The 144,179-nt window shown below is 39.9% G+C and overlaps 1 protein-coding gene across 1 annotated transcript; it reads right to left on the reverse strand.

Moving 5' to 3' along the window:
• Nucleotides 1–224: 224 nt before the first annotated feature.
• Nucleotides 225–115,850, reverse strand: LOC140713933 (collagen alpha-6(VI) chain-like). Its single transcript, XM_073024630.1, has 33 exons — nucleotides 115,709–115,850; nucleotides 108,828–109,445; nucleotides 104,119–104,448; nucleotides 100,068–100,679; nucleotides 94,483–95,106; nucleotides 92,360–92,923; nucleotides 90,852–91,412; nucleotides 89,716–90,282; nucleotides 85,505–86,074; nucleotides 83,750–84,153; nucleotides 75,181–75,259; nucleotides 72,281–72,429; nucleotides 65,608–65,700; nucleotides 64,882–64,935; nucleotides 62,936–63,007; nucleotides 59,769–59,813; nucleotides 58,472–58,525; nucleotides 57,897–57,959; nucleotides 47,382–47,447; nucleotides 43,466–43,519; nucleotides 35,671–35,733; nucleotides 31,862–31,924; nucleotides 24,139–24,189; nucleotides 22,882–22,944; nucleotides 21,789–21,851; nucleotides 11,365–11,400; nucleotides 11,228–11,264; nucleotides 8,957–9,441; nucleotides 6,673–6,772; nucleotides 5,809–6,483; nucleotides 2,675–2,741; nucleotides 1,717–1,775; nucleotides 225–421 (listed from the first exon to the last, which is right to left on the reverse strand). Exons 1-33 carry the CDS (start codon nucleotides 115,848–115,850, stop codon nucleotides 225–227), a joined length of 7,680 nt encoding a protein of 2,559 aa, XP_072880731.1.
• Nucleotides 115,851–144,179: the final 28,329 nt, after the last annotated feature.

The following is a 144,179-nucleotide window of genomic DNA, read 5'->3' on the forward strand; positions in this document are numbered from 1 at the left end:
ATGACTAGATTTTCTAATGGACCAAAATATTGCAGGGATCATTACATCCACCCCCAGCCAAGGACCATGAAATTTGTCACAAGAACATGCATCACACCAACTTAGCATTCTCTGCAGATGATTTAGCACATGTGTGAATGTGGTCAAATACCTTTTAGTGTGTGCTATAACATCAAAACAGAATTGACTAGAATACTTATTTCATGCTAAATCACATACCAAAATTAAAATATGGAAAGGGAAACAAGACTGAGATTAAGAGATAAAGGCAAAAATTGGATAACATATTTGAAATATGTTGGAGTAAATGTTTTAAAGAGCTTTGGAAAAGAAGTGCATGCAATTATCCCATTGCATTTACCATGAAGTGTGTTTGCTTCTGGTCCCTCTGCAGATATTTCAAATTCTTCCTCAACTTCAACTAAATTACAAAAAAAAACACACTTTCAGTGCTAGAAAAGATTCTTGGAAGTAATTAAGCTATTGTGTCATTAGAAGTTCAGTTGTATTTTAGCACTGGTTTATTTTCTGAATGTTTAATGCATTCCATTGACAAGTACTTTAGTAATGGACATGGATAGTGAATCAACCACAAAACAACTAGGAAAAGTTTGAAAACAAATTTCTGATTCTGTGTTTAACTCTACATGTAATGTTGGAGTTGCTCTCTGATTTGATTACGAAAAACTGATAACTGATATTTTTACCATAAAATCCGGTACACTGTTCTTATATAGCAACAGGGTCTCAAAGTTGCCACTGCAGCATTGGTTAAAATACATCAAATTGAACAAAAATGTTTAATTTTTTAAAAACATACTTGTAATGCAACTTTAGAGACTGCAGAACATATTAAAGCAGTTTTACAGCCAGTTACGACTTTTCAGAAAGGCAGACACTTGTAACATAGGAGCACAGAAAGTAAATTGTCAACCAATCTCCCTTCACACCGAAATGAGACTAAATGATTTGATCAGTCTGAACCAAAATCTTCTCTGCCCTTAATTAAAATAAGGTCATTGAGGGTTAAGGAAAACAGTGAGAAGGCAGGAGAAAGGGATTAAAAAAATAATGATTGAATGACAGACCAAACTCAATAAGACAAATGGTCTTATTCTGCTCCTATATCTTTTGGTCTTATGTACACAGCATATTCTATGTCTATCTATAGAGAGCAGGGTGGAATTTTGAATAACATTCTCATTTATGTTGCCCTGTGGACTATCCAATGATACTGCATTGTGGTCTGAAATGTTATCCAAAAGTCTCGGATGTGATTCTTGAATTTCTGATACAAATTTCAATGAATTGTAACAATTCAATTCCAAATTTGATCAGCTCAAGTACATGGTAATTTCTGGAAGAAAGGCTCCGATACAATAGAAGGTCTCATAAGATATGCTAAGATTGATTGTGTTGGAGTTTCCCTGATGCCTTGGCCAGTACAAAGTTTACAGCTCTCCTGGTGGCATGAAATTCCAGTGGTCCTATTGCCTTTGGCTGACTATACCACTGATAAGTTTCAACAACATGGAAATGATCCACGAGCAGACAGCAAATTACTTTGCTGTAATTATAACACTGGCTGCTCAAATGCTTTGCTTCCAATACTATGTGTACATAAACTGTGCACATATTATAGTTTTAAATAACTTAGGGGAAAAAGAGCCTGCAGACATTGCATTGTAAAATTATATAAATTGTCTTGTTTCTCACCTCTGCTGCTCTGATCTTGAATTAGGTAATCATTTGCCGGAAATATGGAATCATATTCTCTGCAAAACAAGCAATAATTACACAACTGGCGTAAGAGTCTAAAAATAACTTGAATGGCCATATTTTTATGCACAGGAGTGGAACCCAGTATAACCTCCTGGTGCTGTTGCCCATCCATTTCAAGATCCCATGTGACATGTATTCAGAGATGTTCTTATGCACACCACTGTTCTAATGCATGGCTGTTTGAGTTACTATTCCCTTCCTGTCAGTTGGAAACAATCCAGCCATTCCCCTCTGATCTCTCTCATTAACAAGGCATCTTTGCCCACAGAAATGCCGCTCACTGGATGACTTTTTTTTGTTTTTGGCATGATTCTCTTTGAACTCTAGAGATTGTTGTGTGTGAGAATCCCAGAAGATCTGAAATTTAGATGCCATGATAACTTAGCAGTTAGCACGATGCTAACAATCCGGCTCTGGGTGTTGGAATTGGAGGTTCAATCCCAGTGCCACCTGTAAGGAGTTTGACCATCCGCCCTGTGGAATGTGTGATTCCTCCAGGAGGTCTGGCTTCCTCCAACAGTTTGAAGACTGTTAGCGGGTCAATTTGTCATTGTAAATTATACTGTGATTAGGCAAGAGGCTGTGGCTGGAAGAGCCTATTTCACACTGTATCTCTAAATAAAAAACATTCTGAGATACCCTGTCTGGCATCAACAATCATTTCATGGTCAAATTCATTTAGATCACTCTTCTTTCCCATATTTGGCCTGAACAACAGCTGAAACTTTTGACCATGTCTGCATACATTTATGTATTGAGTTGCTGCCACATGATTTGCTGATTGTGTATTTACATTAACTAAATGGTCTACAAGTGTATCTAATAAAGAGGTCATGTGTTTATACTGAAGACTTAAGCATAAATTTAAAATCCAATGCCTTTTAAAACATACCTTGTACTTTCAGTTAAAGCATCGCATTCCTCCTTTAATTGTGGAGAAGGGTAGTCATTGATTTCAACTGTAAAAACCAAATTTTAGTAAAATTTAGTAAAAAGTAAGCATATCAAAATCCCTACTGTTTGTTTTTGAGTACATCAAAATTAAAACCATCAGTGATGATTACATATATATTAGGATTAATTGACTTTGTTCTAAAGGTTTTTTTATGAAAACATCAGACTTGGCCCCAATCCCAGATATGCTGTATTTCCCTTTGTGACATCATGTGCAGGTGAAGTTTGCAGAAATAGATACAGATCTGCAGGAGTGATAGCAAAAGAATAAACGATGGAGGTTGTTATAAACATTGGAAAAGGCCAAAGATCTGGGAATGATTTATGAACAGGTGAAAATATTAAAGACAAGCAGGTTAATATAAAAGCTGAATATATAAAGTCCTGTTCCATTTCCTGCACTGAAGCATTTGCAGTCCAAAGACCTTTGAGAACTACTTGAACCTGTTACACAGTAGAAGCAATGCATTTTATTGCACAATTTAGCAGATTACAGACACACTTAATACTGATGATGTAATCTGTACCAATGGATACATGAATTAATTGACATCAGATTAATAGGTGGTCTAACTGGGATATTTTAAGGTGATTAAAGATATCAGGAAGTGTTGATAAAAAGGTCTCTCAGGCCACAAGTCTTAATCTTATAATTTAAACAGAACAGTTTAAGAATGTGCTCCTGGAGTATTTTCTACATAAAGGCTGGAACTGACTTGTTTAGTATGAATTGCTAAATGATTCAGGAAAGGTTTCTTTCCCTCTGCCATCTAATTTCTTAATGGATATTGAACCCATGACAAGTTTTTGCACTACTTATTTAACTATTATATATACACACACACTTACTGTAATTCACAAGTTTTTTTCTATATTGCATTGTACTGCTGACACAAAGTTAATACATTTCACGACATATGCCGATGATGCTAAACCTGATTTTGATTCTGATTCTAACATCCATTCTGATCTTCTTAAATCATTTTGCTGAACTGGTTCAGATCTTAGAGCCATTGCTCCAAACGTTCAGAGTCAGGTTCACAATCAGGTTTATTATCACCTTATATTAAGACAAGAAATTTGCTGTTTTGTGCAGTACAGTGCAAAGACAAAAATGATTGTCAATGACAAAGCAAATAAAAAGATCAAAAAAAGGAATAATGAAACTGTGTTTAGGGTCCCTACAGTAATCAGATGGCTGAGGGGATGAAGATGTGTCTGAATCACTAAGAGTGGGTCTTCACACTCCTAATGGTCATAAGAATAGGGCATTATGGCAGTGGAAAAAGTGGTACAATATCATTGACTATGTGACTAGACTTTGGGCAAGTATTGAGAGCAATCAAGGCATTGAAATGTCCAGAACAATTTCCCAAAGGAGGCTAGTTAACCAAGAGAAAATACCGAGATTCTCACCAGTTATCTAAGAACACACAAAAGTCAGAGGGTGAGCAAAGTTAACGTTAAAGTTTGTCCTGAGCTTTATAGGCTCATCAGGCTGGTGCTTATGCTGGTTTTCATGGTGTGAAGCGACTGAGAGTACGAGCATCCTCCCCCGATAGGACGCCAGTCTATCACGAGGAAGGGTTAGCAAGCCCCATGACATCTTAAGAAGGCTGATGGAGATGTTGCAATCTGTTTCTTTTTTTAACATTTTCCTGTTTCTGACACTGGACAAGTTTTTTTGTTGCTTTCTCAGAATTTTCTTTGTTTATGATAGACTGCTTGAAACTGAACACAAATATAATTTCAGACTACTTGCATCACATAGGAATTTGAAAAAAACAAGAAATGAAATTTATTGAATATAATGTGCTTAATTGCATAATGGTGCTGATGCTTTGCAATAGTTCAACTAAGCTAAAGATATTTTGTTGATGATTTTGATTTGCACTCAGTGCCTAGGGCTCCTCACTTGTGTCCAAAAATAATCAGCTGGCAGTGATGGATTCCAGTTGCCCTGAGACTGTTTGTTCGTGATTGCAATGTCTTGGAGAAACCTTCACCATGCTTATCACTGACAGCACTAAGATTTGCAGGGAAGAACGCTAAGTAGGAATGTAGACAAGGAATCGTTAGTGACATGTTGCACTTCATGGTTTTGTATGCTTGAAGCATGGTGTCAACCAGCTGTCTGCCTGCAGTTTGGTACTCTGTAGTTGCCCAGAGCATTTTCAACAACATCCTTGAATTCCTTCCATGCGATTTTTTCCGGTCCCACTAGAAATTCTTCAAATTGCCTATTGTTGATGATGACCTGTTTGATTAGTGGACCCACAAAATGATTTCTTAGTCTATGAAACATCTGTCACAAATATCAAAATCCTTCACGGAAATTTATAGCCATTTTAAAACCTGTCCTGCCATGCAGCATCTGCCTTGCCTAAGCATGCCTGGACAAGATAGAGAACTTTTCAGTTTACATTGTTGGCAACATTTTAATTGACTTAAATTATGAATTGAAATAACCAGTATAGGTGATTTTTTTTTTAAGTATGCAATAAGAAATTTCACGGTGATTTTCATGATCAGCAGTGCAAACTCCATAAGCTACCCCTAAAGGTATTCAGGAAGCATAATCTTTGTTGTCCAGTGCAATTTGCGAAATAATTATTATCCTGACAATTTTATTTTCACCTGATCACAAATATTCCCTCTGATCTGTTCCCCCTTCCCTTCTCTACAGTTTAACACATTCATTTCCTCTCCTTTATGAAGGAATTTCACCCCAAATCTCTGACCTCCTGACTACTTCCAGCTTTTTTGTTTTTAGTCTTGGATTTCATGCATCCAGTTTGCTAGATTCCTCATGTGACAGAGCAGTTAACCAGGGCAAGCTACAGCTGGAAATCAGCATAATGATGGATCTACTTAGCCCTTTATCCCTTGGTACCTATCATTGCACAAAAGGAAGCAGAATTTGAAGTCTGCAAATCCAGAAAACTGAAAATAATTATAAAAAAATACATTATTAAAGGTCTGGCTAAGATAGAAGCAGGAATTTCTCTATGTGAATACACAGTCAGTAACATCTCAATTTTTTAATTTAGTTTTATGTTAAGCGTAGCTTACGTGTGAGACTTTTCAGGAAGGCCCGAGTGAACCTTTTGGCGTAAGCCATTTCAGAATCAAGTAGCTGATGAAGGTGAATGAAGTGTTGGTTAAAAGGAAAACTAACAGTCGTATCCAGGTTGACTCCGCCAGTTTCCTTCCCAAGGAAAACTGTAAAGACCACAAAACCTTTGCACCTTGCTTCCTTAGACACTATGTTTAGCTTTTTCATGCCAAGAGCACTTGTTCCTCCCGCAAGTATTACAAAGATCACTTTATGACGGCGTGCAACTGGGTTGCTGCTAAAAACATTATTCATGGTCCATTCAATAGCATGGCCAACCCTAGAGGGTCCATCTAACTTATTAAATGATTCTTTAATGTACTCCTTCATTATATTTTTGCTGTTGTACTTCAAAAACCCAAATTCCAGATTGACTGGCTTACGACCAGTACCAGGGACGTAATCTGCTGGTGAGTGTTGTACCATTGCCACCCTGGCATCATTATCACTGATGTCTGGTCTTCTTGAAATCACAAACATATCCAGCATTGAAGTGAGGAAATACTTAATTCTTTCAAAGTCCAGTGTTTTCATATTGTGTGAACCATCAACAACAAAAGCAATGTCCATGCTGATTGAGATTGGAGGTGGGGACATATTGTGTTGACATTGGGCCCTTGGTTGACACATATCTGTGAAGAAAGAAGAAAGCTGAATGTTTAGATCTAGGGAATCTGCGCAGATCAAGTACCTTTAATTTTATACTTAAACCATTTTCCTATTGTTTCATACCAACAATGCAGAAAAACATAACCTCTGTAAGTATTTGTTGTTAAATTTTGATTTACTATACTATCAACTAAATACAGCTGAAGTCATACCGAAACAGAAGGTGCATAATCGGATTGTGCGTAACTGCTCCTGCTCTTGTCGCTGCTGTTCTGACAATGAAACTACTCGAAACGTTCCTGTATCATCAACCTTTCTCAGGAGGAAAGACAGGACATTAAAATTTCAAAAAACAGTAATTTCTACAACTTTAAGGTATACAAAATTATGATGGGTTTAGATAGGGTAAATGCAAGCAGGGTTTTTCCACTGAAGTTGGATGAGTCTATAACCAGAGATCATTGGGTTAAGGGTGTAAGGTGAAGAATTTAAGGGGAACGTTAGCAAAAACATTTTCACTGAGAGGGTGTTCAAAGAATACAGACAACCTCAACTTACTTGGTCAAAGTCTCCTGACAGGAATCGTAATTAATTCTCTTTCCACCTCCACAAGATTCCTTCAATGTTTGATCTTTATATTTATTATAGTATGAAATTTCATCAACATCACAATTATTCTCCTCAAGCTTGTATATACTATTTTGGAAAATCTCTCCTTTTAGTTCAGCTCACACTATCTGATCCAATCATCTGATACAGTGGTCTCTGGTTAAACTGGGCATCATTTATTTGGGCAGCCACTTAATTGAGATGATTCTTAAAGAACAAAAGCTAATCATGAAGAAAGCCATGATTCCCTTCATTTATTTGGGACACTATGCTGCCTAATTGGGGCATGTTTCTCACACTCTGCATGCTACCTTGGCTGAACAGAGGAGCACTTTTAGTAACAAATAAAGCAGCTGTGCTAGTCCAGAGTGCGCTATATGTTGCATTTTACCCTCGGCCATTAGACTCTATAATGAGTCAAATTCAGACATTATTGCTTAGGTTGATGGCTCAGAAGTAAATGTTTCTCAGAACATCAGCAGAACTGCTTGTTGGACTTTGAATATTGACTCAGAGTCTTGTCCTCCTTCATTTTCCAGAGTAGTGACATCATTTCCTTGGCTTAAAGAAGTGCATGATGTTGACATCATTTAGAGAGCAATTAGTTATATTCCTCAATCATCACTCAACGTCACTTGCCCCATCACTGAAATGTTCCCACAACTTATGAACTAATTTTCAAGGACTCTGCATCTCATATTCTTGCTATTTATTTATATATTTGTTTGTTTATATTATTATTATTATTATATTCTTCATTCTTTTGTATTTGCACATTTTGTTCTCTTTTGCACTCTGGTTGAGTATCCTATAGGTGCAGTAATTAATTGATTCTATTGTGGTTATTGGATATATTGATGATGCCTGCAAGAAAATGAATCTCAGGGTTGTATATGGTGACATTGATAATAAATTTACTTTGTACTTTAAACTTTGAGAAGGAAGAAATGCACAGACTATTTTCTAAATGGAGAAAAAATTCAGAAATCGGAAGTGCAAAGGGACTTGAGAGTCCCTGTGCAGGATTCTCTGAAGGAAAACTTACAGGTTGAGCTGTTGGGAAGGAAGGCAAATTCAATGTCAGTATTCATTTTTTGAGTACTAGAATATAAAAGCAAATTTTCAATGGTAAGGCTTTATAGTGCATTGGTCAGACTGAATTTGGAGCACTGTGAGCAGTTCATAGTCCCCTTATCAAAAAAAGCATTTTCTGGCATTGGAGAGGGTCCAGAAGAGGGTCACAAGAATGATCTCAAGATTGAACTGGTTAATATATGAGGAGTGTCTGAAGGCTCAGGGGCTTTTGTCCTGCACTCACTGGAGTTTAAAGAATGGGGGATGGGGGTGGTGGGGCAGATCACATTGAAACATATCTAATATTGAATGGCCTAGATAGAACGGATGTGGAGAGAATGTTTCCGATAGTGGGGAGTCTAAGACTAGGGGGCACAATCTCAAACTAGAAGGACATCCCTTTATAACAGAGATGAGGAGGAATTTCTTTAGCCAGAGGTTGGTGAATCTGTGGAATTCAAAGCCACAGGCAGTTGAGCCAAGTCATTGGGTATATTTAAAGTAGAGGTTGACAGGTTCTTGATTAGCAAGGGCATCAAAAGTTACAGGGAGAAGGCAGGGGAATGGGGTTGAGAGGGATAATCAATCAGCCATGATGGAATAGCAGAACAAACTTGATGGGCCAAATGGCCTGATACTGTTCTAATGGTCTTACTTACATCCTTTCAGTGTGCTCCCATTGGCAGATGGGGTCAATGACAGAAAGAGGAATTTGCATTACAAATGCAAGCATAGAAACCTTAAACAGGAAAATGTGATGGGGACCACAAATAAATGCGTCATTTGTAAAATATAGTAGATAGTATCATTTACCTGGAAGGCAAGCTGTATGTCAGGAACATCAGCAAAAGAAATGACAACTGGGGTGATGTCCAAGGCACTGAACTCGAGAGCTGCCGTCACGATTTCTGACTTGTCTTCAGATGGTCCATTAGTAATAAATACTGCTACTTTTCTGGTTAGAAGGCCACCACGAGTATGCTTGAAAGTATTTCTTGCAACAAACCTCATTGCTGATCCAATATCCTGCCTTCTAGCTGACCGCTCATAAGTTAGATTCTTCAGTGATTGCTGAAGTTTCTCCTCACCCCTGCATTCTGAGAATCGTATGATCATATTTGTTGTGGAGTTGTAGGTAAGAACTGCCACACATGCTCCTTCTACACAATTTCTTTTGGTTATGTTAAGATCCTGCACCAATTCTTTCACTATCCTATTCATTCTGTCAAATTCATCTGAAGAAACATCTGAAGACAAATCCAACGCAAACACGAGGTCCAAAGGATAAACAGGGCATTCTGAAATGAGAAATCATTCATTCTTTTAAGGAAGAAAAATAAAAAAAAACTTGCTTTTGTGCAGCATGTTACATAGCATCAAGACTGCTTTAAATCTAATTAAATACTTCTGAAATGTAATCACCACTGTTCTCAGAAATCCAACAAGCAACTTGCAAGCAAGATCCCAAAAACTGCAGGTGAAAAACCAAAGAAAAAGTGCAGATGTTGGAAGTCTTACATTAAAGAAAACAGAAACACAGAGCAGGGCAGGCAATATCCATGGTGTATACACCTTTCATTCAGAATTGAGGTCTTTGGTGTGAATTTTTCGTTCCATAGATGCTGCCTGACTTGTTGAGGTTTTCCCACATGTTCTGTTCTTTTATTCCACAAAAACTACAATGTTGCTATTTAAATAGTTAACAGTTAGATGACGCATTGGCCAGGGAAATGTCCTCTCTTTGAAATAGTTTTATAGCATCATAGAATCATGTTACATTAATCAAGTTGCCATCCAGCCCAATATGTCAACACTGTGCAGAATAAGCCATGCAGTCACATTCACACAATTCTCCCCATTGACTGTGTACTTGCTTTCCCCAACCTGGCAATATTATTTGAAGGTGCTGGATGCTTTTTCTTTCACTGCTATCACAGTGAGTACATTTTAAATCATAATAACTCTGCATAAAAGTATTTTGCCTTATGTTCCCCTATCCTCTTGAAATGGTCCTTGAACTAACCAGTAATGGAAACGCCTCCTTTCCATTTGTACTCTTTAAATCCATTATGATCTTATATATCCCATTAAATCTCTTCTCAGCCCTCTTTGCTCCAAGGAAAAAAAATTCATTTCTACTAAATTCTGAGATCTCTAATATTCCACCATCAGGACTTTTATACACTTCTTTAAATAATGTGACAAGAATGAGCTCCAATATTATAAAAGATTTAGGATGTCATTCCAAATTCTAAGGTTCAAACATTCATTTATTATCAAAGTATGTATAAAGTATGCAACTCTGAGAATTGTCTTCTCCAGATAGCCAAGAAACAAAGAAAACCATGGAAGTCAGATTCAAAGAGCAACAGCAACCTTCCCTCTCCCCCACTGCACACAAAAAAACGGCAACATGATCAACAATATCACCCCACCCCCAAAATCCCCTCACCCTAGACAAAATGCAACAAGATCAGGAAAATTTAGACTTTCAACAGTGCAGCTCCCCCGTGATAGAATAGAGGTATAATGACTTGATAAATGAATTAAAATAATGCAATTGCAAATTTAAAAAGAGTCATAACACTCATTTGATGAACAGCAAGCTGGCAGGGGAAAGTAAGGAAAAAAATCTAATTGCTTCCTTTGAATGTAAACTCTACGTTATAATTTAGAGATAATACACCCCTAGGGAGATGAACTTTAGTAACAAATACATTTTGCTTTCATCTAAGAATAATTTTACTCAGTTGTGTTCAGTGCACATAATATTATCTCACAAGAAAACGTTGACAGGGAAATGATCACAGTAGCTAAAATTCCTGTTGTGTGCCTGATGTCATGGAATAGTCTAAATAGTCTTTAAAGGAGCATTCAAAAGCCACTAAAACAAAAATTAAATGCATTCATCTAGGAAATTGATCACTTTTCTGCCTCAGTGTTTTAAAACTTTAGTGACGTTAATGAAGTTATTATGAACAAGTATCAAATTATATCTTTTCAAAGTCTTCTGTTGAGTAGTACTTAAAAGGAGTTAATTTACTTTAAAAATGTGGTAATGTATTGAAGAACTATGGTACTTACTGTAATTATTTCGAAAATATGACAGGAGTTCACATAGCTGCAAAAGAAAAATGAATAATTCTGGACCTAGAGGATAGCATAAAATTCATATTTTTGGAAAGAGTTTGCAGGTAACAGCATGCTTAGAAATGACTTACGCTCATGCGTGCTTTCCCTGGTGACCCTTTCAAACCCTGAAATAGCAGAAAATTAAAACAGTCTTTTGAAGTTTTGCATGTTACATGATACACGCATGCATGGACTAACTCCATACTAATTTTAATAACTGAATGCTAATTCACCTCTAGATCTTTTTCCACTTTACTTTTGTTCTAATTCCCATCTCTCCTTCCAGATTTTACCTACAGCTATGTTTTCACTACATCTTTAGATCTTGACTTCTCAGAACATCTGAACAATCCACCTACATCAGTCCTCAGCAGAGGCCTCAGTTTTATCTCCTTTTGTCTCTTTCTTAATGAATGCCAAGACCAGCATTACATCGAATGCTTAGTTCATTGCTTTTATCTCCATGACCATATCTTTGGTCTTAAGTCTTCGACCCCTAATCTGTGTACTATTTTTTTTTATATCTCAAAATTTCACAATCCAACGAGAGCCTGCCCTCAAGGTTAGTTCCCCATTCGTCATTGCTGACTGCCAATGAAACAACAATGACTGTCTCGATGGTCTACTTGTACTCACTCTAACCTAACCCTTCTGAACTTTTAGAAGTTTTCTGAGAAAATAAGTTTATAAGACTTAGGGGTAGAATTAGGTCATTTGGTCCATCTCTACGGCACAATTCTATCATAGTTGATTTATTATCCCTCTCAACTCCATTCTTCTGCCTTCTCCCCATAATCTTTGAGGGCCTGACTAATCAAGAACCTATCAACTCCGCTTTAAATCTACCCAATGACTTGGCTTCCGCAGCTGTCTGTGGCAATGAATTCCACAGATTCACCAAACTCTGGCTCAAGAAATTTCTCCGCATCTCTGCTATAAACAGACATCCTTCTCTTCTAAGGCTGTGTCCTCTGATCCTAGACTCCTCACTATAGGAAACATCCTCTCCAAATCCACTCTATCTAGGCCATTCAGTATTTAATAGGTTTCAATTAAAATCCCCCTCATTCTTTTAAACTCCAGTGTGTACAGGCCCAAAGCCATCAAACACTCCTCATACATTAGCCCTTACTTTCCCAGTATCATTCTCGTGAACCTCCTCTGGACCCTCTTCAATGCCAGCACACCTTTTCCAAGGGACCCAACACTGTTTACAATATTCCATCTGCAGTGTGACCAATGCATTATGAAGCCACAGCATCACATCCTTTTATATTGTAGTCCACTCAAAATGAATGCTAACATTGCATTTGCCTTGTTTACCACTGATTCAACCTGCAAGATAACCTTTCGGGAATCCTGGACAAAGACTTCCAAGTGCCTTTGCATCTCTGATTTCTGAATTTTCTCCCCATTTACAAAGTAGTCTATGGCTTTATTCCTTCTACCAAAGTGCATGGTCTTAAACTTTCCCACACTAGATTCCATACATTATAAGGACCAATCCTGCAACTTTTTCAGCTGTATTGGAAAGGGTGGAGTTGCTATATTATGGCAAACATCAGCTCTAAAGTATCTCCTCATACTTCTGTCTGCACCCTCACCTACCACTCTATATCAGCATAGGGTCCATCATATGATTACTGACCATATTTCCTCTTGAGATCTTCTTTCAATAATCTCAAACCTCATGGTCATTCAACCCCAATAACAATTGGATAATCCCAGCAGAAATAATGTTTCAGTCTGCTCACATCCTACATAAATGGGTTATTCATACATTGACTCTATCCTTTCTCTCTCGTCAAGATGGCCTACCAAGGAGAGCTGCAGCAGTCAGATCACAGGCACAGAGTCTGGCTCTTTGGCTTAGAACCAAAGAGAGGAAAAGAGAAGATCAGGAGAGAAAACAGGAAGTTCTGTAGACAAGAAAGACTCTTGGATAATATATCGAAGTCAGAGACATCTCAGACTGGTCCAGAAGGTTCAGTTACTTGGCATTCAGGATGAAATAGTCAATTGGATTCAACATTAGCCTCAAGGAAAAAGCCAGAGAGTGTTAGAAGACAGTTGTCCCTCTGACTGGAGGCCTGTGAGTATTGATGTGCTGCAGGGAGTGCTGCTGTGTCTCTTGTCGTTTGTCATCTATATTCATGATTTGGATGACAGTGTGGTAAAATGGATCAGCACATTTGCAGATGACACCAAGAATGGAGGCATAGTGGATGGTGAGAAGGCTATTAAAGCTCGCAAAGAGACCTGCACCACCTGTGAAAATGAGCTGAAAATGGCAGATGGAATTTAAAGTTTTCAAGTGTGAAGTGTTGTAGTTTGGGAGGGAAATCCAGAATAATACTTGGAGAGTGAATGGCAGGGCACTGAGGTGTGGATTAGAACAAAGGTGCCTGGGGTACAGATCCATGTCCCTTGAAAGTGACATCACACATACAGTACTCTGCAAAAGTCTTTGGCACGTAGATATACAGTAGCTAGGTTGCCTAACTCTCTCATGTATTTGTCAATGAAGAACAGAGAGCAAATCAGTAAATCTGATGGGAGCAAAGGATATTGAGAATGACAAGGGTGGTGTGCCACAGGAAGGACGTGGGACAGGTGGCAGAGAAGGAGTACCAGTGGTGGGGGTTGACGTAGGTACAAACACACACAGCCCTGAGATACCAGGCAAGACCATTTGATTCCAAACAATTGGTTTATTGATCATTACAGAATGTCTCTCTGGTGTTTCCTGCTCCTTCCCCCTTTTCCCAACCTTGATTCCCTCTCCTTGCCCTCTTCGCACTCTCAGTCCACGATAGAGACACATTAGAATCAGGTTTATCGTCTCTCACATATCATGAAATTTGTTTTTTTTTTTGTGACAGCAGTACAGTGCAATACTAAAATGACTACAGTGTTGTACAAAAGTCTTAGGCATTCGTTCTCATATTCTCTCTGCCTCTCCCTCCCTTCCCCCCCCCCCCCATTTCTGGTCACCTATAAGAATGATAGCAATAGGACTGAAAGAGTGCGGAGAAAATTATTTCAGTGGCTGAGTCACCAGGATAGGATGGATCGGTTAGAACTCTATTCCCTGAAGCATTGAAGAATGAGGGGTATTTTATAGAGGTACTGTATACAAAACTATGATGGATATAGAGAGGGTAAATGCATGCAGGCTTTTTCCCATCAGATTGGGTGAGACAGACTAGAGGTCAAGGTTTTAGATGAAACGTGAAATATCTAAGTCAGAGGAAGAACTACATCACCCTGGTGCGAGTGTGGAATGATCTGCCAGCAGAAGAGATAGATGTGGGATGAATTGTACGATTTAACAGAAGTTTGGATAGATCCATTGATGAGAGGTATGGACGGCTATGATCTAGATGCAGGAAGATGGGACTAGACAGTAAATCAGGCTGACATAGACCTGATGGGCCGAAGAGCCAGTTTCTGTGCTGTAGTTCTCTATGACTCAATGTTGAATCGCTCCTGCTTTTATCCGTTACTCTTCAGGTGCCTCTGCCAACCAACTCAACTTCAATGTGGACATCTGAACCCACTGCATCTCCATTTCACATCAGGCGAGTAGGGGCCTTAACTTCTCCCAAACAGACTGCCTACTTTATCCAGTTGAACTTACTATACGGAACAGCTTGTTCAATTCCACTCATTTTCTCCAGGTCAAAGGTGTAGCTATAAGAACTCAAATGAGTCCAAGCTCCTTCTTGTAGCATATGTGGAGCAGTCCCTTCATTAATCCTACTCAGGTATTTTCTCTGACTATTTTTTTCTGGTACATTGATACAGTCATTGGTGTTGCTTCCTGCATTTACAGAAAATTGGAGAAATTTATTATATTCATTACTAAAATCCACACTATTTCCACTTTCATAAAGTCCATTTCTAACATTCTCTTGGATTTCAGCTTAACTATCAATGTTCGTTACAAATCCATAAAGCCCCACAGTTGTCGTGATGACACCTCCTCCTGCACTTTTTCCTGTAAGGGTTCATTTCATTCTGCATTCCTGTCCTATCTGTTTTAATGATAAGACTTTCTATGTAGGTGATTCTATGATTTTTTTCCTTAAAATTACCATATTGATAGGTCTTTCAAGCATGTCTCTTTTAAACATAGATTGACATACCCATTCATGACACAGGAAGTAACTGTATTTGACTCCAAACAGAGCCAATCTAACAGTCCAATTCCTCTTTATTCTTACTCAAATGCACAGCACTCTCCTTTTCATTCTTTTGCCATTTAGCAACACGAGGGGACAATTTATAGTAATCAGTCATGATATATACTTACTCCTTGGTTGTTTACTAACTTGTTTTCCAAACACAACAGCTGCCACTTGTAAGTTCAAAAACAGAAGTAAGAAAATTTCCAACTAACAGTTTGTTTAACTTCAATTTGTAAATGGAAGTCAGTCTTCAGTTCTTAAAGTGGAAATGGAAAACATTAATCAGCTTGAAGTTAAAAACTTAGCTTTGTAAACAAGGTTTGTATTTAGGAGATGCTTTTTCTGTGTATAAGCAGATGCTGGTCATTAAAATTGTTTTATTATTACTCAAGAGTAGAATATGAGACAATATGTTGTTTAATTTGAGTTGTTTCAGACAAGCTGACACTTACGTTGCTTAGTTCAAGGAAGCTTAGCATATCCGTAACTAATACATTTGTAGTTGCAATGTTTATGGGTTTAAGGAAGTTAGCTTTATAGTGTTACTTGTAAACTGTGAACATTAAGCTTATGTCTATCTCTCCAAAAAATGCTTTTAGAGCATTTGTGTTAACGATATCTGAGGAAATATCATTGATGTGTGAAGTCATCTAAGTGGGAGAAAAATGATAAAATGCAGAAAGCAGTTCAGGCTTCCTAGGAATGAGGAAAGGAACATCAAGAAACTCTGAAAGGAACGTGGGGTGAACAAGAATCCATTCCTTCCGCTTTGGTTTCTGCAATAGACAATGTGTTCACATGTATTGTGTGTGTTTTAGTTTATAAGAATTGTACCTGTACTTTGGAACTCTTTATTTTATGTTTAGGCAGCTTTCTCAATAAATGTCACTATTTCAGCTTAACTATCAAAGTTAGCAAATTTTGGAATTAGTTGGTGTTTTATCAATGGTTTATAATTTGAACATGTTTAAAATAGAAATCCTTTGAATTTTAAATGTGCTTTAAGGTTTTTGTTGGATTTATGTTTGTTATACTGAAAACAAATGAACTGTGTTTAAGTCCTTTGTTAGCTGGAAGTATTTTCTCCTTGGGAGGGGGAGGGGACCCACCACCTGACCAAAAGACCATAAGACATAGGACTAGACTTGTGCCATATGGCCCATCGAGTAAGCTCCGCCATTTTATCATGACTGATATATTTCCCTCTCAGCTCCATTCTCATGCCTTCTCCCAGAAAATCTTCATGCCCTGACCAATCAACAATTTTAAATGTACTGTTATGTATACGTGACAGTGGTACCCTTGTCACGTGACTGGGGTTGAAGTTATACTGGACTTGAGGTAATGGTCTTGTGATGGTGGAGTGACGTCATTTTCCCGCCAGTAGAGGTCATGTGACAGGTTTTTTTTTTACAGGGTATAAAAGGAAGACCCACCCTGTCAGGTGGGGCAGTTCGTGGCGGGATTTGCCAAGCTGACTTCATGTTACTGCGTGATTTAATGTGATGACGCAGTTTAGTTGAAAAATGAAGTTTTATATAATGCCTAAAGTTTAAAAGGTCATCGCCAACAGTTTCTTTACTGTGGAGGGTGAAGATAAAAGTTTGGAAGATAAAAATCGAGGAGAATCGATTTTCGACGGTGGATTGGTTACGACCTTATTTGATCCTCATTCGGAAGGATTTCGTTGACTGTTCTCGTGTTAATCTCCGCTGGGATAGCGGGAGATTGAGGACAGAGTGTGGAAGAAGAGGTTAGTGCCTTTAAGCCGTTATATGTCATAAAATTCTTCGTGGGAAAGTTCGACGCCGGGGATAGGACAACAATGTGGAAGAGAATTTAAATCGGCTTAAAAAGTCTCTCCTTTTAAAAGGACTGTGAGCTTTTGAACTTTCGGCATACCGCTTTAAAGAACTGTTTTCTTTCGGCATACCGCTTTAAAGAACTGTTTTTTTTCAATACCGCTTTAAAGACTGTTTGGACTGCAACGCTATTAAGGACTGTTTACGCTGCTGTCGCACAGCAGCTGTTTTCCGGTTATGTTTGAGTTTGTTTACTTTTGAGGGGGTTTGTTTTCAGTGTTTAATAAACATGTTATTTGTTATAAAAACCCTTGCCTAACTCATATATATTTATTGTTGCCTGATTACGTAACAGTACCTTAAGTATACCTAATGACTTGACCTTCACAGCCATCTGGGGTAACAAATTGAACAGATTCACCACTTTCTGGCTAAGGAAATTCTTCTTCATCTCCATTCTAAATGGATGTCCCTCTATATCTGAAGCCAATGTGCATAACCATATACTGTCCTCTCATCCTAGACTTCCCCAACATAGAAAGTGTCCTTTCCACATCCACTCTCTCAAGGCCTTTCAACATTTGATCGATTTCATTGAGATCCCCCCTCACACTTCTGAATTTCAGTGAGTACAGCCCCAGAGCCACAAATACTTCTCAAATGATAAAGCTTTCAATCCTGGAATCACTTGCATGAACCTCCTTTGAACCCTTTCCAATGTCAGCACAGTCTTTTTAGATAAGGGGCCCCAAAGTGCTCACAATGCTGCTTATAAAGCCTCAACATTATATCATTGTTTTAATATTTTAGTCCTCTCATAATGAATGCTAACATTACATTTCCCTTCCTCACCGCAAACTCAACAGGAAAGTTAAACTTTAGGAAATCATGCATGAGGACTCCCAAGTCCCTTTGTATTTCAGATTTTGAATTTTCTCTCCATTTAGAAAATAGTCTTTACTTTTAATTCTTCTACCACTGTGCAAGACCACACACTTCCTGTCACTGTATTCCATCTGCCACTTATTTGCCAATTCTCCTAATCTGTCTAAGCCATTCTGCAGCATCCCTGCATCCTCAATACTACCTACCTCCTCCACCTATCTTTATATCATCTGCAAACCTGGCCACAAAACCATCAATTCCATTATCCAAATTATTGACATACAACATAAAAAGAAGCAGTCCTCTGTGGAACACCATTGGTCACTGGGAGCTAACTGGAAAAGGCTCTCTTTATTCCCACTCTTCGCTTCTTGCAATCCACTAATGCTCTATCTATGCTAGTATGTTTCCTGTAGTACCATTGGCTCTTAACTTGTTAAGCAGCTTCATATGTGGCACTTTGTCCAGGTCATCCGATAATCCAAGTTCACAACATCCATTGATTCTCCTTTGTCTACCCTGCTTGTTATTTCTTCAAAGAATTGCAACAGATTTGTCATGCAAGATTTTCCCTTAAGGAAACAATGCTGACTTCAGCCTATTTTACCATGTGCCTCCAAGTACCCCAAAAGCACATCCTTAACAATCCAAAATCTTCCCAACCACTGAGGTCAGACTAACTGACCTATAATTTCCTTTCTCTGCCTCACTACCCTCTTGAAGAGTGGAATGGCATTTGCAATTTTACAGTCCGCCAGACCCATTCCAGAATCTAGTGATTCTCGAACGATCATTACTAATGCTTCCATGATCTCCTCAACTACTTCCTTTAGAATCCTGGGGTGCAGTTCATCTGGTCCAGGTGACTTATCTACGATCAGACTTTTAATGTTTTAAGCTTCCCAAGTATCTTCTCTTTAGTAATAGCAATGACACTCATTTCTGCCCCCTGACACTTTCTTATTTCTGGCATTCTGTTAGTGTCTTCCACAATGAAGACGAGTGCAAAATACTTAACTTTATCTGCCATTGCATTGTCTCCTATTACTACCTCTCCACGTTAATTTCCAATGGTTGCTACCCACTCTCTTCTCCCTTTTACTCTTCACATATTTGGAAAAACATTTTGTATCTTCTTTTATATTTTATATTATTGGTGAGTTTACCTTCATATTTCAGCTTTTCTCTTTTTATAACTTTTCAATGGCTTTCTGTTGGTTTTTAAAAGCTTCCCAATCCTCTTCCTTCCTATTAATTTTTGCTATAGTTTTTGTTATGGTTGTCTCATCCTTCTTTTAGAATACTTCTTCCACGTTGGGATGTATCTTTCCTGCACCTTCTGAACTGCTCCCAGAAAATCCGACAATTTCTGTTTTGTCATCGACCCTGCTAGTGTCCACTTCCAATCAACTTTGGCCAGCTCCTCCCTCATACATCTGTAATTCCCTTTATTCTACTGTAATACTAATGCATCCAATTTTAGCTTCTCAAACTGCAGGGTGATTCTAATCAAATCTGGGTCGTTACATAACACCCAGTCCAGAATTGTCATTCCCCTAGTGGGCTCAATCACAAGCTGCTCTAAAAAAACCATCGGATAGGCATTCTACAAATTCCCTCTCTTGGAATCTAACACTAACCTGATTTTCCCGATCTATCTGCATATTGAAAACCTCTATGACTATTGCAACATTGCATTTTTTACACACCTTTTCTATCTCCCTTTGTAATTTGTAGCCCCCATCCTGGCTGTTGTTTGGATGCCTGTATATAACTTCCATCAGGGTCTTTTTACCCTACCAGTTTCTTAACTCTTCCCACAAGGATTCTACATCTTCTGATCTTATCTCACTGCTTTGTAAGGATTTAATTTTGTTTTTTTTACCAACTTTGTCACTGCACCCGCCAGTCCTTTCAAAACAATGTATATCCTTTGATGTTAAGCTTCCAACTGTGATCTTTCAGGCATGACTCAGCAATGCTCATGTCATACCTGCCAATCTCTATCTGGACTACAAGATTATCTACCTTATTCCTGTAGCATCCGTGCCCCCAATTTACACCCGTTTGCCTAGGGCGAACCGCCATCACCCCGCCAATAGTGCAATACTTGGGTGTAAATACAGTGTAATGCCCCCCTAGTACACGCTCACAATACAAATACTAGACAATACATCAAAGGCAAGTAAATAATTGCAACTTTATAGTTATTTCTTAGTGATGGGTTAGTAGAAACAGATAACCTAAAGGCTCCAAATCAGTAAGTTTATCAGTTTGTGCACATAATATTTTAATACATTGGAGCTCACGCCTCCGGTTCCATCCACAACAACCTTCCTCAGAACTTTATAATAACATTACAGAGAAGCCATTTGATTATAACAATATAGAGAAGCCATTTTGTTAGCCTGAACAGTTAACACCACAGTTACTGGTACTGAGAGCCCTACATTCTGTATGCTGTGTGCATTAAACTAGAATACCTTCCATCCTGTGTTCATCTATCTTTTCAGTTTTGACTCCCTATACACTTTAACTTATCTCATTGACTGCAATTTTGCCCTATCGTCTTCCTCACCGTAAACAGAAAAAAAAAGAGTAGTGTATTAACTCCTGGATACAGAAGCAACATGTTTGATTATTTATCAGCATAGAATTCCGAACACATAGACAGAAAGCTTTCCATATAGTCAAATAGCTACAAGTTCAGGTCACTTAATATGTTTAATAAATGGGGGTAACATGTCATCATTGCAACTACAGCAATCCAGCTAAGGGCAAACTTCAATAAGTTAGATGAAGGATTATCTGCACCTTGACTTTTTAGCTGTGATCATGTAATGGAAATTCATTTTGCATATTTTTGCCATACTGTGGTTGAGTTCAATTTGTAAATTTGATAAACTTGCAAGGAAGATTCATTTCATTCATTCCCCAAGAAAACACAATGTCCTAACTTCTCCAGATTGTGATCTCAGCTGTGTCAAGCCAAATTATTTTCACAACTAATTACATTTTTCAGAATGTTGCCCCATTGCATTTCCTGTCATGAGATTTCTTGTGTCTTGGTAAAAGATCTTTGCAAAGATATTTCATTGAAGGGAGGTAAACTGAACCAATCATGCTGGAGCAGACTAAAAACATATATTTATATGTTTACTATTCCTATTCAATTAGTAGAGCTTTCTAATGCAGCTGTCTCTACTATATAAAAACACAGCCATCAGCGGCATTGATTTTTTTATAAATAGGTTTCAAAAGCAGCAGATTATTTTTTGCAACACCTTTTCTCTTGGCTTGCAGAATCAATTGGAAGAATGAAAATCTGTAAAATTATCCAAAAGTTTGATTAAAACTAAAGTTAAATACATATATATTACTATCTAGTGGATTTAGCACCTAAAATAAGGAATAAAAAATCTCATTCTGCCAAAAACATTTCTAGGACCTTCTGGTATTTAAATTATCAATTAGCTTTGCTTTGACATCTGTGTTGGCACGAGAGTGGTTCTTCTTTAATTCTGAGCATTAATAAGCATATAAGGAAAATATACATGAGAATGATTTCACATGCAATCACTGGAAATAACTTAGCAACAAAGCTTCTACGTTTCTATCCCAAAGTGTGTACCTTACCCTTGTTCCCGGAGCTCCTTCTTCTCCTGGGTTTCCAGGCTCACCAGGTTGACCGGAGTCCCCCTTAAACAGAAATGTTAAGCTTTATTCAGTCAAAACAAGAAGTATTCTTATTTGTTATAAAACCTCTCTGCTCCCATCGGTGTTACATATCTAATCATTATTCTTTCTTGATCAATATTCCAAGTTTCACACAATCATTTTGTGTTCTGATGACTTTCACAACATTTAAGCTCTTAAGGTTGCTTTATCCAGGGATGAAAGAGATGCTGCAGATGCTGGAAATTCAGAGCAACACACAAAATGCTGGAGGAACTCAGCAGATCAGGAAGCACCTATGGAGGGAAATAAACAGTCAATTTTGGGCCGAGACCCTTGATCAGGACTGTAAAGGAAGGGAGTAGAAGCCAGAATAAGAAAGTGGGGGGGGGGGGGGGAGAGGAGTGTAAGCCGGCAAGTTGGAAGGTAGGGGTTGGGGGGGATGAAGTGAGAAGCTGGGACGTGATGGGTGGAGAAGGTGCATGTTTGAAGAAGAAGGAATCCAATAGGGAGAGGAAAGTGGACCAAGGTGAAAAGGGAAGGAGAAGGGGCACCAGAGGGAGGTGCCCTTAACCAGGAAATAATTTTGGCAGTGGCTAACATCAATAAGAGCATATTGCAATATATTTATATATATATAAAGATATATTTCTATATAAATTTTGTTATTCTTCTCTAACAAGGCACAACACTTTATTGATAAACAGCAACTGGAGTGTAAGTGTCAGAAATTTTACCTCAAGCCTGATGTTTCACAAGATGTTTCAACAACTCAACTCCTTTAAAGAAGCATGGCTTGTTGCATTTGGAAGATGTGGAAGACATTTATATGTTTTACCTATCAGCAATTGGGTAAATTGGGTGGACAGCAATTTAGAGGGAATAGAGGGAGCAGATGGTAAGATATTAGGCATTGGGAAATTCATGCACCATCTGACATTTGAGAGGGATTTCTAAAAACATTTATTTTGTTAGATTTGCCAGCTCCCTTATACAAGTCAATTTGGGACTAAACCGAAAAGTTTCAAAGCATGAAGCAAACAAATTGACATACCCTGCGTCCTCTTGATCCTTTAGGGCCTCTTTCACCAGAAGTTCCAGGGTAACCATCTGGTCCCTGAAAATTCAGAAGACAATTTACACAGATAACTTTCTCATGTCCTTTATAAATTAAAAAAATACACTGTACATCTTTTTACAAACATAAATGTTTTCAACAAGTACCTGTGGACCAAGATAACCAGGGAATCCGGGTTCTCCCTTAAACAATAAGAAAGGGGAAGAAATTAGACTGTATTGTTCAACTAGTTATACTCTTATCAATGTGATGCTGTTATAATAGCATCAGATTGGACAGATGGAATGAAATTTATACAGCAATGTATCACTAAACTTTCATACATATTTACGTATACTGTAATGGAATAGGATAGGATAGATGTTGACTTTATGGACAAACTTATCGGTCATTACAGTGAATGAAAACAGAAATCAAGAGACGTCAACTTTACATTCTGACACGTGGTTGATTACCCCAAAGACTGCTCATGCAAAAACAACCATTTTACATAAGACGAGATTCACAGATGGAAATTGCCAACTTTTGTGGAGCTTCCCATATTTGGAAAAGTTAATCCAGTGATGTATGTAATCTGTGTATATAATTACTTTTGATATATAGCAATGCATTATTTTGTTCAGATGTTCTTTATAAATAATGGTCCAGATTTAAAGGGGGAAATTGCAGCCCTTGTGTAATTAACTCTGGGATATCTACACAAAAAAAAAGCCTGAAACATCAGTTGAAGAAGGGTTTAAGATCCCCTCCTTGTATTTTGTGGAATGGTTCCTTTCTCCAAACATGTTTATGCATTAGTTAATATTACAAAAGTATTACTGACAATAAGTACACTCACTTCAGTATGTATGCTGAAAACTCGATTAAACCAAATTACTTCTAACACATTGCAGATTAATATCTGCAGTGCACTCGTACATATTCAAAGAAGTGTTATGCCAGCTGACAGAATTCTAAATGTGTATGATTATCAATGTGATCTACCACTCACTAAAATTAATTTGATAGAGTACAAGCAACAACTTTCATTTATACAACTCCACTAGTGCACTTAAATTTCCCAATCTGCTTTTACAGAAGTGGGATTACACAGAGTCTAAGGGTGATGACTGAAAGACTGGTGCAAAAATAATGGTTTAGGAAGATGATCATGTATGTGTGTGTATACCATGGAATTTTGTACTGAAAGCAAAATAAAACATTTGCTTGGTTTCTGGCAATTTGTTTCCTTACCTTTAGTCCTTTTGGTCCAGGATTTCCAAACATATCAATCCCATCCATGCCCTGTGTATTATGAAATGGAGTGCATGTGAGTCATCTCTAAACACCTAATTGTATCACATTTGCATGAACTGAACCAAAATAAACATAAATTTTGTCATTACAGAAAAAAAATTAATACAAAAAGCAACAGCATCTCTGACTACTCGGCTGCTGGATGGAAAAATTATAATGAAGTTCATCTTTGTGATAGATTTACGTTTCAGTTAAACTCAAGTTATGGACTGCGTACAATCAGACACAGTCTCCATAACTTTTCTTAAGTTCTTCAGTCTCCTCCTTCTTAAGCAGTCTTTCAGTATCGAGGATTATTTGCATCCGCTCTTGTTTTGTGGGTTTGAGGAGAGACAGGAGCCAACATGGGAACTACAGACTCATCCACAAAAAGGACAGATGATGCTTGACTGAGCACTTGAGTGTGCTATTTCTGAAATACTATGTTCCTTCCATGCCGTACTCTGGGTTACAGTGTGCTTCCAATACAAAGCCTGAAGATTCTCAATGCAAACACAAATGCTCCTTATCCTCTTGAAGTGATTATGTGCCAAAGATCTCCCAAGAGTAAGTGGGTGTTTGTATTTCTTCAAGGAGATTTAATTGCAGCCTTTACTACATTTGGAATGTTATATTCCAGGAGTCCAGTGTTCAGACAGTGAATAATATGATCTGACAAATGTAGCTGATGGAGTATAACTTGGACCTCACTGTTGGTCTGGGATTGGATACCAATATTGGTTCACTATCCTTCCAATGAACTTGGAGGAGTTTGCAGAGACAACATTGTTGGAATTTTCTCCAGTGCTTCAAGGTGCCTGCTAAAGGGATTCTAGATCTCAGAACTGTGCAGTAGGGCAAGGAACATAGAGAATGAGTTTTGTGCAAGGCCTGAGGTCTTCAAATACCCTTTTCCTGAACTGATCAAAGGTTGTATTGATGGTGAAGGTTACAGTTAGGGTTAGATTAATTTTTGCTTCAATTTTCCTTTGCCTAGAATGTTCAACATTTTCTAGGGTTGCACTGTGAACATTTGTTTATGAAAGGGAAAGGTGGTGAACTAAGAGTAGGTTTGTAAAGAATTTTGGTCTTATGGATGTTGAGTGGAAGGTCTATCCTCATGTATACTTCAATGGTCATGTCAATAATGGCTTGAAGACCAGCTACAGCATTGAGCCAACATAAGCAATGTGTGAGTACTGTTGATTAGCTACTTAGCTTCGGGTGATTTTGGATTTGGAGTGCAGTTCTACATTTCAAATTTTTTTAAAAGTAGCTTGACACAATCCAGTTTAGAGCAGCCAGTTTGTTTAGGATATCTCTCCCAAAGCCCCATCACTTTAATTATTCTTCTCCTCTCCTAGAAGCACACAGTACTTACCATATTAAAGAGGAAATTATTTTCTGTCAGCAAAATTTTGTCACATCCAATAAATAAACATTCTGCAAATATCTTTCAATTGCAGAAACAATCAAACTGTTTGCCATCCTCAAATGAGACCCACTAAATACTTCACATGAACTATGTCCTTGGCTGATGGAAAACACTTTCCTAATTCTGTATTTCCAAGAAACCGAAGAACTTCTTTGGTATTTTCCTGATACTGACGATATACCAAACATCTGATTGACTCTGGCTGTCAGTTTAACAAAACAAAATCTCAGTAAATCTCAAAAATTTAACAGTGGCAAGGTAAAATCAGATTAACCTGTAGTCCACGAACTCCAGTTCTTCCAAACTCTCCTTTCTGACCCTCTGGTCCATCTTCACCCTGAACACAATTTCCATGTGAGTTTATAATATCATATTTAACATAACTTAATTCTACATACTATTACCACCTTCTGTAGTGTATGTCTCCGAATGATAAAAATCACTATTACTTAATCAAGTAAAGTCTTTTTACTGTTTGAAGATAAGAACTACCAATAGTTAATGATCCCCAAAATACCCTGAAGTCTATTTTCAATCCAGTTATTGGAAATGACAAACAGAACCATCTTGAATGGGATTGTCTTTGACCTGTTTCATAGCTTAGCCTTATTTGTTCCAAGGCGTGCCATTTTCTAATCCATAAACTTTAACTGAACTGGTACAACTTGGACTAAAGGGCTATAAGCGGTAAATAGAAAACAAAGCTTGACGGTAGGAATTCAGGAATTATGAAACTATGAAATTATCTGGCATTAATCTGAATGAGAACCAGTCTTCAATATTTAAAGTAATTTGCAAGCAGTAATCAGTTTGAATTAAAAGGACAACTTTTTAAACTAACAGTACTGTCTAAAGAACAAAGGCAACTAGCACACAGCAAGGGGCTGCCTTCTCAAATTATATGGTTTGCAAACTGATGTGACCATAAGAAGTTCTTGTGTGCATCATCTAAATGTAAGACATTGGAGAAATGATAGCTGGCCTACATCAAGTGAAGCAACATTGGCCAAGTTATTTAACACCTTTGTGACTAATTTCAAGGAAGCTTGCAGATCAAACTAATTTTGTCCCTTAGCACATCAGACATAGTCACAGGCATATTTGCTTTACCTATAGTTGGGATATTTGTGTACTGGGAGAGTTAATCCTCATAACATTATTTTTGGGTGTCTGGATTATCTATTCTCAGAAACTTTAGATCATCCTTGTGAATTATTTTGTCACCGCAAAGCTGAACATTCCATGATGCCTCCCATTGTAGAAATTTATTTCAATGGAAGCATTATCAGACTTAAAATACTGAAGTAGATGATTTCATTGTAACTATTGAAATTGTATTGATTCCCAGCTCACAACTTCAGAATATTCATAACTGCCTCAAAGCCACTGAAAAATGTGTACGTAAAGTGTAAAATGATCCAAATTTGGTACCTTCAGGTTTTTTTCATCACCACACTAATGTTGCAGTCTGGATTATGAGTTCAAATAATCAAAGAAATATGAACAATATTAGCTGAAAGGTATTCTATAAACAAGGTATTTTTATATTACAAGACACATGGTTGTAATAAATTTAGGGAAGCAACTAAGTTCAGGAAAGAGATCATTCCATGAGCAATAACTAAGAATTGGAATGAAGTATTTCATGGCAGACACTTGTAATGCATGTGCACTATACATGACTCCTGACAGTACTACTCTTGAGTTCCGCTTTGCACATACAAAACATTGTTCCACTAAGACTTGTTATAACATTTGCTTCTCAGTATGGCAAGGTGAACTGTTTGAGACTTTACACATACTTACCAATTAAAATCTAGAATCCATGATTTTTTAAAAACTAATATTATTAAAAATCTAAAACAAAAGCCCCTTAGAGACTGTGTTAGGGAACTGGAGCTGCAGCTTGATAACTATCGTCTGGTCAGGGAGAGTGAGGAGCTGATAGAGAGAAGCTATAGTCAGGTGGTCACCTCAGGACCACAGGAGACAGATTAGTGTGTAACAGTCAGGAGAGGGAAGGGCAAGAAGCAAGTACTAGAGAGTACCCAAATGGCTGTCCCCCTTAACAATAAGTATTCCTGCTTGAATACTGTTGCAGGTGATGGCCTACCTGGGGGAAGCAACACTGGTCACACCGCTGGCACACAGTATAGCCCTGTGACGCAGATGGGTAGGGAAGGGAAGAGGATGTTAGCAGTGATAGGGGACTCTATAGTCAGGGGGTCAGATAGGCGATTCTGTGGATGCAGGAAAGAAACACAGATGGTAGTTTGCTTTCCAGGTGCCAGGATTCAAGATGTTTCTGACCGGATCAAAGATATCCTGAAGTGGGAAGGAGAAGAGCCAGAGGTCATGGTAAATATTGGTACCACGACATAGGTAGGAAAAGGGAGGAGGTCCTGAAAAAAGACTACAGGAGTTGGGAAAGAAGTTGAGAAGCAGGACCTCAAAGGTAGTAATCTCAGGACTACTGTCTGTGCCATGTGACAGTGAGTATAGGAACAGAATGAGGTGGAGGATAAATGCGTGGCTGAGGGGCTGGAGCAGGGGACAGGGATTCAGATTTCTTGATCATTGGGACCTCTTCTGGGGCAGGTGTGACTTGTACAAAAAGGATGGGTTGCACTTGAGTCCAAGGGGGACGGTTTCCTAGGACTATTGGGGAGACTTTAAACTAGAATTGCTGGGAGGTGGAAACCAAACTGAAGTGACGGAGGAAAGGGAGGTTGGCTCACAAATAGAGAAAGTTTGGAGACAGTGCGAAAGGGAGGATAGGCAGGTGATAGAGAAGGGGCATAGTCCGATGGTTTGAGATATGTCTGTTTTAATGCGAGGAGCATCATGAATAAAGTGGATGAGCTCAGAGCATAGATCAGCCCTTGAAGCTATGATGTTGTTGCCATTACAGAGATTGGATTGTGCAGGGGCAGGAATGGCTACTTCAAGTGCCAGGCTTTAGATGGTTCAGACAGGATAGGGAGTGAGGCAAAAGAGGTGGGGGTGTGGCACTGTTGATCAGAGATAGTGTTCACGGCTGCAGAAAAGGAGGAAGTCATGGAGGGGTTGTCTACAGAGTCTCTGTGGGTGGAATTTAGGAAAAGAAAGGAGCCAATAACTGTACTGGGTGTTTTTTATAGACCATCCAATAGTAAAAGGGACATTGAGGAGCAGATAGGGAGACAGATTCTGGAAAGGAGTAATAACAACAGGGTTGTTGTGGTGGGAGATGTTAACTTCACACATATTGATTGGCATCTCCCAATAATGAGGGGTTTAGATGGGGTGGAGTTTGTTAGGTGTGTTCAGGAAGGTTTCTTGACATAATATGTAGATAAGACCACAAGAGGAGAGGCTGTTCTTGATCTGGTATTGGGAAATAAACCTGGTCAAGTGTCAGGTCTCTCAATAGGAGAGCATTTTGGAGATAGTGATCACAATTCTATCTCCTTTAACATAGCATTGGAGAGGGATAGGAACAGACAAGTTAGGGAAACGCTTAATTGGAGTAAGTGGAACTATGAGGCTATCAGGCAGGAACTTGGAAGCATAAATTGGAAACAGATGTTCTCGGGGAAATTACCAAAGAAATGTGGCAAATGTTCAAGGGATATTTGCGTGGGGTTCTGAGTAGGTACGTTCCTATGAGACATGGAAAGGATGGTAGGGTACAAGATCTGTGGTGTACAAAGTCTGTTGTAAGTCTAGTCAAGAAGTAAAGAAGAGCTCACGAAAGGTTCAAAAAACTAGGTAATGTTATGAATCTAGAAGATTATAAGGCTAGCAGAAAGGAGCTTAAGAATGAAATTAGGAGAGACAGAAGAGGCCATGAGAAGGCCTTGGCGGACATGAGTAAGAAAAACCCCAAGGCATTCTACGTGCATGTGAAGAGCAAAAGGATAAGAGGTGAGCGAATAGGACCAATCAAGTGTGACAATGGAAAAGTGTGTATGGAACCAGAGGAAATAGCGGAGGTACTTATTGAATACTTTGCTTCAGTATCCACTATGGAAAAGGATCTTGGCAATTGTAGAGATGACTTGCAGTGGACTGAAAAGCTTGAGAATGTAGATATTAATGAACAGGATGTGATGGAGCTTTTGGAAAGCATCAAGTTGGATAAGTCACCGGGACTGGATGGGATATACCCTAGCAAACTTTGGGAAGTGAGGGAGGAGATTGCTGAGCCTCTAGCAATGATCGTTGCATCATCAATGAGGACGGGAGAGATTTGCGGATGTTGTTCTCTTATTCAAAACTGGGAGTAGGGACAGTCCAGGAAATTATAGTCCTATGAGTATTACTTCAGTGGTTGGTAAGTTGATGGAGAGGATCCTGACAGAGAGCATTTATGATCATTTGGAGAGGCATAATATCATTAGGAATAGTCAGGCATGGCTTTGTCAAAGGCAGGTCGTGCCTTACGAGCCTGATTGAATTTTTTGAGGATGTGACTAAACACATTGATTAAGGTAGAGCCGTAGATGTAGTGTATATGGATTTGAGCAAACATTTGTTAAGACACCCATGCAAGGCTTATTGAGAAAGTAAGGAGGCATGTGATCCAAGGGGACGTTGCTTTGTGGATCCAGAACTGGCTTGCCCACAGAAGGCAAAGAGTGGTTTTAGATGGGTGACCAGTGGTGTGACTCAGGGATCTGTTCTAGGACCCCTACTCTTTGTGATTTTTATAAATGACCTGGATGAGGAAGTGGAGGGATGGGTTAATAAATTTGGTGATGACACAAAGATTGGGGGTGTTGTTGATAGTATGGATGGCTGTCAGAGGTCACAACAGGACATTGACAGGATGCAAAACTGGGCTGAGAAGTGGCAGATGGAGTTCAACCCAGATAAGTATGAGATGTTTCATTTTGGTAGGTCAAATATGATGGCAGAATATAGCATTAATGGTAAGACTCTTGGCAGTGTGGAGCATCAGAGAGATCTTGGGGTCTGAGTCTATAGGACACTCAAAGCTGCTATGCAGGTTGACTGTGTGGTTAAGAAGGCATATGGTGCATTGGCCTTCATCAATCATGGGATTAAGTTTAATAGCCAAGAGGTGATATTGCAGCTATATAGGACCCTGATCAGACCCTACTTGCAGAACTGTGCTCAATTCTAGCCGCCTCACTATAAGAAGGACATAGAAACCACAGAAAGAGTGCAGAGGAGATTTACAAGGATGTTGCCTGGATTGGGGAGCATGCCTTATGAGAATAGGTTGAGTGAACTCGGCCTTTTCTCCTTGATGCGATGGAGGATGAGAGGTAACCTGATAGAGGTGTATAAGGTGATGAGATGCATTGATTGTGTGGATAATCAGAGGCTTTTCCCCAGGGCTGAAATGGATAGCATTAGAGGACACAGGTTTAAGGTGCTGGGGAGTAGGTACAGAGGAGATGTCAGGGTAAGTTTTTTTACACAGAGTGTGATGGGTGCATGGAATGGGCTGCTGGTGACGGTGGTGGAGGTTGAAACGATAGGGTCTTTTAAGAGACTCCAGGATGGCTACATAGAGCTTAGAAAAATAGAGGGCTATGGGTAACGTCTAGGTAGTTCTAAGGTAAGGACATGTTCGTCACAGCTTTGTGGGCCAAAGGGCTGTATAGTGCTGTATGTTTTCTATGTTTCTAAAAACAGCTAATTCTGGAAATACTTAGCAGGTCAGTCTGAATACTAGTAAACTGAAACTGAATTCGTATTTCAAATTGAAGACTCTTCATCAGAACTGGGAAGACAATGGGTGACTGTTAAGCTGCAGGGAGGGGGGAGAAGGGAGAATGTCATTAAGTACATCCGACATTTCCTGTTTTCATTGTTGAAGTCTCAAGTCTATTCAGATATCACTAAATTAATCTTTAGTGAGACACCTGTGGCTGGACAGATTAAACATTATCTTACGGTTACAATTAGTATTGGTTCCATTTGAATGTCATTCCTGACAGTGGTGCTGGTTGTTCTGCAAAGCCAAAATTGTATGAGTGTGTTTGTGTGTGTGTGCACCTGAAACTGGAAAGATAAAAAGGTTAAGGGAGCTGCCTGATATTAGTTATAATTTACCTTGGAGAAAGTAAGATTTTGAAAAATGTATGCAGAGGACAATGGGTAACAACTACATAACACCTATTGCCCTCAAAAGATGGCAACTGCTTGTACTCAGATTTCCATTTGCCATTGCAACAAGTTCCATTTTATTATGCACTGAAAGATGAAACACAGAATAAGAGATTATTCACAAACCTTTTGCCCTTTGAATCCATCACTTCCTTTGTGACCTCTGAAGCCTTTATCTCCAGTTGAGCCCTGAAACACAAATCAAAGTACTGTTAAAAATAAAGCATGTATGGGCATGTTTGAGTGGGAAAGCAAATTGTGCAGAAGATACGGAGAGTCTGCAGAGACATAGATAGGTTAAGTGAATGGGTGTGGGTTTGGCAGATGGCGTACGATGTTGGTAAATGCGAGGTCATCCACTTGGAAGGAAGAATGGAAGAGCAGATTATTATTTAACTGGTAAAAAACTGCTGCATGCTGCTGTGCAGAGGGATTCGGGAGTGCTCGTGCAGGAATCACAAAAGTTTGGTTTACAGGTGCAACAGTCTATCAAGAAGGGAAATGGAATGATAGCCCTCATTGCTAGAGGGATTGAATTTTGAGCAGGAAGGTTATGCTGCAACTGTACAGGGTACTGGTGAGGCTGCACCGGGAGTACTGAGTGAAGCTCTGGTCCCCATACATGAGGAAGAATACACTGGCTTTGGAGGCAGTGCAAAGGAGGTTCACCAGGTTGATTCCAGAAATGGGGGGTTTGAGTATGAGGACAGATTGAGTCGTCTGGGACTGTATTTGCTGGAATTCAGAAGAATGAGAGGAGACCTTGTAGAAACGTATAAAATTATGAAAGGGATAGATAAGATAGAGGCAGGAAAGTTATTTCTAGTGGCAGGTGAGACTAGAACTAGGGAACATAGCCTCAAGATTCAGGGGAGTAGATTTAGAACGGAGATGAGGAGGAACTGCTTTTCCAAGAGAGTGGTGCATCTACGGAATTCTCTGCCCAATGAAGCAGTAAATATATTTAAGACAAGGTTGGATGGAAGTTTGCATAGTAGGGGAACTATTGGTTGTGAGGAAGAGGAAGGTAGGTGGAGATGAATCCATGTCCAGACCACCCATGATCTTATTGAATTGTGAAGCAGGCTTAATGGATCAGATGGCCTGCTTCTGCTCCTATTCCTTCTGTTCTTATGAGCCAATAATACAAGAGCATCAAGTTAGAGGGCCATGCCCATCAGCTTCCTGTAAAAGATGAGGCAATGGGGTAAAGTCCAATGTGCATTGTTCTGAATAGCATGCTTCTCTTGACTGTTCAATGAGAGTGAGTAGGATTCAGTGTGAGATCATAGGAAAAACAGATAAAGTTGAAACAATTGCATGAGCTGTGACTTTATATGGATTCGGAATGGAAGAATGCAGAAACCCATCGTTTATTCTGAGACCAAAATGTCTTTAGGGACACTCAGTCCCACAGTATATTATAAAACTCATTATCTACATTTAAAGCAAACAACTCTGATGTTGCATTTAGCGCAGTTCACAACCTTGGAGTATTTATACAGTAACTACTTCACAGCCAGTGAAAAATGTCTAAGATATAAAATGTAAAGTGATTCCAATTTGGTGCCTTTGAAAGATTTCAGGAACTATTAAGTCAAATGGCCCAAAACACTCCAAAAGCTTCAAAGAACAAAATTGAAAAAGATTGTGGGAGGTTTTAGACAGGGAATTCCAATCTTTCGTTGAAGCTTAACAGCTGAAGGTTTGAGGGTCAATGGAAAAGCAATTAAATTTGACAAGGCCAGAATTGGAGGATTGGAGATATCTCAGGGGATTCAAGCATTTCACGAATTTACAGGAATAAAGAGGAGACAAGATCATGATAAGAATTTACAAAAAGTGTACGAAATTAAAGCCGTCATTGTTTAACTGTGAACCAACCTAGTCAACAAACATGGGGATAAAGTGAGTAGAACAATTCAAATTGAAGTACAGGAAGAGGAATTTAGTATCAACTCAACTTTGCAAATAATGAATAGGGGTGTTCACTAGGAGTGTGCTAGAATTGTTAAGTGTAGAAAAAGTTCATGAGACTTATAACAGCAGATGAGCTAAAACAGAGGCGGTGATTAGAGATTATTGTAGAAGAGGTCTACATGGTGTTGTAACCCAAAACACTGAATCTAAAGCTACACTCTGATGGAAAATTATTTGAATCTCTTTCAGGTGGTTATGGAGAGTCATGAAATTGACGTTAGTGAAGATGATCTAAACACAATGAATTAGATGAATGATATTTCTGAGCATCCATCGCTGTCGAGTACCTTTGCTACATCCATCAAGAGCAGAATTTCCAAGTGACTAACCATTTTAATTCCTATCTCCATTCCCATTCTGACATGTCAGTCCATGGCCTCCTCTTCTGCCACAATGAGGCCACCATCCAGGTGGAGGACCAACACCTCATATTCTGTCTGGGGAGCCTCCAACCTCATGAAATGAACATTGATTTCTCCTTCTGATAATTCTTTTTCTTCTTTTATCTCCCCCCCCCACCTTCACCACAACTATTGCCCCTCTATTTTCCCCTTTCTCCCATGGTCTACACTCCTCTCCTATCAGACCCCTTTTTCTCCAGCCCTTTAATTTCCCATTCACCTGGCTTCACCTATCATCTTTCTGATTGTCCTCTTTCACCTTACTCACTCTTGTATTCTTTATTTACTTTATTTAGAGATACAGCATGGAACAGGCCCTTCCAGACCTTCGAAGTGTGCTATTCTGCAATGCCAAATTTAACCTTAGCCTAATCACAGGACAATTTACAATGACCAATTAACCAACCAACTGGTATATCTTTGAACTGTGGTAGGAAAATTAGGCATCACAGGGAGAACATAAAATCGCCTTACAGGCAGCAGTGGGAATTGAAGCCGGGTCACTGGTACTGTAAAGTGTTGGGGTAACCATTACACTATCATGGCACACCCCTTCCTTTCCAGTCCTGATGAAGGGTCTCAGCCCAAAATGTTTTCTGTTTATTCATTTCCATAGATTCTACCTGACTGGCTGTTCCTCCAGTATTTTGTGTATGTTGCTTCATATGTCAGAGAAGCAGTCAGATAAATTACAGAGAGCACAGGGGTTAAGAAAGATGCAGATCTGCTTAGAGCTATTTGGTAGATTTGGATTCTTGTTTCATGTTTCTGTGATCTAGCCAGGGAGGCAACGTGTGAATAAAAATATGAAGGGACCAGTACAGATCCTTGGTGAACATGGTGAATGTGAGGAGTTGCATTTGGAGGTGTATCTCTGGTTACTGCTTTTATTTTGTTATTTATTCATTTTTCAGTCCAACAAAAAAGCGAGCATTTATCTATCATTCATCCCTAGAGTACAAGGAGTCAAACACATTGGAGGTTCTCAAATTAGAGGAAAGTCAATTTGGGTATGATAGATTTCCTCTCCTGAAGCATATAACTGAATATTTAGGGAGTTTCCATCAATCCAGTATTTTTTGATATCATTATTTGTGACAGAATAGGTAAAGATGGAACAATGCATCTCATTGGCTTTTGTTGAAACTTGCAGTATGCAGATTTAATGTTGTCTATGATTCATGAAGTTTATTGGGAAAAAAGAGCATTAGGATGTTGTGAGGTTGTGAAAGGACTGTTCCAGGTGCCATTCCCTGCCATCTTTACTATTTAGACAGTTAAGGGCCATTGGCTTGTCCACTCTACAGCATTAAACAGAATGCAAGAATGCACTCATACTCTATTTTATGCCGTCTCTTTGGAAAAGGGGTAAAGAAAAGTAGAAAAATGCTAATTTAGTAAAAGCTCAAGGAATTCTGGTTTGATTTTCATAGTTAAGCAAGCTTAGTGGCAAAATTCTCAGCAATGCTCTCCATAACGATCAAATTCTTAGCAAAGGGCTCATGGAAGTTCATATTTGTTACATAATAAGTTATTGACATTACTCTTACTAACATGAGGTCCTGACAATCCAATCTCTCCTTTTCTTCCAGGGGGACTGGGAATTCCATTAGTTCCCTGAAAAATAGGGAAAAACAAGATCCCTAATATTAGCAATGTGACAAAGATTAAACACATGCTAATATTAATTATTACTCATATCAGAAAATGGGTGAAGCACCATTCTGAAATTTACTATAATCCAATCTTGTTCATTTCCATTATTTTAAATATTTTGATGTAAAAAAATAACAAGAGACAGAAGTCCTGAATATTGGAATCAGAATTTACAGATGCTTAGACAGAAGAAACTATGTGATTTTTTTTCACTTTCATTTTGACACCTCCTGCCTTCAATCAGAATCAGTTTTAATAACATTGGCATATGTCATGAAAAAAAAAAAATTCTGTACATTACAATACATAATTATAAAACTAAAATTTCTCCAAGTATATATAAATAAAGAAAGTTAAATTAAACAAGTAGTTCAAAAAGAGAGGGGAAAATATTGAGGTAGTGTTCATGGGTTCACTGTCCACTCATAAATCTCATGGCTGCTCCTGAAATGTTGACTGTGTCTTCAGGCTCCTGTACCTCTTCCTTGGTGGTAGCAATGAGAAGAGTGTATGTCCACAGTGATGGGTGTCCTTAATTATGAATGCTACCCTTTTGAAGTATCACCTTTTGAAGGTGTCCTGACTGCTGGGAAGGCTAGTACCCATGATGGAACTGGCTGAGTTTACAACTTCCTGCAGTTTTTTTCCAATCTTGTGCAGTGGCCCCTCCATACCAGATGAATGGTGATGCAACCAGTTAGTATGTTCTCCATGGTACATCTGTAGAAATTTACAGTGTCTTTGGTGACATATCAATTCTCCTCAAACTCCTGTCATGCCTTCTTTGGAAATACATCACTATGCTGGGCCCAGGATAGGTCTTCGGAGATGTTGACACCGAGGAGCATGAAACTGCTCACCCTTTCCACTTCTGATCCTTGATGAGAACTGATGCGTGTTTCCATGACTTCCCCTTCCTGAAGTCCACAATTAATTCCTTGGTCTTATTGAAATTGAGCACAAGGCTGTTGCTGTGACACCACTCAACCAGCCAATCTATCTCATTCCTGTATGCCTCCTCGTCACCATTTGAAGTTCTGCAAACAATTGTTGTATCATTGCAAATATATAGATGGCGTTTGAGTTACGCATAACCATCCAATTGTGGGTATAGATAAAGTAAAGCAGTGAGCTAAGCATGTATTCTTGCATTGTGCCAGTGTTGATTGTGAATGAGGAAGGGAAATTATTTCCGATCTGCACAGACTGTGGTCTCCCAATGAGGAAGTCAAAGATCCATTTGCAGAGGGAGGTACAGAGGCCCAGGTTTCGGAGCATATTAATTAGAACTGATGGTGTGATTGTGTTGCACACTGAGTTGTAGTCAATAAGCAGCAGCCTGTTGCGGGTACTACAACTGTTTAGAACATCCAGGGTCATGTGGAGAGCCAGTGAGGCTGCATCCACTGTCGACCTATTGTGGCAACAGGCTAATTATAGAAGTCCAGATCTTTACTGAGGCAGCAGTTAATTGTAGCCATGACCAACCTCTCAAAGCATTTCATCATAGTAGATGTGAGTGCTACTGTGATAAAATGCTTTGAGAGGTTTAATGATAATGCCATGAGGATCAATTATAATTGTTTTTAAAGCATTTTGAAACAAATGGCACAATTTTAGAAAGGGATGTAGGATCAGAATCAGATTTAATATCACTGGCATTTGTTGTAAAATTTGTTAACTTAGTGGCAGAAGAACAATGCAATACATGATAATACAGGAAAAATTAAATATTTAAATCAATCACAGTAAGTACATATATATGTATACCAAATAGTTAAATTAAAAATAGTGGAAAAACAGCAAAAAAAAAGTGAGATAGTGTTCACATTTTCAATGTCCATTTAGGAATCAGAGGGGAAGAAATTTGTTCCAGAATCACTGAGTGTGAGACTTCTGGTTTCTGTGACTTCCTTCCTGATGGTAACAATGAGAAGAGGCCATGCCCTGAGTGATGGGGGTCTTTAATGATGGATGTCACCTTTCTGAGGCATAGCTCATTGAAGATGTCCTGGGTACTATGAAGGCTAGTACCCAAGATGGAGCTGATGAATTTTACAACTTTCTGTAACTTCTTTAGATCCTGTGCAGTAGTCACCCATACCAGACAGTAATACAGCCTGTCGGAATGCTGTCCATGGTAAATCTATAGAAGTTTTCAAATGTTTTATGTGACAAACTGAATCTCCTCAAATTCCAAATGAAATATAGTTGCTGTATAGCCTTCTTTACAGCTGCATCGATATGTTGGGACCAGGTTATATCCTCAGAGACCTTGACACCTAGGACTCACTCTCTTCACTTCTGATCCCTCTATAAGGATTGTGTTCCCTCATCTTACCCTTCCTGAAGTCCACAATCAGCTTTTTGATCTTATGGACATTGATGTGTGATATCTGAGGGTGGCAAGATAGGCTTATAAAGGTTCTTATAATTGTGGGTGGGATCATAAGTAAAATATAAAGTGAGAAAGCAAACATGTTATGCTGAACCTTTGAAGCTGGTGGTTTGGGCTCAGTGAAGGCCGATGCCCCAATCAAGGAAGTTCTGCATAGGTGCCAAGGTTTTGGAGAGAGAACAAAACATTTACAAGCCTTCCATTATATGCAGAGACTGGAGAACTTTGATAACTCTCCTTACAGAATGAGGGTTAATGGAAGTTACAATAGTGTTGCTTAAAGTTATGCAAGCATTGGATGGAAAATATGACAAGAGAATAATGAAAATAAAGGCTGGATCCTTTAGTTTCTGTAAAAGGATTTTCTGTTTGCTAAAACACTCAAAGATTAGCAGGAAATAAAACTGAGGAGGAAGCACAATTCTATCCTGACTCCAAACAATCTGGCTATAAATTAATCGATATTAATTTTCTTCTTTCATTAGTATTCTATTTGCAAATATTATCTTAATGTATACACTTAAGTTGAGAACAAAAATTTAAAATAATCATTTAAATTTAATGCCAAAAAATCAGAGATCATGAAATTGTTTAAATATTTTAAATGTTCTACAATTGTATCTTTTTATACTCTCCTTTATTTAGCCAATAGCATTAGAGACTATTGACTAACTTACTTCAATCTCTTTAGCCAACACTGCCTATTATATAGATTTATAACTGTAAATTATTCTGTTCAACAAATACACAAAGTTTCCAGAGATATTTTGTCTTCCACATAATAACTACTTGCATTCACCTGTTGGCCTTGGAATCCAGGGGGCCCAAGGGATCCTCTGATACCAGGTTGTCCACTGCAACCCTATAGGAGGAAGATCTATGTTATTTAGAGAACTAAGAAAAGTAATCATAAAGGTTGCAGAACATCGATATCTCCTTTCGTGATTTAGAGTGAGATTTCCCATTCTGCATTCAATAGCCACAAGAGAATTAATCGCAACGTCCTCCTGGCCTGGACGCCATGTACCCTACTTATCAGAGGAGAGGAGTAAGAAAAACTTCTGCTATTTCCGTTGAATAATCAGATTCAACTTGACCTGTTATCTGTTTCCAGCATTTTCTGTTTTTATTCCAGATTTCCTACATCTTGTTTTTCGCTCTTTAATAGTTTTATCCAATTGCCATGTTTTGAATGGAAATTAAGAGCTACAATCACATCTAATTAACAATAACAAAATAATTTGGTTTTAATAACTGAAAACTACATAAATATGGGATTCATTTGAGAAGCTATTGAAGTTCCATATGTGGCCAATCTTCCCAGCAAAAAGTTGCACATATTATCAAATTGTGAGTTCCTTTTGAATGTAGCTGTTTATAAATATTACCATCCTAATTCATTCTTTTTGCATTAATTTCGAATTAGTAGATTAAATCATCTGATCAGATCAGACACTCATTTTGCACTGCAGTGTTAACCTCATAATGGAAAAGCTTTGTAAAAGATAAAACCAGTTCTATATTGAATGATGCATGTATCAAAGTAAGAAAAAAAGAAAGGTACGTCACATCCGGAATTTTTCCAGTTAGCGGACGACTTCCTCCCACGCCGTTGTGACAAAGTGGGAAATTGCGTACAAGGCAATTTACAGCAGTAGTTTGCCATTGCCTTCTACCAGGTGAGTTCTTTCAAAGAGATCACCAGCTCTTAACTCAGCACGGATGAAAAGTGCGCAAGGTAGCTGGCTGGATTCGAACTCAGGACCTCCTGCCCCGCAGTCCAGTGATGATGCCACTACACCAAAACCAGGTCATGTTTCAAAGTACATGTGATAAATAAATCTGAAATCTGAATAATTTAATCTGATGTCCAAATGCTCTGTCACTACATAATTCTGCAGTCTCAATCCATCAAAAATACATTCAGTGGCATGCTACATACCAACCCCTTAACTTGACTTCACAGGTACCACTCAGTTTCCTGATCCATCTACTCCCAGAACAAATAAAGGCACATAGATCTTCCCCAGCAAGCAGCAATCCAAGATAATATCCCCCCTTGTTTTCAAGGGACTATGGTATTGTTATTCCATATCAATACAGTGATCTGCAACTAGTTTGAAATAGACAAACCACAAGCCAATGATTTAATATAACAGACAAGATATCTGAGAATGAAAATTTTCATACCACCATGCTAGAATTTCTCAGACTAAATTAGCACTTTAACTAATAAACGTACCTCAATACCCATAGCTCCTCTCCGACCAGGTTGTCCCTTTAAAGATATAAAAGTATATCTGAGTTTGACTGTTGATCAAATCCAAGAGTTTCCATTGCATTATATAACAATATAAGGGTAACAATACTGTAGATCATCTCAAGTAACAATCATAATTAATCTTCTGGGTATTTGGACAGCAATTAAATTTCCCATTTCAATTTGGATTTGCTGACAGAGAAATTGTAATAGCAATAAAGGGATCATTTTCAGGAGGGTGGCTGTCACTGTTGGGTTGCGATGAATATGGAGTGAAATGATTGAGTATAATCTATCCAAAATAGCTGATGATACAACGCTCAGTAACTGTGTGGATTGTGAGGAGGCTACAGACAGGTGCCGGGGTGCGGGGATGTGTGGGGGCTGTTAGATAGCCTAATGTAATGGTCAAGAACATGGCAAGTGAAATATAATGTGTGAAATCATGAACTGATCCACTTTGGTTAAAAAAATGATAGCATCACAGAGTGTATTTTAAATATATTTTATATTTGAGAGTGTTGGTTTTTAGATGGGCCTGGATGAAACACTGAAAGAATATAAATTCCAAGAGCATCAGGAATCATTGGCAATCTCTCCCCAGTTTGGCTGTCGAGGCTTCGTCAGTGAACTCATTCAAGACGGAGTTACATTTATTGATCCCAAGTGCATCAAGTGATATGAATTACTGCAAAAAATGTTGCTGAGATCAGAAAGTAAGCATCAATCAACGGCAGATCAGGCATTAAGGGCTAGTGGTTAATTTATTCTGCTATTAATGTTCTGAAAAAAATCAGTGCTTGCTTGAACTCACTTAGAATCAAATAGAGTAAATGGGAATGGAGAGCACTGTAGTTAACCAAATCATGCAAAATGATTTACATATTTTAAACTGATTTAAAACATGTAAACAAACGCTAGCATTCAAGAGTGGAAACACAATGTTAACTACACATTAACAATAGGCTGCTTGATGGTTTGACCTGTGGAGCAAGTGTTTTGTTGCCAATTAATTCACTCTCCAGAGTGAAGTGGGCAGTATGTATTCTCACCAACTTCTGAAGCCATTAACTGCAGTGGTTGTTGCAAATTTTCAAAAAAAAACCTTCACACTTTGTTTATAAACTAAGTTGATGACGAATCAGCATACATGTCACAACCATGGATTCAGCAGCACAGTAGATACAGCAATTGTGCTTCAGAATTTGCATGTGTCAGCTAATTATTATTTAATCGTGATAGTATTTAACTCCATACTTGTCATCGTAGTGATTGTCGAGACTTGGACAGAGCATAGCAACACTTGACTTTTGTTTTGCATTGGCCTTCCCTGAGAAATTGGACTGTGGAGTCAGCTGACTCTGAAGACTCACTTTATTTGTTGAATGTTCTTTTCAGCTGCAGTATAGGCTTCGTTTCCCATTTGAGAGTTTTAGTTAACAGCCCTGTTTGGTCTAGTGTTTATTGTTTTATTTTCCCTTGAACACTGTTCGCATTAAAGTTTTGTGAACTGTTGACCCACTTCAGTGTCTCTCACTCTGCACTTGGGCCATATCTGAACCATGGTGACAATACAGGAGGGAGATTGAAAATGTGGCTGAGTGGTATCAACACAATAACATCTCACTCAGCTAAACAAAGACCAAGGAGTTGATTATTGACTACAGGAGGTCCATGAGCAAATCCTCTTTGGGAGATCAGAGGTGGAGAGGGTCAGCAGCCTCAAATTCCCTAGCATTATCATTTCAGAGGACCTTTCTTGGGTGCAGCAGATACATATCAATACATAGGAAGCACAGCAGTGGCTCTACTTTCTTAGAAATTGGCGAAGATTTAGCACATAATCTAAAACTTTGATAAACTATATTTCTGTGGTGGAGAGTATACTGGCTAGTTGCAATAATAGCCTGGTATGGAAACACCAATACTCTTGAATGGGAAAGTAGTGGATACAGCCGAGACCATCATGGGTAAAGCCTTCCCTACCACAGAGCACATCTACGAGGATGTGTTACAGGAAAGCAACATCCATTATCAAGGACCCCCATCATCCAGGCCATGCTCCCTATTCACTTGTACTATCAGAAGGAGGTACAAGAGACTCGGGTACACCAGGTACAGGAACAGTTATTACCCCTTACCCACCAGGTTCTTGAACCAGGGGGAATAACTTCACCTGCCCCAACACTGAACTGTTCCCACAATCCATGGACTCACTTCCAAGAACTCTTCATCTCATGTCCTTGATATTTATTGTTTATTTATTTATTCTTTTTGTCTTTGCAATTTGCTGTCTTTTGCAGAACGATTGTTTGTCCATCTCAACATGTGCAGTTTTTCATTGATTCTATTGTGTTTCTTGGTATTTACTGTGAATGCCTGTAAGAAAACAAATCTTAGGGTTGCATATGGTGACATATATGAACTTTGACCATATATTTACTTTGAGCTTTGAAGTTAGTAGTTTATCTGAAGAATGAAAAGCCAGCAGGGAAATGTCTGTATTATTCAGTCACAGCACTTGGAAATCTTCATGCTGAGGTACATTAGAGAGATAGGGAAGGTCAAACATTGTTTTTGCCTGAGGAAATCCATTCCATCTCAACAACCCTATGCAAAGATTGCTAATCTTGAAACTGAGATTGCTGTCAGTATATTATAAAAGTATGTTTTTAAGTTGAGCCAAGTATTAGACACAGATAGCTGATTTCAGCCAAGAATTATACACATATACCTGAATTAAACAGTCTGTTTCGGGCTGACACATAAATATTCCAAGAATTAAGTAATTGAATTTATCTGATAAGTACAAACTCAAGATCTAGTTTTAGTATATTGTGTTGTATTCAACTTGCCAGAACACCACCAAAATGAAAGCAATTATTGTTCCCAATTTAGAAATAAACACAGCAATCAGTTAAAGGCAGATTTTTTTTTTAAAAAACTATACATAAAAGAACAAAATAGATTTGTGCAGAAAATATGAAGAAATTCACACGCATTCTAGATAGCTAATTAGAGGCAAGGTATCTTACCTTATTTCCATCTTGACCAACCTTGCCTGGTCTACCTCTTTGCCCAAATTCACCCTGTGGATTAAAAAGACAGGTAAAATTTCACTGTTACTGCAATTGTAATCCCAACATTTTCACATATGGAAATGAGACCATAATGAGAAATCTCACTATTCTAATGAGTGTAGTTTCAAAATATTCCTAAGCTTTGTTATAAAACATTCTCTCCCTTGATGAGTTCTGTGACTTCCTCTGATTTATTTTATCAAGCAATTTCCTTTTTAGAAGCTTCTATCTTGCCATATGATCCTGAAGCTGGGAAAGTTAAGCAGGAACACAAGCTGTATTTATGGCTCCAGTTTGAAAGTGAACAGTAATATTTAGATTAGTCTGGCTGAAGGGCAAGGAGACTGGAACAAGAAGCTTAAAGTTAGAATGACGCCATTCTTACAATTGGGGTGATGTCGGGAATCTCTGCTTTTCACTAATGGCAGAAAAATCTGCAAATTCTATCGCAAAAAAAAAGTCAGTGTTGCTCATTTAGTATAAACATTTTGAATCTGAGACTGGCATACATTTATTGGGTAAAGAAAATATGCTTGCTGCAGTTAATGGACTTCAGACACAGTTCAGGCATAACATAAGCCAATTGACTGGAGTTGAGTTTGTTGCTGTAAGTCAGTTTCAAAATGCTACAGTGTCTTGAGCTGTTGGGGGGGGGGGGTAGAGACGGCCCTTCAGAGGAGATCAGCAGCAAGATTGGGAGTGTAGTGGGCAGCAAGGAAGACCATCATGTTTTGCAGCGGGATCTGAACCAGCTGGAAAACTGAACTAAAAAATGGCAGGTTAAATTTAATGCAGACACGTGTGAGGTTTAGCACTTTGGGAGGACCAACCAGAGTAGGTCTTACACAGTGAGTGGTAGGGCACTGAGAAGTTTGGTAGAACAAAGGGTGCTGAAACACAGATCCATAACTCATTGGAAGTGATATCACAGTTAGAGAGGGTCGTATAGAAAGCTTTTGGCGTAATGGCCTTCCTAGACCAAAGTACTGAGTACAGGTGATGGGATGTTGAAGTTGCATAAGACATTGGCGAGGGTTATTTTGGAGTATTGCGTGTAGTTTTGGTTACCTACCCTCAGGAAAGATGTAAATAAAATCAAAAGAGTAAAGAGAAAAATTGCAAGGATGTTGCTGAGACTGGGGGACTGGAGTTATAAGGAAAGATTGAATAGGTTAGAACTTTATTCCCTAGAATGTATAAGATTGAGGGGAGAATTGATAGAGATTTACAAAATTGAGGGGTATAGATATGGTAAATGCCAGCAGGTTTTATCCCCTGAGGTTGGTTGGACTACAACTAGATGTCATGGATTAAGAGTGAAAGATGAGAAGTTTAAGGGGAAGATTTTGGAAAATGTTTTCACTCAGGGGGTTGTGTGAGTGAGGAATGAGCTGCCAGCGCAAGTGGTTCACGCAAGCTCGATTTCAATGTTTAAGAGAAGTTAGGATAGATACATGGATGGTCGGAGTATGGAGGACTATGGTCCCAATGCAAGTCAATGTGAGTAGGCATTTTGACTGGATCAGCATGAACTAGATGGGCTGAAGAGCCTGTTTCTGTGCTGTTGTTTTCTATGACTCTGTGACTTCCAGAAGAGGCTACACTTGAGCTTCCCATAGGAAGTGAGACTTGGGCAAATGGCTGATGTGTCAGTGGGGGGAGCACATTGGGACTAGTGGCCATAATTCTAGTTTTAACATAGTTATGCAAAAAGATAGAAGTGGTCCACAATGTAAATTCCTAAATTGGAACGAGACTTATTTTAATGGCAGTGGTTGATCAGAGGAGACTGTGAGCAGATAAAAAAAATGTTTGGCAACTTGGAGGCTTTTGGAAGTGCAATAAGAAGATTTCAAAGAAAGCATGTTCTTACTAGATTAGGAATCTCTGACTGACGAGGGATATTGAGGCCATGTTCTGGAAAATGTATGTTAGGTTTAGGAAGCTGGGATCAAGTGAATCTCTTGAGGAGTATAAGGGATGTAAGGGTAAAAAAGGGCAAAAAGAGAACAGGAGATATCCCCGGTAGATAGTTTAAAGAAGAATCCCAGAAGTTTCTGTAAGTATCCAAAAAGTGAAAATTTAACTGGGGAGATAGTACTTCCCTTAAGGAGGAGTGTGATAATCTATGTGTTGAGCCACAGGAGATGGGCAATGTCTTTAAAGAATACGTCTCAACTGTATCGGCTGTGGAGAAGAACATGGAAGCTATTATGTTCAGGGAGGCGAACGATGATATCTTGAAGCATATCAACATTATGAAGGAGATGTGTTGTGGTCTTTAAACACATGAAGTGGATAATGCCGAATGCCTGACCCAGTGTAACCTATGATATTGTGGGAAGCAATGGAAAAAAATTGCTGTGGCCCTGGCAGAGATTTTTGTATCTTAGTTAGCCATGGGTAAGGTACCAGGGGACTGGAGGATAGCTAAAATCTGCCTTTACGTTCTAAGACCTGAAAGAACAAGCCAAAAAACTACAGACCAATGAGTTTGACATCAGTGGGAGGAAGGTTCCTGGTTGGGATTCTGAGGAACAACATTTATTTGCATCAGGAAAGACAAGAACTGATTAGGGAGAATTAGCATTGCTTTGTGTGTGGGAAATTCTGTCTCACAAATGTTATTGTGTTTTTTTTTAAGTGATCTGGATAATCAGAACATATGGGATCCAGTACGAGCCAGGCAGTTGGATACAAAATTGGCCTGGGGGTTGGAGGTAGAGGGTGGTAGTAGAGATTGTAGGCTTGTGACCGGTGGCATGCCATGGGGATTGATGCTGGATCCTCTGTTTGTCATATGTGTTAATGATTTGGATGAGAATTTAGATGTCATAATTAGTAAGTTGCAGATGACACCAAAGTTGAGTGGATCAGAAAAGTAACAGCAGGATTTTCATCAAATGGAAAGTAGGCAAAGGAATAGCAGATGAAATTTAAGTCAAAGTGATGCATTTTGGGAAAATAAACCAGGACGGGACATTTACAATGAACAGCAAGGCCCTGGAGAGTGAACAGAAAGTAACCTTAGGGCACAAGTACATGGATACCTGAAAGCTGTTACACAGGTAGGCAGAGTGGTGAAGAAGATGTATGGCATGCTGTCTTCAGCCACTATGTTTTTGTTTCAGCTATCATATTAAGGTTGCATAAAACATTGGTTAGACTGTATTTAGAAGAGTGTGTAATTTTATTGCCACACCTAAGGAAGGGTGTAGTTATGCATGAAAAGATGACAAGTTCTCAATTTCATTACTCATTCATTTATTCTGTTACCTTCTCTGGAAGGCCAGAGCTTCAAGGAGAAAATGGACAGTCTGGGACAGGTGTCTCTGGAGTGAAGGAGGCTTTGGGGTGACCTTACAGAGTTTTACAGAATTATAAGGAGCATTGATAAAGTAGTTAGACACAGTCTTTCCCCCACAGTAGGGGAGTCGAAAACTAGAAAGCATTGGTTTATGGTGGTGGGAACAAAGATTTAAAGGGGATTGAAAGGGAAAATTTTTGCACTCAGAGATATTGGTTATGCAATGAGCCGCCAGAGGATGTAGTGAAGGCAGGTACAATTACAATGTTTAGAAATTAGTTGGGCATATGCACAAATAGGAAAGGTTTAAAGGGAAATGGGATGAGCTGAGGTAGAGATCTTGGTTGGCACAAAGTAAATAGACCAAAAGACGTGTTTCAGTGCTGTGTAACTCTGTGGATCTATGATATGAATGAAATTTTAAAAGTTCTGTATTTACACCTAACATACATGCCAGGAAATCCTCTGTCAACTTTACTAAACACTCTACATGCTAATAACACCACATTCTATATTCTCTCTGAAATCCATTCTGATTAAATAAGAAAGGAATAAAGTGTGTACCTGTATACCACCTTGTCCTTTGTCACCCTTCCTTCCTTTAGAGTAATTATCTACACCAGATGCACCCTGAAATAAAAAAGTATATGCAATTTACATACAAAATCTACTCAAGGATTTATTAATCTGACAAGGTTGTCTCCAACCTAAAATGAGAACTCTTTTCCCATTTCTACAGATTCTCAATGTTTCCAGGATTTTCTGGGGAGTTTTTATGCAGACATTTTTCAGTTTTAATTATTAGTAGTCTTTAGTGGACATAGATGAGCTCCACTTCAAAAGTCAAAAAACATGACTTTTACCATCATACATTTATAATTCAACACTGCCTGCAGGACAAATATGGACACACAAGCTGTTTTTAAACACCCTGAAACTTTTGCAAAGGGGCTGCTGATGTCCAAACATGGTATTAATTACTCATTATGCAATTTGTGCTGTTCCCGCGCCATCTCGGTTGGAATGTGAGATGTGACATAGAGTTCCTGCCTCCTTTAGATTAAAAGCCCACTTCCCCCATCAGGCTCCTCTCAAGCCTTAAATGAGTCTCTGGACAGACAAGTGCAATCACCCTAGCAGTGTTCTTCCATCTGCTCTTTGACCTCACCTTCTTTCCTCTCCTCCAGCTTTCCCACACTTCAGCTTTCCATGGCCCCCTCAGACATCATTTGCAGAACAGTGCTTCATAATTACTGGCCCTTCTCTTTCCCTCACCCATGCTCGGTTTGTTGGAGATACTCCCAAAGCTACCAGAAATCCTTACAATGATTTTCTCGAGCTCCAGAAATTGCAGTCTGCTCCTACTTCCACTCTTTCTCAAATACCCAAAACTATTCTAATGAAATTAAGCCTTTCTCTGTTCCTCATGGTTACTGTGCAGTGTAAATAACCATCCAGCCAGAAAACAATACTTTGACATGCAGCAGCTTATAAAATTAATCTTTTCCTTTGAGCCATAAAAGTCACAAAATTGTTGACCTTGTTTACAAACAATAGCTCTCATTGAGAAACTGGCCTATTATTCTCACACAACAAAGTACAGGAGGAACTCTGTGTGGCTTCAGATTGCAGCATCTGCAGTCTCTTGTGTCTTATTTGCACATTCTGTTAAAGACTGTTTCTGAAATAATTCTGGAGAAGTTTGAAAATAACTTTTCAACCAATTAATAAAGCAGCAGATCAGCTCATACCTATGAGAGAATTTTAAATTTTGAGTAATTTTGACCATTTGTAGAATTGGAATCACGAGCACAAAAGATCAAGGTCACCTGATCAAATTGTATGAAATGCTAAAATAATTTAATAGAACAGATGCAGAGAAATTATTTTGTCTAATATGCAGGGAACAACTGAGGTGACATTATCTTAAAGATCCGATCATCACACAAAGACTAGCAGAAGCTAAGAATTCCCTCACACTGAAGACAATGAACTCTGGAACAAGTGGAACTTTAATGGCTTGGGGCAAAAATTATTGCTGCATATCAAATAATATAAAATGCAGGCAAGTAAATGGACTTAACACTGAGGAACTTTAGTGCCTGTGACCTTAGTCCTCCATTCGATTCCCTGCTGTCCTAGGCATCTTACCCTGTCCCAATCAAGTTCAACACACGAATAAAGTCAGTGTCTCATCCCCTAACTGGACAGGTTGCAGCCCTTGAATCTCAATTCAGCATATTTCAAAAACTACTTTTCCACTCTGTATCAGAACTTACCACCAGCCTGGGATGTTATCCAGTTCTTCTCTCCCTACAGGTGCACTCTCTGCCCCTGGATGTTTCTAACATTCTCTTTAATTTCACTGTTACAGCACCTGTTGCATTTATATCTCAGTTGAACGATCTTTTCCTCTCCTGTTCATCACCTTCTATTTACATCCTTTCAAGACAGATCAGCTACGATTAACAAGCCTTCAACCACTCTCAGCCAGCACTACCCCACTTATTCCATTCAGTCTCTCTTGGTTTTATACCAGTCACAGGTAGAGTATCCCCTTTATTCTTGGTTCTCCTCCCTCTTTTAAACTTTTCCTCGTTCCGATGATGGATCATATGCCTGAAACATCAATTTTATTTCTTTCTCCACAGAAGTTGCCAGAGCTGTTGTGTATTTCGAGTAAGTTTTGTTTTTATCTGCAGTTTATTTTCACTTCATAGCCAATATCTAATAGAATCAGAGCCTGCTTTGCCATTCAATGTCCCAAAAGCATAGCCAATAAAATATACCTTGCAATAAAACAGACAGACATACTTTATTGATCCCGAGGGAAATTGGGTTTCATTACAGCCGCACCAAGAATAGTGAAGAAATATAGCAATGTTAAACCATAAATAATTAAATAATAATAAGTTAATCATGCCAAGTGCAAATAAGGCCAGGACCAGCCTATTAGCTCAGGGTGTCTGACACTCCGAGGGAGGAGTTGTAAAGTTTTACGGCCACAGGTAAGAATGACTTCCTATGCTGCTCAGTGTTACATCTCGGTGGAATGAGTCTCTGGCTGAATGTACTCCTGTGCCTAACCAGTACATTATGGAGTGGATGGGAGTCATTGTCCAAGATGGCATGCAACTTGGACAGCATCCTCTTTTCAGACACCACCGTCAGAAAGTCCAGTTCCACCCCCACAACATCACTGGCCTTACAATTGAGTTTGTTGATTCTGTTGGTGTCTGCTACCCTCAGCCTGCTGCCCCAGCACACAACAGCAAATATGATAGCACTGGCCACCACAGACTCGTAGAACATCCTCAGCATCATCTGGCAGATGTTAAAGGACCTCGGTCTCCTCAGGAAATGGAGACAGCTCTGCCCCTTCTTGTAGACAGCCTCAGTGTTCTTTGACCAGTCCAGTTCATTATGAATTCGTATCCCCAGGTATTTGTAATCCTCCACCATGTCCACACTGACCTCTTGGATGGAAACAAGAGTCACCGGTGCCTTAGCCCTCCTCAGGTCCACCACCAGCTCCTTAGTCTTTTTCACATTAAGCTGCAGATGATTCTGCTCACACCATGTGACAAAGTTTCCCACCGTAGCCCTGTACTCAGTCTCATCTCCCTTGCTGATGCATCCAACTATGGCAGAATCATCAGAAAACTTCTGAAGACGGCAAGACTCTGTGTTGTAGTTGAAGTCTGAGGTGTAGATGGTGAAGAGAAAGGGAGACAGGACAGTCCCCTGTGGAGCCCCAGTGCTGCTGACCACTCTGTCTGACACACAGTGTTGCAAGCGCACGTACTATGGTCTGCCAGTCAGGTAATCAATAATCCATCTCACCAGGGAAGCATCCACCTGTATCACTGTCAGCTTCTCACTCAGAAGAGCAGGGCGGATGGTGTTGAACGCACTGGAGAAGTCAAAAAACATGACCCTCACAGTGCTCGTCGGCTTGTCCAGGTGGGCGTAGACACGGTTCAGCAGGTAGACGATGGCATCCTCAACTCCTAGTCGGGGCTGATAGGCGAACTGGAGTAGGTCTAAGTGTGGCCTAACCATAGGCCGGAGCTTCTCTAGAACAAGTCTCTCCAGGGTCTTCATGATGCTGGATGACCTCAGTTGGTCAGACAGCAACGCTGGAGACAAATTGCTTATACAATGTGATGGGTCAAGATCCTGCACGCACTCAATGACCCCATCTTTTTGAACAGCAAAGTGTGTGTGCGTTTTTTATCAATAACGCAAGAGCACAAACAATGGAGTTTACATCTTTCACTGAAAATTTCTTATGAAGAATTGCTTTCCCAAATCACATGTCGCAATTAATGAAAACAAAAGATTAAATTTTAGAGCTTCTTTCCCTTTGGGCTATTGGATAACATCAACATAGTGAATGTAAAAGTACAAGGCAAGTCAAAGAGCACAGCTTACTGCCTTAGTTGTAAGTAGAGAGATAACTGCTTCATATCACTCGTGTCAGGCCTGCAAATGCAGACTCCTCCCAGTCTCCATCTAGCTAATAGAAGTCACCAGCCACTTGTTTCTAACTCATCACCTGCAGCCTATTTAAACCCAGCTCTCAGCTACGATGCTTTTTCACTCATATGAACCAGCCAGCCAGCTTCAACCAATTGCTCCTAGCCTTTAGTTACCTCGTTGTGTTTAGTATCTGTTCTGTCTTGTGACCCCTTGTGGTTTGTTATTTTACAGTTCATTATTAAAGTTAGTGCTCACCATTATATCATTTCTGCTACTCTGCTTTTGGGTCAAGCTTCCCTTACATTTCACGACAGGGTGAGGGAAACGTCGATTGACTCAACGGAGTATGCTCACCTGAAGGAAGTTGTCCGCCAACATGAGTACATAATCCAGAAGCAACAGAAAACCACTAACTATTTGCTTGCCGCTCTCAACAAACTCTCTGTCTCGCTACAACAATCCCACACTAGTCAAGCCCCTCCCTAAGAGCCCTGGATTCTGTTGCTTGAACGCTTTGCCAGAACCCCAACCTACTTCCTGATCCAGTCTTACACTTTGAGCTCCAGCTATCTCTGTATTCTACATACCAAGCCAAGATTGCCTCCATTATCTCTCTCTTGACTGTTCAAGCTCAGACTTGGGCTGCCTCTAACTCAGACAATAAAACTACCTTTTGCAATATATGTGAGGAATTCACCGCTGAGATGCACAGTGTTTTCAGCCATCTGGGATTGATGGGCAAGCTTTGGGACTCTGATTGGGCGATTGTGATATAATTTGTGCTTGCTATCTTGTGCGTGCTTTGTGCTGTGTGTGACTGTTGGTACTGTGTTTTGCACCTTGGCCCAGGAGGAACGCTGCTTCATTTAGCTGTATTCATGAATATTCATGTATGGTTGAATGACAATTAAACTTGAAATGAATCTGGGAAGTGAAAAGGAGACAGTGGATCGGATACTTCACCTGTGCCACGTACCAAATACTCACTCCGCCTGTGATATGACACCACCACATATAGATGAAGGGCTTTCTATCTAGCAAGCTTCCTTGTCCCCTCGTTCCACCACCATAGCTCAACTCAGTATCTCTGTCCTCCTACACACCCTGATGGCTCCACGCACTTAGGGGGCTCTCGAAGATTCTGGAGAAGCAGGCAAATTTCTGGTCCGGACCGATTGTGTGCAGCTTAGACTCCATACTGAGTCTATCTCTCATCCTTTCTGCATCAATCATTGACAGACGTCCCTTGGGGTCTGAGATGGTCAGAGCATGCTCACAGGTGTACAAGTAAGCATTGGAGAGCACCGCAAGTCCATCCAATTCCTTCAAATTGACTCACCCAGTGCTCCTCTCATCTTGGTTTCCCCTGGTTCTCCACTTACAACCCTCACTTTGTTTAGTCATGCAGTTCACTGATGAGTTGGGGCACCACTTGCCAGACAACATGCCTGCAATCCTAATTGACCTCACACTGTAAATCCGTGGAGATCAAGTGACCTCTTGACCTCACCAATCTCCCACAGGAATACTACAACTTAGCCATCACCTTCAGTGAAAAGGAAGCCAGCAACCTCCTGCCTCAAGCGTTTTGTCCATGGACCACTCAACCTTCCTGAGCCTGCACCTCAGAACTTAGGATGGAGGAATGTGGTCCAGTGTCCATGGTTCACCAGTTGATGGATTCATGTCATCGTGCACAGGGTATGCATTACCTGATCAACTAGGAAGGGTACGGCTTGAAGCACAGAACTTGGGTGCCATTAGTTACATTTTGGAGCCATCCTTATTGAAGATTTCCACCGGACTCATCCGGATCGACCTATGCGGTCAGGTGTTGGCTGTAGGGGGTGGTTTCTGTCAGGCCTGCTGTGCATACAGGCTCCTCTAAGTCTCCATCCAGCTAATAGGAGCAATCTGCCTCTTCTTTCTAACTCATCACCTGCAGCCTATTTAAACCCAGCTCTCATTCACAGTCCTTGTTCACTCAGCAAACCATCCAGCCTCAACCAGTTGCTTCTAGCCTTCAGGTACCTTGTTGCCTTGTGTTTATTATGTGTTCTCTCTTGTTTTGTGGCCTCATGCGGCTTGTAATTTTGCAGCTTATTATTAAAGTGATCACTTTAAAACAACCCAGAAATGCATCCATTTTGTTGATTAATTTATATCCAAGTATTTCCTCAATTTAGTAAGCTTGAGCTTAAAGAGCTAATAAATTAGTGTAAAAAGTGCTAAAGAAAACACTGATCCCAAACCAGGATACTTTATTTACTTCTTAGAATTCAAGGCAGAATTCATTCATCCATTACTTGTTTACATCAGCAAACAACATCTTAATTCTGAGAACTTCTTGATTTTTCTAACTGCTACCCCAAAACATATTCAAAAAGATTTTAAAAATACACATAATAGATCTAACTGAAGGTCTTTGTCTTTCATAATTGAAAGTCAATAGGAAGTTAAATCAGCCACAGTGAAAAATAAAAGTTATTCCCTTATTCTTACGACAATACGTTTAGGTTAAAGTAATTCTTTCATACAACTAAGGCCCTTAAAGCTTCACTGCACAACCATTGTTCTGGGGCTTAAAAAGACTTTTATCAGATGATTTATTATATTTAGTTTCACTCGTATTCAGCTACTTTCACCTTTTAGAGTCCACAGCATTTTACTAGAAAGTTTGAAGTATAGCAGGACCATAAATGCTGCAAGAGCAGATCAGGGCTGAGCATCTTATGATGAGAGACCCTTCTATCATTCCCAAGGGAAAAGTGAAGTCGGTGATGGAGTACTCTCAAATAACATTGCTCATTTCAAAAGTGCCTAGAGCATTTGAGGTAGAGTAGTCCATTTGAATAGAATTGGCTTAAATGTTCACTCATTCTTCAACTAGTTGACAGTGGCTGCAATGTGTACTCAATATTGCACCAGCCAAACTGGAAACTCCTCCTCCTGGAGGGAGAAGTCCAGCAGAAAAGAGGAACTAGTATCATTTTCCAGTTCCCTTTCAAGTTATATAATATTTCAACACTCCATTGTCACACAATGTCAAATTTGTGGAATTCCTGTGGATATTGGACCAGCTTCATTACACCGTTCCAGAAACTTATGTTAATACTTTAATACGTCAATACTTTACTTCAGTATTCACTATGGAAAAGGATCCTGGTGATTGTAGTGATGACTTACAGTAGGCTGAAAAACTTGAGCATGTAGATATTAAGAAAGAGGATGTGCTGGAGCTTTTGGAAAGCATCAAGTTGGATAAGTCGCTGAGACCGGATGAGATGTACCCCAGGCTACTGTAGGAGGTGAGGAAGGAGATTGCTGATCCTCTGGCGATGATCTTTGTATCATCAATGAGGATGGGAGAGGTTCCTGAGGATTGGAAGGTTGTGGATGTTGTTCCTTTATTCAAGAAAGGGAGCAGAGATAGCCCAGGAAATTATAGACCAGTGAGCCTTACTTCAGTGGTTGGAAAGTTGATGGAGAAGATCCTGAGGGACAGGATTTATGAACATTTGGAGAGGTATAATATGATTAGGAATAGTCAGCATGGCTTTGTCAAGGGCAGATCGTGCCTTATGAGACTGATTGAATTTTTTGAGGATGTAACTAAACACATTGATGAAGGAAAAGCAGTAGATGTAATGTATATGGTTTTCAACAAGGCATTTGATAAGGTACCCCATGTAAAGCTTATTGGGAAAGTAAAGAGGCATGGGATCCAAGGGGACATTGCTTTGTGGATCCAGAACTGGCATGCCCACAGAATGCAAAGAGTGGTTTGTACACTGATCATATTCTGCATGGAGGTCGGTGACCAGTGGTGTGCCACAGGGATCTGTTCTGGGACCCTTACTCTTCGTGATTTTTATCAGTAACCTGGATGAAGAAGTGGAGGGATGGGTTAGTAAGTTTGCTGATGACTCAGAGGTTGGGGGGGTGTTGTGGATAGTGTGGAAGGCTGTCAGAGATTACAGCAGGACATTGGTAGGATGCAAAACCGGGCTGAGAAGTGGTAGGTGGAGTTCAACCCAGATAAGTGTGAAGTCGTTCATTTTGGTAGGTCAAATATGATAGAAGAATATAGTGTTAATGGTAAGACTCTTGGCAGTGTCGAGGGTCAGAGGGATCTTGGGGTCCGAGTTCCTAGGACGCTTAAAGCAGCTGGGCAGGTTGAATCTGTGGTTAAGAAGGCATATGGTGCATTGGCCTTCATCAATCGTGGAATTGAATTTAGGAGCCAAGAGGTAATGTTCCAGCCATATAGGACCTTGGTCATACCCCACTTGGAGTACTGTGATCAGTTCTGGTCGCCTTACTACAGGAAGGATGTGGAAACTATAGAAAGGGTGCAGAGGAAATTTACAAGGATGTTGCCTGGATTGGGGAGCATGCCTTATGGAAACTGGTTGAGTGAACTCGGCCTTTTCTCCTTGGAGCGACGGGGGATGGGAGGTGACCTGATAGAGGTGTATAAGATGATGAGAGGCATTGATCATGTGGATAGTCAGAGGCTTCTCCCCAGGGCTGAAATGGTTGCCACAAGAGGACACAGGTTTAAGGTGCTGAGGAGTATGTACAGAGGAGATGTCAGGGGTAAGTTTTTTTTACGTAGAGAGTGGTGAGTGCGTGGAATGGGCTGCCAGCAATGCTGGTGGAGGCGAATACGATAGGGTCTTTTAAGAGACTTTTGAATAGGTACATGGAGCTTAGAAAAATAGAGGTCTATGGGTAAGCTTAGTAACATCTAAGGTAGGGACATGTTCAGCACAACTTTGAGGGACAAAGGGCCTTTTGAATTTGAATTGAATTGAATTTTGGTTTATTGTCATTTAGAAACCACAACTGCAATGCAGTTAAAAAATGAAACAACGTTCCTCCAGAATGATATCACAAAACAGACTACACCAGAAAATCCACATAACGTTTGGCATTCCCAAAATCGAGAGTCCGGAGAGGCTGCTGCGTATTAATATTGCGCTACCATCTTAGTGTGTTTCCCGGAAAGGAGCTCCAAACCCACCAGACAAAACAAGACTACCCAGACTCACCAAATCAGGAGACCATCTCTACCACCCAACAACCCAAAAACTAAAGCTACAAGACCTACACAAAACCACATAGATACAACATATCATTACAACAATGAAAACAATACCATAATTGATTAAAAAAACAGACCATGGGCACAGCAAAAATAGTCCAAAGATGTTAAAAGACTATAAGTTCGAAAGAAACCACCTCACAGTTTCCACAAGCCCTCAGGGTCCCGATAGACTCTTCATCCCACGCTGGCGGCAGAAGGGAATACCCCCGCTATGGACTTCCACGGCGCCATCGGACTCAGCCTAACAGACGCCGCACACAGTGAAAGCGGCCCGACCGCTGCGGACTCCGAGTCCGTCGAGCTTCCGAGCCTCCGACCATCCCCTCTGGCACAGCCTCTCTGAGCACCAACCTCTGCCGAGCGCACTACGATGCTCCCACCACTGGCCACCGGCAATGCGACCCCAGGGACTGGGGGCCTGTTCTTCCCAGCAGAGACCCAGACCTCACAGCAGCAGCAGCAATGATGAAGGCCTTCCTGGAGATTTCCAGTTGTTCATCCGTGCTCCCACATCTGTTTTTCATCAGATTAGTATTGTGCACGGCACCCCACTTGACAAGTAACAGATATCAACTCTGGAGAGGTCGCTGCAAACTTCGTCGCGCCGCCATCTTGAAGCCGTTCATAAGGCCTGTATTGTGCTGTAGGTTTACTATTTTTCTAAAGCTTTTTGTGATTGTGAATGCTAACCATGCTGGTGGTACCATTATCTTTGGAATGAATCACATGAAATTGAATCACTATTGGCTTCCTAAACTTTAATTGTACTTTGTTTATGTTTTCTTACAAGTTATTTGGGCATTTTGTTTGTTAGGCTTATGCTGGCACTTGGAGCATTCCCATCAGACTGATTTTCCCCCGTCTATCTTTGCTGTAACTAATATTCTCTCACATGCCCATCAACTCTTATTGATTCCCATGCTAAATTACCTACACAAAGGCCAACAGAACCCAATCAACCCAATAACATCTCTTTAGGATGTGGGATGAAATCATGTGGTCACAGGAAGAATATACAAACTTCATACGGAGAGTACCCAAGCACAGGAACGAACTTGGGTCACTTTGATTAACTTCCGTCCAGTAGTCAAGGCTGATCTTATGATCCCAGTGTGGTCCTCAGGCAGCAAATGAGCTCCTGAGAGAATAAGGATTCACATTGGGAAATACGCACTTCTGTTTACAAGAAAAAAATATTAAGAGAAAGATAAAACTCAATCCATCACAGAAATGGGAAATTAGCAACTAAATGTGACCAGGAAACCTGAATTATGATCTAATCTGAAGTGGTAGCCAATTAGGCAAGTCAAAATGAATATTCAGCATCCAGCTTGTTACAAAATTCACTATGTACAACCAAGTGCTGATCAAAGGAATGATTTAAAAAAAGCTGCATCAGAATGGTTGTGCATATGAAAGTATGGTGCCAGCAGTTTAAAATGATTTAGCAAATATACATAATGTATAATGATGATTTATCTACTTACTGAGTCCCCTTGTAGACCTGGTTCTCCACGGTCACCTTTAGGTCCTCGAATGCCTTTGCTTCCCTGAAGAGTATATGTGACAGATTAAAATGAGAACACTGAGAAGCAGCAGATGAAATTTTCTGAAAGCTTCTGGATGCAGATCTCTCTATGGGTCTTTGTGTACTCTGCTTACACTATTTTTTTGTAACAGGTATACATAACTTGGCTGATCAACACTTAGAAATTGGGATACTCATTAAGAGGAACACAGAAACAAGATTGTTAAAAAGAGTGGATTCACAAGCTTTATAAATGCACTCCGAAGTATAAAAAGCAGGGAAATCTTAGTCAAGCTTTTAAAATCAATGAGAAAGCCAGCACTGCACACCACATGCTTAATCCTAAAATGAACTTAACAATAAATGAACAAATAACTGGAAGGCAAATGGGTTTTGATTATTAATAATCTGTTTCTAATGATGGAGGATGAAATAAAAAATTTCTCGTTTAATGTTGTTTAGTTGCAGACTGCATTTAATGTCTTGTGTGTATATTCTAAATTCAATCAAATCTGATCCAAAAAAAGTTTTTACTGTATTTCCATCAGCCCCTTTATCTCCATCGACTCCAGGAATTCCAGGCTCTCCCTGAAAGATAATATATTGGATTTATTTACTAAAAACATTTAATGCTTAAGATAACAAAATGAAACAGAAAATCAATCATACTACTACATTCATATAACATTTGCTCACAATTTCAAGGTACACAAAAGCACTTTACAGCTATGAAGTGTAGCTACTATTTCAATGCAGAAAACTTTATAATCAATTAAAAGATATTCTCATAAATGTTAATGACCTGTTAAATTATTTTTGGGATATTCATTAAGGATTAGATAGTAACTGAGGAATTTAAAGAACTCCCACACACTTTGAACTCCCACATGATGTTTTTCTATAATTTCATTTGGACATTCCTGAGAGATTAACTCAGTAATAAAACCAGCAAAATACAAAATAACTTCTTGTCAGATTGCTACTGCAAATTGGGAAAATCTGCTATCAATATTACTGTCCGTGGTTTTCCATCAATTTTGGCTGTGGCTCAAGGTTTCCATTCTGCTCTCAGAGTTGAAGATGATTTCTCAAATCCCATTTAAAGACTTGAACACAAAAATCTAGGTTCACATCCCTGCTCTGCTCTAAGTATGCTCTGTACTGTCAAAGGTGCGATCTTCTGGTTGAAATAAATCCCAAGAAACCACTTTGCAGGAGGAGGCTGGACAAACAATCATCTGATCTGATCAACATTTATCTTTGATCAACATCCCCAAATAAATTTCTCTGGTCATCATCTCATTACAGTTTGTGGGATCCTACTATGGAGGAATTGCCCCCTGTATTTCCTACAGTACAAGATTGTCTATGTTATGAAAGTATTTGCTAAATCCTGAGACTGTGAAAAGAATTTTATAAAGTCAGGCCTTTCTTCCTTTGTCAAAAAAGTCATGTGCAAACACTAGATTAAGACAACAACCTACAAAGAATCCCATCACTTTTACATTTGGAGCATTCATTTTAATGGGAAGTGGGTATGTAAACAAAACCAATGGGTTCTGTGCCTTGAGACCTCCAGTGCAGGAAAAAGCAGAAAATTACAAAAGAGAAGTCTTTACCCTGAACCAAATTAAAATAATAAATATGCAAAGTGTGCAATTTGATGTGATTATGTTAAAACTTCCTGATATCTGACAGATTTAAAGACATACAGGTTTTGATAGGCATTCCAGTGGCAAAGTAGCATTTCAGGTCCTCCAGCCGAATCTAACCCAGTTGTGGGGAAATGCTGGAAACAGCAGTACAAGAAGAATCTTGAATCCTCACATACCTTCTCTCCAACTATTCCATCCCAACCATTGGCAGCCGTGTCACCCTGTCAAGAGAACATTAGTCCTTCAGTGAAATATGCTGTACCATATAGCCTACATTATAATAAGGGACTACTTTATGTTGTAGTAACACATCATTGCATGCACTATTAGGCGCGTATTGATCTGTATGTGTGTGTCAAGTTCGGACTCTACTAGTAAAGAACCATGAAACTTAGCTCCCATCTCCAGTGTTTTTATTAATAACATAGTTTTGTAACCAGGCCACATACACAACAAATTAGCGATGAGAATTATGAACCTACAGCTTGTCGGAACACCATGTTTCAGTTGATAACAACACTCGGAGGAGAAGAGAGAAAAGGGAGATGAAAAGGAGTGACACATACATCTAGACAGAGTACGCTCATAGCGCTATCAAAAAGGTCATGTGAGTTAAGGAGAATGTGAAGTGAATGCAAGGAGCTAGCTAAAAAGAAAACAGGGAAAATGGGACTAAATTAATGTAACAAAGATGGCGATGATCAGAACCATTACAGCATTTGATAGTAGTATTGAAAACTGGGTAACTTACATTGAAAGAGTAGAATTATATTGTGATGCTGATGGTGTTAATGATGAAAAGAAAGCCAATGTCTTACTCAGTGTTATGGGAGCAAAAACATACGGGCTGTTACAGAGCTTGTTAACCCTTGAAAAACCAGCTGACAAAACGTTCAAGCAAATAGCAGACACTCTCCAACAGCATTTAAACCACAAACCACTGGTCATTGCTAAAACATTTAAATTTCACAAATGGAATCAGAGCAAAAACAAAAGCATTTCTGAATATTGTGCTGAATTACGCAAATTATCAGAACATGGTCAATTTGGAGGGGGTCTATGGACACATTGAGGAACAGGTTAGTGTGTGGCATGCACTGTGAAACCACACAGAAGAAATCCTGTGTGAAAAAGACCTTACATTAGAGAGGGCGCTGAACATTGCAACATCATTGGAAATAGTAGCATGGGGTGCTTCAGAGATACAACAAAACTCTCTGAAATATGCTACAAATAAAATGTCACTGAACAGAAATGAAGGAAAGAAATGTTACCATTGTGGGAAAATGTCACATGACCCTGAGAACTGTTAGTTTAAAGATAAAGAATGCAGAAACTGTGGCAAACAGGGCCACATTGGCAGAGTATGCAAAGCTTGTAAACAGCAGAAAAAGGACAAAATACAGAGAAACAAGAAACCTCAGAAAGGCAAATACAACAATGTACACAAAATGAAAGCAAGCAGTTCTGATGAAAATTACTCAGACAAAAGTGAATTGTCTTGTCTGCAACTTCACAGCGTGAAAGAGACAGATAATCGAAGAGTAATATGGATCACCCCACAAGTGGCAGGCGTGAAACTGAAACTGGAGTTGGACACATGCTCAGCTTTAACAGTGGTCTCTGTACATGAATACAAATGACTGTTTTCTCACATACCTCTGATATGAACTAAACTCTGCTAAAGACTTACACAGGACAAACAGTGCATCCCAAAGGTAAAATTAAAGTGACAGTGACCTACAGAGACAAAACACAGTAGCTAAACCTCTACGTACTGAAAAATGGAGGACCACCATTGCTGGGACGTGAATGGCTCAGGAAAATCCAGTTGGATTGGCACACCATCGAGGCACTAGATGTGTCAGGAAAGGAGGGCAGCAAGGCCATACTTGAGAGACTGTCACAAATACTTGCTGACTCTGAGGAAGTGTTCATGAAAGGAATAGGAACACTTCAGGGCATGAAGGCAAAGACTGAGATTGAGGAAAATGCATGTCCAAAATTTCACAATGCCTGACCAGTGCCATATGCAATCCGTTCTACAGTAAATGCAGAGCTGAAACATCTGGAGCAGACTGGGGTCCTGTCAAAGGTGGATTGGAGTGAATGGGCTATGCCTATTGTTCCAGTGATGAAGAAAACCTCCAGCACAAAACCAGGAAAACCAAGCAAGGTGTGCATATGTGGAGACTTTAAAGTGACTGTTGACCCAGTTCTCTGCACAGTACAGTATCGTCTACATCGTATTGAGAACATCTTTGCTTCCCTGTCAGGAGGGGAACAATTCACAAAAATTGATTTGGCCCAGGCTTATCTCCAAATGGAAATCAATGATGCATCCAAGAAATACCAGACAATAAATACACACAAAGGACTTTACCAGTACAACAGGTTGGTATTTGGGATAGCATCAGCTCCTGCAATCTGGCAAAAGGCAATGGACCAGGTCCTTCAGGGGATTCCAGGCACTCAGTATTACCTGGATGACATCATTGTCACTTTTCTAACCTTGAACAAGTGCTCACCAGGACACAAGAATATGGGCTCAGAGCCAATCGACAGAAATGTGAGTTTTTCAAAAAGGAAATCTCATACTGTGGGCTTGTGATCAACAAGGATGGCTTACACATGTCTCAAGACAAGATAGAAGTGGCACTTAAGGCACCACCACCTGAAAATGTGTTCAGCTGTGACTCATTCCCCAAAGCAAATGTTTCAGAACAGACGTTACCCAGAGAGGCAGAGAAGACTCCCCAGAGACTTGAGCCCTAAATGGGTCTTAGACCAAAAGTTAAAAAAAAGAAAAAGAAAGCTTGTTATAATTTGATGTTATTAAGATAATTTGTAAACAAATGGTAGGCGTTTGTATGTTACAGGTAAATATATTTGTTTAAGCATAGTGCCCCAGTTAAAAAAAAAGTTGATACACTACTAAAATAAAAGGGGAGGAGTGTACTGTATAGTATACATTATAATAAGAGACTAGTGTATGTTGCAGTATCACGTTGTTGCAAGTGCTATTAGGCGCGTATTGATCTGTGTGTGCGCATCAAGTTCGGACTCTACCAGTAAGGAACCATGAAATTTTAGCTCCCGTCTCCAACGTTTTTATTAATAACATAGATGTGTAACTAGGCCACATACACAACATATGCCTAACAGATAAATAGGCATTCTATAAAGTAATTGCAAAATTTGGATGGAAAATTGGTTAAGCCTGAAAGCGTATTTACCTTCTGTCCTCTATGCCCGTTTGATCCCTGAAAAACAATGAATATTAAGTTAATCCTGGAGTTTTAAACCGAGCCAAGATGCAACTTTATCCAATTAAACCACATACCTTGTGGCCATCGGGACCTTGGCATCCATCTTCTCCTCGAGCTCCAGTAATACCTGGACCTCCCCTGCTACCCTAAAGAGCCAGAACACAGTTTATTGGTGACAGTGAAAAGGCCATATCACAACATAAACATCATAGTAGACACTGTCCTTAAGCTTCAAAATTCCTTCCTTGTATTTTGTCTGAAATACTTTCATTTGCCACTCACCAAAGTGAAAACACAAAGGAAGTATGAAAGCAAAGGCTTGAATAGAAAGACATCTGTATCAACTTTGTTTGTATTGCAAGCGATAGGTAAAGAACAATCCAACTCACTATTCAAGCCTGCTCTGCCTTTCAAAATTTCAGAGCTACTTTTCTACCAAGCAAGAGAAAATCTGTGTAATAAATACAAAATGCTAGAGGAACTCAGCAGGCCAAGCAGCATATCTGGAAAAGATTAAACTGTCAATGCTTTGGGCCAAGACCTTTCATCTGGAGTGGGGAGAAAAGAGACAAGACCTCAGAGTAAGAAGATGGGGGAGGGAGGAAGAAGTTTAATGTAGTAGATGATGGGTGAAACCAGGAGAGGGGTTGAGGTGAAGTAAAGAGCTGGGAAGTCCATCAGTGAAATAAATAACGTGGTGGAGAAAGGGATATCTGATAGGAGAGGGCAGAAGGCCATGGAAGAAAGGGAAGGGGAAGGAGAACCAGAAGGAGGTGATGGGCAGGTAAGGAAATAAGGTGAGAGAGGAAAACAGGAATGGGGAATGGAGAAGGAGGGCAATTACTGGAAGTCTGAGTAATTGGTGTTCATGCCATCAGGTTGGAGACAAGCCCGATGGAATATAAGGTGTTGTTCCTCCAACCTGAGTGTAGCCTCATCACGGTGGTAGAGGAGACCATGGACTGACATGTCAAAATGGGAATGGGTAGTCACCGGGAGATCCTGCTTTTTGTGGCCAACAGAGAATAGGTGCTTCATGAAGTGGTCTCAATCTATGTTGGGTCTCACCAAAATACAGGAGGCCATATTGGGAGCACCAGATACAGTAGGTGACCACAACAGACTCACAGGTGAAGTGTCGCCTTACTTGGAGGGTATGTTTGGGGCCCTGAACAGTAGTGAGGGAGGAGATGTAGGGGCAGGTGTGGCACCTGTTTCGCTTGCAAGGTTAAGTTCCGAGAGGGAGATCAGTGGGGAGGGCCAAATGGACAAGGTAATCTTGTAGGGAGCAATCCATGCAGAAAGCAGAAAGTGAGAGGGAGGGAAAGATGTGCTTGGAGGTGGGATCCCATTGGAGATGGTAGAAGTTATGGAGAATTACGTGCTGGACACCGAGGCCGGTGGGGTGGTAGTTGAGGACAACAGGAACTCTATCCCTGGAGGGGTGGTGAGTGAATGGGGTGAGGACAGACATGCATGAAATGGAAGAGATGTGGGTGAGGGCAGTGTGCATGGTGGAGGAAGGAAAGTCACTTTCTTTTAAGAAGGAGGACATCTCATTAGTTCTGGAATGAAAAGACTCATCCCATGGACAGATACCATGGAGACAGAGGAATTGAGTGAAAGGGATGGTATTTTTTTACAAGTTACAGGTTGGGAAGAGGTATAGTCCAGTAGTTGTGAGAAACAGCTTCACCCACTGTCACAAGTGTATTTTTCTTGCAACTGTCTGCGATGTCTCTGCAAATTTGCTCCTCTAAATCCCATTGAGTATGGAGTGGTCTATAATATAATCCCATCAACGTGCTCATCCCTTCATTTTTCATCAGTTCCACCCATAAAGCCTCAGCGGATAAGTCCTCCAGCCTGTTCTGTCTGAGAACCGCCTTTACATTTTCCCTGACTAGTAGTGACATGTCACGCCCTTTAATACCTCCACCTCTATCATATCTAAGCATTTAAATTATTCCTGTACAAAATATCACTCTTGAAAAAACTTGTTACATCTCATCAAACTTACCTCTTTTCCCTCTTCACCTTCATGTCCTTGAAATCCTTTTTGACCTTTTTGCCCCTGAAATTAGTTCATGGCAAAAACAATTATCAAGCATGCTAAAATTAGATACTGGAAGCTTCAGTGTTAGCTCAAATAATGTTTTAATCAGACAGGATTGTTTTGCATGACCCTGAATCAAGACTTAAGATCAAATCTTAATCTGAGCCACTTTACCAACCAAATTAACTGATACACGTCTGCAATTGTCCTGATTCTCTATCATAAAAGTTAAAGAGACAATACCATGTTAAAGAACTAAAGAATTGCTTTAGACACACGACCTGCATTTTGGTTCCCTTATCAGCATGCAACTAGTAGAGTTCTGTCAGGAAATGTCCAGAACTTCTAACACAGTAAATCATTGTAAATATGCAGTTTGTCCAGATTGTCAAGGAAGGCTTTTCCAATTATTCTGGAGGTATTGGTAGAGGTTCCATCTGGATATGGCACCCCAAGGTGTGTCTGCTGGTGGATCAGGGAGGAACTCCCTTCATTTACACAGAAAAGTGAACTTACCATTAATGAGATTTTAAACATTGACACCAGTGAAATTCAATTGACATTGCACACCCATTGGTTAAGGGACACAATAAAGTTTAATGTTCAGAGGTTCAGTCACTTAATCAACAAACAATCAAAGCCACATAAAGAAGCCTTATTCTGTTGAGTAGCATACAATGTTTGGCTTACCAAAGATCCTTTTTTCCCTGGATTTCCTCTTATTCCTAATTGCCCTGAGCACTTGAACATTATTTTACAGCATTCTCTCTCTGCAATTGTGTCCTGCAAGAAAATATTTTGAGACAGATTACTCATTAGTTAGAGCATTTTTAAGATTAAAATATTTTCTATTTTATGTTTATTTATGATGTGAGTGAAAGAAGATTAAGCTCCTTAACTATTGTGATAGGCAAATTGTAGTGGGTTTTCTTTAAAAGACACCTTCACTACAGTGTTCAGCTCTAATACTAGGGCACAATAAAAGATATGCAAACTGCAGATACATTAAGGAAAATTGTAGTTCATCCTCTGTGTCAGTGGTCTGCATAATTACACAAAGTTAAAGTCATCCTCAAAAAAGATACTTATGTACTTTTCAGAGGATGATGATAGCAAATCCTAGTGCATTCTAGTGCGGGGTACGATATGCTGTTTGGACAACTTAAACTCTGACCCAGATAGATGGGATGTTCACTCCTCTCTCCATGGCACTGAGGCTATGAAAATTGCCCCAACCTCTGTGCTCTGTGCCTGCTAACATAATGAACTGATACCAAAGCATTGGGCCTATTCCAGGGTTCGGATCTAAGGACTCATTTTGGTTCAGAATGCTCTTGCTCACTTCTATTGTTTGTATAATTTGAGATTTCTCCCACTTTCTCTGTGCATTGGGTGTCAGTCTTTATTTTTTTTAATTGGTTCTTTCAGGTTTCTTGTTTTGAGACTGTGTAGCCAAACAGATTTCAACGTTGTATAATTTATACATTCTTTGTTAATAAATGTACTTCGAAACTTTGAAATAGGTTGACATGTTAGCAGCTTAAGTATGAATACGAGTGAAATAGAACATAGAACAGTACAGCATAGGAATGGGCTCCTCCTTCCATGGTGTCAGTGTTAAATACAATGCCGAACTTAACTAAATCTTTTCTGCTTGTGTGTGTTTACATCCCTCCATTCCATGAACATCTACGTGTCTATCTATCAGCCTCTTAAATGCTACCAAGTTACCTATTTCCACCATTACGCCCTGTCAGCCTGGTCCCAATACCTGCAAATGTTGTGTAGAAAACTGGGCCACACACCTCCTTCTAACTTTCTCCCTCTTATGACATGCATGAGCATGCCTGTTATATTCACTTATTTCAATGGATTCAAATCATGTATGAGGAATATAAGCATGTCAATTGAAGCTTAACTTTAGCTTTGCCTCTATGATATATAAACGTATTAATTTAAAGTAAGCCAAATGGATGCTGATTCATATTCTTTGCATTAATGATGATGTAAAATTGTAAGTTATAAATTGTAAGCTAATATTACAGTACATACAGAATATGATTATAAATATGATCAAATTATATCATATTCTGCTGGATTGAAAAAATGAATTAATAATAAAATATGCACATTGGTTGATAAGATTAAAGAAATTGATAAAAAAAATTCTGCTGCTCTTAATTTGGAGTTTTATAAAAAGAGGGTTGAACTTCAGATGTAACACAATTTGTTATTAACATCCCCGATTGAAAATCAATTACTTAAAACTAAGAGTCAATTCTATACACATGGTGATAAATCGGGTATATTATTGGCCAACCAATTGAAAATTGCTTCGGCTAAACATCAGATTATTAAAGTTCGTAAACAGGATGGTAGTTTGACAGTTGACCATGATAAAATTAATAAATCTTTTCAAGAATTCTATACCTCTTTATACCAGTCAGAATTTCCTGATGATTCTACCATATTGCATGAATCTTTAAGGAAATTGAATATTCCAAAATTACCACTTAATTAACGTTTAGCATTAGATACACCCATCATGGAAAAAGAAATAAAGAAAGCAATTTATTTGATGAATTCTGGTAAAGCTCGTGGTTTGGATGGGAATGCAGTAGAATTTTTTAAATCTTTTTCAAATCTACTTTCTCCTTGGTTATGTAGAATCTTTAAGGATGCCTTATTTGTAGGTAAATTACCACAATCCTTTTATGAAGCATCTATTTCTTTTATTCCTATAAATGATAAAGACCCCACTGAATGTGCATCATATAGACTTATACCCTTGTTGAATGTGGACTCCAAAATCTTTTCCAAAATACTGGCAATCAGATTGGAAGATGTATTGCCACATATTGTCTCTGATGACCAGACAGGATTTATTAAAAAATTGTTACCCCTATTTCAATGTTAAGAGGTTAATGAATATTGTGTCTACTTCTTCATCTAAAACTCCAGAATGTGTTATTTCGCTTGACGCCGAGAAGGAGCTTGATAGAGTTCAATGGGAATATTTATTTAACATGCTCGAGAAACTTAATTTTAGCCCAAAGTTTATATCCTGGATTAAATTGATATATCATACACCTTTAGCTTTTGTAATTACCAATAATCAGAGTTCCCCCTTTTTCAGGCTTTTTCGAGGTACTGGACAGGGCTGTCCTTTAAGTCCCTTACTATTTGATATTGCCTTGGAGCCCTTGGCAATTGCTCTTCGTGATTCACCCAATATATTTGGCATTATTTGTGGGAATGGGATGCTTATGGCATCACTATATGCAGATGACCTGTTACTATGTATCTCTAACCCAGAGAAATCCATCCCTGCAATAATATCACTACTTTCTCAGTTTAAACAACACACACAAAATGCTGGTGAATGCAGCAGGCCAGGCAGCATCTATAGGAAGAAGTACAATCAACATTTTGGCAGAAGACCCTTTGTCAGTACTAACTGAAACAAAAGATAGTCAGAGATTTGAAAGGGGGGGGGGAAGAATCCAAAATGATAGGAGAAGACAGGAGGGGGAGGGATGAAGCTAAGAGCTGGAAAGGTGATTGACAAAAGGGTATACAGAGGTGGACAAGGGAAAGGATCCTGGGACGGGAAGCCTAGGGAGAAAGAAAGGGGGAGGGGAGCACCAGAGGGAGATGGAGAACAGAAAAAGAGTGAAAGTGAGAGGGGCAGAGAGAGAAAAGAAAGGGAGGGGGAATAAATAAATAAATTTAAGGTATGGGGTAAGAAGGGGAGGAGGGGCATTAACTGAAGTTAGAGAAATCAATGTCCATGCCATCAGGTAGGAGGCTACCAGACAGAATATAAGGTGTTGTTCCTCCAACCTGAGTGTGGCTTCATCTTGACAGTAGAGGAGGCCATGGATAGACATATCAGAATGGGAATGGGATGAGGAATTAAAATGCGTGGCCACTGGGAGATCCTGCTTTTTCTGGTGGACAGAGAGTAGGTGCTCAGCGAAACGGTCTCCCAGTCTGCGTTGGGTCTCACCAATATATAAAAGGCCACACCAGGAGCACCGGACGCAGTATACCACACCAGCCGACTCACAGGTCAAGTGTCGCCTCACCTGGAAGGACTGTCTGGGGCCCTGAGTAGTGGTGAGGGAGGAATTGTAAGGGCAGGTGTAGCACTTGTTCCGCTTACAAGGGTAAGTGCCAGGAGGGAGATCAGTGGGAAAGGGATGAGGGGGACGAATGGACAAGGGAGTCACATAGGGAGCTATCCCTGTGGAAAGCAGAAAGGGGGGGAGGGATAGATGCGCTTGGTAGAGGGATCCCATTAGAGGTGGCGGAAGTTATGGAGAAACCTGACGGCATGAACATTGATTTCTCTAACTTCCATTAATGCCCCTCCTCCCCTTCTTAACCTATCCTTTATTTATTTATTTATTTCCCCCCTCCTTTGTTTTCCTCTCTCTGCCCCTCACTATCACTCTTTGCCTGCTCTCCATCTCCCTCTGGTGTTCCCTTCCCCCTTTCTTTCTCCCTAGGCTTCCCGTCCCATGATCCTTTCCCTTCTCTAGCTGTGTATCCCTTTTGTCAATCACCTTTCCAGGTCTTAGCTTCATCCCTCCCCCTCCTGGTTTCTCCTATCATTTTGGATTTCCCCCTCCCCCTCCTACTTTCAAATCTCTTACTATCTTTTCTTTCAGTTAGTCCTGACGAAGGGTCTCGGCCCGAAACGTCAACCGTACTTCTTTCTATAGATGCTGCCTGGCCTGCTGTGTTCACCAGCATTTTGTGTGTCTAGCATCAGCAGATATCCTCGTTTTTGCTCAGTTTAATAGTTTTTCTGGTTATAAATTGAATCTTAATAAGAGTGAGCTTTTCCATCAAATATGCAAGCTCCAATCTGTAGACAATCACCATTCAGACTGGTTACTGATTACTTTACTTATTTGGGTATTAAAATTACTAAGAAGCATAATGATCTATTTAAAGTTAACTTTTTACCTTTAATTGATCATGTTAAACAACTGCTTACTAAATGGTCCCCATTGTCCCTATTGTTGATAGGTAGAATTAAAACTAGTAAGATGATTATTTTACCTAAATTTCTATATCTATTTCAGGTGGTACCAATTTTCATTTCTAAATCCTTTTTTGATATTATTGATTCTAAAATGTCTTCATATATATTGCAGAATAACAATCCTAGGTTAAGTAAGCAATATTTACAGGAATCAAAAAAGGATGGTGGTTTGGCAATGACAAACTTAAGATTTTATTATTGGGCAATTAATATTTGATATTTAATGTTCTGAACCACAAGATCTGGATGAAATTCAATGTCAAGATGGGTGAACCTCGAGAGCAAGTCTGTACAGGGGTTCTCATTGCCTTCTATCTTAGGGGCCTCACTTCCCTTTGCACTTGCTAAACTCAATAAACAAATGACTAATCCAATAACTAAATATACAATACAAATATGGTTTCAATATCGTAAATTTTTTGGATTGAATAAATTTATCCTATCAAGTCCTATTATATCTAATTTTTTCTTCCAATCATCCTGAATTGATCAAGTTTTTCTTTTATGGAAAATGAAGGGAATAACATGTTTTCATGATTTATTCATGGATAACTGTCTCATGTCTTTTGAACAGCTGTCTAATAAATATAATTTGCCTAGATCATATTTTTTCAGATATTTACAGATTAGAAACTTTTTGAATATTTTACCTACTTTTCCGGTATCATATCAAACTGAAATTACAGAAAAAATTTTTAGGTTTAAACCCCTATCAGAAGAGTTTAATAGCAATTATTTATGATCTGATAATGAAAATATGTCTAGGTACATCTGATAAAATTAAGAATGAATGGAAAAGAGAACTTCAGGTATTTTTACCTATAGAGAAATGGGAGAAAATTCTCCAACTAGTTAACACTTCTTCAATGTGTGCTAGACATGCTTTGATACAATTCAAGGTGATTCATAGGGCCCATATGTCCAAGGATAAGTTAGCCCGTTTTTATTGCCATATAAACCCTGTCTGTGACAGATGTAAGTCTGAGGAAGCTTCCTTGACACATCTGTTCTGGTCTTGGCCTCTTTGGGAAAAATATTGGAAAGTAGTTTTGATACTATTTCAGCAGTTTTGTGTATTGATTTACAACCTCATCCTATTACTGCAATTTTTGGATTACCAGTGATGTACTCGAGTCAATTATCCCCTTCAGCTTGCCATCTGATTGCATTTGTTACATTTATAGCCAGAAAATCCATTTTATTTAAATGGAATGATTCTAATCCCCAAACTATAACATGTTTAAACTTAGAAAAAATTAGGAGTGGCACTATCGACCCTTCGGTTAAATTTGAAGAAACTTGGAGGCCATTTATTCAACATTTTCATATGATGTAAGCTGACCTTTTCCGAATCCTTCTCAATAACTTTTTGTTCATGTATAGAGGAGCGGAGTTAATGACAAATAACGATTTTATCCGATGAAACATAGCAGCCCAGCTTTTGTTTTGTTTTTATTTTGGTGTTTTTTTTTAGTTTAGGGGGACTTTTTTTTCTTCTTGTAAAAATCTTTTTTCTTTGGATCTTTTTCATGTTTAGTTACTAAGAGATTGGGAGGCTTAGATTACACATGTTACTCGGAGTCTGTTTCTGTATACGTTAACCGTTATTAATGTAATCCCGATCTCTTTGTATCATTATCACTGTTATGCGTATCTACTCGAAACTTAATAAAAAAGATTGAAGAAAGACAGTTCATACAGTCCCCTTGGTGCAGTAAAACATTCCACAATGCAGCACAGGAGCCAGTTCAAACAAATTCTGTACAGCTGTAGGCGCAGATGTTAATGTATGATAGACAGACAAGAATCCAGATTCAAGAGTCATAATGTTCTCAAAAGATCGTGTGACTAGATAAAATGCCAGGAAACTCACAACCAGGGAAAAAAAGCTTTCAGTGGAAACTACCCTCAATTTTCCATTTAAACTTATGACATTTCTCAGATGCGCAATTTAATTTGGAGTACATGATAAAAGAGATGCACAACACATTGTTGATATCACTGCACACACCTAGAGGTAGATGCATTTCATATACACTATGGGTCCAGAGTATGTTTTATCTGGATGTTATTTGTCATTTAGATATTATATATTGAATTAGTATGATAAGTCAGGCATTAAGCCATCTACATGTTCAGTAATATAGTTCATCAATTAAAAACAAGTTATACTTTTCAGATAACCTAATTTGCTTACTGATTCTAAAAAAGATTCCTTGTAAAAAAAACAATTGACTAAATCAATAAATAGTTTATTACAGATATTTTCTAAAACTTCTGATAACCTTTGACCCTTACAAAAACACTTACAATTGCTGAAAATAATTCATTTCTAATATCCGGGTTGTTAATCATCAGTTTCTTTTGGTAACCACACCCTCTTCCAAACTCCAGTTCAGCAATTTTGTCAGCATTTTTTGTTCCTTCCAGGGGAATGAAGATCAGTCCATGGATACCCTCTTGGAAAGAAAAAAACAATGATTGTCCATTATTAAAATAATTTTCAATTTCTTGAATCCTACATTAATTAAGATGTTCCTCTTGGAATTTTACACTTTAACACATTATAGGATCATAAGTGAACTTCTGTTCATGAGTTGTCTATTTACTTGTTGATACTTCCCAAACATTCCCATTGCTTCAGCTCCTTCCAATGGAGTTCAGACAAAAAATGTTGAGAATCAGGCTTGGGAAATGAGGTCCAAGAGATGCAGAAAGATGAGGTGAAGGAATCCTAGAGCTTGGAGTCTTGGTGATGACTGCCCAGATGCTGGGCAGCTCACTTACATGTAAAAAGATATTAATCAGACACAGAAGCTGTCCTCAATCTCCAAATAAGACCAGGTTTGGATCCATATCATTTACAGGACTTATCTGCATAAATAAACTTCATGCATAATAATGTTAAAATGTGCATAACACATCCTTAACACCATTGAGTGTACGTGGAGAGCTCCTTCTGACTGCATGTCACATACATTGTGAACCTAGGATAAGTTTTGGTAAATGGGCAATCTCACTCGTGATATATCCTTTTAAGAAGTCAGCTCTGTAGGATGCAAGATATCACATACAATAATTTGTACAAATACTTTGATGCATGAAAAATTCCCAGCTTGTGCCACAGGAGTCTAACTAGACAAATCATAAACCAGGTAAGTGGTTGGCTTTAAGCAAACTTTTAGAGGAAAAGGAGAGACCGAGAAGTTTAAAGAATATATTTCTAAGGCTTAGGGCTTAGGCTTCTGGAGGAAATGAGGAACAGAATGCCAAAAATTTGGAGTCAGAGAAATGTCAAATTTTTGAAGGGTGTTAGGACTATAAAGTGCCAAGATGCTCATCAGGATGCAGAAACTATTAAACCAAGTCAAAGACTATTCTTTATGGTGAAGATTAGAATTGAAGAAGCACAGTACTGCCGGAGAATGTTGTAGAGCTAGGAAGGAGTGAATGATTTGCAAGATAGATGAATAAATCTTGGTGCAAATTCTTTTATGAGTTAAATACCCTCTCTCTCTCTCTCTCTTTCCGTCTTTCACTTTCCCTCTATTCTACTTTTTCCCGATAGTCTGAACCATTATCCCACACACCATGGAGAAATGTTTAGCATCCATTTTGCAGTGCATACAGATCACTTGGGGAGATAAATAACTTATGTTGCCTCTTCATAAAGCTTCTTGAATGGCTGCAGTCCTTGGGAAGTAAGTACACCCACAGTGCTGTTAGGGAGGGAATTCCATGATCCTGACCCAACAACAATGAAGGAACAGAAATATATTTCCAAGTCAGGATGGTGAGTGACTTGGCGGGGGATTTCCAAGTGGTGGTAATCCCTGTATGTCTTGGCTTCAGCCTTCTAGATGGCAATGGTTGTAGGTCTGGAAGGAGCTGCCTTAGGAACTTTGGTATATTATTGCAGAGCATTTTGTAGATAGTACACACTGCTGCAACTGTTTGTTGATGGTGGAGTGAGTGGATGTTTGTGGGCTGCCTTGTACTGGATGGTGTCAAGCGTCTTGAGTGTTGATGGAGCTGCACTCATCCAGGTGAGTGGCGAGTATTCCATTACACTCCTGACCTGAGCCTTGTAGATGGTGGACAGGCTTTGGGGAATCAGGAGGTGAGTTACCCGCAAAAGGATTCCTAGCCTTTGACCTGCTCTGGTAGCCATGATGTTTATATAGCTTGACCATAGTTCAGTTTCTTTTCAATCGTAACCCCCCCCCCCCCAGGATGTAGATAGTAGAGGATTAGGTGATGGTGATGACATTGAATGTCAAGGGACAATGGTTAGAACCTCTCTTGTTGGAGATGGTCATTGCCTGGCACTTGTGTTGCTCAAATGCTACTTATCACTTGTCAGCTGCAGCCTGGACATTGTCCAGATGCTGCTACATTTGAACTGCTTCACTATCTGAGGAATGATGAACGGTGCAGAACAGTGTGCAGTCATCTGCGAACATTCCCACTTCTGACCTTATGATGGAAGGAAAGTTACTGAGGCAGCTGAAGATGGTTTGCCCTATAAGACTTCCCTGAGGAACTCCTGCAGTGATATCCTGAGGATGAGATGATTGACCTCCAACCACCACAATCATCTTCCTTCGTGTCAAGTATGATTCCAACCAGCAGAGGGTTTTCCCTCTATTTCCCATTGACTCCATTTTAGCTAGTGCACCTTGATGCCATAGTCAGTTAAATGCTGCCTTGATGTCGAGGGCTATCACTCTCACCTCACCTCTGGTATTTAGCTCTTACTGTGGCACTCTTTGTGTAATAATTAAATAAATCCTAAGTGTAAATATCTAAAAGTACAGACCAAAAGAAACTCTTCCATTATACTTTAAATAATTTAACATCATAGAAAAAATTGGCGCAGTGTGAGGCAAAATGAAACTGATATAATCTCTGTCTAGCCACTCAACTGTTTGGGTAAAGTGCCATTACAAGCTCAAGTAGAAGCAAAAGTTTCCTATTTTATTTTGTTTCCATTTCTGCATTGAAATTGCTTTCTTCTAAATATCTGAAAATATTCTGAGATTTGAAAACAAAATATGATCTCTGGATTCAAATTGAATATGTGGCGTTTAATATTTAACAGATAAAATCACATTCCCAAATGCTTCTCATTAATGATATAATTCTATGCCAAAAATTAGTGCTCACAATATCTTCAAAACAGTATTGCTCGTAAATGCCAAGCAAGTTACCTTTAAGTCGGAGTTTTTCTGATACTTTCTTTAATTTTTTCATTTCATCATCTATTCCGTCTGTAAATATTACAATTACCTGTAAAGAGAGGGTTTAAAATGTACAATCAGAATGGGTAGGTCAACTCAAGGAAACCACAGTACGCAGTTCACCAACTATTCACTCCTTTTTATAGCAAAGTACCATGAAGGGTTTAGCAAAACTGCAACTATTTCCTGTATGAAGGCCTTATCACTGAAATAAATGTTTGGAATAGATCTTCTACACAATACATGGAAACCCTGAAATATAAAAGGAAGATGCGGTCACCAAAAACACCAATGGAAATTCAAGTTCAAGTGTAATTGTGGCGTGGAAAGTCAGACGATGGATCTCATCTTCAAAGATTATGCTGTTTGAATTTTTCCAGACATATAGTTGACATTCTAACCCTGTTATAATCAAGCCATCCAAGAATCTTGTATGTTTCATCGAGGTCATATCTCAACCATCCAAACTTCAAGTCCTGAGGTGTTCAGTTTTCTGACATAAAACACATCCTCCATTCTTCAAGTATCTTTCTGAACTGCTTCCAATGACAATATAATTTTGCTTAAACAAGGGGACAAAATCTATACGTTATTCATAAGTGCCTTGTATGATTGCAGTAGGCCTTCACTATTTTACACTCCAGGTCACCTAAAATACATCCCAACATTCTATTGCTGATTGTACCTGCTGCATCTGTAGACTAGATTTCTGTGTTTCTTGTACAGTACTCTAAAAGCCCTTTCTGCTGCAGCTTCCTGTTTCATCATTCTTCCATTAAATCTGAAACTGTTGCTCATTTTCTCCATTTGTACTCCATTTACCAACTTTCTTAACCCCTCACTCAGCATGGAAACACATCTTGGACGTCCAGACAAGTACAGGTATCAATTTTAACTGACCTTTTGATGACAAACTCTACTATCTTCATCAGGGATGATGCCTAGTCATGTCTACTCCGGTGGTATATATACCCTGTCATCTGTCCCTCCTGACTGGTTAGTCCTGGGGTGTCAAACTACTGGCCTGCGAAGGGTTCCAATCCGGCCCGCGGGATGATTTGGCGGGAAAATGTATATTCATGACCATTTAATATGTATCTGTATGGCAGCCGCTGTCTCTCGCCGTTCTCTCTCTCCCTTGCCGTTGTCTGTGCCGCCTGCTGCTCTAGCAGCTTGTTGTGTGTACTTAGAAAACAATAGGTAGCAGTTAACCACCTGCGGTGCATAAGCACCTACCACCCAGCACTGAAGACCACTCGGGCCCCACTTACGTCATCAGACACAGTATAAACACACTCAGGTAAGTAACACCTGTAGCAAGGCTGAGGTGTGGTTCAAAATAATTTCCAAGAAAAGAAAAGTTGACCTCAAAGGTTGAATATTCAATGATAATTGGAAAGATCATTTTTTCTTCTGTGAGGTCAACGGCAAACCTGTGTGTCTGATATGCTCGCAACAAATAGCTGTGGCAAAAGAGTACAATATCAAATGACACTATAAGACGTCACCCGGAGAAAAATATGACAAGTACACAGGACGACTCAGAGTGCAAAAGGTAAATGAGTTGAAGAGCTTGAAGCAGCTCTGAAAAAATAGCAATCAGTGTTCACCAAAAGTCGAGAGACTCATGATGGAGCTGTCAAGGCCAGCTATATTATTGCCAACAAAAATAGCTGCCGCATTGAAGCCCTACCCAGAGGGGGAATTCATCAAAGCATGCATGCTGACAGCAGCTGAGCTGGTGTGCCCTGAGAAGAGACAGACTTTTGGTAATATCAGCTTGTCAAGAAATACTGTGGCAGAGAGAATTGGGGACCTTGCAGGAGTTTTGAACAGTTAACTAAAAGACAAGGTGAAGTCATTTATTGCCTCCTCTATTGCAATTGATGAGAGCACCGATGTGACTGATGTAGCTCAATTGGGAATATCTATTCGTGGTGTTGATGCATCTTTGACCGTCACCGAGGAGTTTGTGGAAATGGTGCCCATGACAAGCACCACTACGGCGAACAACATTTTCTCCAGCCTTGTCAAGGCCTTGGACAGACTGGGGATTGACTGGAGTCACGCTGTCAGCGTGGCAACAGATGGCGCACCGTCCATGGTCGGGAAAAAGGCAGGTGTTGTTGCGAAACTCAGAGAGAAAGTTCAGACAGAGAATCTAGAGTAGGATATATGCCATTTTCATTGTATTATACACCAAGAGGCGTTATGTAGCAGGAGCCTGAAAATGGACAACGTCATGGATGTAGTAATCAAACCGGTTCATTTTATTAGAGCCAAGGGACTCAACCATCAGCACTTTGATAATCTTTTGTCCAAAAGTAATATTGGACACGGCCTACCCTACAACACTGAAGTCCGCTGGCTGAGCAAAGGGGTTGTGCTCAAGCATTTTTTTCAATTGTTATGCCGTTGGCCCCCTCTATTTGTGAAAATTGCAAGAACTCTAGTTAAGGGGGGTCAACTGACCCAAGAGAGAGAGACGTGCGAAAAACCACGTTCTTCCAAGAAGCAGAATAAAAGTGACTTTGACTATTGTCTCATGGAGACCACCTGAAAAGCCCTCGGGCAAAGTGGGCTGGTTGAGAGAGAGATCGCATTACCTGCAACTTGATTGACACCTGCGATCTCGTGAAGAAGTATAAAGGCTGGTCTGAGGGGAGGACCCTCAGATGCACCAAGGAAACACACGAAGGAGAAACGCTAGAAATCCTGTGACAGCGTTTTAATAGCTACAGCCGGTGGTGGGGTTCGTGTGCGTCCTTCCCTTGCCTGGGATTGGCGACCTCACCACGGAAGACGGCCTAGCTACAGGGGAAGCCACAGATGAGAGTCCATTCCCCCAACGAGACTTCCGACTACCTCCTACAGGTTGGAAAACCTGTCGGGTAAATGCTTCATGTTCTCTGTCTTTCTAACTAAAAGTGCACCAACGCAACACTTCCGCCGACAACTAAGTGAAACTGCCGTGATCTAAAAGACTTTTAGCTATCCAGTGAACGATATAAAATCTACATTACCCCTAGACGACGATCGAGCTTGTGTTTTGAATGATTATTATTACACCGGTGTTTTAGATTGAGTTTTGATGATCTGAATGTTTTGTATTAACCATACGTTTGTGCCCTTGTTGAATAAAACGGTTGAAAATAGTAGCATCCGACTCAGCTGATCCATCTATCTTTGCTGGTAAGTTACCTGGTTACGGGGTTTTCGTAACACAATTACATGTGGAAATTGGACTATTCATGAACGAGAAAGGGAAGCCAGTGGCAGAGTTGGATAACCCAGACTGGCTTCGTGATCTTGCATTTTTGGTGGATATAACAGAGCACTTAAATGTGCTTAATGTTAACATGCAAAGCCGTAATAAACTTGCTATGGAATATTACGACAGCATTCAAGCCTTTCAAATTAAATTAGGCCCGTGGGAGATGCAACTATCCCAGAGCAACCCAGCTCATTTCCCCTCTTTGCAGTCTGTGCATGTTGCTCATGGGAATAATGACAACATGGACAGGTACAAGGACAAAATATCGTGGCTGAAAAGTGAGTTTCAGAATTGTTTCCAAGTCTTCACTCAGCTTGAGAAGGAATTCTCACTATTTTGCTTGCCGTTTGCTGTCAACGCAGCATCAGATGTGCCGGAGGAACTCCAAATGGAACTAATTGAAATTCAGTGTAACCCGGCTTTGCAATATAAATTTGGGACTGTGGGTCTGGACTCATTCTATCAATAGCTGGGACCAATGTACCCCAAGATGAAAGACTTTGCCTCAAAGATCCTTTTCATATTCGGGACAACATATCTCTATGAGCAGGCATTCTCCATAATGAACATTAACAAATCCAAACTGTGCTCGCAGCTGACACAAAGACATCTAAATGACATTATGAACATCACAACTGCCCAGAAACTGGTCCCTGATGTTGACAGGCTGGTTAAAGCCAAGAGATGTCAGGTGTCTGGAAGCAGCAAGTGAAAAATGAGTGACACTGTTTGATGCACTACGACATGTAAGCAAAATGCATTATGAAATACCGAGTGTCATAATATTGTGATTCATTCATTTTCTGACTATTCTATTATTGTAAATGTGATAACTTCAATAAAAATTAGAGGCCAACTGTGTTCATTGTCTGGGTTTGATTGCTGGAAGCAGGCTAATAAAAATTAGGAGCAGTTGTGTAGCCTACATTTACAATTTGTTTTGTTAGGTCTACATTTGTGTCTGCAAATGTGCGATTTCAAATGGTTTATTAATGGAAAGGGTGTGGCTCCCAAAACAATCTTAGCCAAAATAGCATAGTTTTTTCTTTCTCTCATCACAACTTTCTTGTAACCTGCGAATGTAAGTTAATACCAACCATAAAAATAATGCTTGCTAGGCAATCTTCTTCATAAGAAACGGAATTTGTAAAGTGAAACACTTTGTAGTTATAGCAGAGACTGATACACATGAGAGCAGGCTGAAAAAACGGAGGCAACGAAAGCTGTGGAAGCACGCGCGCGTGCACAACTGATCTGCCCTGCATGAAGTCGCATTTTGCCCAATCCAACCCGTGACCTAAAATGAGCTTGACACCCCTGAGTTATTCCTCATCCAATCAGATTTCCTTTTGGAAACAAGCCCTCATCCATGCCAACCACATTGCTGACCTGAGCTAGTTCCTTCTGCCTGTATTTGGCCTACATCCTTTTCAAGTTTTCCTATCTATGTACACACTAAATGTCTTCTAAAAGCAGTAATTGTATCTGCCTCTACCACTTCATCTGGCATCTTGTTCCATAAAGCTCCCGCAACCTCTGCCCTTCAGATACTCTTTATATCTTTCCCCTATCATTCTAAACCTGCTGTATGATCTTTAGTTTTAGATGCCCTTGCCCTGGACAGTGTCCATTTAAAATACCACAAATGTGGTCTCACAAATGGCTTGTACAGCTGTAACATGACATCCACATTTGTACTCAATGACCTGACTGATGAAGGCAAGTGTGAAAAACTCCTCCTTCTACACCCTGTCTACCTGTATCACAACCTTCAGGGATCTGCATACTTTTGCCCCTTGATCTCTCTGTTCTATAATGCTCTCCACGACCCTGACCTGGTTAACTTCTAAAAATGTAATTCCTCATGCTTATTCAAGTTAAAATCCATCTGCTATTCCTTTGTCCACTTTCTCAGCTGAAGATTATTTTAGTCTTAGATAACATAGTGACATAGTAGTTAGCATAACATTATTACAACTCCTCTGTCAGAAGGTTGCACGTCCTTCCCATGTGCACATGGGTTTCCTCCAGGTGCTCCAGATTCCTCTCACAGTCCAAAGATGTACCGATTAGTAGGTTAATTGGTCATTTTAAATGGGACTCTGATTAGGCTAGGGTCAAATTGATGGGTTGCTGGGCATAAGTTTAAAAAATTCTTAATCCATTATTCCAGCAATTTTAGTGACACTGTAAACTTACTCACCTTGCCAACTAAACTCTCATCCAAATCCTTATTATTAACAGCAGATCTAGTTATGATCCGTGTAGCACACCATTAGTTACCAGCTTCCAATGTAGTTAAAAAAAACCTCCACTACCACCTTGTGACACCTCCTATAGAAATGGCTAGCTTCTAATCAAAGTGAAAGAAGAAAGTGCAAATGCTGGCTTGTTGCTCAATATTAAGAAAACCAAGATTATGCTGACCAGCCTGATTAACTCCATGGTAATAAATGAAAAAGAAGGGGAAGCAGTGACAGATTTTGTCTTCCTCAGTTCAAAGATTTCTATGGATGGCAACTGAAGCAACAAAATTAAACAGCACTTACTTCTCAGGAGGGCAGCAATTGCAAATTTAGATAAAATACTGAAAAGCAGAGACATAACATTGTCTACGAAGATCCATATAGTCAAGTCTATGGTATTTCCAGTTGTGATGTATTGCTGTGAGAGTGGACTATTAGTAAAGCTGAATACAAAGGATTTGACACCTTTGAACTTGGATGCTGGAGAAAAGTGTTAAGAGTTTGTTCGACAGCGAGAAGATCTGACAAGTCAAATACTGCCAGGCTGCTCACTAGGAGGCTTGATTATGAGACAAAAGCTCAAATATTTTGGCCACATCATGAGAAGACAAGATTCCTTGGAGAAGACTCTCAAGTTAGGTAAAACAGAAGGTAAAAGAAGGAGAGGAGGATAACGGAGACTACGATGGATAGATAATATTACTAGATAATGCGTATGACCTTGGGGGATCATTGAGAGAACTTTCCAACAAGAAGGCTTGATGTGCAGGAGTCCAAGGGGTCGTGAAGAGTTAGATTTGACTTAATGACCGAACAACAAACTTGGTTCCTATATGATCTAGCTTACCATGTGAGATCTAATCAAAGACCTTCCTAAAGTCCATGTAGGCAAGTGACCATCTACATCCCTGACCTCTTCAATCACCTTCATTACCTCTAATAAAAACCTGTCACATTCATGAATCAAGATTTCATGCACAAAGCCATATTGACAATTCTTAATCAGTCTTTGACTTTTAAAACTTAACCCGTTAATATTTCTTTGTGAATTGCTTTAATCCTCTTCACTACTTGCCATTTTTCCACTTCTGTGTCATCTGTAAATTTGTCCACAGTACATTCATTTCCTTCCTCTGTTATCTTACTGTTATCTTGTAACAGCTCTAACCTCTGTGGCACTCCACTAATTATAGTTTGCCCACATAAGATAGACTCTCTTATCCCTACTCACTGTCTCCTGTTTGTTAGTCAATCCTTTAGCCAGACTATTATTTTACATCTAACATCATGAAACCCTTTCTTGCCAAGAAATCTATTGCATGCACCTTGTCAAGCACCTTCTGAAGCTCCAGGTATACGACATCAACTGGTTTCCCTCTATTCACTCTGGCTGAAACTTCCATTAAAAACTCATACATTAGTCAGAAAAGACTTCAGGAAGCTATGTTGATTCTATTTGACCAAGATATGATTTTCTTATTATCATCTCTATGTTAATTCATCCATACATTTTACCATTAATATTTGCCAAATTAATAAACCCAACAGTTACCTGCTTTATGCCTCTCATCATTTTTGAATAAGAATTCCATATTACTGTTTTCCAAACCTACAGTAGTTTTTCAGATTCTAAGGACTCTTGGAAGTTTCCAACCAAAGCATGCACTATCTCAAAAGCCACTTATTTTACAATCTTAAAACAAACATCATTAAATCCAGAAAAATTACCATTCTCTGGCCCTGTTAATTCACCAAAGAATTAATTCTGAAATGAGCGATGATACAGTTTAACTCCTCTCCATTTATTAGCATTTCTGAGATGTTTGTAGTATCTTCTACCATTGGAGAATGAACAATATGTTGGTCAAACTCTTCTACTTTTTCTCTAGTCCCCATTAGTATCGCCATAGGTCTATGTTTACTTTTAACTCCCTCCTTTCTTCTGTACATAAAGTCATGCCAAATGTTACTTTCTTCTATATATTCATTAGTTTGCTCAAACTGTTTATTTTTCTCCTTGTTGATTTTATTTTACTCCTCCTTTACTAGAATTCAAATTTAACCTTATTTTTGGGTTTATTACTATTTTTTGCCATCTAAGATGTATTCTCCTTCCATTCAGTACATTACTCAACTCCTCTGGTTAGCCCTGGTTGGTTCATTCTGTCATCTCTCACCACCCCCCCACCCCATTTTTCATCCTCATCTGGACGTATTTTTGCAGGGAAACATATTCACTGAACAGCTGCCATTGTTCATTCATCGTTTAATCTATTAATCTGCTTTAGCCAACTCTATCCCCAGTCCTTTGTAATTTCCTTTATATTTGGCTCAGACCCAAGTTTCTTAATTTTAAACTAGATGATAAATCCAACCTTACTGTGATCTTTTACTTGGGATTCATTTTTTAAACCTGTAGGTACTATGAAAACTAATGTTATTATGTAGTAGCTAGATTTGCATTTAGGGGAGGTTATATGAATATGGATATCGTAATAGAACAGATTATAGAAAAGAACAGGCAGAAGATTGCCCAGAGAAATACAGATAAAGGAAATTACAGAAACAAGCAGACTGGAATGCATATCCTCTTGATCATAATGACACAATGGATGACAGAGTTATTTGCAGAGGAGATTTCAGATGGGGAGATCATACAAAATTTGATTCAAAAAAGCACCAGAAGATACATGGGCAGAAGAGGTTCCAACTATATGGGAATAAAGACGATTTGAGAAATACAGAAGCAGAATAACAAAGGAGAGATGAAACCAAGACTACTAAAATATGTTGAGGATTTCAAGTTAAGTGTGCAGTACCTGGTATTCTGAACTACAGTACTAGCTCTATGCTGAATTAGCAAACAGAAGGCGGACAATAAATCTCTTCTTCCAGGCCTATAAAACTTAATCCCAATAAATTATTCAACTTTACTATAGCACATGAAATGAATTAACATCAGTTCGAGCCAATGATTTCTTTTTGCAGGTATTGTCTCCCCAGATTTATCAAATGTTACCTTCACATTTCCTTCTGCTTTCAGACTAAATAGCCTCGAAAAAGATTGCAGATAATCGGCATTCAAGACCCTGTTGTCATTTTGCATTGACGTTAGTTCTTCCCTGATTTCATTGGACTTAAACTGCTTAAACTGCAAATCAAAATTCGAACTGGATCGGTGGAATCCAATCTTAGTTGTGATGCCATTGCCTGACTTGCAGCTGATGTTGTGAAGATCCATCATTCTCTCAATGATGCCACTCAGATGACTGCCATGTGATTCCAGAAATTCCACATGATTACTGAGATCTAGTCCCATAGCAATATCGATGGAGCATACTGGAAGGAAAAGAACCATTTTACAAACATGTTCCAGTGCAATCAGGTTCTCATTGTTTATTCTACTGATAGTGCCATGTATATCTAATGTCAAAAGGGAACAGTCTAGTCATTCAATTTCCAAGCAATTTAATGACAACGTTATTTTGTTTCACTGCTTAATCATGTGGAAAGGAAAGTCCCTCGCAATCAGCTTTGAGAGACCAGTGGAGATCAGACTCCCTACTAAGTTATCAGACATTTTAGACCAGCTTGAAGTCATGTGAATCTCTTTGGATGAAACATCCATCACAGAATAGGGCACAGAGCCAAGACTTCATAATGTCCTTCCACAGGACAAATTCTGCTACAACTCCATCCTTAGATTTGTGAATGATACCATCGTAATGGGCTGTAGTTCAAATAATGATGCGCTGGAGTATGGGAAGGAAATAGAGAGTTTAATAACATGGTGTCATGAAAACCAACTCTCCCTCGATGTCAGCAAAACAAAAGAGCTGGTCATTGACTTCAGGAAGGGAAGCAGTGCACATGCTGTACATCAGTGGTGTTGCTGTCCAGAGCTTCAAGTTCCTGGAAGAGAACATCATCAATAACCTATCCTGGTCCCATCATGCAGTCACCATGATCAACACTTCTACTTCCTCAAGAGGCTAAAGAAATTTGTCACATCCCATCATCACTTACCAGTTTTTCTTGATGCACCTTAAAAGCATCCTACCTGCTGTATAATAGCTTGGTATAGCAAATTAATTTTGTGTTGTTGTTTTGGATTTCTAGCATCCGAGAATTTTTTGTGTTTGAGATTCTGCCTTGTTATTATTTTACCTTGTTCTACCACAATGCACTGAGTAATGATTTAATCTTTATGAGCAGCATGTATGACAAGCTTTCTCAATGTATATCAGTAAATGTGACAATAATAAACCAATTCCATTTCCAATTTTAATTCTTGTCCCATTCTCAGAGATTATTCTACTTTTCAAACTACTCTTTCTATTCATCATTTCTGGAAGCGAATAAGTAATGCATTCGTTCTCAGGGTGCAGACTTGGCTATATTTTCTTTCTATAACTTATCAGAGGAGATAACAGACTGACATATTTCAAAAGTCATCTTAGAATCAAGCAAAAGGTGCAACTGATAGCATGACTGGAGTAAGCCCAATAAGTTCCCTTTCCTAAAGGAAATAAGTGAGCTTTTCACATTAATTTAAATATTTTATGGTTTTATTCATACCAATTTGTTGTTATTTATTTCAAGCACTGGCAACGTGTGCTTTCAAATATGCTTGGGGTCACATGATAGCATAACCAGTCTACACCATATTGCAAAACTGTAGAAATTTTACATATATACTCCTGACAATCTGTATACGGTCAGTAATCAACACTGACCAATTAAATAAAAGGAAGAAAAAGAGCTATTCACTCACCTGATGATGGCCTTTCTGTACAGATACTGCGGATGAATCTTCTTTTAATTTTCTTCAGGCCTTGAAAATACTGAACCTCAAAGGTGTTTGAGCTGGACCCTGAGATTTGCTGAAGTTGTCTCGTTTGTACTTTCCCTATACCCACAGCAAATATATTTATATTATCTTGTCTCAAGCGATCAGCTGGAGGACCCACTTCATCTTGTGAATTTCCATCAGTGAGCACAACCAGGTTTTGGGGCACTCCAGTGGCATTCCGACTACCTGCTTCCTTTGTGAACATGGTGACCAAATTTTTCAGGGCAAATCCAATTCTGGTACCTCCTCCCATTTGAGTTACTTGGCCAAGTTTAGCCAGCAAGGATTCCTTTGTTGAGAAATCTTTTAAGTCAGCTATTTTTTGGAACTCTGAACTGAACTGCGCCAGACCAATCTGCACTTTACTTGGGTGGATAGTAAAAATGTCAATCACGTGTTTCAGAAAAGATTTCATCTCGTCAAAATCAATCCTTTCAATACTTTTTGACCCATCCATGAGGAAAATAATGTCTGCTCTCTTGAGGACACATTCTATGAAAAAAAATGACAACCAATTATGGATTTATCTCAGGCCAAAATACTCCTTTCTTCCTTCCCTTATCTACAGCTCTCATGCAAGTGACCGATTCATGTTCTTCAAAATGGTTACATGGTTTTTGCATTCCTTTAAAATATAAATATAGTATTCACAACAGACACATTGGTGGTAATATATTACATTGTCAGTGAAGCATTCCCTGCATTCTTATTAAGGAAGCCATTGGAGTAGGTATTGATGACATTGTTCCTGCCACCCTTAGAATATAGATTTAGTGTTCATTGCAGGCACATTAGTTTCCACAATCAATACATGAAGGTCCCAACTAGAGAGAGTGTGATACTGGATTGCCTATAAGGAAACGAGACAGGGAAAATTACAGTAATGTGTGCAGGAGAACACTATGGATTTAGCGATCATGATTCCATTTGCTTCAAGACAATTATTCAAGAAATAAGAGCACAAGGATTGTAAAGGGCAGAACGGACCCTCTTGAAGATCAGTGTAGTCATATATGCATGGACCTGAAGGAGATGAGGGAGAACTTAAACAGGGTTTTTCCATTTGTATTTACTTGGAAGACAGACACAGTCTATAAAACTGAGGTAAAATAGTAGTGAGGTTATGGATCACATATGTATTACAGAAGAGGAAGTGGTTGCTGCCTTGAGGAAAATTAGGCTGGATGTGTTTCCAGGACCTGACAATGTGCCCCTAAAATCTTGTGGGAATCTAGTTCAGAAATTGCAGGGGGCCGTGGCAGAGGAATTTAAAACACCCTTAGCCATAGGTAAAATGCTGGAAGACTGGAGGATAGCTAATGTTGTTCCATTGTTGAAAAGGTTCTAAGAAAAAGTGCAGAAATTATAGGCTTGGTGAGCCTGATATCAGTAGTGAGTAAATTATTGGAAAGTTTTCGAAGGGGATAGATATATAAGTATTTGGATAGACAGAGCCTGATTATGTATAATCAACATGACTTGTCATGTGGTATGTCATCTCTAACCAATCTTATAGTATTTTGAAGAATTTAGCAGGAAAGTTGATGAAGTAAAGACAGTGACTGTTGTCTGAATGGACTTTAGCAAAGACTTTGAAGAAGTTTCGCTAGTCAATAAGACTGGGGGTGTAAAGAACAGTAAGGAGGCTATCAAAGCTTTTGGACCAGTTGGAAAAATTGGATGAAAATGGCAGATGCAATTGAATGCAGGCAGGTGTGAGGTATTGTATTTTTGAAGAACTAGCTAGAGTAGGATTTATACAGCGAATGAAATGACACTGAGGGGTGTGGTAAGACAGAGGATTCTGGGAATACAGATCCATAATTCCTTCAAAGTGGACTCAAAGGTAGATATGGTTGTAAAGTGAGCTATTGGCAAATTGGCCGTCATAAATCAACCTATGGCATACAGAAGTTGGTATGTTATGTTGAAATTATATAAGAAGACAGAGAGACCAAATCTGGTGGATTCTGTACAGCTCTAGTCACCTACAAAAGGAAAAGGTATCAATAGGATTGAAAGAGTACAGAGAAAATTTGTTGACGGGCCTTGAGCACCTGAGATTTAGGAAAGATTGAATAGGATAGGAGTTAATTCACAGGAGTGTACAAGAATGAGGGGAGCTTATGAGGATTATATTCTTGACCCACTCTCTCTGTTGTCAGCCATTGATCCCTGACCCTTACACTCAGGCTTGCTGGGCATTTCAGACACAATGTGGAATATAAATGTCAAGGAGCAGATAGATCATTTAATTTGCTTTCTTTTTCCCATTCTCTACAACAATCCTGACATCTCTCCTTACCATCAGAAGGCCATTCCAATGCCTAAGAATGATTATAAATAGATGGCAACGGAGAGTATGCTTCACAGCAAATAAACAGTCCCCATACAAAATGTTTTGGATCCTAGTCAGCTTGATCAAAACCAGAAAATGTTGGAAATAATCCTCGCTTCAGTTTGTGTTCATGAGGGAAGAAATAAAAATAAAGATTCAGGTCCATGGCTTTTCATCAGAATTGGAATGCACCAGAAATGAGTTCAGTATTAGGCTATAGATACAGTGAGGAGCGGAGAAAAGGAAAAGGATGGAGAGCTGGAGACCTTAAAGGAACAGATTTGTTTGTGTTGGCTGAGAGAAGGGGCAAAGGTTTGCCTGGCAGAAACATAAATCAAATAAATTTTAAATATCAGAGGAGACAGAGAAATGAACACAAATATGGTGCTGGAAATATAAGAAGCAGTAAAAAGCTGATTATCTGATTTGGTGAGTTTGGTGTGGAAGACTAAAGAAAAATAAGCAGGTTTTCAAGAATTCGGATCAAAGTGGGAGAAAGAATACTTCAAGGTTGCAACAGAGCATATTATCGAAGTATAATAAATAATTTGTAAGATTAGCAAAACAAGTCTAAAATATAGTAAAAAATTGATAAGATAACAAGTATGTTGCCTTTCTGCTCATTGGCAACTCCGGCTTCACAACAGTTGGCCTGGATGTCCCCACTGATCGCAATTCCACTTCAAGAAGTCCAATGAGCCTGCAAACTGCTCAATCTTACAGAATAAAGGAGCCCAAGCTTCTTTCTTCATCTATGTATATTGGTCAGATATAAATTCTAAACCTAGTCACTTTCATTAATGATAGATACATAGGCAAGTCCTTACCATATAACCATATAACAATTACAGCATGGAAACAGGCCATCTCGGCCATTCTAGTCCGTGCCGACGCTTACACTCACCTAGTCCCACTGGCCCACACTCAGCCCATAATCCTCCATTCCTTTCCTGTCCATATACCTATCCAATATTACTTTAAATGACAATACCGAACTTGCCTCTACCACTTCTATTGGAAGCTCATTCCACACAGCTATCACTCTCTGAGTAAAGAAATTCCCCCTCGTGTTACCCTTAAACTTTTGCCCCCTAACTCTCAAATCATGTCCTCTTGTTTGAATCTCCCCAACTCTCAATGGAAAAAGCCTATCCACGTCATCTCGATCTATCCACCTCATTATTTTAAATACCTCTATCAAGTCCCACCTCAACCTTCTACGCTCCAAAGAATAAACACCTAACTTGTTCAGCCTTTCCCTGTAACTTAGGTGCTGAAACCCAGGTAACATTCTAGTAAATCTTCTCTGTACTCTATTTTGTTGATTGTTGTTACATTGTTACATTGATATATTTGTTATATTTTGTTACATTGGCAACTAAACTAATTTTGCATGCCTCTAAAAAAGAACTTCATCTAATCATATCACATATCACATTCCATAATGATTTATGTCTGCATGTTTTAAGACCTCCTAGACCACATGAATCAAAAGTTTATGATTTATTTACCTTCCTAATTAATATGCATGGTCATTATGAGGACTGTGAACAGACAACTCCATTTTAAGTAAAAAGATATGTTTACATGAGGTAAATTTGTAAACTTCACTTCTGACCCAAAGGTAGCCAAGATGGTATTGGGATATCGTCACCACCCCACATCCATCCCTCAGCTCCCCATCCTCCAACAGCAATGTCAATATAAAATGCAGGGCACTCCCAGGTTAGTAACTACATTATAACTAATCACACACTGTTTTTGTTCAACTCAGAGGTACATATATACACATTACCTGGATTAGTTTTACTACAAATCAACTGAGATGTATTTTTAATTACATCAACCATGTTGTCAAATCTTTGATTATTGAAATGTCTTTTATCAACATCTAGTATTCCCACCAGCACTTCTTCTTTGCCACTGGATGGACTCACGGTGATGACAGTCGCTTCACTCTGTCCAATGTCTGCCTCTAATGATCGTTGCAAAGAATCTATGTCTTTCCTGTTAGTCATCACTGTGATGAACTGTGAGTCTTCCTTTAGGCTTCGGCTTCCATTTGCTAAAAGCTCTTTTGCCAGCTTAAGATCAGGTGTAATATCGACAGCTTCTGCTGCTAAGTTCATTTTGTTTATGGCTTCGCTGATCTCTGTTTTGCTCATAGATTGGCTCAGCTGGAATTGGATATTAGGTGCATCACTGTACAGAATGGCACCAAACTGCACATTGCTGGAGGAAACAACTGAATTGTTCACCATATTTAACATGAAAATTTTCATCTGCTTGAACTCATCTGGCTCTGTGTTAATGGATCCATCAATTACAAAAACAATGTCTGCTTCATCTGTTCTCAGACAGGCTGCAGGAGAGAAGGAAAAAGACATTTACCTCATGTGGAATACCCATATTCTGAAACTGTTAGGATGCCAGAAAACTTGCAATAGGAACTTAGTGTCAGGTCACTTGAGAAAGGGACTGTACAAATAAAAGGTGTCCCTTGGTTTGACCCACATGGTTGGAACTATGGGCAATATTATAAGCACTCAGCATTCAATAGCATCAGACAGCTGAGGGTGATAGAAATCCAAGCGTAAAGGATCTTCCCCAACTCACAGAGTTATCCACTATAGAATTACTCCAAATACATTTCCAACAGTGTCTATTTAAGTCCCTGACAATTAACAACTCCGTTACATCAGGGGTTCCCAACATGCGTTCCATGGACCACTTGCTTTATTGATATTGGTTCAGGGCATAAAAAAGTTTGGGAGCACCTGCTTTACATCTATTTTATGATCAAATCATGCCAAAGGTTTTGAGTTTTGGCCACAAATTAACAAGCTAGTTAATCTTCCTCTAATTAAAGAAGGATTATTTTAAAATTTATCTTTTGTTTGTCATTCCATAAGAATAATTCAATGTTCTTACTGTCAACGTGACCGCAGATTTCCCAGTATATTTTTTGGTCCAGATCTTCAAGTTGAGTGAAGTCTTCAACATAATGAACTTTATCTTGAGATCCTCCAATTTCCAGAAGCTGACTTACGTTGGCTTTCGATACACCCACGGCAAACACTATGATTCCTTCATTCCTGATGGATGTTGCTGGGCCCAGGACCTCATCCTGTGCCTCTCCATCAGTGATCACTATGAGATATTGTGGGATTCCAGGCCGACCACCTTTAGACTGGGCAAAGTACTCCTCTGTAAAGCTCAGGGCAGAGCCAGTCATAGTCCCTCCTCCTATTTGCCGCACTGCAGTAATTGCCTTGTGTATATCATCTTGAGATGAATATCTACCAAGATTAAACTCTAGATGGGAGTCTTCAGCATATTGTATTAGACCCATGTGCACATTCTCTGGACCAATAGTGGTCCTGTTCACAAAGCTATGCATAAACTCTTTCATTTTCTGAAAATCAGTGGCACTTATGCTTCCTGATCCATCGATTAGGAAAATGATGTCACTCTTCCCCATCTTGCTGCAGGCTGTGAGAGAAAAGCCATTGTTATTCTGTGAATCTTGTTCTTTGTTCATGTTCTCCCATCCTAGCAAATGCACTGTACAATCATAATGCAATTATTGCAAATCACTTCAAACTATCTCTATGCATATGACTAGACCAGATCCAGCCGTATGACGAGGAAACTTCTAGCAGGACAGAAATTGAGAATCATAGTCTTTTTTCTTCTATTAACAGTTTGCAAAACCTGAGCTTGAAGTGAATGATTTTGCAATGTGCAATGTGCAATGTGCAATGTGCAATCCAGCCGTATGACGAGGAAACTTCTAGCGGGACAGAAATTGAGAATCATAGTCTTTTTTCTTCTATTAACAGTTTGCAAAACCTGAGCTTGAAGTGAATGATTTTGCAATGTGCAATGTGCAATCCTTAAAACAGTGCCAGGGGTGATTGCTTTCCACCCTTATTCTATGGGTTTGGAGGTGGCTGATGAGGTGAAAATGGGAACCGCAGACCAAAGGTTCTTGATTAGGCAAATAGGTGAATCGTTTGATATACTTCGCTCTACCTATCCACTTAATATAATTGCTCAACACCAAATATTTTCTCGGATCCCAACAACCTTATTGTTACTCTGACTTTTATGTTCTTTAGTAATGTACTGTATAAATGGAAAAACAGAAGAAGATTATCAGCTATTTAGTAAAAGTAATGATCCAGATCGATGCAGAAAGAGGAATGTCAGGGCCAGAACTCAGTACTCAGTTTTATCCTTGGTAAGGATCAATAGTCAATTATAAATCCTCCTCTTTCTTTACAAATACCATTATTCATTGGGCCCTCTTATGCAATTTTACAGCCATAACTTGTTCTATTTCTCATAGTAAACATAACAGAGTCACCAGGGAACAATAAAGCTAAGAGAAGAATTCTCAGTCACCACTTAGAAGTGTTTTCGAATCCAATGCTTACCTTCCTGTGAACAGATTGCCCGCACGATGTTATTCTTTATATCATCCAATGCATCAAAGTTAGTGACATAGTAAACTCTTTCTTCAGTTCCTCCTGCAACCTGTTTAAGTTCTTCATTATTTGTATTCCCTACTCCTACTGCATAGCAGATTATTCCCTGCTGTTTCAGATCTCTTGTGGGTTCTTCTACTTTATCATCTGCCTCTCCATCGGTGAGAGTGATCAGGACTTGGTGCACTTCATGTTTACGGCTTTCCTTTGCTTCGCTGAAGAGACCTTTCATGTAACTTAATGCACGGCCTGTCCAAGTTGTTTTCCTAATTTGAGAAATTCTTTTAACTGCTTCCTCCAAACTAGTTTTATTGGTATATTCAGTGACCGTAAATTCAGTTTGTGGATCCTCTGAATACTGGACAACCCCAATGCGAACCTGATTTGCACCAATAGTAAAATCTTTAATAACCTTGATCAGGAATTTTTTTACTTCCATGAAGCTCTCTGCTGAAATGCTGGACGACCCATCAACCAGAAAGTAAATATCAGCTTCTTCAGTTTTAGTACAGGCTGAAAAAGAAGAATTGCTTTAGGTACTGAAGAACAATGAGGACACACACCAAAGTTGGGATGCTTACAGAGACAATGGCATTGAACATCCGATATTGAGTATCAGTTGGTAAATATATTAGCTCTGCAATGAATAGCAGTTGGCCACTCAAGCATTATATTTAAATGCACAACTATGTACTTTACCCAGGTATTTTCATCTTTTTTCTTCAGATTTGTCAGTTTACATTTTGAAGGCAACCATTGAATTTCAATCCACCTTGCTAGACCATTTCTTTCCAAATATTAACTAGGTGTTGCATAATTATTTTTCTGATGTGGGGTACAAATAAATATTAAAAACCTAGCACTGACTGACACAAGTAAGAGCAATTACAAACTAACATACCTCACTGCATACTGAACAAAATCAGAGGAACAATGTACACTTTTAGCTGGCAGTTTGAGAGATAATAACAGTGAGTTCCTCTTCATTGGTCAAGTGCTGGTACATCTGACCTTTTCATCTGTCGGTCGAGAACACTGTGTCCAGGGTTGAAAGGCAAGATCTTATTGGTGATTCCTCCCTTCTCTTGGATCCAACATAAAGTAGTATTAGCAGAGTGGATCAGGCTATGAAGAATTCATTACCCTTTAATCCAAGTTTCTATCTATTTATTTATGAGATGCAGATAAAACTGGCAAGCTCAGCATTTAGCATTCATCTCAAATTGTCCTTATAACTCAGTAGCTAACCAGGCTAATTCAATGGCAATTAATTTTCAATCGTATTAGTAGGTCAGAGGTCACATATTGGCAGGGATAATAGTGAAACTATAATATTTATCTCCCTCTCTCCCTCTCTCCCTCCCTCCCTCCTATTCGGGACATTAATTGAATTGTCAGTTACTTACAATCACTACCAGACTGGCAGTTAAAGGACTATTCCATATAAATCTAGGCTGACAACATGCAATATTCAGGGAGGATTACTCTGCTTGTTTTGTGTTGTTTTTCTGATGAAATATTACATGAAGTCTCCCTCGCCTCCATTAGATGGATAAGAAGGTCTCATGGTACTACTTGGGAATTTTTTTTCTGATGTTCCAATCAATGTCATCTTAAAAATATAGGTTACCCAGGCATTATCATAGTGGTGCTTGTGACAGTACTCTTTGCATAATTTAGCTGCTATGTTTCCTGCCTAGCAACTCTTCTAATGTACTACATTTGCTATAAAAATTTTGACAGGCAGTACAAGAATGATCTTTCTATATGTGGAGAGATTAATATTGAATTTATATAGGAGATACTCTTTTTAAACTGAGACATAAAGGGTTAAATCAAACTCCAATAACTAGGACCATTGTAAGCTGGAGAATTTAAAATATTTGAACATTTTGATAAAACTAAACAATAATAATTAGACAGAAGGAATTAAAAGATATATTGAACAATTAAAAACTGAACTCTACCCTTGAATAAGTTTTATGTTAGATCGAAAGTGCAATCATTAACAATAATTATCAGACTGGTTATGGCACAAAATTCATAGAAAATGTACAACATCTTCTTCAAACCTTCTTTAATGATGTTCTCTTCAACAGCTGTCCCTGAGGTTTGAGTGATGACCGCCATGCAAATCCTATTCTGCAAGATGTCTGTGGCAGGTGACAGCATGAGGAAATCCTCTAATCTTAAAACATATTGTTTTGATGGATACGAAGCAATTTTCTCCAGCTCGTTTTCGGTGACATTCCCAATGCCCAAGGCAAAAATATTAACACCATTACGACGCAGTGAGATTGCACTGTCCTCATCCTCAGTCTGGAATTCACCACCAGTGATCAAAAACAAAATTTGGGGGATCCCTTTCTTGACACGACTGCCAGCCTGTGCCATAAAATAATTTTCCCTTACAAAATGAAGGGCAGCGCTGGTCTTTCTTCCTCTTCCCCCTCTATAGGGCATTGATCTTACATGATCCAAGATGTCACTCTTGTTCTGATAGGTTGTTAGTTTAAACTCTTCTTTTGGTAAGACACTGTACTGAGCCAAACCAACATGGACATGGTCAGCTGTCACATCCAGTGTATTGATTAGGCCTTGTAGAAAACCACGGATTAACTGAAAGTTGGCTACTCCAATGTCATCAGATGTGTCTACCAAGAAGACGACATCAGCAATTGAAGCAGTCGTGCATGCTGTGAGGAAACAAAACATTGTTCAGGTCAAGAATGATTAAACATGTGCAGAAGTAAATTAACAGCAATTTGTCACTGACATTGCTTTGGTGGTGACTTCATTAAAGTGAAGGGGAGTTCCCTGTGGCTCTCTGAGCAATATTTATCTCTCAAGCAAATTTGTTATTGCAATTTATCTGCTCATTATCTCATATCTTTTTGTGAGAAATTTGCTATGAATAAATTGGCTTGTGGCCTTTGATCCTAGACCTCCCCACTGTAGAAAACATCCTCTCCACTTTATCCAGACCTTTCAATATTTGATAGGCTGTAATGAGATCCCTCCTCATTTTTCTAAACTTCAACAAGTGCAGAACCAGGCCTACCAAATACTCCTCGTATGTTAATCCTTTCATACCCGAGATAATTCTAGTGAACCCCCTCTGGACCCTTTCCAATGCCAGCACATCTTTTCTCGGATAAGGGACTCAAAACTGCTAACAATGTTCCAAGTGCAGTCTGACCTATGCCTTATAAAGCCAAAGAATTACATCAAAGAATTCCAACAGATTGGTCAGCTAAGATTTCCCCTGTAGAAAACCATGCTGACTTTGGCCTATTTTAGCATGTGCCTCCAAGTACCTCAAAATTTCATCCTTAATAATAGATGTCTTTCCAATTCCTGAAGTCAAGCTAACTAGTCTATAATTTCCTTGTTTTCTGCCTTTTCCTTTCTTAAAAAGTGGAGTGACATGCATAATTTCCAGTCCTCACAAAACATTGCAGAACCTGGTGATTCTTGGAAGTTCATTACTAATGCCTCCACATTCTCTTCAGCTGTACTCCCAAAACTCTGGCTGTAATCTGTCTGGGTCTACAAAAGATGTCCTGCTTTCCTACAGAATTCCCATCAGAGGAAAAGAGATACCTGTGCCCATTATCCTCATGGAAATAACAATCGGACAGGGCTCATTTTTATTATTCATGCCCTGTTGAGACTCTGACTCACTGTAATGTCTCCTGGTGAAATTCACTCTTTGCGGGTCTGAGAATTTATATACTTTGTCTTTCTCCTTTAGTCATATTTTTTTTTTAAGTTTTTTAAAATTGTGAATTCTGTCAGTCAAAAATAAGAACAGGCTGCATATGTGGGAAGAAAAACAAGGTTAGCATTTTGGGTCAAAGACAGCTTTGCAAAGTTTAGAAGCTGTGTTCTGCTAACTTGTAACCTCTCTCTGATTCTATGATACTCAACAGAGCAGTTGACCTCTGTTAGAAAGTGCAGAAGCTACAAACCTGACAAGCTGACTAGCAGCTTGTGGCAATCATGAATTATCCTATACCAACACCCTCAAAGAACTAACCATCTTGACCTGGATAACTTGATAGGGAAGGAGAAAATACTAAAACAAGGATGGCTGATGTACTGTATCATTCTTCTTTTCAAGTGAACACTGGATATTGTCGAATAACGCAAGAAGGGTTGACAAAGTGGAGCTATTTTTTATTTGAGGCACTGAACAGGCAGCCAGCTGCATGTTAGCTCAATGATGTAATATCCAGAAATATTCTTCCTAAAAATGATAGACATCTAAAGTGCACTTTCTACTCAAAGCTGTTGATACTGACAATGGGAACACATTGATTGACAGCTTTATGTTAAGTCATGATTTCAGATGTGTAAAGGTTAACGTGGTTCATTTCACGATATAACTGACTGGAAGACCAGGCTCAATTGGTAGAATGAACTCTGTTTAACATTGAACATGCTACCCGAAGGAGCCTGGACTTCTCATCGTGCATCTTGGAACCCATCCAATGAGGCAAATGTTGCTGCAATTCACAGATGCACACTGGTGCTCTTTACCAATCTATCAGGAACTCAGCCTGTACATCTTAAAGTAGGACTTTACAAAACTTATTCAGAACAATCCATAAATGGCAACCTTTAACTTCCTAAATCTATAACTATAGGAATAGGAATAAAGCAAGAAGTTTTAAGCCCCAGGAAAAAGTACATACATTTCAACAAGAGGCCAAATATTGAGGTAAATTTAAGGTGAATATGCAGAAGCTATCTGATTATCTTTACAACAAGAAAAGGAAGCAACAGAGCACCATTTTCATTTCCCATTAATACCAGACAGTTAGAGTGAAGACACCCTTATAATCAGCTCTTGACAAAGTAATGTTTAAAAATATTTGGGCCAGGACTCGATAAACACACCCGGGGAGACCTGAAGACCAAAGGACCATTAGGAGCAGAACAGGGCCATTCAGCTCATTGAGTCTACTGCACTATTCTATCATGGCTGATCCCAGATCCCTCTCAATGCCATGCACCTGCCTTCTCACCATATCCTTTTGATGCCCTGACCAATCAGGAAATGATCAACTTCTGTCTTAAGTATACACACAGACATGGCCTCCACCACAGTCTGTGGCAGAGCATTCCACTGATTCACTAAGCTCCAGCTCAAAAATATTCCACCCTACCTCTGTTCTAAAAGGTCACCCTCAATTTTGGGGCTGTGCTCTCTAGTTCTGGATACCCCCACCATAGGAAACATTCTCTCCACATCCACCCTATCTAGTCCTTTCAATGTTCGGTAAGCTCCAATGAGATCCCCCTGCATTCTTCTAAATCCTAATGAGTACAGGCGCAAAGCTGCCAAACACTCCTCATGTGCTAACCCCTTCATTCCTAGAATCATCTTTATGCACGTCCTCTGGACTCTCTCCAACGCCAACACAGCTTTTCTGAGATATGGGGCACAAAACTGTTGGCAACACAAGTGCGGCCTGACCAGTGCCTTATAAAGGCTCCGCATTATCTCCTAGCTTTTATATTCTATTCCCCTGGAAATAATGCCACATTACATTTGCCATCTTTGCCACAGATTCAACCTGTATATAGGGTGGATATAGAGTGCTAAATGAGAAGCTGCTACGTGCTTGTTCTTGCAGAAACGTGACACCAGCACAACATCCCATGCACCATCAGTCTTCAAGCCATGATACTTAGGGGCTTGGGCACAGTAACGTAGTGGTTAGCACAATGTTTTACAGTATCCAGGCTGAAATACCACCACAGACTGTAAGGAGTCTCTATATTCTCCCCTTGACAGAGTACGTTTCCTCCAGGTGATCTGGTTTACTCCCACAGTGCAAAGATGCACAGGTTGGGGCTAGGGTTAAATTGGGGGCTGCTGGCCAACGTCACTCAGAGGGCCGGAAGAGGCTGTTCCATGCCGCATCTCAATAAATAAATAAATAACAGCGACTGCATGTATTTATGTTATTGTAAATATATGCATTACATGTGTGTCTGACTGTACATACCTTGTTTTGTATCTGACCACGGAGGAACACTGTTTTGTTCAGCTACTGTACCTATAAAAGGTATTCATTGCCTCGCCCCCCCCCATGGATGTTTTCATGTTTTATTGTTTTACAACATTGAATCGCATCGGTACATGGAGTTTAGAAAAATAGAGGGCTATAGATTACCCTATGTAACTTCTAAAGTAGGGACATGTTCGGCATAGCTTTGTGGGCCGAAGGGCTTGTATTGTGCTGTAGGCTTTCTATGTTCTGTTTCACAGTGAATTTAATTTGGCTTTTTTGACACTGAGCATGTGGATTATGAGTAAACAGACCCTTCAAGTCCAACCACAAATTCTCAGTTGGATTGAGGTCTGGACTCTGAATGGGTCATTCCAGGACATTAATTTGTTCTTTTGAAGCCATTCTTGTGTAACTTTGTCTTTATGCCTGTGGTTATAGTCTTGCTGGAAAACAAATCTTCTCCCAAGTCGCAGTTCTCTTGCAGACTGCAAGCAGTTTTCCGCCAGGATTTCCCTGTATTTTGCTGTATTCAGTTTACCCTCTATCTTCACAAGCCTTCCAGGACCTGTTGCAGTGAAGCATCCCCAGAGCATGATGTGGCCAATACCATGCTTCATTGTAGGGTTAGTGTTTTTGATGAAGTGTGGTGTTTGGCTTACACCAAACATAGTGTTCAGTCTGGTGGCCAGAAGGCTCAATTTTGGGTTCATCATACCACAGAATCTTCTTCCAGCTGACATCAGAGTCTCCCACATTCCTACTGGCAAACTCTAGCCAAGATTTCATGAGAATTCTTTTTCAACAGTGACTTTCTCTTTGCCACTTTCCCACAGAGCTGTGACTGGTGAAGCATCTGGGCAACTGTTGTTGTATGCACAGTCTCTCTAACATCAGCCAGTGAAGCTTGTAACTTCTCCAAAGTTGTCATAGGTCTCTTGATGGTCTCTCTCATGAGTCCCCTTCTTGCACAGTCACTCAGTTTTTGACGATGGCCTGCTCTGAGCAGATTTACAGCTGTGCCATATTCTTTCCATTTCTTCATGATTGATTTAAACTAGACTCCAATGGGTATTCAGTGACTTGGAAATCTCCTGACTTGTGCTTTCCAATAACTTTTTCGTGGAGTTGCTTGGAATGTTCTTTCATCTTCATGCTGTAGTTTTTGCCAGGATACTGAATCACCAGCAGATGGACCTTCCAGATACAGGTGTATTTTCACTGCAGTCATTTGGAACATCTTGAATGCACACAGGTTTCAAAAACTGGATCTCCATTTAACTAATTAAGTGACTTCTAAAACCAATTTGCTGAACCAGTGATGATTTGGTGTGTCATATTAAAGGGGGGGGGGTGGTGAATACTTATGCAGTCAATTATTTTGTGCTTTATATTTGTAATTAATTTAGATCATCTTGTAGACATCCATTTTCAATTTGACATGAAATAATCTTTTTCTGTTAATCAGTGTCAAAAAAGCCAAATTAAATCCATTGTGATTCAATGTTGTAAAACAACAGAACATGAAAACATTCAAAAGGGGTAAATACTTTTTATAGGCTCTATATATTCATGTTTGTTCAATAACAATTAAATTTGAACTTGACCTGATGAATGCCAAAAGAAACCAACCATACCTGCTGATCTTTCATATATTTTGTATTGATATTCCTGTTTTATTATCAGCTTGATTGAATTGTATATTTTGCTTGGTAACTGAGCAAATACTCCAAAATCATCACTCTGGAAAATAAATTCAGGAGGGGCTATTTTCTCCAGCTCAGTCTGGTTAGCATTCTTCACACCAACGGCAATAGCCTTCACCCCTTGTTTTCTTATCTCCCTGGCAACTGCAGTGACATCATCCAGTGAAGGTGCCGAAGTAAATATTATAGCAATCTGAGGAACTCCTTGAGCTCGTCGACTTCCAGCAGACACTCTGAAGAAACCCTTGTTCAGAACATCAATGGCATTGCCCATTGCTGTCCCACGTCCTCTCTGAAATACAAAATTACTGGGATTCTTTATGTAACGTGTCATTTGAGCATTTGTTTGGAAGGCACTCAGTAAGAATTCTGTATAGAAACTAGTACTGTACTGAGCAAGACCAACTTGGAACTTGTCTGCCCCAATCTCAAGTTGAGAAACAACTTTCAAAATGACTTTTTGGATCCGTTGAAATCCTGCAGACCCCATCTTCAGAGAACTATCAACTAGAAAAACGACATCAGCATAATCCACAGCATAGGCTGTAAAGGAAATAAAATGATAGATTAGTTCAAAGAGCAAATCTAGAGAACTGTGAAATCCCAACCATCAAAATAGTTCCCCTGGTAATACATCATGGCAAAAATGCGAACTTCATTGCTGTATGTAGGAAGGACCAGAGTAAGGAAAGGCCATAGAAAGCAGAGTGGAGAATAGAGGTGAAAAAAAAACTGTTGGAATAATAGAAGTGATTAAATGGAGGGATAGTGGATGTGATCAAATGGGTGGATAAAAAATATGATTGAATGGAGGGAGTAGTGATATGATTAAATAGAGGGAAAGTGCATGTGATCAAATGGAATGAAGATGGATACGATTGAATAGAGGGATGGTGGATGAGATTGAAAGGAGCGATGGTAGATGTGATCGAGTGGAAGGATGGTGGATGAGATTGATGGACAGATGGTGGATGAAACTGAAAGGAAGAATGGTGGATGAGATTAAAAGGACGGATGGTGGATGAGATCGATGGAGGGATGGTGGATGAGATCGAAAGGAGGGATGATGGATGAGATCGAAAGGAGGGATGGTGGATGAGATCAAAGGAGGGATGGAGGTTGAGGTTGAAAGGAGGGATGGTGGATGAGATCAAAGGAGGGATGGAGGATGAGATTGATTGAGGGATGGTGGATGAGATTGAAAGGAGGGATGGTGGATGTGACTGAAAGGAGGGATGGTGGATGAGATTGAAAGGAGAGATGGTGGATGAGATTGAAAGGAGAGATGGTGGTTGAGATTGAAAGGAGGATGGTGGATGAGATTGAAAGGAGGGATGTTGGATGAGATTGATGGAGGGATGGTGGATGAGATTGATTGAGGGATGGTGGATGAGATTGATTGAGGGATGGTGGATGAGATTGAAAGGAGAGATGGTGGATGAGATTGAAAGGAGAGATGGTGGTTGAGATTGAAAGGAGGATGGTGGATGAGATTGAAAGGAGGGATGTTGGATGAGATTGATGGAGGGATGGTGGATGAGATTGAAAGGAGGGATGGTGGATGAGATTGAAAGGAGGGATGGTGGATGAGATCAAAGGAGGGATGAAGGATGAAATTGAAAGGAGGGATGGAGAATGAGATCAAAGGAGGGATGGAGGGTGAAATTGAAAGGAGGGATGGTGGATGTGATTGAAAGGAGGTATGGTGGATGAGATTGAAAGGAGAGATGGTGGATGAGATTGAAAGGAGAGATGGTGGATGAGATTGATGGAGGGGTGTTGGATGAGATTGATGGAGGGATGGTGGATGAGATTGAAAGGAGGGATGTTGGATGAGATTGATGGAGGGATGGTGGATGAGATTGAAAGGAGGGATGTTGGATGAGATTGATGGAGGGAAGGTGGATGAGATTGAAAGGAGGTATGGTGGATGAGATTGAAAGGAGAGATGGTGGATGAGATTGAAAGGAGGGATGTTAGATGAGATTGATGGAGGGATGGTGGATGAGATTGATTGAGGGATGGTGGATGAGATTGATTGAGGGATGGTGGATGAGATTGAAAGGAGAGATGGTGGATGAGATTGAAAGGAGGGATGGTGGATGAGATTGAAAGGAGGGATGGTGGATGAGATCAAAGGAGGGATGGTAGATAAGATTGAAAGGAGGGATGGTGGATGAGATTGAAAGGAGGGATGTTGGATGAGATTGATGGAGGGATGGTGGATGAGATCGATGGAGAGAGGGTGGATGAGATTGAAAGGAGAGATGGTGGATGAGATTGAAAGGAGGGATGGTGGATGAGATTGAAAGGAAGGGTGGATGAGATCGATGGAGGGATGGTGGATGAGATTGAAAGGAGGGATGGTGAATGAGATTGATTGAGGGATGGTGGATGAGATTGAAAGGAAGGGTGGATGTGATCAATGGAGGTATGGTGGATGAGATTGAAAGGAAGGGTGGATGAGATCGATGGAGGGATGGTGGATGAGATTGAAAGGAAGGATGGTGAATGAGATTGATTGAGGGATGGTGGATGAGATTGAAAGGAAGGGTGGATGTGATCAATGGAGGTATGGTGGATGAGATTGAAAGGAAGGGTGGATGTGATTGATGGAGGGATGGTGGATGAGATTGAAAGGAGGGATGGTGGATGAGATTGAAAGGAGGGATGGTGTTTGAGATCGATGGAGGGATGGTGGATGAGATTGAAAGGAAGGGTGGATGTGATCGAAAGGAGGGATGGAGAATGAGATTGAAAGGAGAGATGGTGGATGAGACTGAAAGGAGGGATGGTGGATGAGATTGAAAGGAAGGGTGGATGTGATCAATGGAGGGATGGTGGATGAGATTGAAAGGAGGGATGGTGGATAAGACTGAAAGGAGGGTTGGTGGATGAGACTGAAAGGAGGGATGGTGAATGTGATTGAATGGAAGAATAGTGGAACTGATTGAACCAGTGGAAGTGAAGGTACGCAGGGAGAAGAGAATAAATTGATTAGTGGAGGTAATTGACTACTGAAGGAGACTGGATAATAGAATTGTGGAGATGATAGGAAGATGGAAGTGAATAGCTAAGGAAGACAGCATACTAAAATCCCAAAGAATATATTTGAATATTTCAACCATGTGGATAAACATGAAACTGTTCATTTGAGGAGTGTTGCATTACATGAGCAGTGTTTTTGAAATGTTTATCAATGTAAGAGATAGGAAAAGGTTTGCAAAAGGTGCTGGAATGAAAGAGAACTAAAGACTTTAGGATGGGCCTCATCAATTACAAGAAGTAGCTTTGATGACCATAGGACTATGAGGAAAGCATCAGTGAACACTCGACCAATGAAAATTCCATCACTAGAAAATTGATTGAGATGGAGCCAAGGGTAGGATAGATTGGTCAAATAAAGAAGATGAGCATTGAGGATATAGAAGGAAACAAGTACTGAAGGATACAGGTCAAGCTATCAAAACTAAAGACATGAAAGTATAAAATTCATTGGTAATGATGAATGTGGGTGAAGCTGGACTCAGTGTGCTCAGCTTAGAAAACACCACAATAAGAAGATAAGAGGAGGAAAGTCTAAGTGATCAGTGCTGAGAAATGGATCATAGAGATAGTTATGGGATAGATAGATAGAATGGGATAATAGCCGGCCCAGATGTGCTCAGACAAAGGAATTATTTTTTGTTTTGTGTAATTTCATGACTATATTTCAATTGAACCAACCTTAGATATAGTCTACAACTACCCTGCACACCAACTCCAAAAATCTGTTTGAAATTTCTGACTCAAACAATTTGTCAAAACTTGCAATATTGTAGGCATATTTATTAAATGGTCTACTGGATAAAAGTCTAAATGCCTTTTCTGATTGGACATTAACGCCAATGACAAAAATTGTGATATTTCTGCTTCTCAGCTGCCTTGGCTGCCTCGGTAATAGATCCTCTACTGGTGATCAGAATGGCAATTTGTTTCACACCTTCTTCGATTCTACTCCCTGCTGACCTAACAAAATGTTCTCTGTCCAGGAATTCCAGAACTTTTGTCACATTTGTCCCACCCTTCTTTTGTGACAAATTTTGTATATTGTCCAATACGTTCTCTTTTGACAAATACGTATTGAGAAGAAACTCAGGCTTTGGATCTGTGCTGTACTGAGCCAACCCAATCCTCACTTTGTTACTTGCAATATCCAGTCCACGAACAAATTTACACAGAAATATCTTCATGTTTACAAAGTTCTCATCCTTTATGCTTGAAGAACCATCTATCACAAGGACAATGTCAGCAACTGTGGCATCCCTGCAAGCTGAGCACATGAAAATAATATTCTTTGTTAAAGTAGCTTTTGCAAAATGAAAGCAGACAACAGAACCACCAACATCCCTTAATGCCTCACACTCCCCTATATGACTCTAAATGCCTTAGAGTCATAAGGCGTTGTATGGTTAATATTTAAGCTATTAAAAATATAGTCTTTGTATTTTAAAAAAATGTGATCCATTTTTGCTATGCCCAATCTCATATATTAATCAGCTTCCATTTCCTACAATCAGTTTCTAAGCTGGCCCTTACAGCATTTTAAACATAGTGACACTTTTATTATTAAAGGTTTTTGAGTGTCAATGCTGAATTCAGCAATTTCTGACAGCCATTTTTCCTGTTTGATCATCAAAGATTCTCTCTCCCCCCCATTCCCCCTCCCTCTCTCCCTCTCGCTCTTTCTCTCTCATTCTCTCTCTCCCCACCCCCCCCCCCACCACCCCATACTCCCATCTCTCTTTCAGTCTTTCAGCTGCAGTCTCTCTTTAGTCTTTCAGCATAAGCACATGATTGTTCTCTAGTTGGATGCAATTGTGTTATGGTGGATATAGGATTTAGTTAATCCCACATAAAGGGCATAAAATTGGTATCATGAGATCCAAAACTGTGACTTGTAGCCTTGTATCTGAAAGACTCTAAACATTATCAAACCTAACATTGGGATAAAAGATTACTGAGGCATCAAATGTATTGAGTAAGTAAGCAGCACAATATCTATTTTTAGTTCTTCTTGTTTCAAAATCAAAGCATCTTATCCTGCCCAACTGAAGAACCATAAGAAATTATTTTGGAACAGGGAACTCCATCATACATAGGGTAATTACCCATACCTTCATTCTCAGGATTTCTTCAAATGGTCAGACCACCCAGGAAAAAGCTGTTGGCAGCCATTTTATTAACATTCATACTAAGAGCCAATTTTTGGGTTTGATGTTGAATTCTTGTAGTTACATGTCCTGTTATTGAAGTTGGAGTGTGAATGCTTGGCCATCGGGTGGTCAGACATTTAGTTGGGGAACTAGTCCATGCTGATCAAGATTCCCAGCTGAGTTGGTCCTGTGTGCCTAATCAAGATTCCCATCTAAATTATCTATTCAGATGGTAAAATGTTCATTACCTCGCTGATCACATCATGTCATGCTTTACACTATGATTATGAGAGTGGATTTGCCAAGATGGTAATAAAACACTAACCGTTGCTGAACAATTCTCACCTATTCTGTCCACCTGCTTTGGAATGATCATTCAATAATAGACAATAGACAGTAGGTTCAGGAGTCTGCCATTCGGCCCTTCTAGCCAGCACCGCCATTCACTGTGATCATGGCTGATCATACACAATTAGTACCCCCGTTCCTGCCCTCTCCCCATATCCCTTGACCCCGCTATCTATTAGAACTCTATCTAACTCTCTCTTGAAAGCATCCAGAGACTTGGCCTCCACTGCCTTCTGGGGCAGAACATTCCACATATCCACCACTCTCTGGGTGAAAAAGTTTTTCCACATCTCTGTTCTAAATGGCCTACCTCTTATTCTTAAACTGTGGCCTCTAGTTCTGGACTCACCCATCAGCAGGAACATGCTTCCTGCCTCCAGTGTGTCCAATCCCTTAATAATCTTATATGTTTCAATCAGATCCCCTCTCATCCTTCTAAATTCCAGTGTATACAAGCCCAGTCGCTCCAATCTTTCAACATATAACAGTCCCGCCATTCCAGGAATTAACCTTGTGAACCTACGCTGCACTCCCTCAATAGCAAGAATGTCCTTCCTCAAATTTGGAGACCAAAACTGCACACAATACTCCAGGTGGGGTCTCACCAGGGCCCTGTACAGCTGCAGAAGGACCTCTACTCCTATACTCAATTCCTTTTGTTATAAAGGCCAGCATGCCATTAGCTTTCTTCACTGCCTGCTGTGCCCACATACTTGCTTTCATTGACTGATGTACAAGAACACCTAGATCTCATTATACTTCCCCTTTTCCTAACTTGCCTCCATTTAGATAGTAATTTGCCTTCCTGTTCTTGCCACCAAAGTGGATAACCTCACATTTATCCACATTAAATTGCATCTGCCATACATTTTCCCACTCACCTAGCCTGTCCAAGTCACCCTGCATTCTCATAACATCCTCCTGACATTTCACACTGCCACCCAGCTTTGTGTCATCGGCAAATTTGCTAATGTTACTTTTAATCCCTTCATCTAAATCATTAATGTATATTGTAAACAGCTGCGGTCCCAGCACTGAACCTTGCGGTACCCCACTGGTCACAGCCTGCCATTCAGAAAGGGACCCGTTAATCGCTACTCTTTGTTTCCTGTCAGCCAGCCAATTTTCAATCCATGTCAGTACTCTGCCCCCAATACCATGTGCCCTAATTTTGCCCACTAATCTCTTATGTGGGACTTTATCAAAAGCTTTCTGTAAGTCCAGGTACACTACATCCACTGGCTCTCCCATGTCCATTTTCATAGTTACATCCTCAAAAAACTCCAGAAGATTAGTCAAACATGATTTTCCCTTTGTAAATCTATGTTGACTCAGACTGATCCTTCTACTGCTATCCAAATGTGTCGTAATTTCCTCTTTTAAAATTGACTCCAGCATCTTTCCCACTAGTGACGTCAGGCTAACTGGTCTATAATTCCCTGTTTTTTCTCTCCCTCCTTTCTTGAAAAGTGGGACAACATTAGCCACCCTCCAATCTGCAGGAACTGATCCTGAATCTATAGAACATTGGAAAATGATTACCAATGCATCCACGATTTCTAGAGCTACCTCCTTAAGTATCCTGGGATGCAGACCATCATCTGAACAATACTCTTGAATACTCTTGACAATACGTCCACACTAGACTGGATAATTTTGAAAATGCCAGTTTCACATAAAATCAATGGGTGTCCACACTATGTGTTTTTAAAATTATCTCTATCCACATTGAAACGGAGATTTCGGCAAATCTCCTCTTCCTGCACATGTGCAGGACACATCTACCGAAAACAAGCGGCTTGTTTGGTGTTGAATCTTGCTGTAAAAGTGCGTATTTGTGTAGTTACAAACTCAAAAACTTAAAACGACGGACAGCTGTTGGCTTTCATGCAGGAGAACTTAAAAGTTTAAAAAAACATATACTGGAGCGTATGGCGGCAACCGACAGGGAGTTCACGGACAGATTGACCCGGCTGACAACGAACATTGAAAAACTGACTAACTCTGTTGCATTAATAAAGCACCTTGTTAAATGTATAAAACATGTCTGCATCAGTGTTATCTTGTATTTCCATACAATGTAACATTAGGCTTTTACACATCTATTGTCAGAGAAGTACTTGCATAAATAGGTAAACCACCTTCATACGAGCAAGGACAGAAAACAGAGCAAAGTGAGTATATTTATTTATTCAGTAAGTTATGGGTCAAAGTATTTGGTGAGTACATTTCTAACTCTTCTGGCATCAGTTTCATTGCTGTCTGTTCTGAAATTGTTAATTTGCGATCAAGAAAACAATGAAATAGTGCGCTGCCATCTGACAGCGTTTTCAGAAGTCTCCAGTTACCCCGTCCACACTGCTCCGGCCAATCCGGCATTTTCAAAAATAAACACTTTGGAGAGAGTTTCTGAAAAGCTCCGGTTTCGAGGGACGAAAACGCCATTTTAGTGTGGACGAAGGGTAAAAACAAAAAGAAAAAGCTTTTGTTACTTATTTATCCAGTGTAGTGTGGACATAGCCTGAGATTATTGGAGAAGAGTGCAGGCCTGTAGCAAATTCTTTAAGTACTGCCACAGGAACCACAGGAACCACAGGTGCCAACGTTTTTGCAAGCAGGATGGCTAACACTCAGAAGTGATCTGCATCTTCCAAGAGGCATTATTATAGGGCTGATACCAGAGCAAGTTAATAGAGAATAGCAGAATGGAAATCCATTATTTGCAGTTTCCGCCTTGTCTCTGTTAGCCATTAAACAGAACAGGGCTACATGCTGAGTCACATTCTTGTAACATCAGAACCAACGGAATGCGCTTAAAGAAATAGTCAAGAGTCAGAACTTCCTCAGTTTTCCAGGCGTTAGCCTTCACCTGTGGGCTATCGGCCTTGCATAGTTCTGTACAGATTTACCTGAATAGTTAAAACTCTGAAAAAGTTAAACTACTTCTTTGTTCACAATATGGAAATTACTCGTCATGCCAATATTTGTTCTTTATCTGTAATTGCTCTTGAACTGAGGAAGATCTGACACTTTGACGGTATTGCAATATCAAGCACATTGCATCTGTTCAAAAAATCCAAAACACCAAACTAAAAAAAAAGCTTAGAATCTTGCATTCCCAACCTTAATGTCTTCCTAAATACTATACCTAGGGATGCCAGTGGGACGTTGGATATTTCATGAGATTCCTCTTGCACCCTCATACACAAAAACCAGATGATAGCCTGTGAGATTTCCCTCAGATCGTCAAAGTCAGCTACATTGTACACATAGTTTACAGCTGGTTCACTGGCAATCTGCTTAAGTTCCCTCTCATCGGCATCTTGAATACCAATGGCATACACAATGATCCCCTGATCCTTCAGAGCCTTTGCTGGCAAACTAATGCTATCTTCAGACTTCCCATCAGTGATAATGATAGCCACCTGTGGCACATCCATTGAAGCCTTACTTCCTGCCCACTCCACAAAATGCTTTTTCAGCATGAACCTCAAGCCCAGCCCAGTTCTTGAACCACCTCCCTTCAATTGTAGTTGCTGTATCTTCCACAGGATATCATTCTTATCATAAAAAGAATTCAGGAAAAACTCTGTACGAGGGTTTCCACTGAACTGAATGAGGCCAATCTGCAGTTTGTCCTCTCCAACATCAAATCCATTCACCAAAGTAGAGAGAAAATCTTGGACTTTTTCAAAGTTGTGGGATCCTATACTCCAGGATCCATCAACTAGGAAAACAATGTCAGCAATAGAGGACATTGTGCAAGCTATTAAGACAGAAAAAAAAACAGGTTAATAAGATAATGACAAATTCATCGATCTTCAACCTTTCACCGATGTATCTAAGATTTCCACCAATTTCAAAAGGTTAACTAACACACTGGTGTCCAAGAACCAGAATCAAAATCAAGTTTAATATCACTTGCAGATGTCATGAAATGTGTTGTTTTGCATTAGCAGTACATTGCAATACATAATAATAAAAACTATAAATTGCAATAACAAGTATTAGTAGACTAAAGAAAATTAAGTAAGCAGTGCAAAATGGAGGAAAAAATACTGAGGTAAATGTCCATGGATTCATTGTCCATTCAAAAATCCATGGCGAAGGGGAAGAAGCCGTTCCTCAAACGTTGAGTTGAGTGACTGAAATGAAGAGCAAGGTGAGATGCCTCAACCATTGTCTCCCTGTAGAGAAGTGCTTTGCGAGGTTAGGTATGGCTAGAACTAACTCTTATCTGAGCAGGGGCCTGTATCTGTTGCACTTCAACAGCTCCACAGCAGACACAGTCTCACTGGCTCTCTACTCTACATTGGAGCACCCAGACAACTACAGAACATATGTCATACTTCTATTTATCAATTAACGTTTGGCATTCAACACCACCATTCCCTCATTAGAGATCACCAAGTCTCAATGCCTGGGGTTCTGCACTTCCCACTGTAACTGGATCCTCAATTTCCTCATTGGGAGACCACAGTCAGTGCTATCAGCAACACATCTCCTCCTTGCTGACAATCATTGCAGGTACACCTCAAGGAAACATGCTTCGTCCACTGCTCTACTTTCTCTAGGCTCAGGACTGTGTGGCTAAGCACAGTTCAAAGCATTAGCTATAAATTCACAATTGTCATCACTATTGTTCATAAAATCTCAGATAGCAACAAGGAGGCATTCAGGAGTGGGATAGATTGGCAGTTTGAATGTCGCAAAAACAAGCTCATTGGCAAGACAAAGGAATTGATTGTCGTGGGGAAATCAGGGGAACAGACACCAGTCCTCACTGAAAGCTCAACAGTGGAAAGGGAGAGCAGCTTCAAGTTCCAGGGCAAGAACATCTTAGAGGATCGATCTTGGACTCCACACGTTAACTCAATCACAGATAAATCTCTATTGCATTAGGAGATTTGGTTTGTCTCCAAAAACTCTTACGTATGTTGGAGAGACTTTTGACTGGGTGCCTCACAGCCTGGTATAGAGACTCCAGTGCACAGCATTGCAAGAGGCTGCAAACAGTTGTTGGCTCACCCAGTTCTATCATGGGCATGCCCTCCCCACCACCAAAGATGTAATGATTCTGAAACAGCTTGGACCATAAGGCCATAAGACACAGGAGGAGAATTAGACCATGTGGCTCATCGAGTCTGCTCTGCCATTTGATCATGACTGATCCCTTTTCCTCTCAATCCCATTCTCCTGCCTTCTCCCTGTAACCTTTCACACCATAACTTATCAACAATCTATCAACCTACGCCTTAAATACACTCTATGACTTGACTTCCACAACCACCTGTGGCAAAAAAATCCACTGATTCACCACTCCCTTGTGAAAGAAATTCCTCTTTATTTCTATTCTAAATGGAGGTCCCTCTAATCTGAGGTTGTGCCCTCTGGTCCTAGACACCCCACTCTATGAAACATCCTCTCTACATCCACTTTATCTATGCCTTTCAACATTGGATGAGGATCTTCCCCCTCCCCCATTCTTCTAAATTTCCAGCGATTACAGTCCTAGAGCCATCAAAAACTTCTCATATGATAAACCTTTCATTCCTAGAATCATTTTTGTGAACCTCCTTTGAACGTTTTCCCATGTCAGTACATCCTTTTATAGATAAGGGACCCAAAACTGCTCACAATACTCCAATCACAAACAAGAGAAAATCTGCAGATGCCAGAATTCCAAGTAACACACACAAAATGCTGGAGGAACTCAGCAGCCCATGCAGCATCTATGGAAAAGAGTACAGTCAATATTTCAGGCCGAGACCCTTCAGCACAACTGGAGAAAATAAAGATGAGGAGTAGGATCCCACTACTAAGTACATCTTTCTCTCTCTCCCACCATCACCCTCCCCTTCCACTTTCTGCTTTCCGCAGGGATTGCTCCCTGCATGACTCCCTTATCCATTCGTCCCTCCCCACTGATCTCTTTACTGGCACTTACTCTAGCAAGGGGAATAAGTGCTACACCTGCCCCAACTCCTCCTCCCTCATTACCATTCAGGACCCCAAACAGTCCTTCCAAGTGAGGCAACTCTTCACCTGTGAGTCTGTTGGGGTCATATACTGTGTACGGTGCTCCTGGTGTGACCAGCTGTATATCGGTGAGATCCGTTGTAGATTGGGCATCCATTTCATTGAGCACGTATGCTCCGTCTGCCAAAAAATGTGGGATTTCCCAGTGGCCATCAATTTTAATTCCACTTCTCACTCCTGTTCCGATATGTCTATCCATGGCCTCTATTGTCGCGATGATGCCACACTCAGGTTGGAGGAACAACACCTTATATTCTGTCTGGGTAGCCTCCAACCTGATGTCATGAGCATCAATTTCTTGAACTTCCAGCAATGGCCCCTCCCCACGTCCTTCATCATTCCCAACCCCTTTTCCCTTTCTAGCCTTATCTCTTTGCCCGCCCGTCATCTCCCCCTGTGCTCTTCCCCCCTTTTCTGCAATGGCCTTCTGTCCTCTCCTGTCAGACTGCCCCTTCTCCAGCCCTATATCTCATTTACCAACCAACTTCCTAGCTTTTTACTTCACACCCCACCTCGCTCTCAGTTTCACCATCAACTTGTGTTTCTTCTTCCCCTCCCTCCACCTTCTTGTTCAAACTCTTCATCTTTTTTCTCCAGTCCTGCCGAAGGGGTCTGTCCGGAAACATCAACTGTACTCTTTTCCATAGATGCTGCCTGGCCTGCTGAGTTCCTCCAGCATTTTGTGTATGTGTGCACGGAAAGACCACAATTGCCTCCCACCTGACTTGGCACATAATAAAGAAATGATTAATGTTTGCAATTTATAGTAATTTTATGTTTTTGTACTGTACTGCTACCATAAAACAATGAATTACACATAATTTAAATCAATGACAATAAATCTGACTCTGATTCTGGCACCCACCCATTTCTGTAACAAAATGCATGAAAAAATGTGGTTATATACCAGCATTTTCTTCAAAATATCTGGAGTATTTCCTACTTCTCATACTCCTGTTCTAACATCTTAACTTCCTCAGAGTTACAATGAAGGCCCAACTAAGTTATGGCAGTACCACCTGCAAGGTTATTCCAAGAAAAAAATGAGCTATAATTGTTTAAATACTGTATTTTAAAGAAAGACTATCCCTCAATACCCCAGCAAACAAATTCTACACAAGCTAAGCATCTCATTTTCTTGCTAACAGTTTTATGTTGGCCAGAGTACTGATCTATTGCAGAATTGTTGCCCATCCCAGCTAATGCCCTTGTTCCATCCACTGAGGATATGCACAGCTATACTGGGAGCCCTATGTGAGCACCTGTTCTGCTGGCTGTTGAACTTCACTGTGTCAGAAATCTGAATAATGTAACCACTCATCCCCCCACAGATGTTCTTGCAGTAAAGAGTTGCCCCACAGCACAATGCAGAGAGGCTGCCTGTAGGGCTGCTATTGGGTGGTTTAGAGTGGACGGTGCTCTCGCTGAAATTCAGGGCCCAGGCAGCACCGTGGCCAGTGCAGTGAGTGTGGATCCTCATTGACAGACCACTTGGACCCTACAATCTTATTCATTGCCTCCTGGTGAATGTGATGGAAGCCGTTGTCTCCTCCATTCATTGATTGTAACTCTCCCCAGCCTGGAGGTAGCTCTATTGTGATAAGCAAGTTAAGATCAAAATGTTTCTGGGCTGGGGAAAGCAATGCAGTATAATTAAAAGAGGAAGAGACAGCAATTCCAATCACATTCTATAGGAGATGATGGGAGAGATTATAGCATCTATAGAAGAGAAAGGTTAGGGGAGGAAGGATGTCAATTTGAATGGAGGTCTGTGACCAGTGGTGTCCCACAGTGATTCGTACTGAGACCTCTGCTTGTGATATATGTCAATGATGGGGAATGAAAAATTAGACAGGTGGATTGGCAAGTTTCAGAGCCCCACCAAGTACACCATTGGGGCCAGTTGCCTTGTGAGGGTTCACTCTCTTGAAGGCCATTCTGACATCGGCCTCTGAGACAGAGATCACAGGATCACTGGATTGGCTGAATCTTCATAGCTGTAGTTTCATTCTCTCTTTCAAAGTGATCACAAAAGGCATTGAGTTCATCTGGGAGTGAAATATCACTGCCATTCATGATGTTAGGTTTTGCTTTGTAGGAAGTAATGGCCTGCTAGAGTTAATATGCGTCTGATTTTCCTCTAACCTCAAATGGAATTATTCTTTTGCTCTTGAGATAACCCTCCATAAGTCATGTCTGGCCTTCTTGCATAGTTCTGGATTACCAGACTTGAATGCCACAGATCGAGCCCTCAGCAGACTATGAACCACTTGGTTCATTCATGGCTTTTCATTTGAGTACGTACATTATGTTCTTGTAGGCACACACTCATCCACATAGCTCATTCACTCAGACTCAAAGAAGAATTCATGAATAATTTTCAGTCCTGTAAGTGCTCCTCTGCCTCCCTTGTCCATACATTCTTGGTCCTTTCTACTAATGCCGCAGTCTTCAGTCTCTGCCTAAACTCAGGGAGTAGAAGTACAGCCAGACTTTTCAAAGTGTGAGCATGGGATGGCATGGTAAGTATCCTGGTTCATAATATAACAGTGCTCCAGTGTGTTTTCTCCTCTTCTTCCATAAGTGACATGTTGGTGATAATTATTTAAGTACATTTTCAAGCCGACTTAAGGGGGAGTCAATGTGCATCATGGCAGATAAAAACAAATGAGGCAGAAGATAGGTTCACTGGAACCCAAAAGTGCTGTAATGATAAGAGGTAGGAATTAAGTTTCAAGGAATTAAGTTTACTGAGGAGGGCGGAATGCTGCTAAAACAGCCACCAGGTGGTCGTGGAATTAGGAATAAAATCACCCAGAACCTGTAGTGGCTACACATACACTAACTCCTCTGCAGAGGACTGCAGGTCTTCTCTTTGAGTCATTCTGAGCAGCAGCAGGATCCACAGGAGACGATTGTGCCAACACTTGTCCATCAGGGAGGCCCTTTGAACAACCTTTAAGGAACAGTGAAACCATTCACACAGGTCATTGGACTGCTGTGATAACCCACGTTGTGACGCACTTTAATACAGAGGTTCTGGGCCATCATGGCCCAGAGGTCTGACGTGTATTGAGGACTGTGATCAGGAGAAATATCAGATGGGGTGCTGAACCGATCGACCAAGATGTGGATGAGCACTCAAGTCACGTCTGCAGCCATTATCGATGCTAGAGGGACAACCTCTGGGCGCCTGGTGGTATGGCCCACCACGGTAAGAAGATGCGTGAAACAGCGGAACAGCGGGACAGTGGGGGGGGGGGGGAAGCGGACCATCCAGGTCCACACTGACATGGTCAAATTGTCACTCAGGGACCTGAAAAGGTGCCAATGGTGCCCAAACATGACAGTTAGTTTTTACCCACTGACACAAAATGTAGGTTGCACTCCGGTCTTGCGTATTTTTCCTAAAGCCACTCCACACAAACTTTAAAGCAACCAGTTTCTGCAAAGCCTTCGCACCCAGAAGTGAAGTCCATGAATGGAGTTAAGAGAAAGGTCCTCTCAATTTGCAGGCACTATGGGGTGAGGACAACAGGTTGAGATATCACACAGGAGGGAAACATGTGTATCTCCAAAATTGGCTTCTGCCAACCTCGGGCCTGTGACTACTGCCCTGTAAACCTGGACCCTCGGTTAGTGGCTTGGTCAGCTGCCTTGCTAGCATAGTCAACCCCAATGTCTATGGCATCAATAGCAGGTCGTGAGAGGCAATCATTTATGGCATAATTTTCCCTTTAATGTGCTGTAGGTCCATCGTGAATTCTGAAATGTAAGCCAGGTGGTTGCAGTCCAAGGGTCTGACACTTTGGCCATCATGGTTACAAGGGGTTTGTGGTCAACGAATGCTGTGAAATGCCGAACTTCCAGCAGAAAACAAAAATGGCGGACGGCTAGATATAGACTGCGAAGCTCACAGTCAAATATGCTGTACTTCCTCTCGGGTGGGGTGGAGCAGCCGGCTGAAAAAGGTGAGTGACTGCCACACACCTCCAACGGGCTGTCCATGCACAGCACCGAAAGCATAGTCTGTGGCAACGGTAGTGATGGCTATAGGTACATTGCGGAGTGGGTGCGCCAATAGGGTTGCATTTGAAAGAGCACATTTGGTGTCAACAAATGCTTTGGTCATGTCCGCTGCCCACTCAAGCATGGGATTAGGGGCATGCATTTCAGGCCCTGTACAAGGGGAGCATAAATTCAGCAGTTTGCAGAATGAAACAGTAACAGAAATTCACCATACTACAAAACATTTGCAGTGCTTCGCTAGTGCTGGGCAGTTGTAAGTCTGTTATAACGGCAACTTTTGATGGAAGGAATGTTGCATCTTCTGCGGTGAAGCAGTTCATGAGAAAATCAATAGTAGACAACCCGAACTGGCATTTAGCAAGGTTAATAATCAGCCCAAGTTGCCATAGCTGCTTGAAAAGTGTGCACAGCTGTGATCAGTGTTCAGTTTTGGATACGCCGGTGCCAGTTTGAAAAAAGGGAAAATCTTTTAGCACAGAGTCCATTAGTTGCTGGGAAGTCTGTGCGGCATTTTTCAACCCAAATGTCATGTGCAGAAACTCAAATAAGCCAAACGGGGTTAGAACAGCAGTTTTGGGAATGTCCTCAGCGCACACAGGCACCTGATGTTAGACCCTAACTAAATCCCCATGAATCTGTTGATAGGGCTTATCAAGACAGGAAAAGGAAGAGGAATGATTCACCTCTGCCTGGCTGAGTGTAGACTATCAACTATTTTAGCAACCTCTCTGTTGTCCTTCATGGGTATATTAGTGTGGGCTGTGCAAACTTGATCAATCATTTGTTGCATAAAGTATTCTTTAAAACTAAAACAAGGATGGTGATTGCTCAGGAGAGAAAGCATGTGGTCCATTAGTTCTGGAGGCCTAGCATCACCCAGCCTAGGTAATGAGAACAACCGTTCGGCACAATCAGAGTCAAACAGTCCAGAAGTCTGTAATAGTTGAGTTTTCAATGTGTTACGAACCAGCAGGTTTTGTTTACTGTGGACTTTCACTTTAAAAGCGTGCTTCAGTGAGGCAGGACTGTGATGTTGTTCACTGACTGACTTAGAGCTTATTCACCTTTAAACCAAGGACACAGACAGTCACAGTCAGAAGTCAGAAGAAGAGAGAGAGAGGAGCGAACCCGGAAAAGGTAGCAGCTCCAGCTTGTCGAAGCTGGGGAATCTGGAACTCTGCTATACCCACAAGGATGGGTTGATTATCGATCCAGTGCAGATTGAATGTGTGGCTGTCACTTTGTATAATCCATAGGAGTGGATTTAGGAATGTTTTGTGGGACCACTCAAAGTTAACCCTTGTATGGATATGTTATGTGCTAACCCCTTGAAGACAACATCCTAGTGACAGATCACTTCGGTGGTAATTCGTATGTGGATTTAGAATAGCTCGACGGAGGATCTTCGACAACTGATAGTTATTAATTACCATCGTGGAACCTGTGGAATTTGATGTAATTGCCTTCTCTCTACTTTTTACCTTGGATTACAAATATCTCTCTCCCATCATTTATTCCATGGATGAACTGAACTTTCATGCTTTGCCATCTCAAGACTGTAAGCCTTGTTCCCCAAGCTCAATAGTTTGGGAGTTATATTTACACACACATACACATAACACTGTTAACTTTTGTTTATCTTGGTTAAGTAACTATATTATAAGTTGATACCAATAAAGATAGTGGTTTTAACATCAAAACGAGACTCCAACTGTGAACTCTATTGCTGCTGGTTCGTTTCTAAATTGGTACAGTTTGTAACAAAATTGGGAGCTCGTCTGGGACATGAACAAATTCTGGAGCTTATTGATTGATTGATTATCAATTTTATTGGCTTTTTTTTTTCATTTTAATTCACTTGTGTAAAAATCGGCAGCAATGGATGTTGATAAATTTCTGGAAGCGACAACCTCTGAGGCATAAGAGGATGCTAGAAGGTTTGAGTTGTTGAGTATTGCTAAAAAGTTAACGCTTACTAAGGTGAAGTCAAAAATGAGGAGGGCACAGATTCAGAGGATAATTGCTGAGAATTATATATCTACTGATGTGTTTAAAGTGGAGGAGTTGGAGGTGTTTCCTGAAAGTAAGCCAGTTAACCCTGAACTGCAGTTAGAGCTGGAACAAATAAAGTTAAAACAACTTAAGCTAGAGGCTGAGGAAAGACAAAGGCAGTATGGGGATAGATGAAGGCAGTTTGAGGCTGAAAAAGCAGAAAAACAGAGGCTAGAAATAGAAAGACAGAGGCTGCTTGAGTTGGAGGAGATAGAGAAAATGCAGCAGAGGGGTTTAGCGATTGACCACAGTGAAAAGTTTGTGGGCAGTTGGGAAGTTATACTAGTCCCTCCATTTAATGAAGCTGAGGCTGATAAATACTTCCAGCATTTTGAGAATGTGCCTCAGAGTCAAAATTGTCCAGAAGGAAGCTGGTCTCTCTTGTTACAGAGTGTATTTAGGGGTATTCAGCAGGCTGAAACACCTATAAACCCACAGAGTTCTGAACATTCTGATGAGGCTCAATTATGGACTGAGAAGTCTGACCGAGTTAAGAAAGGATTCGATCAGTTTATGTCAGATGGGTTTGTATCAGTAAAGGAAGGATCAACCCCAGTACTGGGGCTTCTCAGTCACTTATATTAGACAGTGTACTGAAGTTTAATGATGAGACTGACACTGGTGAGGTAAATCTTATTAGAGGCATTGGGAGGGACGTTGTTTCTGTACCTCAGCACGAAGTAATTTTGCAGTCAGAGTTAGTGACAGGACCTGTTAAAATAGGACTCTGGCCCAGTTTACCAGTTGATGGTGTTTCTTTGTTCTTAGGAAATGACCTAGAAGATGGTAAAGTTGTTCCAGCAGTGCAGCTGACAGCTAAGCCAATCACTGATGATTCCAAAATGGATTCTAACATTTATCCTTCCTGCACAGTAACTGAAAGTATGGCTAAGAAGTCAGTCAATGCAGGTAGTTCTGCGCAGCTTAACTTTGCTACCCATGATAGCCAAAATCGGGATTCAGGGTGTGATGACTTGTCAGAGACTTTTCTGCCTTCATTGTTTCAACAGGATTCAGGTAGTAGATCTGATGAGAAGGATTTATCTTTGTCTAGGAAGGAGTTTATAGCAGAACAGAACTGAAACCCTGAAATTGAAGCTTTAAAAGAAGCAGCTCTCTCAGATTAAACACGAGGAAATCTGCAGATGCTGGAAATTCAAACAGCAACACACACAAAATGCTGGTAGAACACAGCAGGCCAGGCAGCATCTATAGGGAGAAGCACTGTCGACGTTTCGGGCCGAGACCCTTCATCAGGACTAACTGAAAGGAAAGATAGTAAGAGATTTGAAAGTAGTGGGGGGAGGGGGAAATGCAAAATGATAGGAGAAGACCGGAGGGGGTGGGATGTGGAAAGGTGATTGGCAAAAGTGATACAGAGCTGGAGAAGGGAAAGGATCATGGGACGGGAGGCCTCAGGAGAAAGAAAGGAGGGGGGAGCACCAGAGGGAGATGGAGAACAGGCAAACAACTAAATATGTCAGGGATGGGGTAAGAAGGGGAGGAGGGGCATTAACAGAAGTTAGAGAAGTCAATGTTCATGCCATCAGGTTGGAGGCTACCCAGCTGGTATTCAGCTCTCTCAGATGATGAGATTAAGAAAGTGCCGGTAGGGTATTATATCAAGTATAGAGTGTTAATGAGGAAGTGGGGACCACCTGCTATACCGGCAAGTGAGAAATGGGTGACTGTTCACCAAGTTGTAGTTGCTAAAGTTTATAGGAACGAGATTTTAACTTTGGCCCACAGTATACCCTTCGGTGACCATTTTGGTGTGAGTAAAACTGTAAACAGGACTATGAAAGAATTTTTCTGGCCTAATTGGAAGAAAAATGTTGTGACCTTTTGCAGGACTTGTCATACTTGTCAAGTTGTGGGTAAATCCAATCAGGTCACCCTAATGGCCCCACTCCAACTTATTCCTGCATTGGATTGTGTTGGTCCACTGCCAAAGACTAAAGCTGGCCATCAGTATTTGCTAACTATCATGTGTGCTCCATCCAGATTTCCAGAAGCCATACCTCTCCAAAATATCAAGGCTAAAACTGTGTCAAAGGCTCTCACAAATTTTTTTTACTTTATTTGGTTTCCCTAAAGAAATCCAGTCTGATCAAGGAAGTAATATTACATCTGGATTATTTCAGCAGGTAGTTTATAAACTGGGAGCTAAGCAAATTACATCATCTGCATACCATCCAGAGTCACGAGGAGCCTTAGAAAGATTTCATTCTACCCTTAAAACAACAATTAAGGCATACTGTGTTGAAAATGAAAAGGACCGGGATGAAGGTGTACATTTGCTTTTATTTGCAGTAAGAGAATTGGTACAGACATCACTGGGCTGTAGCCCTTTTGAACCTGAATTTGGTCGTAGAGTGAGGGGACCTTTGACCTTGTTAAAGGAACAGTGGATTGATGTTTTGAAGTTCAGAAATAAACTACAACAAGCTTGTAGTCTAGCGAGACAAAACTTGAAGGCTTCTCAAGACAAAATGAAGCGTTATTTTGAAAAACAAGCTTGTGAAAGGACTTTCCAAGTAGGAAATAAGGTGCTTGTTTTATTTCCAATATTGACAAACCCATTTGCAGCGAAATACCACGGACCATACCAGATAATCTCAAAAATTAATGATGATGTCAAAACACTCAAATCAACACAGGTGGTGCATATAAATATGTTAAAGCCATATTTTGACTAGCAGGCACCATCTGTGAGTGGTGTTGTCAAACCATATGAATCTGGCAACCCTGGGAATGAAACAATTGACTCCTCTGAGACTTTTCACAAGCCAAACATGGTCCCAGTTAGGCTAATGAACTCTGTTGTTCTAGAAAACATCGATAACAAGTTGGCTCATCTGCAGCCAAAGCAACAACAACAGTTGAAGGAATTAATTCTGAAGTTTAAAGATTTACTTCCCAATGTTCCCAAGCAAACCACAGTCGCAGTACATGAATTAGATATTGGTCAAGCCAAACCGATTAAACAACACCCATATCGCATGAACATAGAATAGTGTAATTAACTGAACAAGAGATTGAATATATGCTGAAAAATGATATTATCAGGCCTTCAACATCAAATTGGAGCTCACCTTGTGTTATAGTACCTAAACCCAATGGTAGTATTAGGTTTTGCACTGATTATAGGGAGGTGAATGCTGTAACAAAAACAGATGCTTATCCTATCCCTTGAGTGGATGATTGCAAAGGTAAGGTTGGCAAAACTAAGTTTCTTATGAAGATTGATCTGTTAAAAGGGTGTTGGTGTGCTCCATTGACAGACAGAGGTAAAGAAATTTCTGTGTTTGTGACACCTTCTGGATTGTATGAGTACAATGTTTTGCCATTTGGAATGAAAAATGTTCCAGGAACACATCTGGAGAATGATTAATTCTGTAATTCAAGGATTACAACATACAGATGTTTGTACTGATGATTTAGTCACAGAAATTTACACTTGCGAAGTGCATATCTCTGCAGTGGAAGAGTTGTTTGAAAGACTTTCAAAGGCCAACCTTACTGTTAACTTAGCTAGGAGTGAATTTGGACATGCCACTGTGACCTATTGTAGTTATGTTGGGGCTCAAGGTGAATCAGCTCTTCTTCAGGCAATTTCTGAGGTTTCTATTCCAACAGGTAAAAAGGCTCTCAGAAGATTTCTGGGAATAGTTGGATATTATCATAAGTTTTATAAGAACTTTGTGGATATTGCTCTTCCCTTAACTAATCTCCTCAAGAAGAGTGAAAAGCTTGTTTGGACAGAACTTTGTCAGGAGGCATTTGATCATTTGAAAGTCATTTTATGTCATCACCCTGTGCTCGGAGCACCTGATTTTACAAAGCCCTTTGCTATAGCTGTGGATGCCAGTGATGAAGCTACAAGAGCAGTGTTACTACAAAAGGATGCTTGTGATGAGGTTGAACATCCTGTATTGTACTTTTCAAGAAAATTCAATGAGCATCAAAGAAATTATTCTACCATAGAGAAAGAATTATTGTCACTTATCTTAGCTTTGCAGCATTTCGGTGTTTATGGTTGCCCAGCTCAGAAACCATTTGTTGTGTATACAGATCATAATCCATTGGTGTTTTGAGTAAGATGAAGGATAAAAACAGAAGATTGATAAGCTGGAGTCTGATTTTGCAAGAATATGATATTATGATATTTCACATTAAAGGCAAGGACAATATAATTGCAGATTGTCTTTCCAGATATTAAGCTTGCAATGTATGGGGTAGAATCTGGGTTTTTTTTATATACACTTTTGCTATACTTGTGACTGTATTGGTTTATATATTGTAGTTTGCAGTTAAAATTTTGCTGTTCTAGATCAAAATTTTCTTTTTTGGGGGAAGTGTTACGAACCCACAGTTTTCATTTACTGTGGACTTTCACTTTAAAAGAGCGCTTCAGTGAGGCAGGATGATGATGTTGTTCACTGACTGACTTAGAGCTTACTTACCTTTAAACCAAGGACACAGACAGTCACAGTCAGAAGTCAGAAGAAGAGAGAGAGAGAGAGGAGCGAACCTGGAAAAGGTAGCAGCTCCAGCTTGTCGAAGCTGGGGAATTCAGAACTCTGCTACACCCACAAGGGTGGGTTGATCATCGATCCAGTGCACATCGAATGTGTGGCTGTCACTTCGTATAATCCATAGGAGTGGATTTAGGAAAGTCTTGTGAGACCACTCAAAGTTAACCCTTGCATGGGTATTTTATGTGGTAACCCCTTGAAGGTGACATCCCCGTGACTGATCACTTGGTGGTAATTCGTATGTGTATTTCAAACGGCGTGACGGAGGATCTTCAACCACTGATATTTATTAATTACCATCATGGAACCTGTGGAATTCAATGTAATTGCCTTCTCTCTACTTTTTACCTTGGATTACAAATATCTCTCTCCCATCATTTATTCCATGGATGAACTGAACTTCCATGCTTTCCCATCTCAAGACTGCAAGCCTTGTTCCCCAAACTCAATCATTTGGGAGTTATATTTACACACACAGACATGTAACACCGTTAACTTTTGTTTATATTGGTTAAGTTAATATATTATAAGTAGATACTAATAAAGATCAAAACCGGATTCCAAGTGTGAACTCTGTTGCTGCTGGTTCTTTTCTAAATTGTTACAGTTCGTAACAAACGTGACATATCTATGATATGCAGTGGACTTTCATGTATACTTACCACTCTGGCTGCAACAGAACTACTCAGCGATGCTGCAATGTAGTAAAATTTTTGTATAATCTGCAATGAATTCTCGCAGTACAGTGCTGAGAGTTTCGTGGTCACTAATGTCGGGTTTTGTGAATAAAGTATGCGAGTGGTTTTATGTATTAAACAAAAGACCCAGCCCATTACTTCCATTATGAATAAAAGAAGTCACCTTACAATGATGTCACTACGTCAAATGCCATCTCTTAAAGTGAACACAACCCAATTACATTGTTTGTGAATTATGTGAACAGTTTCAGTTATGAACAATGCATGTCATTTGTCATCCATTACATTGCCTACAAGGGTTTTATTCTATGGTCCCAGGACAGAAGCAGAGCCAGTCATTTATCTTACTATATAATGATTCCTTTTGCTCTCAAAGCTGAAGTCTACACTTACCCTTACAACTGTAAAACTGTACTTGATAAATTGTAAACAGAATGCAACATGAACAACTTGAAAATGTTACCCAAAATCCTGGCTTTTGACTTTATTGCTCAAACTATTTGAACATACTGCAAAAGATGCAATAAAATTATAGCCAATGGTTGGGTAGAATCCTAAATAGATTAAATGTTACAACATAAAAGCAAGGTACCAGTCTGTTGAGAGCTAGCAGATGGTAAACTCATTGTGAAGAGGAGGCTGATCAGAACAGTTGTGAAATCAACCATTTTGATGGATCTTCTGTTCATCTCCCTGGAGAACAAGAAAAACATAGTTACCAAATTTTTCAATGATAACACATTGCAACAAACTGCTCTCTGTGTTATAAATTGACCTATTGATCACCAGGATCCATGCACCCACCAAAACTGGTTCACTCTCTACTTGAATCAAGTAAATGGCAACTGCAAACAAACTGAAGATGATGAATATCTCAGTAAAGCAGTTTTGCCTGTCTATTTCTAAACTAGAATCTTACCTTATAAATGTTTCTTTATATTTATTAAGATTATTAGCTTGACTTCTGTTATATACTGCAAAGATGGTGGATAAACCTCAGAACACACAAACTACATAAGAAATATATGCTCCAAGTAAAGGTCACTTGTCATCATTATATATTGGTTACTCTGAGTGCACTTTTCCATCAGCTGTCCTCTCAGAATCGGTGAATGTCTTATTTTAATGTTCATATTGGATTCAAAGAAAGCCTTGAAAAATTATTAACATTTTAGGGGTTGCATCCTCAATTTGCTTTCATCAAATTTTACTGACATTGGAGTGGGTTCAGAGAAGATTCACAAGAATGATTCCAGAAATGAAAGTGTTACCATATAAGTAACGTCTGGCAGCTCTTGGGTTGTATTCCCTGGAGTTCAGGAGAATGAGGGGGGATCTCATGGAAACATACCAAATGTTAAAAGACCTGAACAGATTAGATATGGCAAAGTTATTTCCCATGGCAGGGGAGTCCAGGACAAGAGGGCACAACTTCAGAATTGAAGGATGTCCTTTTAGAAAAGAGATGCGATGAAATTACTTTAATTAGAGGGTGATAAATCTGTAGAATTGGTTGTCATGAGCAGCTGTGGAGGCCAAGTCATTGGGTGTATTTAAGGCAGAGATAGATAGGTTATGATTAGCCAGGGCATCAAAGGGTATGGGGAGAAGGCAGGGGAGTGGGGATGATTGGAAGAACTGGGTCAACCCATGATTGAATGGCGAAACAGATTCGATGGGCCAAATGGCCTACTTTTGCTCCTATATCTTATGGTCTTGTCAGTATTTCAAAATAACTTTTTAATAATGTCTTCATTTAAATGATGTGATTTCAAAATTCAAAGAAGCATTTATGATTAGAGTACATATATGTCACCACATACAACCTTGAGATTTTTTTTCCTGGGACCATACTTAGCAAATCTATAGAACAGTAATTGTAAACTGTAAAGATTAGGAACTGTTAACTGAGAACAAACTGTGCAAATGCAGATATGAATAAATAAAATGCAGATTTTCAATGGAAAATAAATTCTTGTGCCTTAACTAATTTACTACAAAATGTTCCCCACCTCACTTGGACATGAAGCATTCTGTTAACTACTTCAAGACACAAGCAGTTGACTATTACGTAGGAAAATTTCATCTGAGCCACTCAAGTGTTAAACACACCAACTCACTTGAAAATATATCTATATTCATTTGTTGCTTTTGGATTAAAGTTGAGGAAATCTTTTACTTAAAAGGATTGCAAGAATATTTCATGAAAGGAGCACTGCTGTTCAAAAATCAGCTCACTAACATCTTCTTAAAGACACATAGAGATGGGCAGCAAACATTAAATGCTGGAGGATGTCAGCTTGACAGACAGCATCTGGAGTTCCTCCAGCATTTTGTGTATGTTGCTTGGATTTCCAGCTTCTGCAGATTGTCTCTTGTTTGCGATTAGAGATGGGTAGAAAATTTTATCCTTGGCCAACATCACACCCAATGCCTTTAAAGAATTATGTGCATTTTTTGTCACTTAATTTTACAAATTATAAAGATATATTACTTTTCAAATGTAGTCATTATTGTAATGCAGGGAGAATGACAATCAATTCAACAAAAATCTCAAAAACGGCAATGAGATAACTGACCTAAGATCGGGCAGTATGTTCCAGTGGCTCAACAGTAGATATTTTTTATTGCAGCCACAATTTGGCAGCAATTTGTGGAAAAAGGAGCTTACATGTGATTAAACGTAGTCCTTTTAATATAGCAAATGTTATTTTACTGCTCCTTTACTGCAGCTGCTGCCCCATTCATAAACCAAATGTTAGTGTTGGGGCAGGGATCATCCTCCTCCTAGTTCAGTAAAACTGAAACTATTTGTAAACCACTCATGGGGAAGGCTTCGGGAGTAAACCCAAAGAGAAAATCCAGGAGTTCGCGTCTCTAAGACAGTCCTATATTAAGTTCAATGCTGACTGACAACTTCTGCCACACTGGTACCAAAATGTATCAGTCTCTGCCATTCCTATGGTTTTATTAGATGTGTGGTGAGGGGGAGCTTGTAACATTGGTAACAGCTTGCTCTCCATATTGTACTGCCCAGGATTGCATATCTAGACAGCTAGGACACAATATCCATGGTCAACTCTGACCAACAGAGGCCCACTTACTAAAAAATAACCATGGTAATTGCATACATGGTTCATGATTGTGCAATTATTATATTGCTTTTCAAATCTTTGTAATTTCACTTAACCTGACCTTAAACTAAGCCTAGCTTGTAATTATAAGAACATTCCTTATCCATGTTATTGCTGTAAATGGTGTTCAAGATTAGAATCTCTGGTGAACAAATTTCAGCCATGTTTTCTGCATCCAAGTGGTCTCTCTTGGGAACTTGGCAAGAACTTTGGAGGTGAGGGAATTAAGCATAATGACGACATCTGAATTCTCAGAAAAACTAGTGACAGGTACTTTAGGAAATCTTGCCAGGTGTGTCTGAGAGATGTTTTTGTCTATAAGTAAAGAACTGACTACACACAAGATGACAGGAAGAACTTTTTGGATCTCACTTGAATAGACAGAACCTTTCATTTACACATGAGAGGATAGATTCTGGCTTTAATTTTCACCTGAAAGGTGGCACCTCAGGTCCGCTCAAGAATTACAATTCAACAGAATTTGTCTAAAATTCATTTAAGTGGTAACTGATATGTACTAGGATCCATGATTAAAATTCATGATTAATTACCAGCACCTAAAGAAACAGTAAGAAATGTAAAATTGTTTTTCCTATGATCCAACTATCACTATGAAATCAGGGAACTAAATGAAGAATCTTCTGGTAATTGGTAATTTGATGAAAGGTAATAATAAATATTACAAAGACAGAACTCCCCATTGCTGAGGAATTCAAGCAAGGAGACCATCAGACACCAATTTGAAAAGCTGTATGGCTCATTCACCTCCATATGTACAAAATTAAGGGAAGGAAGTTGAGAGGAGACATCAAGGTTAAGTTTTTTTTTTACACAGAGGGTTGTGAGTGCCTGGAATGATTTACCAGGGATGCTGGTGGAGGCTAAAACATTAGGGGTATTTAAGAGCCTCTTGGACAGGCACATGGATAAAAGAAAAATGGAGGGTTATGGGGTAGTGTGGGTTTAGTACTTTTTATTAAAGATTATATGGGTCAGCACAACATGGAGGGCTGAGGATCTGTACTGTGCTGTAGTGTTCTATGGTTCTATGTCTAAATGCCCAGTAGGTGCTCAAAGTAAAAGCTCACAATATTGATCAATCAAAATCATCTTACTCACTTTGAGTGAATTAATTGAGGTCTTAAAGATGATCAAACAATATGAAAAGTTAAATGGAGATTGATGCACCATCAATAACTCTTGGAGACGGGAGGCAAAAGATAGGCTTTTATTAGCTGCAACCGTGACCACAACATCTTAGAGACCGAGGGACGAGCAGTGCCTCCAATCGCCTTTATGCTGGGGTCTGTGGGAGGAGCCACAGGAGCAGTCAGCAGAGGGGTGTGTCCAGACAGGTATACACATAGTTTACCACAGAGATAAAGAATTTCCTCTGATGGCGATCCTTCGGATCAGAGAGAATTTACAATATAGAAGAGAGGCCACTTGGTACATAGTTTCTGTGCTGATTAAAAAGCACTACACATCTAATACCCATTTCCAGCACTATATCCAGAGCTTTGCTAGACAGAACTCTTCAAATACATGCCTAGGTCTAACGAGCATTTCTGCCACCGTCAATCTTTCAAACAGAGTTCAGAAGCTCTACCAACTTTTTCTTCATCTTCTCTCCACTGCTTCCATAGCTTGCTTTCAATCTACACCCTTGATTTCTGATCACTCTGCTAAGGAAAACAGATCTTTCCTATTTAATTTTAACTTGCTTTGGTTACTGTCGATGGGGAATGACCTACCCGAGGGAAGCTGCAGTGACCATATTTCTGGTAATGAGCCAGACTCTGTGGCTCAGAAGGGAAGAGGGGAGAAGAAGAGGAGTGTAGTGATTTTAGGGGATTCTATAGCTAGGGGAACAGAGAGACAGTTTTGTGATGTGAAAGAGACTCCAGATAGTATGTCACTTCCCAAATCTCAGATCAAAGATCCAAATGCCCATTAGGTTTAACTAAGTCAGTGATATATTAAAACATCTTATCATTATTATCAGGAGGACACAAATGATGCTTTGTTGATTTCAGAGCTCAAAGCTAAGGCTCCTTTACAATTCTTTAGAGCACTTACATTCTCATAAGTTACAGCAAACACAATTTCATATCCATACCACGGTTCCACACAGTAGGCTTATTCAGAAAGTCAGAAGGCATGGGATCCAGGGAAGTTTAGCCAGGTGGATTCAGAATTGGCTTTCCTGCAGAAAGCAGAGGGTCATGGTGGAGGGAGTACATTCAGATTGGAGAGTTGTGACTAGTGGTGTACAACAAGAATTGGTTCTGGGACCTCTACTTTTTGTGATTTTTATTAACGACCTGGATGTGGACCTGGTAGAAGGGTGGGTTGGAAAGTGTGTCATCTGCAAAAAGGTTGGTGGTGTTGTGGATAGTGTAGAGGATTGTCAAAGATTGCAGAGAGATATTGATAGGATGCAGAAGTGGGCTGAGAAGTGGCAGATGGAGTTCAACCCAGAGAAGTGTGAGGTGGTACGCTTTGGAAGGACAAACTCCAAGGCAGAGTACAAAGTAAGTGACAGGATACTTGGTAGTGTGAAGAAGCAGAGGGATCGGGGGTACATATCCACAGATCCCTGAAAGTTGCCTCACAGGTAGATAGAGTAGTTAAGAAAGCTTATGGGTGTTAGCTTTCATAAGTCGAGGGATAGAGTTTAATTGTCACGAGATAATGATCCAGCTCTATAAAACTCTTGTTTGGTCACACTTGGAGTACTGTGTCCAGTTGTGGTTGCCTCACTATAGGAAGGATGTGGAAGCATTGGAAAAGGTACAGAGGAGATTTACTAGGATGCTGCCTGGTTTAGAGAGTATCCATTATGATCAGAGATTAAGGGAGCTAGGGCTTTACTCTTTGGAGAGAAGGAGGATGAGATGAGACATGATAGAGGTATACAAGAGATTAAGAGGAATAGATAGAGTGGACAGCCAGCACCTCTTTCCCAGGGCACCAAGAGGACATGGCTTTAAGGTAAGGGATGGGAAGTTCAAGGGGGATATTAGAGGAAGTTTTTTACTCTAGAGTGGTTGGTGCATGGAATGCACTGCCTGAGTCAATGGTGGAGGCAGATACACTAGTGAAATTTAAGAGACTACTAGACAGGTATATGGAGGAATTTAAGGTGAGTGGATATGTGGGAGGCAGGGTTTAATGGTCGGCACAACATTGTGGTCCAAAGAGACTGTAATGTGCTGTACTATTCAATGTTCTATAACTATCATGTCACCAGCCTATCCAAATGCCCATTAAGTTTAACATCTAATCATTATTATCAGGAGGACACAAATGATGCTTGTTGATCTCAGAGGTCAAAGCTAAGGCTCCTTTACAATTCTTTAGAGCACTTACATTCTCATAGGTCACAGCAAATGAATTTCATATCTACAACTATCATGCCACCAGCCTATCCCAGAGGCAGATCTCTACACATTTTTCAAAGCTGTTTACCACAATCAAGATCATTCAGTTGCTTTTCATTCGGTATTTAATTAATGGTCTACTTTTAACTGTTGCTCTGGGAAATTCTACCATGGCTTTTTAGTGTACAAATCTATTCCATCCCTCGTCCTATTACACTTATGTGTCTGTAACTTCTTACATGGTTGCAGTGAAGGTTTGAGGAACATCACACACCAGCTTCTATCCAGGCAAGAGGCAGCCTTCCAGGCTCAATGTCAACAATTTTCAATAACTTATACTTTCACCTTGCATCAGATGACAATTCTGCTGTCAGGTTATTCTCTGCACTATTAATTCAGATTCAAGTCTTCTCTCTCTATAGATGCACTTGATCTATCTTTCCACAGTCTCTTTTGGCTTCAGCTCTCAGCAATAGTCTCATTTACTGTATGTTTCACAGCTTTAACATTTCTCTCCATTTTCTCTCTCTACAAGTGTCCCCATTAGTCAGAATTTTGTGGGTTTCAATGAGATCTCCTCTCATTTTTTTATCTGCTCCTGGCCAAAGGCTATATTTACCTCATCAGGCAACTGAAGAGAGCAGCCCAGCGTATGATGAGATACGCTAAAAATTAACAAATGGAGAAGCAACAAATTCAAAAAGTCAAATTATATATTGGCACTTAATTTAAAAAGATTTCAATGCTAGAATAAAGATGTAAGGCCTTTTCAGATCGTACCTGTAGGTAGAAACATAGAAACATCAAAAACCTACAGCACAATTGTGGTAAACTATGTATACCTGTCTGGACACACCCCTCTGCTGACTGCTCCTGTGGCTCCTCCCACAGACCCCTGTATAAAGGCGATTGGGGCACTGCTCCTCCCTCAGTCTCCAAGATGTGTGGTCCCTTTTGCTACTAATTAAAGCCTATCGTTCACTTCCTGTCTCTGAGAGTTATTGATGGTGCATCAACAATACAGGCCCTTTGGCCCACAAAGCTGTGCCTAACATGTCCTTACCTTAGAAATAACCTAGAGTTTACCACAGCTCTCTATTTTTCTGAGTTGCATGTACCTATCCAGGAGACTGGTAAGAGACCTTATCGTATCCTCCTTCACCACCATTGCCGGCAGCCCATTCCACACATTCACCACTCTCTGCATAAAAACTTACCCCTGTCATCTCCTCTGTATCTACTTCCAAGCATCTTAAAACTGCACCCTCTCGTGCCAGCCATTTCAGCCCTGGGGAAAAGCCTCTGACTATCCACATGATCAATGCCTCTCATCATCTTGTACACCTAATTGAGGATTTTCTTTGACTACAGGAATCAAAATAATCAGGGGTAAAGAAAAAAGGCTGATAAAGACCTAAGGAACTAAAGCTTTCATCCTTTAGGCACAGCTGTACAACAGTATCTGTAAATCGCCATATAATTGAAATGGTTTCCTTCTAAGTAAATTCGTAGTGTGATGTCTGCTGCAAAGTTTCAAGGAAATTCATTTCTTGCCTTCTTTTATGGTGAGAGAGAAAATGGGATAAATAATTGTTAGCTAATTATCTTTGTTCTTGGGGGTTGGCCCAATAATTCATTCAAAGAATGCTGAGAGGAAAAGACACCAAGTTCATTGACTAAGTATACCACAGAAATTACTGGACACAAAATTATGTGCCTGCCGTTTACGTGCATTGACTTCTTAAAATCAATACGTGTTTACAGTAAGAAAATGTAATATGCTGACCAACTAATCAAGGAAGTATATCTCATGAGAAGTTTCTTGTTATTGTCATGCTGATTCCTAATAATTATCACACAAATCCTGCTACTTACTGCAGATGGTACCAGATTGATTCACAAAATTCAAAGTTCTATGTATTTGGGAAATTAACATATTAGAGAACTGGAAACTATTATCTTGCTTTCAAAGAATTCTTAGGTCTACACAAAATAAACACACCCACTCACATGCAGCACACATCCTCAGCGATGTTATGAATAGTACCATTGGCTATATACAATCATTGTTTTATATGTGGGTTGTGAAAGTCATGGCCAGACTGACACAACCATATAGCAATTACAGCACGGAAACAGGCCACCTCGGCCCTTCTAGTCCATGCCAAACGCTTACTCTCTCCTATTCCCACTGACCCGCACCCAGCCCATAACCCTCCATTCCTTTCCTGTCCATATACCTATTCAATTTTACTTTAAATGACAATACTGAACCTGCCTCTACCACTTCTACTGGAAGCTCATTCCACACAGTTACCACTCTGAGTAAAGAAATTCCCCCTCGTGTTACCCCTAAACTTTTGCCCCCAACTCTCAACTCATGTCCTCTTGTTTGAATCTCCCCTACTCTCAATGGAAAAAGCCTATCCACGTCAACTCTATCTATCCCCCTCATTATTTTAAATACCTCTATCAAGTCCCCCCTCAACCTTCTACGCTCCAAAGAATAAAGACCTAACTTGTTCAACCTTTCTTTTGCTTCTTTCTTGAATCACCTTTTTGAATTTTGTGGCTAGTTGACCATTGTGAATCACAGTTAAAAAGTTAATCACAATGGAGCCTCTGAATACTCAAACAGACCAGATCAGATTTTCTCACTGGAAGGGCATTGATGAACAACTTGAAGACTTGGGCAGCTTTGACCTCGGGAAGTGAGCTGGGGTAAGTGGCACAGCAAATGGAAAAGACTGTCAGGAAATTCGAACCGTCCTTATAATTGTAAGATCTACAATATTCTTGCCTTCAAGATTAATGGCTTAGTCTGGCTTTGCACAAACATTACAAATAACATGAAATAACCCTGGAAAACATAAGCAAAGCTACGATAAAATATTGGAGGTGGCTTATTGCTTTCATTAATTAATGAACAGATATTAAAATTTAACATAGCTCCATGCAAAGTTTATCTTCCAATAGATGTTTTACATTCAGAACAGAAAGGAAGTAAGAAAACTTTTCAAAATAATTTCCAAATGTGTTTCTTTGTTGATAACAAATAAAGTGCAAAGTAAATAACAAGTTGCTGGAGGAACTCAGAGGGTCACACAGCATTTGTGGAGAAGGATAAACTGTCAGAGAGGATTACATCAGTAGCTTTAAATTCTTTGATGTTAACATAGCAGAGAATCAGCTTTGGAACCAGCAAATAAATGTCATCAGAAAGAAGGCATAGCAGCACTTTTACTTTCTTGAGAACTTTGACAGACTTTTATCGATGCACAGTGGAGAGTGTTATAACTAGTATTATCTTGGCTGGGAATGGAAACACCAATGCCCTGGAATGTAAAAGGTTTCAGAAAGTGCTGGATACATCTCAGTCCATCTCAGGCAAAGCCCTACCATCATTCAGTATATTTACATCAAGTGCTGCCACAAGAAAGCAACATCCATGATCAAAGACCCTCACAATCCAGGCGATGTCCTCTTCTTGCTATTACCAACAGGCAGGAGGTACAGAAGCCTTAGGAGCCACACCACCATTGATTGACTCTGTATCAATAAAATCAACACCAACAGCAGCTACAGATAATGGACTGCTTTCAATGCAAGATTTTGACAATTGCATCCTCCAAATCTGAACTCTCATTGTAACATTCAAGATGATTGTCAATACTTTCAAATTCTTCATAATTCCTAGACTTGTTGAAATAGTAAAATCATTTCACTTTCACTCCCTGCCATTTCTGAGCATCTCTAAACCTGAATGCTTGAAACCAGTGTGCAAAAGCAATTCTAAATTGTTGTACTGCTTATTTCTTGTCAACTATCAGTGACAAAAGTCACTGTTTTTTTAAAAACACTCACAAGTGACACTATTTTAAAAAATGTTTTTCTTTAAGTCTGGTGCCGCAGGTGTCTAATGGCCACACGATCTGCACATAATTGAGCCTAGTTAGAAACTGATTGGAGTCTCCTGTTCAATTAAGCTACATAGAGTCCCAAATAAATAAAGGGAAACCTGGCTATTTTCTCTCTCTCTCTCTCTCTCCATCTTGTTTTACGGCAGTTGGCACCCAACCTAATGGTGCATTACCACCACCTTCTGCTCCGGAGTATGCGATGGACTCACATTCTAAATCCCTTCATCCAATCGCACACATACACATACCCTAACCTACACTTTATCCTCCCCATCCTAGTACCCTATTTCTGTTTATCCATCATATCCTATAAAAAAACCCTGTACCCCTTAAGAAAGCTAAAAATACCCTGACCTGTGTTCTCTCACCCATGCCCAGCAACCCTTTTAATGTGAATTCCTGCACCCCCAATTACCTTAGATTAGTTCTCATCATCTCTCTCTGTATCCCATACTTCCTGCAACTCAGAACTACATGCTCTACTGACTCCTCTTCCTGCCATTCCTCACACAATCCTGTCTGATGTTTCCCTATCAATTTCAATGTTTGGTTTAGTGCACAGTGCCCCAGCCTTAACCTAGTCCACACAATTTCCTCTCTTCCGTATCTACTTCCTACCCTAGTACCTGCAACACTTTTTTGTATTTGATATAAATGCCTCCCTTTCCCCTCCCTGTCCCATCTTTCTTGCCACATTTGGTTAATTTTTTCCCAGGTTACACACTTAACCTCTGCTTTACTGATACTAATGTGCATTTCTATATTTTCTTACTTTATTGCCCTCTTTGCCAACTCATCCACCCTTTCATTGCCCTTCACCCCTACATGAGCTGGAACCCATAGAAATTTAACCTGACCTCCCTGATTTGCAACTCTTGTGACTGACTGAAGGACTTCATGAAGTACATCTTGCCAGCTGTTTGAGTGAGAAGACCTTAAACTTGCTAGTACTGAAGATGAATCTGAGCATATCAACGCTTTGACTAGTTTAGTTTTCTCCACCCAATGCAACGCAACCAACACTGCCATCATCTCCACTGTATACACCGCTAACTTATCAGATGTTCTTCTGCTGATTGCAATTGCTTTTGCTGGTATAGCCACCCCAAACCCTGTCACTCCTGTCTCAGTTTCCTTAGCACCATCTGTATAGACCTGAGTATAATCACTATACTTTTCCATCACATAACAGTTAAATGCACTTACCAAATCAGTTTTATACTTTCCTTTCCTTTTTACCTCTAACAAATGCCAGTCTACGTCAGGCCATACCAGCTTCCATGGAGCTACAACCGGATAAACGGCTGAAGGACTTATCCTGAGATCAAACACTCCACATGATCTAGCAATATCATTCCCTACTCAACTAAAGTTTTCCCTCTGAAACCTCCCATTTTCCCAGGACTCCTGCAACACTCCTTTAGCAGGGTGAGAATCATTGTGTCCCTGCAAATTAACCCAGTAGTTTGCCATCAATTGCATCCTTCTTAATTCCAAAGGCATTGTTCCCATTTCTACCTGCAGGGCTGATACTGGTGATGTTTTAAAAGCCCCACTGCACACTCTCAAAACCTGAGCCTGAATCACATCCAGTTTCCTTATAAGAGACCTAGCTGCTGATCCATATGCTACACTTCCATAATCCAACACAGATCTTACTAAAGCCACATACATTCTATTTAATGCTGAACAACTTGCTCCCCATTCCCTACCAGTCAAACATCTCATCACGTTTATTACTTTTTTACATTTCTCCTCAACTTTACTGATATGGTCTGCCCATGTTAATCGTGAGTCAAATATAACTCCCAGAAATTAATCCCATACATCCTTAACTTATTCCCTACTTCAATTCTTTTCCTAGTGAAAAATACAGTTTGAGTTTTTTCCACTGAAAATCTACATCCCCAATCATAACCCCACTCTACCACTTCATCAATTGCTCCTTGTAGTTTCCTGATTATATGCTCTGTGTTCCTGCCTCTTTTCCACAAGGCCCTATCATCCACAAACAGTGACCTACCTATATCCACTGGTACCTTTGTGAAGACATCATTGATCATAATGATGAAAAGTAACAGGCTAATCACACTACCCTGAGGTGTGCGGCTATTTTCTCAATTATTTTTGTTCTTTAAGAGTAGTCCTAAGTAAGCACCTGCCCCAATTAACCAATGACCCAATTAACAGGAATTGTGTGTGCATAATCTTCAGTACTGCCATCTGCCTTCTATAGCAAAGCCAGTTTTGAAATCAATCTACTAAGTCTCCATGAACTCCCCAGTGCCTTAATCTTCTGGAACAGCATGCCCTGAGGAAAGTTGTCAAAATCTTTATAGTGAAACAGAGAGAAAAATGATAAGGAATGGTATTATAGAAGGTTTGGAACAAGGGCTGTTTCACATAATGAACTAAAGGATAGGCATAGTTGGAGTCCATGCAAGTTCCCAGGCTAACCTTTGATTTGTAGGAATTGAGAGAGTGCCAGTTCTCCCAATCTGATTAAATGGTTGCTGGTGGGGAGCTGGTTGAAACTTTGATGCAATAATAACTGTAGAGCTTTAACTATCTTATACTCTCCCCACTCTCAGTCCTCGTGCAGGTTCTTGACCTCTGATGCTGTCTAACCCACCAACTTCCTCCAGAAGCTTGTCTATTTCTTCCAGATTCTAGATCTATAGTCTCTTGCCTGTGTGAATGTGCCTCTCAACTAAGTTTAACTTCTTGGTTACTCATAATACATGATGAAAGTTTCTTAAATATTTTTGATTTTTTTGAATTCAATTATTTCATGGATACTGACATGAAATTTAGACATGTTCCTCCTATCGATAGTTCCTCCTAGTTGGAGCACTCTTAAGTAATGTATTCACCCCGAGTTATTAAAACTCATGTAAAACTTTCCTTTGAATCAAATCAATGACAAACAATGATTTTCAACTGCAGCAGCTAGTCATGTTATTCAGAAAATTAATGCAGTCTTTATTACATGCAATGCTTTGCAAACCATCTTTCCAAAGTACATTTTCTTTGCAAATACTATCTTGTGAGGCATTTTAAGACTTATTTATTCTATAGTAGAATCTAAAATAATACACTCCAATAAAGAAAATATTACCATAGCATACCCCCTACCATTTCACTGCTGATCGCCATAATCTCATTAACAGGAATGCTTAGCTCTACCAAATCTGTTTCTTTCAATATATTCCCAACTCATTTACAAATAAAGCAAGGATTTTATGAATTGAGTACACAGAGGCATAAAGACCACTAAAGGTTTAGCAGCTTTGATTTTAAAGCAATTTCGTAGCGTAATTATGACAACCATCAGTCAAAGTGATTTAATGTCAAACCAGAAGTACACTTGATCTTGCTGACAAGTTGCAACACAGCAAAAACTGTCTCCAATCACAAACCCAGGGAAAGGTGTTGACTTTCTTATCTGTCTGTCTCTATAGGAGGTAATCCAGTCGTCACAAACTTTGTAAGGTGGTATTGCATTTTTTTATTTAAATTCACATAATGCCAGAAATGCAGATGTGGGATGTGGGTTTTTAATTATTCACATCATCCGCTGCATGTAAATGAGAAAAATAACAGCATGGATAAACATCTGACTTTAATGATTTTATTCTCTTGCTATATTACAGCGATCCAAAACAAAAGCATTTGCATAGAAATTTGCACAGAACATGCCATATAACAACTTTTTTGAGCTAATTATACACCAGGAGGATACTCACAATTATCTTAATCTATGTTCAATGTTTTGATTTAAATATCTTCATCCAATACTCTCTGCAAAACTGTCTTCATAGTGCAAAAAGATACCTGCGTTTAAAATAATTACATATAGACTAAGTTAAGCTTTCATTTCTCTTACATTCTCAATAGATTTGCTGAAACAACTATATGAAATGAAAGGTACTACTCACTTCTTCTCCCTTATGCAGTGGCTAGACTGTGGCTACAATCTTTGAAACCTTTTATATAACAGGAATAGCTGCTGGCAAACCACACCTCCCCTTCAGATCCCAGACAAGATCTTACTAATTAATTAAAGTCTACCAAAATACTAATATTGTCTTACGAGGGGTGATTGATAAGTTCACGGCCTAAGGTAGAAGGACTCAATTTTAGAAAACCTAGCACATTTATTTTTCATCATAGTTCCCTCCTACATTTACACACTTAGTCTAGTGGTCGTGGAGCATATGGATCCCTTCTTTGTAGAAGTCAACGTCTTGGACATCCAGAAGTGGTCCACAGCAGGGGTCATTGATAAGTTTGTGGCCTAAGGTGGAAGGAGATGAGTTAATAACTTCAAACTTTCTGCATAATCACTCAAAGAGTTGAACTGCACGTGCATGTAACGAGAGCTGAATAACTCATCTCCTTCTACCTTAGTCAAGATGTCGGCTTCTACAAAGAAGGGATCCGTATGCTCCACGACCGCTGGATTAAGTGTGTAAACATATGAGGGGACTATGTTGAAAAATAGATGTGCTGGGTTTTCTAAAATTGACTCCTACCTTGGGCCATGAACTTATCAATTACACCTTGTAAATGAAGATGCTGAGAGTATTTGTTTGCTAAATGTGCAGATGAAAGAAAGACAAGTAAGTCAGTTGTGAAAAGAATACATGGAGATAGGTTGAGAAAGTACACAAAATTCCTTCAAATGGAGTGCAATATTGAAAACTGGGAACAATTCACATTGACAAGAAAAATTCTAAAACTACTTTATCTAATACTAAAAATCTGCAGAGCTCTGAGATACACGGAGATCTGAACATCATTGTGAATGAGTCAAAAATAAATCAACATGAAAAGTACTGCAAATAATCGGCAAATCTAGCAGAATGTTATGGTTTATTGCAAAATAGATGTACAGAAATAATATTTCAACTATATAGAATAGTGGGAAGACCACAACTGAAATTTTGTTTACATTACTGGAGTGTTTATTTGGAGAAGATTGTTGTAAATATGTCAGAGAAACTGTCCTGATACGGCATTTGAAATGAGTATGTCAACTTTTGAAGAAAGAATGAAGAGGATGTACCTGCAACCACTCAGATTTAGAGAAGTGAGAAGTAACTTGAGTCTTTGAAGTCAGGAGCAGGCAGGAAAGCTTTCAATACAGAGATAAGCAGACACTTGACAGGGTTAACATATGTTATGGGGAGGTGTTGTAATCCATGAAGAGGACTACAAGAAAGGATAGAAATAGGAAATTAAACATAACTTTCAAAAGGGCATTTTTTTATGTAAAGTAAGAGAGTGGACCAAAATAAAAGTTTCATCACAGACACTTAAGAGTAATCAGAAGACTATAAGAACACAACATATAGCAGCAGAATTACACCATTCAGCTCATCAAGTCTGCTCTGCCATAGAATGATGGCTGATTTATTTTCCTTCTTCACCCCATTCTCCTGCCTTCTCTCCATAACCTTTGGCACTCTTATTTGTCAAGAACCCATCAAACTCCCATTTAAACACACACAATGACTTAGCCTCCACAGCCATCTGTGGCAATGAATTCCACAGGTTCATCACCCTCTGGTTAAAGAAATTTCTCCTCATCTTTGTTAGGACTTCCTTCCGTTCTGAAGCTGTGCCCGCTGATCCTGGACTCTCACACTACTGGAAACGTCATCTTCATGTCCACTCTATCCAGACCTTTCAATAATCAGGTTTCAGTGAGTTCCCCCATTATTCTTCCAAACTCCAGCAAGTACAGGCCTAGAGCAATAAAAATTCTGCTTATAATTAACCCTTTCAATGCTGAGATCATTCTTGTAAACCAACTCTAGACCGTCTCTAGTACCAGTACCTGCTTTCTTAGAAACAGGCCCCAAATCTGCTCACAATACTCCAAATGTGGACTGACTGATGTCTCAGGGAGCCTCAGCATTTTACCCTTGCTTTTATATTCTTGTCCTCTTGAAATGAATGCTAACATGGGTTTTTCTTTCTGGACCATATAGACTACATTATAATAAGGGAATACTTTATGTTTCAGTAGCACGTTGTTGCATGCGCTATTAGATGCGTATTGATCTGTATGTGTGTACCAAATTCGGACTCTACCAGTAAAGAACCATGACACTTAGTTCCCGTCTCCAGAGATTTTATTATAACATAGTTGTGTAAACAGGCCACATACAGAACAAATTGGCGACGAGAATTACGAACCTACATCTTATTGAAATGCTGTGTTTTAGTTGATAACAACACTTGGAGGAGAAGTGAGAAAAGGGAGATGAAAAAGAGTGACACACGCATCTAGACAGAGTGCACTCATGGTGCTAGTGAAAAGGACACATGAGTCAAGTGGAATGTGCAGTGACGGTAAGGAGTTAGCTAAAAAGAAAACAAGGAAAACGGGACTAAATTAACATAACAAAGATGGCGATGATTGGAACCATTACAGCATTTGATAGTAGCATTGAAAACTGGGTAACTTACATTGAAAGAGTGGAGTTATATTGTGATGCTAATGAGGTTAATGATAAAAAGAAAGCCAACATCTTATTCAGTGTTATGGGAGCAAAGACATACCGGCTGCTACGGAGCTTGTTGACCCTTGAAAAGCCAGCCGACAAAACGTTCAAGCAAATAGTAGACACTCTCCCACAGCATTTAAACCCCAAACCACTGGTCATTGCTGAAAGATTTAAAACTCACAAGCGGAATCAAAGCAAAAATGAAAGTATTTCTGAATATTGTGATGAATTACGCAAATTATCAGAACATTGTCAATTTAGAGCTGGTCTATTGGACATATTGAGGGACAGGTTAGTGTGTGGCATGCAGTGTGAAACCACGCTAAAAAAGCTCCTGTGTGAAAAAGACCTTACATTAGAGAAGGCGCTTAACATTGCAATATCATTGGAAATAGCTGTCATAAGGGGGCATTGGGAGCGAACCCAAATGCAAGACACAGACACTGATCTACCAGGAACAGGACTAGGAAGGAGAAGGTATCAAGGAAGTGGGGAAGAAAGCACACTGGACATGACACAGGCCCGGGACGAGACAAGGATTCCGGGCCTGGGCTAGGACTTAACAAGGATAGGGAACCAGGACATGGAACTGGGGACTAGGAGCCTGAGCTTGGACTCCGAGCCAGAGACTGGACAAGGACCCAGAACCTGGGTCGTGACTCGGGCTCGGACTCCAGAACCCGGCAAGGATGAGACATGGCTACAGGACGAGGAGAGGCCCAGGGCTGGACGTGAGACTCCTGGACGGGACAAGGGAACCTCAGCACAGGACGAGGGAATCCCAGCACCGGGCTGGGCAAGGTACTCCTGTGCTGGGCAAACCCACATGGACAAGATGAAAACACAGAGCCTTGGTCGAGGGAGAGATGACAGGACTGGACGTGAGACTCCTGGACAAGGGAACCCCAGCACAGGATGAGGGAATCCCAGCACCGGACTAGGCAAGGTACATCTGTGCTGCACAAGGCACATGGAGATGACAAGAACCCAGAGTCTTGGTCGAGGGAGAAACAGGAACATGGAAGCCTGAGCCGGGACCCCTTCTTGGGTACCGGACATAGGGCCGGGACTCATTACTCAGAACACTGAACACAACGAGACAGTTCCCAATGCTAGGTAGTGGCAAAATGGCCGGACCTACCTGACAAAGGTGTGGACACAGACAGACAGTTCCAAACAGGGCGAGGCTCCAGACACAGGCAAGGCGAGGCGAGGCAAGGCAAGGCCCCAGGCAGAGACGAGGTGAGGCGTGGCAAGGCTCCAGGAGGAAGGTGGAAGGAAGGGATACAGACAGGGGTTTTGGACAGGAACAATCCAGCAGCCAGAGGCTGAATCCTGAAGCTATTTATGAGGCCAGCCCAAACAAGAATCAGCTGCCTCAACAGAAACTGGGGAAACCCGGAAAACCTGAACTAAGGAACATGGACTGGACCGTGAACCAGAATACGGATTTCATGGACCAGACCATGACAATAGCAGTACGGGGTGCTTCAGAGATACAACAAAAATCTTTGGAATATGCTACAAATAAAATGTCACTGAACAGAAATGAAAGAAAGAAATGTTACCATTACCCTGATGACTGTTGGTTTAAAGACAAAGAATGCAGAAACCGTGGCAAACAGGGCCACATTGGCCGAGCATGCAAAGCTAGTAAACAGCAGAAAAAGGACAAAATACCAAGAAACAAGAAACCCCAGAAAGGAAAATACAACAATGTATACAAAGTGAAAGAAAGCAGTTCTGATGAAAATGACTCAGACAAAAGTGAATTGTCTTGTCTGCACCATCACAGCATGAAAGAGACAGATGATTGAAGAGTAATATGGATCACTCCACAAGTGGCAGGCGTGAAACTGAAACTGGAGTTGGACACAGGCTCTGCTTTAACAGTGGTCGCTGTACATGACTACAAATGACTGTTTTCTCACATGCCTCTGAAACAAACTAAACTACTGCTAAAGACTTACACAAGACAGAGAGTGTGTCCCAAAGGTAAAATTAAAGTGACAGTAACCTACAGAGACAAAACACAGCAGCTGAACCTCTATGTACTGAAAAATGGAGGACCACCATTGCTGGGACGTGAACTGCTCAGGAAAATCCAGTTGGATTGGCACACCAACAAGGTACTAGTTGTGTCAGCAGAGGAGGGCAGCAAGGCTACATCTGAGAGACTGTCACAAATACTTGCTGACTCTGAGGAAGTGTTCATGAAAGGAATAGGAACACTTCAGGGCATGAAGGCAAAGACTGAGATTGAGGAAAATGCATGTCCAAAATTTCACAAAGCCTGACCAGCACCATATGCAATCCGTTCTACAGTAAATGCAGAGCTGAAAAATCTGGAGTAGACTTGGGTCCTGTCAAAGGTGGATTGGAGTGAATGGGCCATGCCTATTGTTCCAGTGATGGAGAAAACCTCCAGCACAAAACCAGGAAAACCAAGCAAGGCGCGCATATGTGGAGACTTTAAAGTGACTGTTAACCCAGTTCTCCACACAATACAGTATCCTTTACCTCATTTTGATGACTGCTTTGCTTCCCTGTCAGGAGGGGAAACATTTCATAAAAATCGATTTGGCCCAGACTTAAGCCCCAATGGAGATTGATAATGCAGCCAAGAAATACCTGACAATAAATACACACAAAGGACTTTACCAGTACAACAGGTTGGTGTTTGGGATAGCATCAGCTCCTGCAATCTGGCAAAGGGCAATGGACCAGGACTTGCAGGGGATTCCAGGGACTCAGTGTTACCTGGATGCCATCATTGTCACCAGCAAAGATGATGACTAACATCTTTCTAACCTTGAACAAGTGCTCACCATGTTACAAGAATATGGGCTCAGAGCTAATCAACAGAAATGTGAGTTTTTCAAAAAGGAATCTCATACTGTGGGCATGTGATCAACAAGGATGGCTTACACATGTCTCAAGACAAGATAGAAGCTGTGCTTAAGGCACCTCCACCTGAAAATGTGTCGCAGCTGAGAACATATCTTGGACTAGTAAACTATTACCACAAGTTCTTGCCTAACCTAGCCACAGTCCTACACCTACTAAATGCACTATTACAGACAGGGACACAATGGAAGTGGACTGAGAGCTGTGAGAAATCGTTTCAAGGAACTAAAAGACTCATAACTTCAGAAGGGGTGCTCGCGCACTTTGACCCCTCCTTACCAATCTGACTGGCTGGTGATGCCTCACCTCATAGGATCGGAGCTGTGTTATTGCACAAGTTCCCAGATGGCTCAGAAAGACCAATAGCCTTTGCCTCAAGAACACTAACTTCAGCTGAACACAACTACGCACAGATTGACAGAGAGGCCCTAAACCTCATGTGGGGAGTCAAGAAATTCAGTCACTACCTGTATGGCAAAAGTTTACCTTGTTGACTGACCATCAGCCTCTCGTGTCAATCTTCAATCCAAGGAAAGGTGATCCAGTGATGACACACAAAGGCTGCAGAGATGGTCTCTTTTCTTAGGAGGTCACATGTATGACATTGAACACAAGGGAACCAAGCAATACGGCAATATAGATGGTTTGTCACGTTTACCACTGCCAACTTCAGTGAAAACTACACAAATGGATTCAGCAGAGGGCTTTCACACAACAATAGTTGAACAGTTACCAGTGACAAACAGCCTCATTGAAAGAGAAACACGCAATAACCCTATGTTGTTAAAAGTATATGACATCACGGTAAAGGGATGGCCAGCGCATGGTAACATACTGTTTCCAGCCTTCTCAGTGCGGAAAGAGCAGTTGTCAGTGTGTCGGGGAACACTAATTTGTGGCTCATGAGTTGTGATTCCTCCCAAGCTACGCACCAGAGTGCTGGAGGAACTGCACAAGGGGCCCCTGAATACCGTGAAGATGAAAAGTCTTGCCCATGCCTATGTGTGGTGGCCAGGAATCGATAAACCGATTAAGGACTTGACCAAGAACTGCTCTGGAAGTCAATATATCTAGAACACACCACCACAAGCCCCTCTCCATCAATGGGAGTGGCCCTCATCACCATGGCAACGAGTGCACATCGATTTTGCTGGACCATTCATGAACTCTATCTTTTTAATCGCCGTCAATACACATTCCAAATGGCCCAAGGTCATCAAAATGAAGACAACCACAACGGATAAGACCATTACAGTTCTGAGGGCCATGTTCGCCAGGAATGGCG

Source organism: Hemitrygon akajei, chromosome 20 (assembly GCF_048418815.1).
Source record: "Hemitrygon akajei chromosome 20, sHemAka1.3, whole genome shotgun sequence".
In the NCBI taxonomy this organism is placed as follows: Eukaryota; Metazoa; Chordata; class Chondrichthyes; order Myliobatiformes; family Dasyatidae; genus Hemitrygon; species Hemitrygon akajei.

What these genes read in the sequence shown, in the direction of transcription:
- LOC140713933 (XM_073024630.1), bottom strand. Translation starts at nt 115,850, where the DNA reads ATGACCAAAGCATTTGTTGACACCAAATGTGCTCTTTCAAATGCAACC. An exon ending in ATGAATTATTTTCAGCAATT is followed by an intron (nt 65,701 to 72,280) that starts GTAAGTGTTTTT and finishes ATTTTCTTGCAG; the next exon opens with GACACAATTGCAGAGAGAGA. An exon ending in AAGGAGCTCCGGGAACAAGG is followed by an intron (nt 11,401 to 21,788) that starts GTAAGGTACACA and finishes CTGCTATTTCAG; the next exon opens with GGTTTGAAAGGGTCACCAGG.